General features: G+C 39.9%; 1 protein-coding gene across 3 annotated transcripts; it reads left to right on the top strand.

The window, feature by feature from the left end:
* Positions 1-21069: 21069 nt before the first annotated feature.
* Positions 21070-114281, top strand: AHR (aryl hydrocarbon receptor). 3 transcript variants are annotated; one of them, XM_005306661.5, is made up of 11 exons: positions 21070-21271; positions 31603-31790; positions 79782-79897; positions 89552-89641; positions 91635-91758; positions 96884-97014; positions 97437-97639; positions 99868-99977; positions 102776-102917; positions 104053-105319; positions 111292-114281. In XM_005306661.5, the coding sequence occupies exons 1-11, from the start codon at positions 21216-21218 to the stop codon at positions 111445-111447; spliced, it is 2583 nt and encodes an 860-aa protein (XP_005306718.2). In that variant the 5' UTR covers positions 21070-21215; the 3' UTR covers positions 111448-114281. The 3 variants fall into 3 exon arrangements, with proteins under 3 accessions (XP_005306718.2, XP_042712436.2, XP_065439283.1); XM_042856502.2 differs by lacking the exon at positions 89552-89641; XM_065583211.1 differs by lacking the exons at positions 21070-21271; positions 79782-79897 and having other exon boundaries at positions 31662-31790.
* The last annotated feature ends 29898 nt before the right edge of the window (positions 114282-144179 follow it).

Raw genomic sequence — 144179 nt, forward strand, 5'->3', positions numbered from 1 at the left:
AGGTAATTGTGACAATTATTACAACATCACTAACTTGTCACAATTAAGTCAGATTATTATTAGAGAACAGTATAGAATTGCAATATGGTGACTGGCAAGAAAAGAGTTTTTGGACATTTTAAAAAGTTAACACTGAAGCATTGATGCTAAAATATTTTGAGATTAACAAATCTTAAAATCTCAGTTGATGCAAACTCACATGGATTTGGGGGCTGTTCTTCCACAAAAGGATTGTCCACTTGCCAAAACACTGCCTAAAACACTGCAAAACACTTCAAATCACCAGAGCCTGATGAAATGCAACCAAGAATACTCAAGGAGCTGACTGAGGAGATATCTGAGCCATTAGCAATTATCTTTGAGAAGTCATGGAAGACGGGAAATATTCCAGAAGACTGGAAAAGGGCAAATATGGTGCCCATCTATAAAAAGGGAAATAAGTACAACCCAGGGAATTACAGACCAGTCAGCTTAACTTCTGTACCCGAAAAGATAATGGAGCAAATAATTAAGCAATCAATTCACAAACACCTTGAAGATAATAAGGTGATAAATAACAGTCAGCATGGATTTGGCAAGAACAAATCATGTCAAACCAACCTGATAGCTTTCTTTGACAGGGTAACAAGCCTTGTGGATGGGGGGAAACGGTAGACATGGTATATCTTGACTTTAGTAAAACTGTTGATACTGTCTTACATGATCTTCTCATAAACAACCTAGGGAAATACAACCTAGATGGCGCTACTATAAGGTGGGTTCATAACTGGTTGGAAAATCGTTCCCAGGGAGTAGTTATCAGTGGTCCATCGTCATGCTGGAAGGGCATAATGAGTGGGGTCCCGCAGGGATTGGTTCTGAGTCCAGTTCTGTTCAATATCTTCATCAGTGATTTAGATAATGGCATAGAGAGTACATTTATAACGTTTGCAGACTATACCAAGCTGGGAGGGGTTGCAACTGCTTTGGAGGATAGGATTAAAATTCAAAATGATCTGGACAAACTGGAGAAACCGCCTGAAGTAAATGGGATGAAATTCAATAAGGACAAATGCAAAGTACTCCACTTTGGAAGGAACAATCAGCTGCACACATACAAAGTGGGAAATGACGGCCTGGGAAGGAGTACTGTGGAAAGGGATCTTGGGATCATAGTGGATCACAAGCTAAATATGAGTCAACAATGTAACACTATTGCATAAAAAAGCAAACATCATTCTGGGATGTATTAGCAGGAATATTGTAAGCAGGTCACAAGAAGTAATCCTTCCTCTCTACTCCGCGCTGATTAGGCCTCAACTGGAGTATAGTGTCCAGTTCTGGGCACCACATTTCAGGAAAGATGTGGACAAATTGGAGAAAGTCCAGAGAAAAGCAACAAAAATGATTAAAGGTCTAGTAAACATGACCTATGAGGGAAGATTGAAAAAATTGGGTTTGTTTAGTCTGGAAAAGAGAAGACTGAGAGGGGACACGATAACAGTTTTCAAGTACATAAAAGGTTGTTACAAGGAGGAGGGAGAAAAATTGTTCTTGTTAACCTCTGAGGATAGGACAAGAAGCAATGGGCTTAAATTGCAGCAAAGGCAGTTTAGGTTGGACATTAGGAAAAACTTCCTAACTGTCAGAGTGGTTAAGTACTGGAATAAATTGCCTAGGGAGGTTGTGGAATCTCCATCATTGGGGATTGTTAAGAGCAGGTTAGACAAACACCTGTCAGGGATGGTCTAGGTAATACTTAGTCCTGCCATGAGTGCAGGGGACTGGACTAAATGACCTCTCGAGGTCCCTTCCAGTCTTACTCTTCTATGATTCTATAAACAGAACAGCACATGTATTCAATCATTTGATTCTATGATTCTAAAACACAACAATACCATGCTCAGACTGAAGAAAAAAGAAAGCCAGCAGTTGTTTTCGGTTGTGAGTGTTTTCACAAATGTTTATGGGCAGAAATCAGTAAAGGAAGAAACAGATGATGAAACTGTTTCAGAAATCATTAAGCAAAGCGCCAACTAATGTAATTAAACTCCCAAAGTACCTAGATCCTGCCACCTTTACACTGATTAATATCTTACTCCTTAAGTAGACCCATTAACTTCAGTAGGACTATTGGCAAAGTAAGATACTACTACTCACTGTGAGCAGGAGGAGCAGAATCTGTCCTTAAATAAATTATTTCTTGGACTGAGGGGAATTAGAAGTAAGGAATTAGAAGTAAGATACTATAGGATTCTGCAGAGGGATAATAGCTATGCTTTTTCACCTCATGTCACCTATGAAATGATCTCAGCTACAAGAGAAAACATGGATAGGGCCACCCACTTGGCCTGATTATTTTTTTTAAGCAACAAGCTTGAAAAGGACAGATTTGTTTGCGTCTGTGTGCCTCTGTACTTATGTTGGGCTACACAGATTGAAGGGATTGAGAAATACTACTGGAGTAAACACAAATGATTTCTATGCTTTTTATAGATGAATGTGATCTAGGTACTCAGAGTGGAATTCTTTTGCATGCAGGAGATTAGTGGAATGTGGTGTGGGTTATAATAAGGAATACAGTTCCAAGATCATTTTATCATTTCTCTCATTTTCATATGTGAGTTTTATAAATATTATGCACCTGCATCTGTATACGTTTCTGTATGTATGCATATGTCATGCCCTCAGTGTGGAAGAAATGAAATTGAAGTTGTACAGCATACTAAATAGTGGTAATACTGCCTGCTTTTAGGACATTTGAATAGCAAGGAAATCAATTAAATGCATACAAGTAATAATATCATTAATGGCTACAGATATATTATATTTACTTCTTCCAAAAACTTTGGACATAAACTAGGAATGCATTGGCAATGAGGGGATGTCTATTTGTTGAAAAGTCTGCTCTAAGTCACGTCTCTATACAGAATGCTGGTTGACATTAGAAAGAGTTCAGATTATTTTTTCTTTTCCGTTTGAATGTCAGCACATATTAATCAGTGAAGTATGGCTTGTTACATCTACATCATGCAGCTTATACTGATTACAGGCAGCAGTTACAATAAAGCTGGAATGGACCAGAAGAAGTTATCTGACTGCCATTAATGTAAGCAATCAACAGTTTCATAATCAAGATTAATGTCACTAATCACTTATGTAAAAAATGTTGTTATTGTAACAACTACTGGGTAGGCCATAGAAGGATATCCGCTAGTCACAGCCAGATCTTTATTTAGGCCAGGGTTATACTAGGAAACTAGGTCTGTTTAACAATGTCGCTCTGGGGTGTGAAAAATCCACAGCCTGACACGACACAGTTAAAACAACCCAACCCCTGGCATAGACAGCACTAGGTCAATGGGAGAATTCTCCCTTCAACATAGCTACTGCTTCATGGGGAGGTGGAGTACCTATGCTGATGGGAGAACCTGTCACCTGTCGGCTTAGGTAGGGTCTCCACTCAAATGCGACAGTCGCACAGCTGCAGTGATGCACAGTATATGCAGAAAATAACCTCACCCTTTTAGTTTATTCTCAAGTTTCCTTTAAAACGAAGCCATTGTTTTTAGCTGGTTGCAGGGGGATTCACACCTGGGGAGAGGCACGTATTTTTCCATGTGTGCCTTCCCCTGAAGGTTCTAATGAGGGAGGCAGTTTTTAAGTTTCACCGGGTGGTCTTTGCCATTAAAGGGCCACTGATGGATGCTACCGAGGGAGATCGTCCCCTGAACACCAAATTATCGTCCCTCCTCCGCACAGCCTCCATTTTTTCTGGACTGCACTGATTGGCTCTGGAGATTGGCACAGCTTGTGTTGCTACTAACCACCCTACTGCAGACTTTCTCTTACTGGAAGCCTCTATCAGGTCCTGTGCAGGCTTTCCTGTTTGAATCTATCTCTGTATACTTCTACTGAAACTATGTTATATTCTTTTTTATTTAGTGTTTGTTTTTTCTTCCTTTTCTGCCTCCTAAGGAGACAAATTTCTCTAAATCCTCAACTACTGTCATTCCCCCTTCTCTCCCAATCACCCTTCACTCTGACTCCATGATCACTTCTCTCTCCCTTGTCCTCCATGCTTGTTTTCTTTACGCTTTGTCTACCCTATACTCTAAGGTCACTGGATGAAATTCCAAACCTTTACTGACTTCCTGCACTGGAAGTTTGTTCTTTCACTCTTTCTTCATCTGTGCTCTGTTCCTGGCTAGGCAGTTTCACTTCTAATCCCTTATCCATCCCCAGGCTTCCACCCCTTCTCCATTTGGGTCTCCTCCTTTATCTGTCCTTATATATCTATTTAGGCTTTAAAAAAATAATGCCTAACACAAAGGTATCTGTATTGTCATTTGCACCATGCCACTAGTAGTTCTTGTGGCAGAATGGAAATTTTCTGTAATATTTTGTTTGAATACTGTGTATGACCCAGTTTCCGCTATATGCTGCTTTGTTAACTAGGTGGTGGGAAAAGGTTGTTTACTCTCTGCAGAGATCAGAAATACAGGTGTGACTGATGCTTAGCTGAGTGCAGCCCAGGCCCCATGTCCATGGAGAGTCAGAGAAGGCACTGGCCACTCCAATTGCCTGGGCATTTGGTACCTAGCAACTGATGATACTGGATGGCCCACCCCTCTGCAGGAAGCCAGCCATGTTTGCCCATGAATAATAACAAAGGACTGTGGAGCGGCAAGGTGGGGGGTTGTTAAGTGTGAGCTGCTGGAAGGTTGAGTCTCTCCTGAACTGGGACAAAAGCGGGGTCAGAGGGTTGTGGGTTGACCAAGATAGACCATACTGTAACTTACTTCTCTCTGTGCTAACCAAGGGCTTTTTACGCTCTGTTCCAGACATCTAATAAACCTATTGCTTTTACAACACTGGCTGAGAGTCACTACAGATGCTGAAGGTGGGGTGCATTGCTCCCTGTGGGTGTACAAGTCTCTCTCAGGTGCCCAGTTCAGGAGGACTTGCTGAAGGGAGCTCATAGTGTGAAGCAGGGGTGCTGAAGGAACTTAAGTTCAATCCAAGGAGGCTGCAAAGCAAAGTGGCTAACCCTAGTGAAAGAGTGATACCCTAAGGTGGGGGGTCTGGAACACTAAAGGGGTCCTACCAGGGATTGTCCCAGAGTACCAGACCAGTGGATCCATGACAGTTCCAAATACTGTTTCCCAATAATTAAGCAGTTGAGACGATCCTAAAATATGAGTTATACATATAGCATATTAATCAATTCTGAAATATTAGATCCATTTTTGAGTCTAGTATTTGTGTAATACAGATCATGTGCTGACCTGTGTTTAGTAGGTATGAAAATCTTTCTAGTTAAGAGAAAAGGTAACACACTTATTTGGGGAAGTAATATTGATTGGGAAAGCAGTTCCCTCTGTGGCACAGACATATGAGCTTTTGAGACATACATTCTTGAAGAATGAGGTGTGCTGTTGCAGCATTCTAAATTGTTTCAAAGAGGTTCTGATTATCAGGAGAGTCTTATTGGATCATATTCCTGTGGATGAAGAGAAAAGTGGCCATACAATTTTTCATTTTTAAGTAAGTGCTGAAAAAGCTGTTTATCCAGCAAACATTAATCTTTCAGTGAGTTGATCAAAACATTTGTCTTGAGACGTATATCATGAAGGAATGTGTGGTGGATTCCCGGGTCTTAGTTCAAAGAATCCAGGACACAAGATGTTTAGCCAACAAACACAGACACTTTATTAGTGTTACCAACACATAGACATAGAGATAATACTGCTGTTATACATGAGAGTGTAATCAGTGGCGGATTAGACACTGGGCCAATGGGGCCCGTGCCCAGGGACCCAGCCAATTGGGAGGACCCAGAAAAATAGGTGCTTCCGCGCTTGGACCTACTCCACCCTCCCGGCGCTCCTGCCGGGGAGCAGGGTCATGGCACAGGGACTTGCCTTGCTCCAGCTGCCCACCTGCCCAGCGCTTCTTCCGTGGAGTGGGGTCGGGGCATGGGGGCTTTCCCCACTCCACCCACCCAGTGCTGCAGCCATTCCCTGAAAGGAGCACTGGGTGGACAGGCGGAGTAGGGTAAGCCCCGGTGCCCCAACCTCTCTCCCCAGCAGGAGTGCCGGCAGGTGGATGGGGCAAGCCCCCGTGTCCCAACCCCGATCCCCGGCTGAAGCACCGGGACAGAACGGGGAGGGGAGCTGCAGGGAGAAAGGGTGGGGAGGGGCCCCCACTTGCTCTGGCCCAGGGACCCCACAAAACCTTAATCCACCCTTGAGTGTAATTTATCCTAGCTTTCTGGGGTCCAGCTCCTGATCACTATTTTTTTCCATCAGGGTCCCACCTTGCCACAGCTACAGCAGATAGGAACTCTTCTCCTTCTGGTAGACTCCCCAGCTTTTTATCAGCCTCTCCCTGACAAGCTTCCATAGTCATATGAAAAGGTCATCTGTCTTTCAGCCAGCTAGTCAAAAGGTAGCTCCCTCCCTAAGGGTGCTCCTAGTTTCTCTTTCCCAGTTGCTTTCAGGGTACCTCAGTAGTCAAGGGTTTGTCCTCCAAAGGTCTATGACTGTCTCATTAACTTCCAGAGGTAAATTTATACTCTGAAGTCCTAGGGTCTGAAATTTCTATTCTGCTGCATGAAGGCTTTGACCTTTTATCTATTTATATACACCCACAAACTCACTGTTATTCAATGTAATCCATCCTTGAGGGCAGGAAACCTCTTGCATGACAAAATGAATTTTAAGGCTGAATCCCAGACTGTAGTTATTGGAATAGTTTGGAATGTTACAATGCACATGATCCTAGTTACTTCTCGCCCCTACTCAATGGTGGGGCATCTTTCTCTCACAAAGTCACTCCTTTCAACTCCCATCCCTTGAATGCAACTTTTTGAAGAACTTCAGGAATGTTAAAAACTTCTCTTCCTCATAGGAGAATCCTAAAAGTGGATCCATCATATAAGCAGATATAATAGATTTAAGTGCTGATAAAGTTCCTTACTATTAAGTGTTTTTGAGAAATTTCTCATTATCGTGTTTTTACATGAATTTATGAGCATCCTTGGGAAAAATAATCAGGATTAATATATTGCAGTAACTGAATGACAGTGCATTTCTGAGAAAAGATGAGAGAGGTCTCAGTCTACTGGTCAAAAGCAGCCATGAAGGTATCCCACTACTTCCTTGTCTGCTTGTGTTGCCAAATTGTCACAATAGATCACAATAGAAAATAATGCTATATATTGTATACAAGTAGTAGACTCATATAAAGGCAACCATTTGGGCAACATATTCACTTTATCACACTGATACATCCTAAGAAGGGAAAATTGAAGGTGGGCCTATCCCGTGAGATCTTTGGTTATTGCATATATTAACTGTTTTGTAAGTCATAATGTTTAGATAGAAGTGATCACAGATCTATGCCCAATTATCTGAAAGGAGATTGTCACTTATAGCAGGAAAACAGTGGCATCCTCCTGAACTGTTAAAATAATCTGTTTTCTTCAGTTTGTCTTTGAACTAAAGATCTTGCTGAATCTGTTGTCTGTGGCTAAAATTTCAGGACAGAAGATATTGAATTAATAGAGCTCTATCAGGAGCATAAAACAAAATATGATGAACAGACTCATTATTCATAGTTCCACATATTTATATGGCCATTGGGTGAAACACTATGGCAGGGATCGTCAACCTTTGGCATGCGGCTTGCCAGGGTAAGCACCCTGGTGGGCTGGGCCGGTTTGTTTATCTGCCGCGTCTGCAGGTTTGGCCAATCACGGCTCCCACTGGCCATGGTTCACTGCTCCAAGCCAATGGGGGCAGCAGGAAGTGGCGGCCAGCACATCCCTCAGCCCGCGCCGCTTCCCACAGCCCCCATTGGCCTGGAGCGACGAACCGCAGCCAGTGGGAGCTGCAATCAGCCAAACCTGTGGACGCAGCAGGTAAACAAACCAGCCCAGCCCACCTGGGTGCTTACCCTGGTGGACCGCGTGCCAAAGGGTGCCAATCCCTGCACTATGGGCTACAGTGTTGTCAATATACCTATGACTCCCAGATCTACATCATCTTCTCATTTAGCATGGATAATATTGTCTTCTTGATTTTCTAGTCTGAGGGAACTAGGGGACCGGATGAAAAATAGGAGGCTCACACTCAATTGTCAGAAAACAGCATTGACCTTGAATAGAGAGAGGAAGTATGACAATCTAACAGAAGCTGTGACCTCCCTGTTCAGAGTACCTGTCCTCTGGTTTTCTAAGGAGGAGGAGCGTAACCTCAGGTTTTTTTTTTTGACTCATTCTCAAAGATACCCAGGGACAGGAAAAAAAAGAAAACAAACAACCTCCCCCCCCTTTTTTTTCCATCTTTCTTCCTATGCTGTAATTTAATTGTTAGAAAAAACACTGTATGGAGTCTGTAAGCGAGGTAGAGTGAGACTGAATGATGCAATATAATAATTAATTACAGAACAGACTGAATCTCTTAACTGTTCATTTCCAGACATTCTAATATTTGGATTTTTTTTTAAAAGAAGTGTAGCAATTGCTTTGGTGTATTAGGTGGATGCTAGTACATTTTCAATCTTAAGTCTCTTTTAGTTATTCGACCCGACACCCCGCAGTATATAAACACTTTGATTATGGAACAAAAGCTTTAACAAATAGATGGTTCTCACAGTGTGTTTTCAGTATTTCTTTATATATCATATAGAAATTTTTAAAAGGACAAAACATTTCTTTTCCTTTTTTGGATCAACTTTAGAGGCCTGGAATGTGATTAGCTCATTATGGAGTTTATGGTTTACTTTACTATATAAATTACTATACTTTGGAAATTTCACTACTAGTGAAATTATGTGGATTAATAAATGATAGACTGGACTCTTTATTCTATTTTGAATACATAGACTGCTGCAGAAACCTTCAGAAAATGATAGAAAAGGAGACACTAACTTCACTAATTGATCAGTACACGTTAGTCTGGACATTGACTCTGAGATTAAAGCTAATTTTGAATTAGCAAGTAACGAAATAGTCTGGCTATCTGCTTCACTATATATTAAATCCTCTCTTAAATGTTAGTGTCTAATTTCTACTGTACAGCTAATTCTTGAAATAATACTTCTCAAATAAACATTGAGAGTCCACATTGAAACCAATACAGCTCATTGTCCAGTGGTGCAAAGAATCAGGAAAATCATTTTAGCTGCAGCTGAGCAGTTGAAAATTCCTCTGCTGTAGAGATATGTGGATTAGAAGGCAGCCAGTGACTGATTACATGGGAGAGAGTCAAAGGACACCATAGGTAATGAACAAACGAACCTCAAACTACACTAACTGAACAGAGGATGTGGTATTATAAAGATACTTGTAAACACCCATCTGTGATAAAAATTTTGGTATTAATGTAAAGTTTTGAGGGGATAAAAATGTTGACATGGATGTTAAACCTTATGATAATACTACTTTTCAATTAATACCTGTAAAGAGGTTTAAAGATTATCACAACAGAGAAACAATAAAAAACCTGGTTTACTGTGTGTGAATGGGGAAACTGAGGCACGCTGCTTCATGGCCTTAATGGCTGGATGCCAAGAGAACTATAACACAAACTGCCTTCGAGCTAGTCAGTGACTAACCCTCGTGGGAATACCCTATACTCCCATGTTCATCCTTATAATACGATTGTGTGGTATCTAATGCAAAGTTTGTCATGTCGGGTGTCTTCGGAAGGCTCATGATGTACTGAGCATTGTTGTTATGGTAATGTTATAGTAATTGTTGTTCAGGTTGTAATTTCATGTATATAATTATGAGACTGAAAATGTGTCCTCATGGCTTAAAGCAAATCCAGGCAAAAACTCCCCAAGAGCAGAGGGGCAGTTCACACCTCATCAGGGCATGTATGGGACAAACCCAGCCGCCTCACAGGAACAAAGGACACTGGCCTAGGCAACAACAACAACAACAGAAGGGTCTATTGGCCTCTCGAGTGAGTCACCCCCTTTCTTTTGGTCAGTTTTGGACTGAGATGAGGTAATGCTCACCTGACTCTGAAGGGAGGGGGGGACAAAGCCAAGAGGGAAGAAAGAATATGATAAAAGGAAGAGACGTTTGCCATGCTCTTGCTCTCTCTTCCACCTCCATCTACAGATATCATCACCAAGCAACTGAAGCGCTGATCAAAGGGGAGGGCCTGGTTGAAAGGCAACCAGCCAGCCTGTGGTGAGAAGCATCTAAGTTTATAATGGCATTGAAAGTGTTAAGATCAGCTTAGAATGCATTTTGCTTTTATTTCATTTGACCAAATCCGACTTCTTATGCTTTGACTTATAATCACTTAAAATCTATCTTTGTAGTTAATAAAGCTGTTTGTTTATTCTACCTGAAGCAGTGTGTTTGGTTTGAAGCATGTCAGGGACTCCCCTTGGCATAACAAGCCTGGTACATATCAATTTCTTTGTTAAATTGACAAACTCATATAAGCTTGCATCGTCCAACGGGCATAACTGGACACTGCAAGATGGAGGTTCCTAGGGTTGTGTCTGAGACCGGAGATATTGGCTAGCGTCATTCGATTGCATAATCCAAGTAGCTCACATGCCAGAGGCTGTGTGTGAACAGCCCAGGAGTGGGGGTTCTCACAGCAGAGCAGGGTAAGGCTGGCTTTGTCAAGGATTGGAGTGACCTAGCAGATCACTGGTCCAGATAACACCAGAAGGGAAGTCACAAAAGGGAAGCTGCATCATCTTCATTTTGTCTTCAATCCTGCTCCTCAACTCTGAAATAACTTCTCTGCAAACTGAAACTCTGAACACAGGACTGAATGACCCATCCATGCTTTGGATTTGTTCCAGAGGGACTGTCAAGCCAGCACACTCACCAACATTGCTAAGAACCTGATATATGGACTTTGAAGTCTTATGCATGTATCTGATTGCTTTACCATTGAACAACTCTCTCCTTACTCCTTTCTAATAAACCTTTATTTTTAAATACTAAAGGATTGGCTGTCTGCGTGCTATTTTGGATAAGATCCAAACTCATGTTGATCTGGTAATGTGGCTGGCCCTTTGGGACCAGAAGAATATTTTGTATAGTGAGCAGAATTTTTAAATAACTTCTGACTTTATTAGACCTATTGGCTGATTAGGAGCCGGAGAACTGGAATGCAATAGAGGGAGTGTGTGATTCCTTTTTTAGCTTTTTAATAACCAGTGTGGGAAATCAGGAGCATAGTTTGTGATTGATTGGTGAGTCTAACTTCCCTGTTAACCACCACATTTGGGAGAATCCGCTCTCCCTTTTTCAACCTGCCCTGACCTTGGCATTTTCAGTGAAAGCTATCCCAGGCACCCTGGATCACAGTACTCACCATCCAAGCTGGAGAGTATCCCTATTGTACAAGGTACTACACATACCCCAAAATACCCGACCCCAAAAAGCTTACTATCTAAAAGGTATCTTCTCTTCTGGATTCCCAGTTATCATCTTCAAAAGTTCCAATCACACCTGCCTTAAAACAAAATAGTTGTTCAGACTTGACTCCATGGTGACTCTGATACCTAAGAATTGTTTTTCTTTGTTCCTAAGCAGGCTGTTTCCTCAATTCATCTTCTTCAAGTCATTCTTTCTTGGCGCTCCTTTCAGGTAGGTAACACACTGAGTACATTTACCATATTCTAAAATACCAATGTTTGTAACTGTTTAGTTAGGTTTTAGGGCTGGTCCTTATGGATTACATCTTTATATCTATACAGTATGCAGTGTTCTAGCCATGGTTTCCCCAGGATGTTAGAGAGACAAGGTAGGTGAGGTAATATCTTTTACTGGACCATCTTCTGTTGGTGAGAGAGACAAGCTTTCAAGCTTACTATCTAAAGCTTGTTTCTCTCATCAACAGAAGTTGGTCCAATCAGAGATATTACCTCATCTGCCTTGTGTCTCTATGTCTATATTGTCATTTTTCCCATATTCTCACTTGGGATATTTACTTGTTTGGCTTCATATGAAGTCCAGTGGAAAACAGACAGTGTTTGTCATTCATACATTACCTGCAGTTTGTGATACTTCAATTAACAAAATTTTACTATCATGGTAATCATAGGCAGGTTAAAATTCATGAACCTATAGCTATAATTAGTTAAATTAGCTCAGGTTTGTTGTTACAGAAATGAAACACCAGCATATTAACTGACTTGTCATTTCCAATTTAGATAATTCTTTTTATATAATTAATCTTGCTGTGTGTTATACCCTTGCCTCTTAATGAGAGCAGAAAGGAAACTGCAGCCCACTAGTTGGACATCATAAATGTAAGCTTGTGTTAAGCTCTCTAAGACACATTTTGTTAAAGTTAGAAGCCTACTCGGCAAGAAAGACATTTTAGTCAAAGTAATTCAATTTTAAAGCACATGGAAAAAATAATTGCCAATACTGATGTATCTTGTTTTACAGGTTTTTGGTACAGCAGTGCCTGAATCATATGTTGCTCATTATTTGTTGATAGGCCTAATGATTTTACTGTTGTGATCAAATGCTTCTGGTTTCAACACACAACTAAGGCAGTTGTCTTCCTCCCAGTGAGGATTCTTCAGCCCCCTTGTTCAGGAGTCTTCAGGACAGATCTGTCTTCCTCCCCTTCTGAGCTGAGTTGCTCACTTTTAAGGTTCTTCTCCAGTTGGCGCATGCTCTGCACATCTGCAGGGATGGGGTTATCTGGGCTCAGTATTTAATTCCTTCAGGACTACTGAAAGGTTTATAAATCCCGTCGCACTCTCACATCCTCTTATCCCATACCTCTCCTCTCCATAAGTATACTACTTAGGGCTTGTCTTCACTACTGGGGAGATCTACGCTGCTGCATTCGATGCAACAGGAGTTGATTTAGCGGGTCTAGTGAAGACCCACTAAATCGACAGCAGAGTGCTCTCCAGTCGACCCCCGTACTCCAGCTATCCGTCTCCTGTCAATGCAGTGCAGTGAAGACACCAGGGTAAGTTGACCTAAGCTACATCGACTCCAGCAACGTTATTGATGTAGCTGGAATAGTGTAATTTAGGTCGATTTACCGCAATAGTGAAGACAAGCCCTTAGTTTTGAAGACAACAGACATTATTTTAAATATTGGCATATGGGAACAGCCACGAGGGTGGGGGGAAAAAAAAGAGTACGCTGCTTTTCTCCTGTGCTCACAGAAGTGTGATTGTCTTAAAAATTGGTGATTATATAACTTAACCAACTTTTGTGTATTTTGCAATCTAACTAATAACTATTATAAGAGATTCTATAAGGGAAATAATCATAGAGCAACACAGTACAGTGTAATAGGCACAACATCAGTAAACTTGTTTGTTCCTTCACTTAGAGAAATTTTTCTATCTTTAGATACACATCTTTTTCCTTTTTAATTTTTAAAAAAGAGGGGGGCAGACGGTTCTTTCCACATCCCAGATGCCTCAATAAGCTTAGAGCTTCTGGGCCTGGCTCTCGGTTACATTAAGGGCCTTTTTCAGTTTTGGGGAGCATAAAAGGAACTAAAAGTGTGTGTAACTGGCCCTTGAGAATTCTCCTTGCACAAAGGACCTCCCTGGCTAGTGCAGAAGTGGCATAAAGGTTCTGGCCTGGCCCTTCTCCCAGCCCATATCCCTGCTCCTTGAGTTGGGTGAGTGTCAGGGGAGTGACCAGAGCACACCGCACTACAGAAACTCTCTGTTTCTCAGATTCCATGGAGAATAGAACATAAGTCAGATCTGTCCCAAGATAGCCCCAGCATACAGGAAGCACAAAGGTGGCTTAAATTCACCTTGGACATCTCTCCCCTACCCCTTTCCTATGTGCTTAGTTCTCCCCACCATGGCTGAGATGGATTAATTTCTGTAGGTTGCATGATGCTAGCTGGCAGAAACAGAGATTTGAATGTGGCTTGAATAAGTAGGGCAAGGGTTACAGATAGTCAGTTGCAGGTTTGAGCAACATGGAGAGTGGTGGTGATACTGATGGTGACAGAGAAAGCACAGTAGACAGGGTTTAGGAGGGATGGTTAGGAGTTTGACTTTGGACATTTTAAGCTTAAATTGATGGTGAAACATCCAGGCAATGTCAGACAGAGTGAGATGCCAGATTGGATGAAAGAGGCAGGCGTATACAAGTAGATTTGAGAGTTGTCTACATGGAGATGGCAGCTGATACCATATGAGTACATGAGATCATCCAAAAAGAAAAAAAAATGAAGAATGATAAAAGTAGGGGTGCAGGGCAGAGCTCTGTGATACCGTTACAAACAGTGGGTGAGGAGGATTCACTCAAAGAGATGATGAAGGAACAGTCAGATGCAGAAGAACCAGGAGAAAACAGAAATGCAGAAGACTAGGGTGGAGGATGATATGGACGGGGTGATTGATGGTGTCAAAGGTAGCAAAGAGGTGAAGAAGGGCATGGATAGAATAAGACCTTGGAACCCAGCTGAGAAGAGGTTGTTAGAGACTTTGGTGAAAACAGTTTAAATGGAGTGGGTGTAGAAAATGGACAGAAAGAGATCAAGGGAAGAGAGTTCAAGGCAATGATTGTAACCACGGCTTAGCATTGAAGAGGAGAATGAAGACCAAGCGGTAGTTTGAGAGGTAGGTTGGGTCAAGGAATTTATGTTGTGGATGGGGGAGATCACAGCTTGCTTGTATTTAGAGGGGAAGGAGTTAGATAATAATGAAAGGTTAAGGATGGAGGAGGCTGTAAGGGGGATATGGGAGTTTAGTAGACTGAAAGGAACGGGGGGCTCATGATAGATGGAGGGTTTAAAGGACAACAATGGGCAAGAAACCTCAGTTTTGGTCACAGGGATGAAAGAGGAAAGGGTATAAGAGGTGGGAGACAAGGAAAGAAAGAGATTATAGTGCATCGTGTTGATCTTTTCATTGAAAAATCTTGGGAAGATCTAGTGCGGAGAGAGACATGGGTGAATGGGTTTGAGGAGGGAGTAGAAGGTGGTAAATAGGAAACAGCTATCATGGACATAGCAGTCAATTTGAGTGGAGAAATAGGTCTGTTTGGCCAGGAATTTGACAAAACTACTGGAGAAGAGAACAAACTTAGGCTCAGGAAACACTTTTTCTTCTGTTATACTTCATTTAAAGTAAGTTTCTGCAAGCTTTATTTGCCAAATATATATTTTTCTAAATATAATTTTATAACTTATTTTGGAATTTGCTGCCTCTTTTTTATTTTATTTTAGCGGTCAAATCAATACAGTGGATTCACTATATTTTGCCTCAGACAGATTGAGAGGTAAAGCAATTGAGCCACCAAAAAAGACTGATGTGTTTTGTGCTATTTAGATCGCAATTTCCTCCGTACAAGGACTATATCTTCTCTGTTTTGTACAGGACTGAGCATACTGTCAATAATGAACAAATAGGATACCAACAATCAGCTACAGGGAAGCTGCAGGATTACTGAAGCATAACTGTACAGTTTTGCAGTTATGGAATTCCATGCATTGATTGGTTCTGGCTATCTGATTAGCATAATCATTGTATCATTATCTCTCAGTAAGTACACAGCATATTAATACCTGTACTAGCTAATTACATCTATCAGCAAATCCAAAGAGAAGGATTTGCATAATCTTATATTGTTTTTAATAACCATTGAGTGAATATGCAGATGTTGTTACTGGCTGTTTTTGCCCCTTATACTCTGGCTGTCATTTGTAGTCAGATTTAAACCATTTAGCTAGCACCAAAGACATTGCCTCAGCTTCTCACTCCTTGCAGCTTAAGTAGAGAACTCCAAAATGAACATTGCTGGGGAAACCCAAAGGCAAAGAAAATTTCCCTCCAAACTGCTGAAAGGAAAAATGTGTTTCTCTTTGACTCATTTCCCTCCTTGGGGCCCAGTCATGCTTCCACTGAAACTAATGAGACATTTGCAGGTGATTTCAATGGAAGCAGGATTGGACTCCTTTTTTCTCTCACTACAGGTCAGCAGGGCTCTTGTTTCAGCAAACACTTATATATATTTTGTTTTACATTGGGAGATTCCTGCCCCTGCCTCAGAGTTCTGACACAAACTGTATTGTTACCTGGGAGGAGAAGAACCTTGCTGATCTGTAGCAAATGAAAAGATGAAAATGAGGAGGAGGGAAGAAAAAATTATCAAAGTTAGGGCTATCAATTAATTGCAGTTAACTCAAGCAATTAACTTAAATTAACTTGATAAAAAAGTTATTGCAATTAATCACAGTTTTAATCACACTGTTAAACAATAATAGAATACCAATTGAAATTTATAAATATTTTGGATGTTTTTCTACATTTTCAAACATTAATTTCAATTACAACATAGAATACAAAGTGCATAGTGCTCACTTTATATTATTATTTTTGATTACAAATATTTGCACAGTAAAAAGATAAACAAAAGAAATAGTATTTTTCAATTCATGTCATACAAGTACTATAATGCAATCTCTTTATTATGAAAGTGCAATTTACAAATGTGGATTTTTTGTTACATAACTACGATCAAAAAGAAAACAATGTAAAACTTTACAGCTTACAAGTCCACTCAGTCCTACTTCTTGTTCAGCCAATCACTAAGATAAAGAAGTTTGTTCAAATTTACGGGAGATAATGCTGCCCACTTTTTATTTACAATGTCACCTGAAAGTGAGAACAGGCATTTGCGTGGCACTTTTGTAGCCAGCATTGCAAGGTATTTACATGCCAGATATGCTAAACATTTGTATATCTCTTCATGCATCAGCCACCATTCCAGAGGACATGCTTCCATGCTGATGACATTCGTTAAAAAAAAAAAGTGATAATTAAATTTGTGACTGAACTGCTTGGGGCAGAATTGTATATCTCTGGTTTTGTGGTTTTACCCACATTCTGCCATATATTTTGTACTATGTCAGTCTCGGATGACAACTCAGCATAGTTGTTCAATTTAGAACCATAGAAGCATAGAATCTCAGGGTTGGAAGGGACCTCAGGAGGTCATATAGTCCAACCCCCTGCTCAAAGCAGGACCAATCCCCAACTAAATCATCCCAGCTAGGGCTTTGTCAAGCCTGACCTTAAAAACCTGTAAGGAAGGAGATTCCACCATCTCCCTAGGTAACCCATTCCAGTGCTTCACCACCTTCCTAGTGAAATTTTTTTTCCTAATATCCAACCTAAACCTCCCTCACTGTAACTTGAGACCATTACTCTTTGTTCTGTCACCTGGTACCACTGAGAACAGTTTAGATCCATCTGCTTTGGAACCCCCCTTTCAGGTAGTTGAAAGCAGCTATCAAATCCCCCCTCATTCTTCTCATCTAAACAATCCCAGTTCCCTCAGCCTCTCCTCATAAGTCATGTGCTCCAGCCCCCTAATCATTTTTGTTGTCTTCCACTGGACTCTTTCCAATTTTTCCACATCCTTCTTGTAGTGTAGGGCCCAAAACTGGACGCAGTACTTCAGATGAGGCCTCACCGATGTCTAATAGAGGGGAATGATCATGGTCCTCGATCTGCTGGCAAAACTCCTACTAATGCAGCCCAATATGCCGTTAGCCATCTTGGCAACAAGGGCACACTGTCGACTCATATCCATCTTCTCATCCACTGTAATCTCCAGGTCCTTTTCTGCAAAACTGCCGCTTAGCCAGTCGGTCCCCAGCCTGTTGTAGTGCATGGGATTCTTCCATCCTAAGTGCAGGACTCTGCACTTGTCCTTGTTGAACCTCATCAGATTTCTTTTGGCCCAATCCTCTAATTTGTCTAGGTCCCTCTGTATCCTATCCCTACCCTCCAGCGTATCTACCACTCCTCCCAGTTTAGTGTCATCTACAAACTTGCTGAGGGTGCAGTCCACGCTATCCTCCAAATCATTAATGAAGATACTGAACAAAACCGGCCCCAGGACCAACCCTTGGGGCACTCCGCTTGATACCAGCTGCCAACTAGACATGGAGCCATTGATCACTACCCGTTGAGCCCAACAATCTAGCCATCTTTCCATCCACCTTATAGTCCATTCATCCAGCCCATACTTCTTTAACTTGGCGGCAAGAATACTGTGGGAGACTGTATTAAGAGCTTTGCTAAAGTCAAGGAATAACATGTCCACTGCTTTCCCCTCATCCACAGAGCCAGTTATCTCGTCATAGAAGGCAATTAGTTAGTTAGGCACGACTTCCCCTTGGTGAATCCATGCTGACTGTTCCTGATCGCTTTCCTCTCCTCTAAGTGTTTCATAATTGATTCCTTGAGGACCTGCTCCATGATTTTTCCAGGGACTGAGGTGAGGCTGACTGGCCTGTAGTTCCCCGGATCTTCCTTCTTCCCTTTTTTAAAGATGGGCACTACATTAGCCTTTTTCCAGTCATCCGGGACCTCCCCCGATAGCCATGAGTTTTCAAAGAAAACGGCCAATGGCTCTGCAATCACATCCGCCAACTCCTTTAGCACCCTCGGATGCGGTGCATCCGGCCCCATGGATTTGTGCTCATCCAGCTTTTCTAAATAGTTCTGAACCACTTCTTTTTCCACAGAGGGCTGGTCACCTCCTCCCTATGCATATTTGACAAAATGCAAAGAAGGTGAATGTGAGATTTCTAAAGACAGATACAGCACTCAACCCAAGGTTTAAGAATCTGAAGTGCCTTCCAAAATCTGAGAGGGACGAGGTGTGGAACATGCTGTCAGAAGTCCTCTGATGCAGAAACTACAGAACTTGAACCACCAAAAAAGAAAAACAAGCCTCTGTTGGTGGCATCTAATTCGGATGATGAAAATGAGTGTGCATCAGTCTGCACTGCTTTGGCACATTATCGAACAGAACCTGTCATCAGCATGGAAGCATGTCCTCTGGAATGGTGGTTGAAGCACGGAAGGGCATACGAATGTTTAGCATGTTTGGCACGTAAATACCGTCCATGCTGGCTACAAAAGTGCTATGGGAATGCCTGTTCTCATTTTCAGATGACATTGTAAATAAGAAGCGGGAAGCATTATCTCCCATAAATGTAACCAAACATATTTGTCTTAGTGATTAGCTGAAGAAGGACTGAGTGGCCTTTTGGCTCTAAAGTTTTACATTGTTTTATTTTTGAGTGAGTTATGTAAAAATAATAGTGCAACTTACAAATGTAGAATTATTTTCAGGATAAAGAGATTGCACTACAGTACTTGAATGAGGTGAATTAAAAAACACTATTTCTTTTGTTTATCTTTGTAAAGGGCAAATACTTGTAATAAAACGAATAATATAAAGTGAGTATTGTAGTACTTTGTATTCGGTGTTGCAATTGAAATCAATATATTTAAAAATGTACAAAAATCCAAAATATGTAAAGAAATGTTATTCCATTATTAACAGTGCAATTGAAATGGCAAATAATCATGATTTTTTAATCTCACAATTACTTTTTTAATTGTTTGACAGCCCTAGGCAAAATACATGATGATTCTAATAGGGTTACCATATCCAGCAAATAAAAAAAGAGGACCCTCCAGGCCCTGGCCCCGCCCGTTTCCCCACCCCAGCCCCGCCCCTTCTCCGCCCTAACCCCGCCCCCTCCTCCCTCCCACTCCCAGCCACGAGGAAAGGGCTGCCCGAGCGTTACCAGCTTCACGGTTTGCCGGGCAGCCCCAGACCCTGCGCCCCTGGCCGGCGCTTCCCCAGTGCAGTTGGAGCCCGGGAGGGGAAGCGCCCAGCCGGGGGCGCAGGGTCTGGAGGCTGCCCGGCAAACCGTGAAGCCGGTAGCGCTTGGGCTTCGGGCAGCCCCCTTGCCTCCGGACCCTGCACCCCCGGCCGGGCACTTCCCCTCCTGGGCTCCGGCGGCACAGGGTCCGGAGGCATGGGGGCTGCCCGAAGCCGGTAGCACTCGGGCAGCCCGGCTCTTAAACAGAGTCAGGGAGGAGCAGAGCCGCCACGGCCGAAGGCTCTGCTCCTCCCCTGACTCTTTGGCTCTGTTTAAGAGCCGAGCTGCCCCAACACTACCGGCTTCGGGCAGCCCCCATGCTTCCGGACCCTGCGCCGCCGGAGACCAGGAGGGGAAGTGCCCGGCCGGGGGCGTAGGTTCCGGAGGCATGGGGGCTGCCCGAAGCCGGTAGTGCTCGGGCAGCTCGGCTCTTAAACAGAGCCGAAGAGTCAGGGGAGGAGCAGAGCCGCCATTTTCCTGGACATGTTCGGCTTTTTGGCAATTCCCCCCGGACGGGGGTTTGAGTGCCGAAAAGCCGGACATGTCCGGGAAAAAGAGGACGTATGGTAACCCTAGTACCTGAACAGCTGGACTTAGCAGCACTTTAGCAGCCCATGTCACTTGTAACGCCCTTCTCCCCCCCCTTTAAAATGTAGGCTGATAATAGCTTCCCCCCCTTAAGCACAGTCTGGACACTTATCTTTCAGAATTTCATAGGTGCAATCACGGGTCGCGGGGGTATGGGTCCCCCCCGTGCAGGCCTAGGCCCCGGCCCCACCAGCACCTGCTGTCCCAGCTGTGGGCGGCCCTTGAGTTAATGTAGGCGGGGGGGAGGGGGGGCGATGGGGGTGCACAGCTCTCCCCTTACACACACAGGCAGGGCCGGTGCCTGTCCGGACGGGAAATGCCCTGATTTCTGTGTGTTTCCTTGTGGTTGTCATTGACGGCGGTAGCTATTTTGTTGAGCGTCTATCACCTCCCCCGTCTCGGCGGGCCGGGCTCCTGCTGGGTACCTGGGCTGCCGGGGGCCGTAGCAGGCTCCGTCCTGGGGCCTCTCGCCGGGCGTGACCTACCCAACATGGCGGCGCACACCGCCCCCTCACGTAGGCAGCCGCCGGAGCCTCCCCCGCAGGGCGGGGAGAGCAGGGGGAGGTTGGCTCCGAGACCACGGCGGCAGCGGTGGCCGGTGACAGACGTTTGCCCGGCCCGCGGCGGCCGCACAGGGACAGAGGGATCTTCGCACCCGGCCGCAGCGGCAGCAGCCTCGGGGTGCGCTGGTCCGGCCCCCACCTTCCCGGGCAGGAGAAGCCGCCGCTGCCGGGAGCCGGGCTGCGGGAACTGGAAAGCCCCGGCCGCCCCCGCCCCTGTCTTCGGGGGCGCAGCGGGGTTGGTGGGTGACGCCGGCGCTGATCACCTGGGCTCCCCGCCCTCCCTCGGCCGGGGGAGCAGCGCTCGGCGCGCTGCAGGCGGGCAGGGCCGGGCAGTTTCGGGCTGCGGCGCCGAGCGGGGTCGCCGGGGACTCGCGGCGGCTGCGGGACGGGGAGCCGCGGCGATAGCAGCAGGATGAACCCCAATATCACCTACGCCAGTCGCAAGCGGCGGAAACCCGTGCAGAAAATGTAAGAGACGAGCGGGGGGGAGCTGTCGGGCTGGCTTCGCCACTGGTTATTGCGGGGCCGTCAGCGGCTCACCCAAACCGGCCCCTGGCCGCGCTCTGCGCCCCCAGCCTCCTCTCCCTGTAGCCCGAGCGTCCGCTCTGTAGCGGCTCCCCGCTTCCCCGGCGCCGGGTGGGTGTCTGTAGTCCCCGGCGCTGCTTCCCGCCGCAGCCCCCAGCCTCCCCACAGCTCCGGGGCTCTGCGCTTCGCTCCTCGTGGGCCTCGGCAGCTACGGGTTTGCCTTGTTTGTCTGGGGCGCTGTTTGGGTTTTGCCCGGGGACGCAGAGGCAGGGGGCACCCGGGGGCTGTTCGCTGCAATGCCTGGTGCCCTTTCGCGGGGGGGGGGCTTTTCTTTTTCTGTCGGCGGCTTTGGGTTGGGACCCCTGGCAGCAGTGCTGGGTGTGCGCGTGACTTCTGGAGATCCAGGAGGTCCCTTTTCCGAACCCCCCCCCCCCACCCAGGGAAGTCTGTAGTTAGCTATGTTCGGAGTCCTGTTGTGAACCGGCACCGATGACCCAGTTGTATAAGGATGGTGATTAAAAGGCAGAATGAGGGCTTGGGGGAGGGGAGGAAGGAAGGAAGAAGAAATGACTTTAGGTTTTAGTGTGGCTGGGTTACCTGATCTAGACGAGGCGGCATTTAAGGTGGCAGTTCCCTAGGGATGGCTACAAAGCCCCCACCAGCTAAAATAATTGTTAAAAGTAGTTAAATGACCGATGTAGCTTTTTAAATGTCTTATTGGTCACAGTGCAAAGATGGAGCAGTTTGCAGTGCAGTGCTTAGCTGTGCTGCTTAGGATTTGGCATGTGTATGTGCAGAAAGGCACGTTGTTCTGGGTGCACGGCTGACCCTGGTCGTCCCCATTTGGATGGGTTTGTAACTTACCATTCACTCCCTGCGGTAGAGTATTTCACAGTCCGTACTGTGATTTTTAACTAATAAAGCACATTTTATTACTTCAACTCTGTATGAAGTCTTACACATCAGATTCTGGACACCCTGCCCCCCCCTCGCCCCCCCATGTAGTAATCCTGAATGTGGATGTCTCTGGCAAGGTGCCTGGGACATTTCAACAAAGGGCATGACAGTAGATTATGTATAATTATGTTATCCTGTTTGGGAATATTTAAAAGAACAATCTCCCTTAGTATTTTTATTCTGCCAAAAGATTGATTATATTTTATGGTACTTATTCATTTAGCTCCAAACAAACACAAAAGTCAGAAATTACTGCCACATCTTAAAAAGAAAAGAAATACCTCTTAATATAGGGCCTAATCCTGAAAACCCTTAGTTGCATGAGTAAAGCTAATTATATCACACAAGTATAGATAGGATTGGGCCCAAGGTTGTACCTGCTTCACTAAAAGATTACTTTAATCTGAAATGACTTTCAGCCTAGAGGAAATCGTTAACTTTTACATTTATATATTACATAAAGATGCATATATTAACTACTTTTATAAGTAGTCTGATTAGCTGCTTCTCCCCCCCCCCCCGCAGCTTGTTTCTTATTGACTCATGACCAAAACAAACTTTTTACTCTTTTTTTTTTAATTGCACTTGTTTTCAAATAGCATTACTGAAAAAAACTGTATTAAAAAGTAAAATCATACACTAAGTTTAAAAGAGTTGTTCCTTGTAACATACTAGTAAAAGAGAAACATTTTGGGACACTGTGTAAGCAAGTTCCTTTATATCATTCAGATCCCTGTTTTGGATCAGTTAATTGAATGCATATTCAATCACAGCTGTTGTTGTTAAAATATTTTTACAAATGGACATTTTGCTTTAAATGAAATTTTACTATGTTTGTGCAGTGAATAAATCAGTGAAAAGCAATATATGTGATGATTTCTACCAACACTCTGCAGAAGCGGCAGTAAATGTGAATATAACTTAATGTAAATGTGGCTAGCCGCTTCCATGTTAAAACAGTTCAACAATATAAATCTATATTTTTGAAAGAAATAGTTGCCCTATTTCAAGATATATAAGCATATAGGAAATGCTTTTTTTCTACAGTTATGCGCAAGCGCAAATAACTTCCCCGCTCTGTTTACATATTTTCTTAGACTAATCCTTTAAAGTACACACAAATCTTAATTTAAGGAACTGTTGTATAGCTATTCACTCTTTCTAATTAGAGTAGTCTTAATGCTTTGTTTCCTAATAAATTCTGGTCAGATCTGAAAACTGTTTCTATTTTTGTACCTCTATATAAAAATGTCTGACTCTCAAGCTGCTTAGTCTTTCATATTCTTTATTTTCATTTGCTACACTTAACTTATTTGAATCTGAATATTTTCTTATGTATATCGGCATATGGATGGAAACTAAGTTTAATATTGGTCTTGAAGTGTCCTTGTCATAAAAGAACTTCTCTTTTTAGGACTGAAAGGGAAAAATAAACCTTTCTTAATTTAAGGTAAATATTTTTGTTTTTAATCTAGCCGTAATTTGGGCTTCACCTATAACAGGTTTTTAAAAAAAAACTCCTAGTAATCATATTATTTGCTAACCTGCTGGACTGACAAATAATTTGTGCAAGATTAATTTCTATTTGTTCAGTGTACCATACTTGTTTCCCTCTCTTTATGCTTAATTTTACATTCATTTTGTATTTATACTCTGATAGCAGTCTTGGGAGGCACATTATCTGCAGGCCTGAGGGTTCTGATTTGCCCAGTTAAAAACTGATCATAGTTCATACTCTTGGCCAAAAAGAGAGAAAATGCTAGAGTAGCAGCAGATTATCAGATCTGATTTTTAAAGAGGTTATGAAGCTTGTTTGTTATTGTAAAAAGATCTAGCTTACCTCTGATTTTCCAAATTAATATATAGGACATTTGTAGGATAACTGCCTTGAAGTTAGCTTTCTCCAGGCAAATTTAAAACCTCTTGAAAAAATAGTTTAAAATAGAAGAGCTGACATACTATTATATGTAGTGAGGTAATGTAGCTTGTTTTTACATTCCTTTCATATAAGGAAGAGATTACATTTTTGTTGAATTGTGTATTTGTGCTTCACTTGCCATATCCAAAATTCTGAGTGGAGCATGAGTGATGTATTGTCCGTAATACAGACAACCCATTTGTGTGAACAACTTTTTTTCCTCATCTATATAATGATGTAATGTTCACAAGAAAGTCTAAGTGGGAAAAACTCTGATTTTTGTATGGAAAATAACTAATTGAAAATCATGGTAGTAATTTGAAGCCAGTTCAGAAAAAAAACACTCCTGTTATCTACAGTGTAGAGGACAGAACCCCACAGGAAATCTTGGGCTATTACCCTGACAGTACAAAGTATTGGAATATTATCCTTTCTGTAGAGAGCTACCCTATCACTGTAATATGTATAAAAGGAAAATATACTGACTGCATTTTTGGAGAAATACAATACCTAGTTTAAATGTAGGAATATCCGCGTCTTTTGTTAAAGAAGAAAAATGCATGGTAAACAAAGTGTGATTTCACCACCTACACCCAATTAAATCTTGCTATGTATTAGGGAACACGCACTTTCTTGGAACCTTTTCTACTTTTATGTTTGTTTTTTCTCCATGTAATTCTTTTTATTTTATTGATTGAATGATGTGGACTCCCCCCTGTGGTCATTTTCCTATGGGTGTTAACAAATATTTATTGAGGCTTGTATCTTTTTTTAAAATTGTTCATATATGTTAAATTCAAATTCTCAATTTTTCTGGATTTTTATTAATCACTGGAATATCATTAATATATAACAAGCCATAGAGTTCATTTAATGCAAAACAGGATGGAATGCAAGATCCACAAAAGTTAGATTTGTTGTAAATAGATTATGTGCATTTAATCCCCTTCCCCTGGTGTTATGAATTTATATGTATTTAATCCTTATGATGTCTTTAGATAAAAATATTTTGTATTTAATATACTTTAACATTTTGTTGTTGTTGAAATAAAATACACAATAAACACTAAATGGGAAAATGGTGGTGGGGGGCGTTAAGAAGTTTAATTGCCATATATACGCAAACTAGAATGCCAGTTAAAGCTAATTGCATGTTTCCTAAATAATGAAAAATGAACAAAAATATAAGTGATTGGTTTTGTCCAATGCTTACTTATATGGATTCTCCATATACAATGTACCTGAAAAATGTTTGCTTTATTTGGCTGTCTGGGTGACCCTTCAGGCTAGGATTAATAAACAGTGGTTCAAGAGGCAGCATAGAGATAATTTCCCTGTCATTGCTTTTTCTTCATCTATAGATAGGTGTTCACTTTCCAGGCTCATTCTGGTACCATTCATTATCTCTAATTGCACTTAATACAAAGAGTTAGTATACAGTAGGGGTGGCCAAACTTACTGGCCCTCTACGTGCGACAGTCTTCAGAAGTTCGAGAGCCAGAGCATGCCTGCTGGGAGCCTGGGGTTTCAGTCCCACTCCTGCTGAAGCCCCGACCCGCAGCAGGTGTGCCCTCGTGGGGCTGAAGCCCCGAAACCCTCCTCCCCGCTGGGCAGAAGCCTCCACCCCCATCACCCTACTGCAAGGCAGAGGTCCCGAGCTTTTCCCCCCCACCCGCAAACCCCCGAGTCTGGTAGGTGGAGAATTGGGGGCGGACGGGGCTTGCGAGCAGCACTTTAATGGGGTAAAAGAGCCACATGTGGCTCGCGAACCACAGTTTGGCCATCCCATGTATACAGTCTTTCTTTTTAGAAACAATGCACATTCATTTATAGTTTTGGTACTTTAGATGGATGGTTTGTAGCCGATAGCATTTTAAGATGCTTCATGTTTTTAATTTCAGTTTTATTATGTACTCTGCTTCTTTCAGAGAGACATTTAAAAAGAAAATTTACATAACATATTAAGAAAGTGTCTTTCGCTATATTTAGAAAACAATCTTGGGAAGCAAAGAAAATTCTTTCCTTCGTGCACAACCATGGTATATGATTTTAAAAGCTATAAATTGCAATCTGTTGGATTTGGCACAAAACTTCCATTGTCAATACTCTAGTAGTCTCTCCTCTTGCTCTGGCTGTTGCAGGCAGTCTTTAAATCAAAATGAACTGTTAAGAGGAAGCCAACAGAGTGAGTGGGTATTGATACATACTCCCTAGTGGAGGACAAAAGGTTAAAGCAGTAGTTCTCAAACTTTTGTATTGGTAACCCCTTTCACACAGCAAGCCTTTGAGTGCGACCCTCCTCCCTTATACATTAAAAACACTTTAAAATATATTTAACATTATTATAAATGCTGGAGGTGAAGTGGGGTTTGGGGATGGATGCTCAGAGCTCATGACCCCCCCCACATAACCTTGTGACCCGCTGAGGGGTCATGACTATCAGTTTGAGAACCCCTGGGTTACATAGTCCTACCACACCATTGACAGAAGAGTTAGAACAGCCTGGTCCTTTAAAGCTACTTGGAAGCTCATTGGTTCTGTCACACCTGAGGGCAAACCACAAAACAGGTTTGCTGCACCATTGAGAAAGATGTACCCCAACTTCAAATCAAAGGGATCAACAGTCTACAGAGATAATACCCATCCCATCATCCTTTACTCCTACCCCGCACATCAGAACCAGAGTGTAATGTTAATGTTGAATATGGGGGCAGGGAGAATAAAAGAAGTAAATCATGCTTAGAGCTTTTAGTTCCTCTGAGTGGAGTGGTATTGTTTGAGAATGGTGAACATGCATCACTTTTGGTAATAGACAGATGTGGTGTAAATAACAATTTTAGGGGAAAAAAACATGTCTTTGCATATGTGGTTGAGACTATAGGGAGACATCATCCTATTTTAATTTAGAAGGGCTTTTTTGTTTAAATGTGAATTTTTTCGATGACCATGCATTTTAAGTCCATTTCAATGCCATTTATTTATGGTCCTTAAAATGTTACGTTGCTTTGTTCATTTCTAAAATAAAATGGTGTGTATGTACATGACACATTTCTCACACATCCTGAATTGTCTGAACTAAATAATAATGCACAAAAATAACACCCCAATTTTTGTAACATTAAGGATGGGTTGAAAAACATCTGCAGCACATACTACCTCAAGGATTAAGACTGTCAGCTATGTGACAGATGCCTGTGCCGCCAATCTCCTCAATGGCCCTCTGTTTTTTAGAGGAGTAAAACAGTTGTGTATTATATTCAGGGATCCCATTTTCCATGATAACAAAACAAAATTCTCCGATAAAAATCCAGGTTTTTTTTTGCTATTTAAAATGAAACACTGAACTTTAGGTTCCGTAGCAACAACATACATAGGTATCCCTTGAACATAATGTTTTACTGATATACAGTAGAAGCCCAGTTATTCGAGCCTCCATTATCCAGCTCTCCGGCTCCGGGCTAACAGCAGCTGGGACTCCGGGGTCAGCCCTGAGCAGTTGCGGCACCAAGTCCTCCCGCCCCTTATAAAATAAGGGATAGAAAGCTCTTTGCCAATTCTCCTGATTATCCCAATTTTTGATTATTTGATCTGGCCTCGGTCCTAATTAGAACGAATAAACTGGGTTCCACTGTAAAGTTAAAGTGCACTCAAAAATAGACCACAAGAGGGGGAGTTTGTGAGCACTGAATAAGTGACACTGGTACTTTTAGTAAAATGTAGTTAATAGTTGTGTTTTTTATTTTTTCACAAATGAAAAAGTAAAGATTCTCTGTAAAACCGCAATTTCTGTGTTTTTCTGTGTCAAATGGAGTTTTAGGATCCCTGCTAATATTCACTTATCTTTAGGTGCTCAGCAATTGATCTTATTCAAAACTGTATTTTAATTTTACTTTTATTTTTAAGTCAGGAATATGTATATCAGAACCTGCTTTGGTCTCATGGTATAAATTAAGGCTACAGCCCTTTGGTTTTAGTGTGTGTGGGTGGGTGTGTATACACAATCTAAACTCACACCATAGTAAGGTATGTGATTAAAGACTATGCTGCATAGAAGAACAGTGAAAATACAGTTCAAATAATACTTTGACAACTCTGTTTTTATTTTGACATTCTATGACCGCACTTGTTTGTCTCTCAAGTATTGAAATATTGAAAGATTTCCGTTCCGCTGTAATAGATATTAACAAAACAAGGAACTCTGGCCGTTTGGTTTATTGAGTTCTCTCACAGCTGTACCTAAACAGTAGAGAAGCAGGACTGGAAGGGCAGTCTACTGTTAAAGTAATTTTAACAATCTTAAAATCTGCCCCTGCTTTCTGGACTGTTTTTGTAAAAAGCACATATACAAGGATTAATCTTGACATAGCATTCAATTTCCTTCAGGGATAACTTGCTGTAATGCATAGAGGGTGCAGCACTCTATCTAAACGAGGGGTTCGCGGACTTCATTGCACCATGACCACCTTCTGACAACAAAAAATACTACATGACCTCAGGAGGGGGGACTGAAGCCTGACACCACCTGAGCCATTCTGTGGTGCTGCCCCAGGCAAGGGGGCCAAAGTTGACAAAGCCCTGTTCACACCGATGTTTTTTCACACCCCTGAACGACAGAAGTTTTACCGACAAAAGTCCAGTGTAGACAAAGCCTGACTACCAGGAATCGGAGGCTACAAACTATTCCACAGGAATAGCAGACCTGGTTGACTGACTTAAAAGTGTACAAGTGTATGAGTGGGGTAGCTTAGTCCTGCTGTACTTGCAATGATTGTACTTCAAGCAATAGGTTTTTTTAATCTGGCTCTGTATTAACTGGCAGTAATGCACGTTAACAACTCACTCAGTGAGGCATAGTGTTACTAATAGGGATTGTTAAGGAAATGTTGGGTGACTTTTAGTCTGTTGTTTGGCCAATATTGAAATCCAGACTACACAACAAAAAGTTTGTTCCTCTCCCCTCTCCTCCCCCCCCCCCCCACCAAAAATTATGCCAGTTGTCATGATTTGGGTACACGAATGCTTCCCTAGAATAAGTAAACATTATTTGGTTCTTTTTATCTGAACAAAAGCTTTACAGAATTATTTTTAAACTAATATTATCTGGGGTTGTGGTGAGCTGCAGGTAGTCTGATATCAAATGGCATTAGAGAGATATTGGGCTCAGAGTGGCCCTCAGAAAGTCAGGACTCCTAATTGAGGTAGTTCTAATACTGCCTGTAACCAGATATTTATTTCACTGTGTATTTTAATTGATGACACACCCATACGTGGTGTGCTGTTTTTGCTTTGGATAAGTCTCTGTTTAATAGACATAATTTTCATAACCCTTTTTATTTCTCCATCACTTCCCTCTTGCCCATTTCTGTACCATTAACCTCCATCAGAGCAGTGGGGAAGCAGACCCTTTATTTCTGCAACAAACTTAGCTTTAATAGTAGTGAATTTATAAGTGTGATGGTGGTTGTTATTCCTGGGGCTTTTGTGTGTGTTGTCAACATTCAGTACCGTAGCCCCTATCAGATTACAAACTCTGCGTAAGGAAAAGGTAGGGGTGTGTGTTTGTATACACTCCTTCAGTGTATAACAGCAACACAACATCATTTTTATAGCTAGAGTGAACAGTTGAGACAAATTTAAGTTTTCCCCAATCAAGAGGTAGTGGACAAGTGATACTGGTATAAGAAGACATGGTCCTTAAAAGTAGATTTGGAAGGCTTATATTTAAATTAATAAATATTGACAATTTTATGATTTCCCCCCCCTCTAATAAACCCCCCCCCTCCAGCGGATACTTAATAGTTGGAACTGGAAGAAAGAGACGTCTAAAAACACATGATATATTTCACTATTTGATGTCAGTTCTGTCATGTATTTAACTGGAAGTGATGAAATTGTTTTACAGTACAAAACATGTTTTCACAGTGGTATCTAAATTTCATTATGGGAGGTTTTTAAAATTTCTAGCCAGTGCAGAATATTAATTTGATTGAATGCAATACTTGGAAATAAATACTGCCAAGACTACTTAAACTAAATGAAGCACGTAGGCATGAACAGAGTTTGCAGACAGCATGTCACACACAACCAACATTCATGTAAAGGTAATCTAAGAAGTAACAAACTGACTTTACAAACTTATTACACAAAAATGAATCGATTGATCCCTCTGTAATTAGAAAACTTTATTTAAGCATACATGGCATGTGAGCAAAGCTAATCTGTTGAAAGACTCAGAATTTATTTTTCTAATAATAAAATATAATTTCATATAATATAAATGTCCCCTAATCACAACCTTGCGTGTAGGAAATTTTGGAGAGAGCACTGGGAATTTAAGGTGGGTGTTAATGGAAACTAGAAGCAAGATTACATAAACACCATAATATAATTCATAAAAGAACACTATTGCTTTGTTTTGGATGGTATACTTCACCAATTTCTCATGCCATGCTTACTGTAAATGTTGAAGAGTATGTTAGTGCTCAGTATGTTGTCAACTGTGAGTGGATTTAATGAGTTGATTTACGTATTCCCACTCCCAAAAATCTCATTACAAGCATTCATAGTGACTCCTTCCTCAGGAACTCCCCAACATATCTTCACCTGTCTCTCTCCCAGATTGGAAGATATCTGGGGCAAGGGCCATCTTGATGTTTTGTGTCTTGGACACTAGCAAAGTATTCAGCACTGTACAACAAGTTGTTAGAACTCTTGCAGTGTTAAGCAGAAAATAAAACACTGTATAAAAATTAAGCATACATTGAGATATGTTGCACTAAAAGTGAACAAGTGTAGATGCAAGAGTACAATTTTACACAGAATATTAATAATATACTGAAATACCAGTGTTGATGTATAATATAAAGTACACCTCTACCCCGATATAACGTGACCCAATATAACACGAATTCGGATATAACGTGTTAAAGCAGCGCTCTGGGTGGGCGGGGCTGCGCGCTCCGGCGGATCAAAGCAAGTTCGATATAACATGGTAAGATTTTTTTTTTGGCTCCCGAGGACAGCGTCATATTGGGGTAGAGGTATCTTTGGCATATTGAGGGACATTTGAGTTATTTTTTTCTGAACAATAGAACAGTTTATTATTAAGTATCTCTCAATTTTCAAACACTTTTAACTAAACACCCTGATGCGTGAACAGGACTCTTAGATGCCCACCTGACTTTTGTTTTTCCTAGCTTCAATCTAAGTTAATTTTTGCTGAGGAATGTGCAAGTCATGTTGGGAAAGCATATTACATGTTAAAATGTAAAAGATTTGTGGTGGTGGGCATCAGCTTAATGGCAGAGCTTTACTACCTTTCTGTTTAAAAAAAAAAAATTAAGACAATATCATTTTGAGAAAAAATATGCATTTATACTGTATTTTGTCTTTGCCACAGAGTAAAGCCGTCCCCATCTGAAGGAGCCAAGTCCAATCCATCCAAGAGACACAGAGACAGATTGAATGCAGAGTTAGATCGCTTGGCTAGCCTCTTGCCTTTCCCACAAGATGTTATCGCCAAACTGGATAAACTGTCTGTGCTTAGGCTTAGCGTGAGTTACCTGAGAGCCAAAAGCTTCTTTGATGGTAAGAGATTAGGATTAAATTTTTCTTGGACTGCTTTTAAAATACTGTTTGGTGCTGTTACTTTCACCTGTTTTAGTATTTAAAATTGTTGAATGTATCTATACTTTAATGACATGTCAAGTTGTGTAGTGAGGTAACTGTACAAAATCAGTTGTCCAGTTTCTTGAAAACCAAATGTATCTATTTACATTTCACTTAACTTGTCATCTTGCATTTGGAAGCAATATTGCCTTTAATGAGTCTTCCAGACCTTTTCCTCAAACTTGCAAAGGTTTTGAGGAGATGAGATAAAATCCACTTTTTCAGATGGATTTCCCATCAGTTGGATGTTTTTCTTGATGCTGCAAAGATAATTTTGTTATGAATAAAATGAATGAACACCTGCAACCCCATCACATAATTGGTTTATCATCTAACGTGCTTGAGGAAGCTAATTTCTGAAACTAATGGAGGCAAATTCTCTCCTGTGCTCAAGCTGTGCTTGGCAAAGGAAAATGGAGGGGGGAGGGAAACATAAGGAACCAGTTAAGGTTCCCTAGTTCTGTGGGCTGGTCTGCATTGACCCTGGTTCTGGTTTGAGTTATAGCATTCTTGGAGCTATTCTATGTTAGGCCAACAACATACGATAACCCCCACACCAGCTGAGAATTGGTGGAACGAAGCTCTGTGCCGCCCTTTCATTCCCTGGCCTGCCCCCTTGGCTGAAATAGAGTGGTTGGCTTAACGCCAGCTGAGAGCTTCCCCTACTGTGGAAATTCTTATCTGACCAGTTGTGGCCAGAATCTGGCTGTCTTGTGACAGTGCAAAAGAACCATGCCCACAAAAAAAATAGTTGATTATTGTATCACTTGCTGTGATAGTATTGAAGTTCTAATTGCATGTATAATTAAAGTTTATCATCCATATTAGTGTAGGAATTGAGCTTAAAATGACGCTAATCTTTTAGTTGAAAGCCTTTTCAGCAAAATTGTGTGACATAATTTTAACCTCCTCTGTCTTTAACACCACACTACAAGTGTAATGTGGTCTGATATGATTGCTCACTACCTTTGATAATCATGCTACTGAAGTCTATCTTTCAGATAGTTTTGCCTTTTTCTTTTCTCCAAAGTACTTCCTCTAGGTCAGTGGTTCCCAAACACTTTCTCTGTATAACCTCATATTTTCTGTAACCCCAGACAGCATTGACACCATTTTCAAATGGCATCTTCCATGCAGCAAGACCTTGCACGCGCTGTACACCTAATATCACATTGCATAAAGGGTGCCATTTTGCTTTACAAAATGGTGTCTTCCTCACAGCATTACCTTGTACACGCAGTGTGTGCAAGATCACAGTGCATGGAGGGTTGCATTTTGTTGAGCAAAATAGCATCCTCCATGTGGCATGACCTTGCACATATTTTGTAAAATGCTATTCTCCACACACTTGGAATTGTTGCCACCCTATCTGCTAAGGGAGCAACCTCACTTGGGGTCGTGACACACAGTTTGAGAACCACTGCTCTAGGTTGCGTTGACTGGTTGTTAGCAGTCAGCAGTCCCACATATAGTGTGTGTATTTTATTATTGATAACTAATCCTGGTAAATTTTGTCTTTTTAAAAAAGTCGAGCTTTTTTGTCTTTCTCTGAGTAAACAGTCGATGCAGTGCTTTTTGTGATAAATCAGGATAGTACAGCATATGACATTTGTTCAACACTACAGCTTGTCGAAAAGTTTGGTGGAACAATTTCTCATCATATTACAGGGTGGCTGGCCCCTTTAAGGGGAAATAGTGCCTCAACCCATCTGTGTTAAGATTAGTTCAGCTTTCCAGGTAGGCACGAATGAGGTCATGCAGTTAACTCAGGTGAGGGCTGGGGAGATAGAGGAGGAACAGACTGACTCCAGAAGGAGTCTTTGTGGAAGGGAGCTCAAGTGGAAGCTGGTAGCACTCCAGCTAGGAGGCCCAAGCACAACAGAAGCCTGGAAAGCTGTAGCTGGCTTGAGGAAGCAGCTGCAGGTGCGTGCTGCAGGGAATGAGACTGACTCTAGTGGAGAGTAAAGGAAGTTGGATTGGGTCCTAGAAGACCAAACTCCTGACTCAAAAGAAGACACACGGAACTGAGAGACAGATTGAATTGAACCCAGCACTGTGAAAAAGGGCTGGGGACACCTGATTCAAGGAGAGGGACACTGAACTGGGGTGGGGGCCTAGAGGGCCACTGTTTTAGGACTAAATAAATTAGACCCCCCAGAAGGAGAGTGTGTTTATTACCTTTGGACTGTGATCGTGAGTTATTGAGGAGCCCTGTGAGAGAAGGGAAACTGAGACATTATAACAGCGAGGAGTCTGGTGGCATCTTAAAGACTAACAAATTTATTTGAGCTTAAGCTTTTGTGGGTAAAAAACCCACTTCTTCAGACCATGCATCTGAAGAAGTGGGTTTTTTACCCACGAAAGCTTATGCCCAAATAAATTTGATAGTCTTTAAGGTGCTACCAGACTCCTTGTTAGTTTGTATCCACAAAAACAACATGGCTACCTCTCTGATACTTGAGGCATTGTCATCCTTGGCCATGAGTGTGTGATTGGGGGCAGCCGGCCTGTGACATATCAGAAAATGCTGTTTAGATGAAATCAAGATCTCATAGAACATACCAATTTTCATTGAAATTTTACAGCAGTTTTTTTTAAAATACTTCATTTTGATAAGGTAGAAATGCTTTGACTTTTGTTATAATTTATAATATAAAAGTTGAAACAAAACGCTTCAGCCTCATCAAAACAACAAAATGTTTCTGAATATTTTGTTTCACCCAAAATTCCAGGATTTTAACTTTGTCCTGACTTAGGCCAAAACCAGATTTCAGAATTTCCCATTACAGTTTTTGCAGTTTTCAGCCTGCTCAAGAACATTATGTGGTCTTTCAAGGTCCAGAAATTGCCCAGGGTTTTTTTGAATCCTGCACAGACTTATGGATCTTAATCCAAGTTCACACTGTATAGTAATATGCCAAAAGCCTCATATTCAGCCCCCTACTTTTGTCTCATATATGTTGTTTGTGTCTGACTAGCTTGGATGTAGAGGTAGTTTCCATCCACTTAAAGTGATTAACTGGAAATAGTTTTCTTGACACCAAAAGAGTCTGAATTCATTTAAAGTGATTAACTGGAAATAGTTTTCTTGGCACCAAAAAAAGCCTGCATGCACTTTTGGATGTAACATATCTATAAGTAGATCCAGATTTGTAGCAAGGTTGTATAGCACTGAACAGAAAATCCCATCTTTTTGGTTGAAAGCCATTTCGCACAACAATATATATTCAGCACATTGTACTAAGAGATGAACAGTTGCAGCTATATGCTTTGCATTTAATCTTGTTGCATAGTAGTGAGTTCTTTAGCAGAGTTCTAATTAATTTGCCTGTCTGTAGTGAATATGAATTGTTTATTTTCAAGCTACAAGAAATATGTGCATGTACTGCAAGTTACAGCAGTAACTTTGAATTAGTGTGTTCATATTCGGAACTAGAATTATCTGAGACTTGAAAAATTTGTGCACGTTGTACAACATTAAGGTGTCTTGAAAGAAGTCTTGAAAAAAATGATAATGGAAGCTAAGTTTGAAAAGAGGAGTCATTTTTGGATATAAATTGGTTTTATTAAGAACAAATTTAAGGATATCTGACTGTACTATAAGGAAGGTAACATTGAAAAATGGTATTTTTCATGAAATGCAGGTAACTCCTATTATTTCTTATGCTGGTGACTTACTGTTGCAAACATTTATTTTTATCTTACCCCCTCTTTCTGCTCACCTTAGCTTAATGTATGGTTTATCATTGAATATCTTGCGGCTTCCCAATAAAGGAATAGAGTTCATACTATCAGGATTTTAAAACTTTAAAAGGCTAGTGTGGCTGCTATTTGGTGTATTTGATATGTTTTTAAAAAAGTTTTCAAACTCCTTTCTCCTTTCATGTATTGTTAGACTTTAGGTAAACTCCTCTGGCTCAACTAGTTGGGTATTTAACTCATTGTCCTAACTGAGGAGAATGGAGCAGGAGGGGCAGGGGGAGAGTGTCACCTGAACAGTGTCTGATCTAATTTCTACTGAAGTGTGTAAATCTCTGCTCATTTGGAATGTTCATGACTATCTCAGGTGACGAAAATAAGTTGAAATTTTATTTAAATTTCTCTGTTAGAGAAGACTATATAGATATGTACATGGCTAATAAAGCATTGTCTTTAATCAATCTGAGTAATATTTTTTTTTTTTTTGAGAGTCCTACAACAGGGAAATTAGTGTTACTTTTATAACTGAAGGGCTTTGTGATATGTGAAATGGAGTGTAGGGTGTCTTGTACGTTTTGACAGAAGATTAATTATACATACATTTAAAATTGTGTGTGTGTGTATGTATATATATATATATATATATATATATATATATATATATATATATATATATATATATACACACACACATTTAAGGAACTGTTAAATAAATAATATATATATTTATTTATTTATTTATTTATTTAACAGTTCCTTAAATTACAGGATTGAAAAAACATCATTTAAATTTTCATCCTGTTGTGCTTGGCAGTCTGTAATTTCAGCAACTAAGTGAAGAGCAAAGAAATTCTGACGTTCTAGTCTTCAACACAGTTGTTTGTAAATATGTAGCACCCATTTATGCTATAGTTTAAACTCTGTTAGATGTGAAAAGAGAAGCATGACCTGTGTTAAAAATATTGCTCATCTTTTTGATGGTTCATCTTACATTGTGACTAGTGTCTTCATTTATTGCTTCGGATGGAATTGTGAGCATAGGGCTTTTTGTACCATTTTTGTTAACTCGCTACCCTACTGACTGAATGTATCTTTAAGACATTCTAAGAGCATTGTGTGGTTGGTAACTCAGAATCTGTCTCAAAGTATTTAAAGATTTACATCTATAGTGTTACTAATAAAAGTGAAGAGTACAAATAAATCTAAATGTCTAAGATTCAGACAGATGCAATATTAGGAGTAGGGCATAACCCTAATCTTTTCTGTTTAAAAGACATTGTGTATTAATTATAGAAGTTGCAACAGAGATTGATCCACCAAAGGAAAAGGTCTGGATTTCTGTACCACATGAGTTTTTCTGACATAAAGTGCAGTTTAAAACAATGGTGCCTCATATAGAATATGAAGAAGAACCATACTTTGTACAGTGAGCTGAAATGCTCTGTGTATAAAAGAAACCTGTTAAATGCAAAAGTTAGCATTGTGATTGTCATGTTATTAACACAGCATGCTGAAGGGAAGGGAAACGTTAAATGAATAACAGGATGCAAAAGGGGGTGTATGTGAATTCCTGCGGAAAGTAAAATATAAACGTGTAATCATATGATCTTGCTTGAAAGGAAACCCAAGTTTTTGCTGTAACAATAGATATTTTTTTAAAGAAAACACTTGCATTTTTCCAAGTTTAAATAATCCAGAATGGATGTCTGTTTTCTGAAGGCGGAAGTCTGGAAGACAGAACTATTTTTATACTTTTAAAAAAGTCATCTTAAGTTGAAATAAAGTGTATTTTAATAGATCTTCTTATTTAACTTTTAGACTCTCAAAGCCATGCTTGAAGAAAGAGTGAGCACAAGAAGATTTTAATGTACTTATTTGCTTCTCAGATATTAAGGAGATGCAGTAGTGCTTCCATAATTAAAGTTATAGGAGTCATTTCAATAGTCCTGAAATTAAGAAACCATTGAACTCAGCAGATTTACATAAAAAGGTACTCTATTACAGAACTAATTGAGAAGATGCACTTAATTTCTACAGTATTATGATTAGAGGGTAGTCTCCTGTGCCTGCCTCAGTGATGATGATTATATTTCATCTAAACAAGTGACACTGCAGGTTTGTAAATAATACAATTAAGTCTGATGATATTCAGCAGTTGGTCATATTCACGTAATGAGCTGCCATCAATCTGAATGGAGTACAAGTAACCCACTAATCATAACCAAAAATATCCAAAGGCAATTGTTGACTGCATTATCTATAATTAAATTAATTATAAGGGTGAGACAGTTGCATAACGTGGAACAAGCTGCCTATGTTGCCAGCATAATACAAAAGAACTGTGCTATTGGTTGAATTGTAATTTTAGATATGTATGTCAAAAGATCTTAGAAACATTTAGCATGTTGCTTATATGACTGGTGTCTATTATTTCATTTTCCTATAAATTCCTGTGGTTTTTAATAGGCACTCTTCTTTTTGTTGCTATTTGGACAGTATTCTGCTGTCATTGAAGAAAGTTTCTATTCAAAATTAGTGTCTTATGTCAGATGCAAGTGACTTTGGCAAGCCCAGCACAACGTAAAGTAATTACTTTAAGGGTTTTTTCATTAAAGTTGCACTTCCTAATTTACTCTGAAATGTAGCACACATTCTTTGGTGTAGTATGACTTCATTGCGCCTCTTGTCAGCACATAAATAATTTTGTGGTGTTGTAGTTTACCGTTTGTACTGTGGTAGGCACCATACAAATATAAAAACAGTACCTGCTGTGAAGGGCTTGCAGTCTAAGATGAGCCAATAGATGTGTACAACAGATGGGAAGCACAAGGTAACAATGAAACTATTCAGAGCGTTGTGATGAGCAGTGATCTCACCACATTAACTGCTTAACTGGTAGATGTAACTCTTTTGTCAGGTGTTAGACTGCATAAAGGGCTGATTTCAATATGATGTCCAGGATTACTGCTGGGGTCCTTTTGAAAATATATAAAACAATTGGTTCAGGTCTCCTTTCCCACACATTCATAGGGTTTAAGGCCAGAAAGATCCATTAGATGTTGTCTGACCTCCTGTATATCACAGACCATTACATTTTACAGTTATCCCTGTATTGAGCTTAATAACTTGTGTTTGATTAAAGTATAACTTGTACTTGGCTAAAGCATATCTTCCAGAAGGACATCCAGTCTTGATTTGGAGACATCAAGAGATTAGAGAATCCACCACTTCCCTTGGTAGTTTGTTATAGTGGCTGATAACTTTTACTGTTTTAAAAATGTGTGCCTGATTTCTAATTTGAATGTATTTGGTTTCAGCTTCTAGCCATTGGTTCTTGTTAGTCCTTTCTATCCTTTCTATCCTCAATTAAAGAAGCCTTTAGTAACCAGTATTATCTCATGTAAAGGTACTTGCAGACTGTGATCAAGCCACCACTCAATTGTCTTTTTGACAAACAGATTGAGCTTGTTAAATCTGTCTCTAAACCGTTTTCTCTAGCCCTCAAATAATTTTTGTGGATCTTTTCTGTACCCTCTCCAATTTTTCAACATCCTTTTTACAATGTGGACACTAGAACTGGGTGCAGTGTTCCAGTATTGATTTCACCAATGCCATATACAGAGGTAAAGTCATCTTGCTGACTACTCCAGTGTTTATACATCAAGGATTTCAGTAGTCCTTTTTGCCACAGCATGGCATTAGGAGCTCATATTAAGTTGCTTGTTTACTATAACCTCTAGGTCCTCTTCAGAGTCGCTGCATTCCAGGATACAATCCTGAAGTCTGGAGGCTTGGCTTGCATTCCTTGTTCCTAGCTGGATAACTTGGCATTTTTCTGTACTAAAACACATTTTGTATGAATGGGCCCAGGTTATGAAATGATCTTATTGCTCAGTATGACTGCCCTGCCCTCATCATTATTTACCTTTCCACCAATCTTTGTGTCGTTGGCAAATTTGATCAACAATGTTTTTATATTTACTTCCAGATCATTGATGAAAATGTTGAATAGTATCAGGCTTGGTACCAATCTCTGCAGAACCCCACTAGATATGCCCCCATTTGATGATTTCCCACACTTCTGCACTTCAGGTTCAGGAAATCAAACGCTAAAACTTTGGCCACCTTTAATAGTGTATCATTTATGCTCTTACAAGCACACAGAAAAGTCTTTGGGAACCTGAAATACAACTACTTGTATTTGGGCTAAAATATTTGAATTTTAAAATGAAATTAAGCAACACTACAACACTTCTGAGCGAGAGGAGTTCCTCCAATTCCATTTGTTGTTCAGTATTAAGGCTACGTTTTTATCATGGAGATTGCGGAAGTCACAGAATCCATGACTTCCAGAGACCTCCATGACTTCAGCCCATGGCAGTGCAGAGCTGCAAGGTGCCCCGAAGCTTCCAACCAGGGCCCGCAGCTGCCCAGCCCCTGGGGCTGTGGGGCGACCCCAGAGCCCCAGCAGCAGCCATGGGTGCTGGAGCCTTCTCCCTCCTCATTTTGTCAGGGATATTTTTAGTAAAAGTCACGGACAGGTCCCGGACTTGCGTGGATTTTTCTTTATTGCCATGACATGTCCGTGACTTTTACTAAAAATATCCCTGACAAAATCTTAGCATTATGTATTAGCTATTTGTTAAGGCACTTATTCAAAGCACAGCCCTCACAAACCTAAACCACATTCTCAAATATAGTTTAACTTGATAGTAGTCAAAGGGGTGCAATATGGACAGTCTCTCCCTCTGGTCCACCTCTACCAAGTACAGCCCAGCCTCCTGGTCAGATTTTCTCTAGCCTACAGCAATCAGCTGCCATCCTCTACTGCCAGCTCCTGTCCAGTCTGCAGCTGCCATTTCACCAGGTTGGCTCCAATCCAGACAGCTTTAATACGGTGCTGGAGTGGGATAGAGCCTCTCTCACCAGAGCAAAAGTCTCCAGAAGAAGTCTCTCCTCTAACTGTATTGTGCCTGACTTCCAGATCCGGGTAGTCATTTTCCTCATTGAATAATGTTCATGAATTCCTACATTCATTATATCATGCCACATATATGCAGTTACATAACACTTTTAATACTAGTTAAAAGAATGAAACACAAATTCCAAAATAAAAAAACTTAAAGTGCTTCATAAACTCCTTATGTAAATTAGACCTGGAAGTAGGTAAGTAGCCCCTTGATTTCCTCTTTTTTTTTTTTTTTTTTTTTTTAACCTAGAGGGGAGCCAGAGAGCCTAATGAGCAAACTAAGCTGGCAGTGGGTTTTTTCCTTCTCACCATAGAGGAAGCCCCAAGATCTGTTCCTAGCAAGCACCTAGTCCTGGGGCTTACATTAGCATCTGTTCATCTTCCTCTCTTAGCCACAGCTTTGGATTTTATTTGTAATTCTGGAAATGTTTTAAAAATAAACACTTAGTTTACAGACACTATTCAGGTTTTTAGGCCTAAATTCCCATGACCGTGTTCCTCTTTTTGAAAGTTAATTTCCTGGGTCCATTGATTCAATTTAAAGTTACATCCTAAATCCAAGTTGATTTGTTTCTTATTATGAGTCTGACATTTTACTGCCTCTGACATCATCAGCACTAGCATATGCTGCTGCCCTCTTAAATCCAACATTGTAAAAACTAGACCTTTCCATTCTTTCCACAACACTCCTTTCATTATTGGTGACAAATTAAATATTCTCCCTTTCACCCAAGCTTACGACCTGTTTTCTTTCCTACTCTCTTTCCTCCCTCAAACATCCAGCCTCTCTCCAGCTCCATTGCTTCTTCCAAAGTATCGTCTCTTCAGACAAACAGCCTTGTCTATTTCTAAGTCATCTTCTGCATCAACTACTGCAGTCCCCTTTCTTGCACCTCACTTCTCATCTTGCCTCAATCCAGTATTCCGAATTCCATGGCATTGATGATTATAGTAGCACCTAAAAAACACAACTAGGTTAGCCCCCCCCTTGTGCTTGTTGGTCAAACCATAATTGACAGCCCCGTGCTCCAAAGAGGCGTATAATCTAAAATGTCATGGTACATAAAGATCTTTGTTGAAATCCTGGTCCTATTGAAGTCCATGCCAAAACTCCTCATTGACTTTGGGACAGGATATCACCCCTTGAACTTTTTCTTTGAATACTGTTTTAAAAAGAATTCCTTGTAATTCTAAAGATCACTCTTTGCAGGGGGTGGGGAGAGAAGGCAGGAAAAACACTTAATAGTGTTAAAAATGCAAGTATCTTACGTAATTTTAAAGATATAATAAGCAGTTAAGGCTGAAACACCTTTTCATGCTTTGTGTTTCTGTTATGACTCAGCATTTTCCTGTTACATATACTTGTTAACAGAAATATTGGCGTTTTCCTGTTTGATTGTTATCTAGTCTCTGATAAGGAAATAAGATTTGCTTGTATGGTTAAGCTCTGTAGATGTTTATAATTCTGGCCATTTATAACATTTGTTTCATAGGGAAAAAGAACTTCAACCATTAAAACTACTGAGTAAATATTTTAATGAAGCTGTTACTGGTTAAAAAGTGGTTGCTTTGTGAATAATTTTAGAAGTTTAGAGCAATCCCAGACAAGTACTTTATTAAAATGAAGTTAATTAAGATGATCAAAGACATTATTAAACACTTTTAAATCAATTTATAGTCTAGATTTTAGCAGTATTAGTTTAGCTAATGGGTTAGTTCATAACATGTATCTTATCCGCAAACCTCAAGGGAAAAGCTTTCAGTTATCCAGGACATCTAAAATAGTAGAAAAAAAATATTAAAAAGTGCTTTTCCAGTATTTCTAGACTAAATTTTGTGTTGATTAGCCTTGATTCATTTGTTTCCTTCTGCAGAGATTATAAAAGGAAGTCTTCTATCCTTGTGAGATAATGGATTGGATGTCAGAATAGCTACAACTTTTTTCACAAGACATTCTGTTCAAAACAAAATTTACCATTAAGCTTGAAGTGAGATGAAGTACAGTAACTCCTCACTTAGTCATCCTGGTTAATGTCGTTTTGTTGCTGATCAATTAGGAAACATGCTCATTTAAAGTTGTGCTGTGCTCCCTTGTAATGTTGTTTGGCAGCTGCCTGCTTTGTCCACTGCTTGCAGGAAGAGCAGCCCGTTGCAGCTAGCTGGAGGGGGCTTGGAACCAGGGTGGACCGGCCGCCCCCCATCAGCTCCCTGCTTCCCTAAGTTCCCTGTGCAGCAGCCACCAGCAGGCTACCAATTGCTGGCAGTTCAGCTGTCCCTCCCCTCACTGCCATGTGCTGTTCCTGCCCTCTGCCTTGGAACGGCTCCTGGGAGCCTCCTGCTTGCTGTACAGGGGAGTTGGGGAGCTAATGTCAAGTTGTCCCCCTCCCCCCTACTCCTGCCCCCCGCTTACCTCTTCTCCATATAGAGCAGGGTGGGGACAGGATAGGGCTCAGGATGGAGAGAGCTTGCTGCTGTCTCAACTTCCTGATCTTTTTAAAGGCAATGTACATAGAGTGGTGTCAACGTACTTTAAGGGGCAATGTGCATCTCTCTCTCTCTCTCTCTCTCTCTCTCTCTCTGTCTGCCATGCTATCTCCCCTCCCTCCATTCATGCTGTCTTGTAGAGTGTGAAGCTACATTAACAACAATGTGTTAACCATTGAGGGCTCAGCTAAAGCGAGTTCATTATTTAGCAGTAAGGCATTCCCTGGGAAATATTCCACCCTCTGACTTCACCACCTCAACCAAGCTTCACAATCATCATTGCTGTGTACAATATTAAATTGTTTTAAAACTTTGTGTGTGTGTATGTATGTATAAAAATATATAAAATAGTTTTGTCAGGTTCCAGAGAAATTTTTTTCCACCAAACACCCTCCTCTTCCCCCATTTACATTAATTCTTATGGGGAAATTGGATTCGCTTAACATCATTTCGCTTAGTCGCATTTTTCAGGAACATAACTACAATGTTAAACGAGGAGTTACTGTAATATTTTAAATTTAGACAAAAAGAAGGGTTATCTGAAACTGCTCTAGGAAATTGCAGCTTACTTTCTTTGTAAATTAACAATTTAATCATTTTCAGTAATATCTGCTGGATACCACCTCTGATTGAGCTAACAGGTGTAGTCCCTGAAAAATTGTCTTAATGTTCAACCTTATTATGCAGTGGGGGAAGAAGAGGAGAATGTCAGTTTACTATTTGATACCATGCTATAAAGTTGATATTTTACATAATGAAAGACTTTTAAATAATCTTACTACATAACGCCCACCAAAAAACATCCTTACCCCATGATTCAGCTTGAGGTGGTTATTTCATTAGGAACATGAGGAATCAGGGCTTTGGGGCTTCTAGTCCAGTATTCTGTTTCCGACAGTGGCCAGCACCAGATATTTGGGGAGAAGGTACAACAAACACCACAGTAGATAGGTTGGGGTAATCTGGCCCCATGAAGGACTCATTCTGGTGTGTAATAGAGATTGGTTTACACCCTGAAGCATAAGATTTAATATTCCTTCCAAAAATTGTTAGTACTATTATAATTATGGCTATACTTTTTATCTCTATAAATGCTCAATCTCTTTGAACTGTGCTAAATTCTTGTATTCAATGACATCATGTGGCAGAGAGTTCCACAGTACTTACATAGTGAAAATTTGTCCTTGTCAATTTGAATTTGCCACCTTTTAATTTAATTTAATTTAATTTAATTTCAGTCTATTCTGTCTTTTCAAATTAACGTTTTGATGTTTCTAATCATGCCTGTAATCATTTTCATCCTCCTCCTCTGAACCACATCTAATTCTGCAGTACTCTTTTGACGTGGGGCTGCCAGTACTGCACACAGATGACGTTGATCCATTGATTTGATCACAGAAAACAAGATGTTAATATGCATAAGGAATTCTGATTCAGTTGAAACTGGGTTAGCTGGTGGTATTTTATGCAATCTGAAAAGGAAAAACCGTTTCATGCTGAAGTCCCTTTTTAGCCATAGTGAGGCCATAGCTGAGGAACATAATATTTTTAACTTAATTCTTGCACTTAGGGATGCTAACTCCCGCTATGACTGATGGTAATCCTAATGTATAAACATTGGGCTGGATTTATCTGCTGATACGGAAGGAAGGGAGAACGTAAGTTGCATCGTGGTGTTCCAGCAGAGGGAGTTGGAGGCATTTCTGTTTCCCTGGGGATTCATAAACAATGAGTGTTTAGGTTCTGATTTGTGGTAGAGACTCTTTTGGAGTCTTGCAAATGGAGGTTGCAACAGATATCCACTGAATAGTGTTATATCTCAGGAGTTCCCTGCTCACACCCTCTCCTTAGCTAGTCCCTCCCAACCTCTGGGCAGCACCAGCCAATTGCTGGCCCTCTTCTAAAACACTTGTAGCTGCATACTTTCCAGCAATGGGAACGTGCAACCCAGGGCTGCTCTCTTTCTCCATCCCAGGAAGGACTAATGCCAGGCCCAACGTCTGTTCAGGCCTTTCTGTCAGGGCACAGTTTTTTCCCCAAACACAATAGAAGAGTTCAATAGCAGTTCCATGTATAAACCCTATCTTTTTTTTTCTCTTGACCTGTGGTCTTCTGCAGGGTCCCAGAGGCCTTTCCTGGGCCTCTCTCCACCATGGTCCAGGACTGATCAGCAGAGCCATCTCCCTCCTGCAGCTGTCCTCCTTATCACTAGATCTGTCTCAGCTGGGGAGTAATGAACAGTCATAGGTGAGGCTGGGCCCAGTTTCCCTTGAAGGGCCAGCCATCCTATTACTGCCTTTTTTGAAATGTATGTATGTAATTTCAGCATTTGAATTGGCTAATAACTTGAAGACAAAGGAAAGGAGTACGGTTAAGGTATAAACTGCAGTGCTGCCTCCTCATACTATGGGCTATGTTACTAGTTCATCTGAAGCTATATGTGAAATTACAACTTTTAACTTCCTTTAGTTGGGCTGTGGTGTTTTTGCTCAGTCTAGGCAGGATATGCATGTAATAGAGATTGTTTAGCAATAATTGAGTTAGGCCTGTTATAATTCAGAGGGATAAATTTACATGACCTTGTAAAAATTCACTCCAACCTAAAGGATTCTGTTTATCATGGTTATGGGTAAAAGATGACAACACGTAATTTCAGTAGGAGAATTAAACTGTCCTGCTTCGTTGTCGAACACTAGCAGCAATTTACATTTTCCTTTCTACAAATGGAAGCATGTGGAAATTCACCTGCCAAAAATTCTGTAACGTTTCTCAATTATTACTCAATGGAAAGAGAAGCCCAAATTTAAGATATTGTTTCTATAGTTGTTAGGCATATTTAATAGATCAAATCCATCATTTTTTTTCTATCAAGACATTGTATGTCAGACCTTTATATTTAAGGGCGGTGTATTGAAACTATCTGAAGTTTTTTAAAAAGATGCTGAAAATAACAATTACCAAGTGATTTGGGGGAGAACTTTTCTGCTGATGGAAAACTAGAGACCTAGAGTGGAGGATACTGTTAGTGACATGCTAAAGTAGACTTTATGTCTGGCAAGGTACTTAGAACCATTGGAGGATGTGGTTTAACACCCCCTCCCCCGCAAATTCTTTTTAGTGTCTGAAACACTTTTATTAAATTATGTAATATAATCTTAACATATGTAATATAGTCTGATGTTAACAGTTAAAATCTTAGACCTATTAACTCAGGCGGATATTGTCGTCCCGCAAGCTAATCAAGGTCAAGATAGATCATTACTTGAAAGGGAGGCACCTCAGGAAAATCTATGGTGCTTCAGAAAACAGTTTGAGTGAATCAGCTGGTGACCTTTCTTTTGGACGTATTACTGGGACAGACCTCAGTGTCTCCAGTTTTAAAATAATATGCAATGGTTCTAAATTTAAAGCCCAAGAAAGAGTCCACAAAATTGAATTTGCTGTGCAACTGCATGTTTTTCAGAAGCACTTTTCTGTTTTTAAAAAGATAAAAAAATGAAATGCAAACCTGTATTATTTCAATGTTACATGCATAAAAATAAAGAATTTCTTAATCTGTGATTCCATCATCAAATTGCTCAGCCTCGTGTATAAAAATAGACTAAAGATAAAATTACTTAATTTAATTGATACCAATTTTGTCTATGGTCATGCTTCTAAATATTTTTTGTTCATATATAGTAGAACCTCAGAGTTACACCTTGGGAATGGAGGTTGTCTGTAACTCTGAAATGTCTATAACTCCGAAGAAGATATTACAGACTTTGGCCTCTGGAGGGTTGGGGGGATTTGGGGCTGCAGTCACTAGGAGGAGGGGGGTGTCAGGTCTTCTGACACTCAAGAGCATCAGCGGCTCAGGGCTTTAAATCTGGGGGGAGAGTTGGGGCTTAGGGGCTTCTGCACCATGGCTCTGTTCCTGGCTTCTGCCCCGCAGGGGGCGCTGTGGCTCAGGGCTTCAGCTTGGGTTCCCCTCAGCTCCACTCCCAGTTTCAGTGGTGGGGGGAGGAGGGTGCCGAGACTCAGGGCGTTAGTTCGCTGGGGCTAAAACCAGTGCTCCCCTCATAGCTAAAGCCCCAAGTCTCAGCACCCCTGTGGGACTGAAGCCGGGAACAGAGCCGCAGGGCCCCCCATGAGACTGAAACCAGGAGCAGAGCTGTGGGACTGAAGCCCTGAGCCCCAGCGCTCCCTCCAGATCTGAAGCCCTGAGCCCTGGTGCTCCCAAGTGTCAGAAGCCCTGACTTCCCACACCCTGTAGCTGCAGCCCTAGCCCTCCACCCCCTTGGCTAAAGCTCCAAGGTAGTAAAGTATTTGCTGCTTTTATGTGTGTATCTCCACTGCTGCCTGATTACTTCTGGTTCCAGAGGATTTCTGGTTGACCAGTAAGTCTGGAACACTGGTGTTCGTATCTTTGAGGTTCTTCTGTAGTACACGTTTCTAAAACACAAATACTATAAATGACCTTCATTTCAAAGGTGGGCATTTTGTAGGCTGTGGTGACTCCACTGTGGAGGTAGGTGTTCAGCACTTCTGAAAATCAGGCCAGTAATAATTACAGGTCTACTCTTATTTGTACATTTTATTGAAGTTTTATAATAGATTTGAAAAAAATCTAGTGACTACAAACTTGATCAGATACCAGATCTAATAATAAACTAATATTACATTTAGCAGTTCTACATACTCTCAATGATTAAAAAATGAACACTACTATGTTACCAAATGGTATCCAAAATATTAGCTTTCTATTTTAATTACAAAAACACTGCAGTATTTTAAATACCATGTCGTGATAAATGTTCTCCTTTTAATGGAGACTGTTCTTTAAATAAGCATTAATTGTAGAGTTCAATAGTTAATACTACCTACATAAAAAAACCCACAGATAAGTGTCCATAGTGTTCTCCTCTGTGTGCAAGGGTTATGCACCGGTCAAGTTCAGTGTAAGCCATATTGCAAGGACTTCAGTTGTATATGGTCCTTGTCGTCCACCGCACATAAGTGAATTTCATCCGTTATACATTTAAAAAAAATATTTAAAATACTTATCTGCTATGACAATTTTTGACTCAAGATTTGCATCCTTCTAGGAGTGAGTCAAAAGAGAGAGTATTCTGCAGACAATGAACATATTTACAACACCTGCTGTAGCTTCAGGTTTGTATCAAGCCCTTGGAATCTTCAGAATATTTGCATAAATAAAGCTTAAAAATCCCCAAATACACTCCATGGGCGGGGGGGGGGGGGGAGGAGGAGTCAAAAGTTAACTCTTCAGTCATGTCTTGTCACTGGTTTTACATGACTGAGGAATTTCATAGCTGCTGCATTTTTTCTCTCTCTAAAAATAAGGTTCTAGTTACTGGTGGTGATATAAGGAAAGTGATTCAGTTCCTCTACCATTTATTATTATAATGGTGCAGCATGTTATTAAAACTCCTGTATGCATTACTCTATAAACCAGGGGTACGTAACCTATGGCACGCGTGCCCAAGGCGGCACACGAGCTGATTTTCGGTGGCACTCACACTGCCCAGGTCATGGCCACCAGTCCGGGGGACTCTGGATTTTAATTTAATTTTAAATGAAGCTTCTTAAACATTTTAAAAACCTTATTTACTTTACATACAACAATAATTTAATTATATATTATAAACTTATAGAAAGAGACCTTCTAAAAACGTTAAAATGTATTACTGGCACGCAAAACCTTAAATTAGAGTGAATAAATGAAGACTTGGCACACCACTTCCGAAAGGTTGCCGACCCCTGCTATAAACCATCAATGACTGTTGCAGTTATTTGTGGTATAAATTATAAATCAGGAGGGGAACTATGAGATTCTAATTGGATAGAACTGCCCTTTTCCTTACAGATCTTACTCAGTGTTTTTTAGAATAGAGGAAAAGAAATAGTATCTCATATAGTGCACTATAATTATTATAAATCACTTATCACCATAAATTTGTGTTATACAAACATATAGTAGGAAACATTTCCTCTTAAGAGTGAAACTATGGCACAAAATGACAAACTAGTTGATGAATACTCATCTACAACCTAGTGGTGCAAAATTCAATTATAATTGTGGCATGACTCAAATAATCTCAGAACTGGAGATATGGTCATAACAATTCTTTTCAGTTCTGGTGTCAAACAGATTCTCAGGTCTGTAACCATGTGGATACCCAAGTCTGGTATTCTTGGCGATTCTTCTCCATCTTAGCAGACCCAGACAGTCTAGGAACCTTCCATCAAACTCACAATAAATCCAGTGCCTGATTGAAATGTCTATTTCTTAGGCTAAAAATCTGACTCTGTAGGTAGTTGTACACTTGTTTTTGTGTAGCTTTTTACTGAAATATATCTTACAAATGTATTTAATCTAACATGTATTTTTGTGGTTTAACTAAAAGCAAAACTTTGAAGTGCCTTTAACTCACTCTTTCATCCAGGAAAGATTGGATGTCTGCTTTGCAGGTGCCTAACATCTTTTTCTTGTAATAAGATTTAAGTGGAGTTTCAGTTCATATTAAGCTATTATGTTGCATTACTGTTGAAGTTCCTATATCAGTGATATAGAAAGAAACACTCATTTAGGAAAAGATTGTGGCTGATTGGACTTCTGAGCACTGTGCTAGACAAGTGGTTTCCTTCTCAGACACTCACCTTTTGCTTTGTTAAATGAAAGTGTAGATAACAGAAAAATCTCATAGGAGGGGCGTTGTGGTTGGTTTTTTTTTTTTTTTTTTTTTTAGACATTGAATTGGCTTGAGGAGCAAAACAAGGACTTCAGGTCTAATGCTTTGTCTAAAATGTGCAGTTTTTAGCGATGTGGCTGTGCTGTTACAGCAGTGCCACAAAAAGGTGAACAGTGTCACCGCTGCTTGTCGGCTCTTCTGCTGACAAAAACCTTCCACCCCCAACAAGCGGCAGGAGCTTTGCCGGCAAAGTGCTGTTCACCCTAGCGCTTTTCATCTACAAAACTTTTGTCTTTTGTGGTGTGTGTGTTCTTTTTTACACCTCTGACACTTTAGCAACTGAACGACAAAAGTGTTAGTGTAGACAAAGCCTAAGTGTGGTTGATAAGATGGTATAAAGAAAAAAGGGGGGTTACCTTTATTAGGCAGTGGGGAAAGATTGAGGAAGAAGGAGCCTACTCAGCCTCCATCAAAATAGAATCAGACTGCTGGCACAAAAAACAAATATGTTTTGGGGGAGTATTTAAACTAAGAGCTGGGGAGACAGCCACAGAAGCTGAGAAGTACACAAGTTAGTTTTATTACTGACAATAGACTTAGAGCTGACTGGGAGTTTTTCATTGAAATGGTTTGTCAGAAAATCCTAATTCATCAAAACAAACTATTCGGGAATGTACCAATTTTGACCAAAAAAACCCAAACAAACCAACAAAAACAAAAAACCCTTCTGTTGGGAAGGGTTTCTCAAGTAAGTACAGGATGAATTTTCTGATCAAAATGATAGATACAGATCCACTCCCTATCACAGTTAACAGCTTGGTGGCTAAGGCATTCACCTGAGTTGCGGGAGACCCAGATTCAAGTCCCAGGTCTGAATCAGGCAGAGCAGAAACTTGAATCTGGGTCTCCCAACTCGAGGTACATGCTTAGATAGCAGTCTATTAGCTATTCTCAGGACAGGTGTTGCCTCTCTTATTTTGACCAGATATTCTAGGCTGGACATGAAAAAACATTTCCTGACTAAAGGTTTATCAAAACAAAACTGGTACAGTCTAGTGAAAAAGTTATATCAAAGAAAAATCATTTACTTGGAAAATTCCCAATCATTTTTGATTAGATGGAGGTGTTTGGGTAGGGTGAGGAGGAGGTGAGACTGGTATCTATGCCTATTATGTTTTCTGACAATTCCCATCATAAGCCCCTTTTTAAAGGGTTTTTGCTCCTTTCTCTGAAACTTCTGGTGCTTGCCATTGTTGGAGGGAGGACTGAACTAGATGGACCTCTGCGTGATCTTGGTGCATTGCCCTAGGCTTCATGTCTCAGGCTGAAAATGAAAACGTTTCTTGCCTTTCATTTTCTTCTTGAGCATATGACATCTTAAAAAGGAATCCAACTCTGCTAATCTTGCCCCACACCACTACAAAGAAGATAATTTATTACTGGGAAAGGGGCCTCATCATTTGTTCAAGGATTGTAAATGAGCCGGGGAGGAAAGAAAGTGTGCAAGGGGGAGGAGTGGAACTTTATAGGTAATAAATTAGCAGATTTTTTTCAAGAATTGTAGGTTACTTAGTTGACCCACATTTATTCACAAACAATGTAACCTTTCCTCTGATCTGTTCCTCTAAGGCAGTGGTGGGCAACCTGCAGCCTATCAGAGTAATCCGCTGGCGGGCTGCGAGACAGTATTTACATTGACCGTCCGCAGCCACAGCCGCTCGCAGCTCCAGTGGCCGCAGTTCGCTGTTCCCAGGCAATGGGAGCTGTGGGAAGTGGTGCCCAATGTAAATACTGTCTCGTGGCCCGCCAGCCGATTACCCTGATGGGCCACGTGCCGCCCGCAGGCAGCAGGTTGCCCACCACTGCTCTAAGCTAATTAAGCTCCTTGAACAGGATCAATGTCTGTTTTTGTTTTGTGTATGTGGTGCTAGGACACTAGTGTTACTTACATAATGAAGTATCAGAGGGGTAGCCGTGTTAGTCTGAATCTGTAAAAAGAAACAGAGGGTCCTGTGGCACCTTTGAGACTAACAGAAGTATTGGGAGCATAAGCTTTCGTGGGTAAGAACCTCACTTCTTCAGATGCAAGTCATCTGAAGAAGTGAGGTTCTTACCCACAAAAGCTTATGCTCCCAATACTTCTGTTAGTCTCAAAGGTGCCACAGGACCCTCTGTTACATAATGAAATGGCCCTACTCTGTAGCAAAGTGGGTGAAATGACTGTCAGTTTTCCTTTTAGAATTCATATAGCTCATGGGAATTCACAACATTTATAAACTAACTTTCACACTTTTCACCCTCTCAGATTGACTTTCAATTAGTTTAAAGATTACCTGGTTTCTTCTAATAACCAAAACCAACCAACCAAAAATCCACAACCATGTATTGTATAGAACCATATAAAACTAAAATTCAGATTCTTGGAGAAATTCCCAATCTTCATTCCCCTGGTTCTCTAAAGGTTTGTCTGCTGTTTTACAGTTTCCTTTGGGCTGCTAGCTATAGCCAAATAGGCAGATCTACATGTTAAAATTCATTTAGAGGGTGAGGCTCTGAAATACACTTCTGATGAATAACTCAGAATACAGACTGTTAATTTCAAAAGAGGCATTTGACCAATTATTCCAGTGGGAATAAGAGTGAAGCGATTCTGCTCTCTCAGCTTTGTCTCAGGACAGTTGTAATTTGATGGCAGTTCTAATGGTTACCAGAATGTCTGAGCTACTTCTGAAGTTTTCCTAAACAAAAAATACAAAAATGTAGTTTTAAAATGATGGTGTGATCCACCAAAAGGACTGTTCTTTATTAATGTAGCAACAAAGATTAAAAACAGCACAAAGCAACCCAGGCTCACTGCTCTTTAGGGTCTTGTCTCAATCCTTGTCTCCAGAGCTGCTTCATTCTTACAGTCCTTTTTCCAGGGCTTCCCAGCCTTTCTCAGTTTTGACTTCCTCCTAGTCAGCTCCTCCTCCTTGAAGGTATCTCTCAAGGTCAACTGCTCTGACAGTTGTGGAGGGCTCCCCTTCCAGTTCCTTGCCTTTCTGCTTCCCTACCTATGAGGCAGAAAGTCTTATATGCAATATCTTGTAGTACACATGACTAAGAACGTGTGGCTTTCAACTATAGTTCCTGGGTCTAAAGGGTCAACTGGGACATGCATAGTATTAGGTGCTATTAACAATTCATGACAGAAACAAAGCTAACTATGATTGCATTATATGGATCAAACAAGAAGTCTCTATATTGGGCAGAATGCAAATTATAACACTAATAGTAGTATCTCAAGTTGTGGCAATGCTTCCTTTGCCTTCAAAAGTACACTTTATAGCAATAGATGATATATAGATATTCCTCTGGGAAGATAAACAGCAAAGATGATCACTTACGGTGCTAAAAGTACCTTGTAATACAGGAGGATTATTGCTCCTTTACTTAGCAAGTTAATGCTTGGCAAATCGTGTGGCTCATTTGACAGCCTTAATATATAAGAATGTACCAGTTAGCTGGGGAGCAAAGGCGACAGGGCGAGCCCAATTTGTACCATAATTTGTGATGAAATTGCAGTCATAAGCCTATTATGGTACAGCCATAATAAAACTTTGATAACTGCCACTCTTTTACCAATAACCATCGACGTAAATTAAATTCCTCCTCTTGTGGAAATCCATATCTAAATTATAAATTTGCATAATTTCCAGCAATTCAAGAAAAATAATTAACTTTTATCAAGAAAAACATAGATGAAACTATCTAATCTACAACTATCACCTCTTTCAGTGCACTTTCTCTAAAAGTAACCATTGCCACCTTACCTAAAGTCAATATATGATTAAAAGTAATCAGTTCAGTGGCTGGTAAGTCTAAAAGATGAAATAGAGAGACATTCAACTCAGTGAAGTTACTCAAATGTATAAAGTTGTATCAATAAATGTTGAATGGAACAGGCAAGATGAACCATGTAACTAATTAGATTTACAAATGAAAACCAGCCAATAAATCTACCTTTGTATTTTGATGGATGACAAATTATTCTTATAGAAAATTCATAAAGTAATTGAATGTGATTCTGAAAGGTAGATTTTGTTTGGCTGACTGTTTTTCCTTGTTATTGCTGAAGTGGTTTAATGAAAATTGTTACATGTTGTCCACCGGGTCAGTTTTGTTAGAAAGCCTGCTAAGAAAATAGGTTGAACGTCAATACAATGTATATGGTATTTGTATTTGGTCAGTTGCACTAGTTCCAGAAAGGTACCATCTATGGTTTTTATACCTTTTTATATAAAGGTTTGGAGTGAAATAAATGGTGCTCTGTCACCAGGTTCTGAGGGAGGAAATGCAATCAGGTACGTAAATGTAAGAGAGAGCAAATTTTTACTGACTTTTCCAGACTAAACATCTAAGTATATTTTTTGTGATTCAAATGGAAAGCATTGTTTAGCTCTAATTTGTGTATTTAATCATTACATTACCTTAACCATGTATGTTTTAGAAAAGAAATTGGCACATGTGTTTTCTACAACCTCCCCTGCCCCAGTAGATTACCTGTTCCTACTTATAGGAGGAAAAAAACAAATCTGATACTATAAATACAGCCAAAGATAGAGATAAGCTGGAGAAATCAGTAGCAAAATAATATTTTTAAAATCTTCTATAGCAGGCCAAGTTTTTCTTAAAGGGAATGTTTAAGTGGCTAACCTGAGCAGTTGTCTGAACAAGATCCATTTCAGGGTCTGAGGTCTGGACATGCTTTGTAAGAAATGTGCTCACTGCAAAGATGTTTGGTGTGTCTTTGCCCAGCTGGCAGAAGAGAAGGGGGTTGTTGCTACATATGGGGATTGCCTTTCTAATTGATGGTGGAAGTGGGGAGGAAGGGGAAAGTTTACCTGGATGGAGCAGGGAGGAATAAGAAGTGGCTGGACCAGGTAGTAGGGGAAGGGGATATTTTTATACAAGGCAGCTCCACAGAAGCCCCCTCTCACTGCATTTAGGCTGGCAGCAGCAGCTCGGTAGGTCACAGCGGCGATGGTGGTGGCAGTGTGTCCACTTCTAGGCAGCCACAGCTTCAGATACCTGCATGTGCTCATCTCCTTTTTCCAGTCTCCTTAATCCTGATACAAGGGGAGGGCAGTGGAGTCCCAGCAATGGGAAGGGACAGGGCTAACGACAAGACAGCCCTTCCGGGTAGGGGGAAACAGTCTTCCCAGGTAGGGGGAAACAGTTAAATTGTATGGTGTAGATAATCATTTCCTTATTGCTGGGCATTTTCCAGATATTTTAAGTGAATAAAGTTGTGGCCTAATTAAATCACATCCATTGCCTCCTGTCTGTCTTCTGACATGGCTGGGACACTACAGCAATATACAGTACAACCAACACCATTAGTGTCTCTTGGTGCCTCAATATAAGCAGTTACAAAAATGGTATTTTTCTTCAGCCACAAAATAGACACAGTGATCGTTTGATAGCTAATGTTTTCAACAGGATAAGTTAACAACTCTTTCAGCTGACTAGGGAAAGGTTACATTTGTGGAAAAACTAGAGGCCGTGCAGGGACCTCCCCCTGTTAAGCCTGAGTTACCCAAGGTGGCAACATATTGAAGTACTTTTTCTGGGAGACCGCTCCCACAGCCTAGTTTTCTGTTAAAGATATCTGGGACTTCTGTCTGTTTTAGCCATAGAAAAACAGAACTTTTTGCCTTTTTAATGCAGGAATTTAATGCAGCTTTTTGCTTTTTTATTGCTTTGTCTATAACATTACAGTGACAACATTACAGAATTTCTTTATTTAGCTCCCACTGTCTTAGATGATAGACTTGCTGTTATGTTCAAAATAGTTTTATTAGAATGTGCTTACTAGAGATCAATTACAACATATGGGTTAATTTGGGGACTTTGTAAAGTTAGCTACATCAATATTGCACACTCCTTTTGGTGGTGTGTAGAGTGCATACACTGCATGCCCTAGCACAGACATAAATAGCAGTGTTGACTGAAGCAAGTAGAGCCATGCCTGAATCCTGTGTGTATGTACCCTACACAGCTCTTTAATTCCCCAAGCAGTGCCTCCCCCATCTAAACTGCTGTTTTTAGCTGTGAAGTGACCTGCTGTGGGAGCCTTTCACCGCTACAGAGACCTGCTGGAGTCTTTTCCCCCATTGTGAGGAAAGGCTCTGGCATTTTCTCACTGCCTCCATCTCTGCCAGAGTCTTTTGCTGACGCATGTAACTACGCACCACAATGTGGACATAGTCTGCTTTTCACTGTGGCATGTAGCTACATGAATTCTATGCACTGCCACAAGGGGTTAGCAGTGTAGACATAGCAATTGGGAAGGAGTAAAGGGATATTAGCCTATGACTGAAGCTACTAAATATAGTTCTGCAAGACTTAATAGTCTCTTAAGTGATTGCGCATGCTTCCCCCCTCCCCCCCCCCATTTTGTGGTTTTGGTAGCCATATTTTGTCACAAGAATTAGTGGTAGATAATTGATTCCTGCATTAAAAATCCATGTATGCAGCTCAGTTGCGATAGTCTTTCAGAATTTTAGTAGGCTGTCCATATAACGTCTAGTCATACGTCCATTCTAAGCAAGAAATAGTTTTATTTTTACACTAACATAAGGAATATAAAATTTTAAAATATCCCATTCTTTTGAAATGATGCAAGTTTTTCCTGTTTTTCTTTGTTGATGTCAAGTAAGAGGGACAAATGAATTGACTAAAGTGTATGAAAAGGGCTAATATAAAAAGTCATAGTATGTTTGCTAAAAGTACTAAAATATAATAGTGAGAACAGATTTTTATGCAAAGTTCTTTACAGTGTTTTAGGATCCTTACTGTAGTTTTGTTTCACCTATAAATATATATATATATTTTATATTTAGAGGCAAATTAGAAGAATTTTCGGCTGCTAGTGTAGTACTTAATTATTTTATCAAATGCAGTATGTCTCCTGCAGGTCAAGAGGGTATATCAGTATAACTTATTAAAATTACGACTCTTTTCTTATTTGCAAGCTAATGAAATTCAGACCCCTCCCCCCACGGAAATACCTGATCAATTTTCTTTTCCATTAAATCTGTTCTAGTCAAGTTGTGATACCAAGCAGGGAGGGAGGGGGACCAAGCTAGTTGCTGGCACCCTCTGTAGCTGGATTCCAGTGTGGTTGAGAGCATAAAGTGAACAGTTTTATGCGGGGGAAAAAGGGGGCGGGGAGGGGACATCCTAGGATGCAGAGAGAGTTGAGTCCTAGCGGGTAGGCTAGGGAGAGCCTACCTTGCTTTATGGGTTATATGGCAAGGAGCCCTGGTGCCAATTACAGGTTATATGGTAAGGAGCCTTGAAATCCCCACACTGGAACCAATTAAATACCTGATATAGGAGAGTATGGGTGATGGGCTGGTAGTGCTTCTCGTGCTAAAAGTTTTAACAAAAGTTATGGCCTGCTGCTTAATTCTATGCATGTGTTTGTCCACATCAAAAGCTCTTACACTTACTGGACTAACTAGGGAATTCCTGTCATTAAGTGGTCTAACTTTAGCTGACACACTAACCGTAATGGCAACATCCAGTCTTTAAATTCCTATCAAAAACTTTCTTACAGAAACAGCAGTTTGAGAGCCAGGAATGCAGTTAAAAGTTTCTGCTCCTTAACATGGTTTAAGTGCATGAAAAGTACAAACACGGTAAACATTGTAGTGCTCAGGCTCTCAGTTAAGGGTCCACTTTTGTCTGCAAACAAAACTAGATTTACTTCTGGAGAATAAACACAGGATTTTGTAGAAAGGGCTCGTCCCTTCCATGTTCTGATTTGTTCTGCTATATCACCATTGCTGTTGACCTCTAGTTCAGCTCTCCCTCAAGCCACACTTAGATTTTTACAGAACATAAGTCACCATTAGAAAATCTTCATTTGCCAGTACTGTTGTGAGACACTGCAATTGTTTCCTGTTTTAAGCTTAGGGAAAAACTGTAGATGCCAACTGTGCTAAAAGTTGGGAAATGTTGACTTAATTGTGTCTACTGGTGCTTGAGACCAGCCTGAAGTGTTAAGTATGTGATGCACAATGTTCAGTAAGGCTTGGGACTGGGAAACAAGTGTTATTTTGTACCCACGAGTAAGTCAGAGAGGAATTCATAATTCTATACAGGAAGTAGTATTAGGAGCTATTATCTTTAAAGGTTTCAGGGTAGCAGCTGTGTTAGTCTGTATCCTCAAAAAGAACAGGAGTACTTGTGGCACCTTAGAGATCTTTAAAGGGTACATCTACACTGCAAAAAAGAAAGAAACCCCCATGATAGGAAGTCTCTCAGCCTGGGCTGGAGCCTGGGCTCTGAAACCCACCCCCACCTTGCTGGGCTTCAGAGCCCTTGCTCCAGTCCAGGTGGGAATGTCTGCACTGCTATATTTAGCCCATGCCGTGAGCCCGAGTCAGTTGACCCAGACTTTGAGACTTGCTGATGGAGGGCCAATTTCTTTCTGAACTCCGGTGTTGAAAAAAGGGATTGATATTTTTTTCTTTCATCAAAATCTTAATCTATTTTTTCAAAACTTTAAGAATCTATCACATTTGGCTTTCTGTTGATATTATTTATTTATTTTTACTATATAGCTATATATCACCTCTTATTTTTTAACTTTGTCCTAAAATTATCAGTTTATAGTGTAAAGTTGGAAAACACTGAACTTAGTTATGAAATAGTTTCCCAACCTCATCCACCCCTTATTTAAATTAAAACATGCATGTTGTCAACAAATTGCTGTACTAGATGAAAAGAACTCAAAGATCAATTTTCAATTCTCCGCCACCCCCCCCCCCCAAAAAAAAACCCCTAAAAAACAAAACAAAAAACAAGGCACAGCATAATTACAGCTAGGTCAATTTGAAGTGCATCTGCTCTGCAAAAAAAAGAGAGGGTCAGAAAAGGCCATTTACAGTCCATCCTTTAAGAAATACTCTTCAGTATTCTCAGAAGAGTCCATGTGTATAAATCAAATGTACAGATTAACACACAGCTGAAGACAAATACTGAATAATATTCAGTGTATAACAGACCAGAAAATTCATCAGAGATAAAGACGATTAACTTACAAAATCTACAGTGGCTCTTACCACATATAATTAAATGTATTGTTGAAAATTTTGCCTTAGCATTCTTTGGCCCCTCTAGCTTAGCTTTCTACCAACCACTTGAGGCCCAGCTCACTTCTAAAATGGTAATTCTTTCAAACGAAAACGACTTGTGTTCAGGTTTTCCAATGTCTAACAACTTCCTCAGAGGTACAAATGGCAATCATTTCTAGGCACCATGCACAAGCAGATGAAAATTCTCATAGAAAATGCTGTGACAGATTTGTGAGACTATATGGGAATCTTTTTGTAGAGTGGTATAGAATTCATAGTCCTTTAGTCATAACTTAGTGGGTTTCTGTACAATCTGGTGATGTGAAGGTGTGGGTGGCTTCAAGAGGCTTGAGGGTACTGTGTAATGCTATAATCTCACTAATTTATGGAACTTTTTCAAATCCCTATAAAAACACCCCTATTTCAAAAAGATCTGCAAGCCCATGCAAGTCAAATATTTTCTTTGTGATGAGAAGTGAGACTAAAACAAAATCCAAATTAACGACAATGCTTAATCTTCCAGAGTATCTTGCTTTATTTTATGTGTTTGTCCTCCAGGCAGACGACGTCTCAGGCAGATGCTTTATTTATTTTTGTGTATAGTGTTATGCTAATCAAGTTCCTGGCACTTATTAAACAAGAAAGAACATTTGGTTGGTGGGTCTTGCAGCTGATTCAGGTGCTATTTAACCAAATATAATATTGCTTAGATTTAGAATGAAAAGTAATATAAATAGTTGGGAATTTGTATGTAGTTTTTATTTATATGGTGAACTTCTAGTGGAGAAATAACATATAATTTTCCTTTTTAGACCTGAGGAATAAAGCCTTCTGGGTTCTTTAGGGTAGATTTATTTAAGTCAAGGCAACTGAAATTGGCAATTTAAATCATGAGTAAAAAACTTGGATTTTAAAGTTTAATCTCTAATTTTAAGATTTGTAAAGAAAAAATCACCTGCTGATGAGCCCCCAAAATTGTTTCTGTTTGGTATACTGAAGCTGTCGGCTGCCTGCCTAAAAGGCTAACAGTGCTAACTACTAACATTTGTTTAAGCAATAAATTCTTAGTAAATAAATTTCTTCCAACTTTTTACAGTCAAAGTTGATGAATGCTAGTTCTGAATTATTAATCATGGATGTACTCATTTAATTTATAGTACATATAAGCTGTATTGTTAAAAGTAAACAAAAAAAACCCCTCAGCCCAGCATATTAGAATTTATAGGACAAGCTTTGCAAAGCTTCTCACCTTGGCTTGCCCCTTCCTTTTTTCTTTAAAACATAATTGACTGAACATGGAGGCATTTGCAGATTCAGCATGTAAGCAGATTGCTTAGAGTGCAGGACTTCCACGAGAGGCTTTCCCTTTGGGAAGACTGGATTAAGTAGTCAGAAGTTCCAGATCCCTTCCTTCCTCTCTCTAGGCTTCCTCCTGTAAGTTCAGCCTTAACTCTCTTGTTCTCTCTCCCCAGTGTATTGGGTTTTTTTAGGGTAGTTGCATACAGCACCCAACTTCTGCATGTTGCAGGCTGAGCAGTAAATTGTTAGCCCTGCCTTTGCTGTCTGTAGTTCAGTCAAGAAAGTACCTATTAGGCTTTCCAAGCCCAGCCTTCAGCAAAGTTGCTGCCTTAAGCTGTGATACACCACATGCTTTTCTTTATCTTATACTCTGAATGAATAAAGATACTGATGTTCATATGTCTCTTGTTTTGTTTTTAAATCAGCTATACAAAACAGGATCTTGGCGGGGAGGGGAATGGTAACCATTCATAATTCACTGTTCAGTGCTGCTAACCAAATAAACCAAGAGTACTTAAAAAGTCGTATTGTTCGCTATACATATACTTTTGGTATAATTTAAAGTATTTTCAAATATCTGTCTTAGGAACTTAGATGGCCCTCGCATCTGAGCACCTCGCAATTTTTAATGCATTGATCTCACAACTCTGTGAGAGAGACTGTTTTTATCTTTATTTTACAAGTGGTAAACTGAGTCACAAAGCGGCTTAAATTATTTGCCCAGGGTTACACAGGAAGTCTGTGCTGAAGAAGGAATTCCAAGTCCTAAGCTACTCCCCTAACTACTGGACCATGCTTCCTCTCTATTCTGATAAATATTATTGACCATTTCATAACTGGATTCATATACAAGTATTTCATTTACCTGCTATAATGACACTTGTTCTGGCAACATTTTTTTTAATTGCTTAAAATTGATTACTTAAATATCTAGGCAATGTCTGATTCTTCTATTCCATTGTATAAAACATCAATTATGCTAACGTGGAAATTTGTGGGTTGAACAACAGTATTTCTATTACCTGTTTCCTTTTTTCAAGCGCCTATATATTTGGCCTGCAGTCATGCTATTTTCTGTTCTAATATTGTCAATCTCTGAAACTAACAATGTCAGGAGAAGTCTGATTTTTGAATAGGAGACTAGCAAGTGACTCAGGCATGTATATGTATATGTACATGCATGCAGTGTTGTTGTAGCTGTGTCTGTCCCAGGATATTAGAGAGACAAGGTAGGTGAAGTAATATCTTTTATTGGACCAACTTCTGTTGGTGAGAAAGACGAACTTTTGAGCTTACACAGAACTCTTCTTCAGGTCTGGGAAACTTACTCAAGGTTTGTGTTCACTACCACTTCAGTATAATTTACGTTGCTTGGGGTATGAATAATCCACACCCAAGTGACATAAGTTACACCGACCTAAGTGCTGGTGTAGACAGCACTATGTTAGCGGGAAAGCTCTCATGGAGGTGGAGTAATTAATCGAAAGAGCTCCCTGTTGGCTTAGAGTCTTCTCCAGATGCACTGATGGAGCTGCATCACTGTAGTGCTTTTAGTGTAGACTAATCCTCAGTGTCACAGCTAAATACTAGATGGAATATATTGTTTAGCATAAGTAGTTAACCTATTTCAAGATGAAGTGGCCTGATAACACCCTTCCAGTCATAGAGAAGGTGGTGTGTTATCCAGCATTTTACCACCCAGAAAACTCTAGAAACCAGCATTTTGGGGTGGTGGACCCGGGTGGCGCTCACCTTGGGCAGCTCCCTGTGCTTCCCCCGTCCCACCCCGAGTGCTGGTTCCGCAGTTCCCATTGGCTGGGGACCGCAGCCAATGGGAGCTTCAGGTGCGGCACCTGCGGGTGGAGGCAGTGCGCAGAGCCGCCTGGCTGTGCCTCCACCTAGGAGGAGCAGGGACACGTTGCCACTTTCAGGGAGCCGCCCAAGGTGAGCGCTGCCCATATTTGGCACCCTGAAACCCCTACCACGCTTCACCCCCTGCCCTGAGCCCTCTCCTGCACCCAAAGTCCCTCCCAGAGCCCACACCCCCAGCCCCCTCCCACACCCAAGCTACCTCCCTCCATTGGTAAGTATAGCTTTTAGTTAACCAGAATTCTTGACTAACCGGCACCCCTCAATCCCCCATCATGCCAGATAACAAAGCTTTTATTGTATCTGGGTGGGTGGGTTAGTGGGTTATAGATTGCTGTAATAAATCTAGTGTCTATTCAGTCCATGATTTTTATTGTCTAGCAAAGTTATGAATTTAAGCTCCCAGGCTTGCCTCTTGAAAGTATTGTGCAGGTTTCCTTTGAGGATGAGGACTGATCGGTCAGCTATAGAATGATTGCTTTGTGATAAGTGTTTACCCACAGTTTGGTGTTTTTGTCTTTCATCATTTTCCTGTGTGAGTTCATTCAAGAGTGTAGTGATTGTCTGGCTTCACCAACATAGTTTTTATTAGGGCATTTAGTGCACTGGATGAGATACTATCACGTGATAGTATTTTGGATCCATGGATCTTGAAAGGTGTGTTGATCACTGTAGTGATGGAGATATATCTGCAGGTTTTGCATCTGTTGTTCTGGCAGGTCTGGCACCGCTTTGAGTTGGTGTGTCCTGGTTTGTGGGGAACTTGCTTCTGACGATGAGCTTGGAGAGACTGGGGGGAGGGGAGGGGAAATGTTTGAAAGCCAGAAGAGGGAGCTCAGAAAAGATTTTCAGGATGCGGTCCCCATCGAGAGTGGTTTGTACTTGTTTGATACCCCATATGGATTCCATTGTGGTGTGGCAGGTGACAACTAGGAAGGGGTGTGCAGTCAGAGGGGCTTTTATTTCTGTATTGAAGCAGGTTCTCTCAGGGTATTTGGTTGTCCTGTTCCATGCTGCAATCTACTTCTCTAGTGGAGTGTCCTTGTTTGGTGCAGGCAGTTTTGTGTGTGTTAAGGTGTATATCACAGATTTTCTCCTCGGAACATATTATGTGGTATCAGAGGGCCCAGCTGTAGATAACAGATTTCTGGGTGTGTTTGGAGTGGTTACTGGATCTATGAAGGTAGGTGTGGTGATCCATGGGTTGCTTGTCAGTAGGGTTCGGTTGTTGGAGCTGATGGTAGTATCTAGGAAGAAGATGCTGCTGTGGGAATGTTCCAGAGACTCTTTAATGGATGGGTGGTGGTTTTTGAAGTTGTGTTGGAAGTCTGAGGGTGTTCAAGTTGTTTGTCCAGAGAATGAAAATATTGATATATCTCAGGTATTTCATTGGTTTCATGGTGCAATTGTCCAGAAATTCTTCAGTGTGGCCCATGAAGAGGTTGGCATATTGGGGAGCCATCCTAGTACCCGTGTTCCCATGGTTAGGACAAAGCGTGTGTTAAATGTGAAATTGTTATGGGTGAGGATGAAATGGATGTATTTAGGGTGGATATCTGAGGGTTATCCATTGTCTTGTACATATTTGAGACAGGCAGCTATGTTGTCATTGTGAAAGATGTTGGTGTACAGGGAGGTGACCTCCATGGGGGCAAGGATGGTATTCTGAGGGAGCTTGTTAATGTTGTGGAGTTTGTGGAAGAAGTTGGTTGTGTCCTGTAGAAAGCTGGCCCTTTGTGTGGTGAATGGGTTTCTAGGAATCTGAATATCGGTAAGAGTACCATGGCCAAATATGATGGGTCTGCCTGGTTTGCCTTGTTTGTGTATCTTGGGAAGCATGTAGAAGGCCTCTGAGTAGCATTCTTTTCAGAGTCAATATTAAACCACTGCTCGGTCATTTGTGGTGATAAAGGTCAGCCTCAGTATTTTACATGTAGGCTAAAACCTATTTTTTGACCATCCATAGCTATTATGTCTGTGGCCATTTTCATGAAAATAAGGGTGTTATAACCCTGGTGTCTTGAAGTTCTGATTCAGAAATTTACTTTATAATCTGCCTGAATAATTTAACCCGTTCTTTTATTTGAATAAAGTACACTTTCTGTCCTACCTTGTGTGTTGTAACATTTGCAACATTTAATCCAAGAAGTAGTTGTGCTGCATTTGTGAGGGAAGATTATTTTTGTCTTTGAGTTGTGTTAAGAAATTTTCCACTGTGGGAAAGGGTACCGAGGCAGCTGAAACATATTAATATGAGAAGTCTGCAGATAGGTTGAGAGCCACTGACCTAAGCTATCCAGACTACTGTACCCCTTTCAGGAATCTGATTTGTCTTGATGCCCCCCAAGTTTTACTTCACTTTAAAACTACTTGCTTACAAAATCAAACATAAAAATATAAAAGTGTCACAGCACACACACGATTACTGAAAAATTGCTTATTTCTCATTTTTACCATATCATTATCAAATAAATCAATTGGAATATAAATATCGTACTTACATTCTAGTGTACAGTGGCTATAAAATAGTATAAACATTTCATTGTATGAAATTTTCATTTGTACTGACTTAACTAGTGCTTTTTATATAGCCTGTTGTAAAACTAGGCAAATATCATCTAGATAAATTGATGTACCCCCAGAAGACCTCTGTATACCCCCCAGTGGCACACATACCCCTGGTTGAGAATCACTGGCTTAGGTTGTTGGAAAGGAGGAGCTTATGCTTCTGGTTTTCCCTCTCTTTCAAAACATACCCTCATGTAGTTATGCACTAGCAGTTGTATGTATTCCCGTCATTACAGGAAAACCATTAACATATATTGCCCGCCTGTCACTTCTCTACTTGTCTAATGCTAAGTGTGTTCTTTTGACTGACATCTCAGCTTTTTAATAAAGATACAGTGTATATTTGAATGCTTTTGGTTTACCTATGTAAATGTCTTAATATGAGAAAAGAAGTGTTTATAATCTTGGTCAGAGGCAATTGTGCGAAAATTTTCCAACATTGTACTTGTTCTTAAGGTTGCATATATTACAGCATCTTATTGATATGGAAATACATCTTCGAGTAAGCTTTCAATACTAAGATGAAATATAGAATGAGAATTTGAAAAACAGAGTATAGAAGGGAAGACTGGGAAATAAAAGTACCAGTGACCATTGTAAGATAAAGTTGCTTATTAGCTCTCTAAGAGTCCATCAAAACCTTTTAAAAAGGCTTTTCTACTTCTATTAAGGTTTCTTCATTTATTTTACTAAGCCATATCAAGTAGAATACTTAATAACTGAGTATACTGTACATAGAATGAAACACAAGAGTTCTTTGAGTTCTGTTTAGTAAATGCATGTTATTACTGGGATTCTTGTGATCTTGAAATGTAATTTCTGGGAAATTGTGGGCTGCCTGTCAGTCTTGGCTTGTGCAATTCAACGGGGCGGGGGGTGGGAGGTTCCTTCTGCCAAGTTCTTGTCTCTTGTCTTCTGATTTATAAACATACATATCCCTCGCATAGACTTGGAAACCAAGTACCAGTGGTTTGAGCTCACAAACGTAAATTTTGAAAGGGCAAGAAACAGACTTCCTTATGACAAAAATAGTTTCTTTTGTGCTAAATTAAGTCTAATATTTTTTTCTTTAGCTGCAATCAAACATTAATTTTACACTTCTTTTGACCCAAGGTTATCTTAAAATTAAACCATTAGTGGTATATGAATCTAAAGCACCACACAAAAGCTAACCATTAGCAGTCAGCTTTCATTAAAATGTAAGCAGTTTTAAAATATATTTTTATGCCTGGGTCATAAGTCTGTTCTATTTTGTTGTCATTATGGACAGTGTGCATATAATGAATTAAGTCAAGGAGTAATTTTTGCTGACTTTGAAGTAATTTAAAGACTGCCTACTCCTTTTCCTTATTAATTTAAAATATGTATAAAGACATGTTTTTAAAGTTTAAGCACTAGGGCCCTTGGGGATTTTCTGTAGCTGTACGCTGAGTAATTTTCAAGACAATACTGACAAAATATTAACTATTTTGTTTTGTAAGTCTGTTTCCATCTGCATTCTCTAAAACATTCAACAATTACTAATGAAACCTTAATATTGGCAGTTCTTTATCCTGACTAAACTGAAAATATGCAAAGCACTCTTTATTTTAGCAACCAAATAGTGCTTTATTTTAGTGTTTGTTTTGGTGACAACCCCTATTGTCAAGATTGCAAAATAGTTTCCATTGAAACCCTCTGTGTTCATACACTTTTAAAATATCTGAATCATTCGCTTTTAGAGCTGAAATTTTCCTTATTTGTTCTTTGAGTTTGATTTTTTTTTTTTTTTTTGGCAAAGTTTGAACAAATTCTCTTTAGCAATTTTTACTATGGAAGGGTGACAAAATACATTTTTCCCATTTTCAAAGAGAAAATTCTGTTTTGTTTTTCTCAGAGTATGTGCTCATAACGGGCTATACTTTATTATAATAAAAATAATTAATAAGGCATGGGCACTGAGGAGTATGTGCTTTACTCAGTTTTAGAAGAGGCTTTTGAAAAAATGTTATGGGTGAATGAAAATGCAGGACTGCACATGTATAGCAGAGATTTCAGTTTAAACCCTAATTGCAGCAGCTGAGAAGCTATGCTGCTGATTGAGAGGGGAATTAGTTGGAACTGTATACCTATGTACACTAGAATTTTTCTTGAATTCTGTAAGTGCATGCCCAGTGATACACCCTTTTTCCCCCCAAAGTGCATTTCTAGAGCTTTCTCCATTTGGATCAGTAAAAAGCCAGATAACTTTTTGAAAGTGTCTAGCACATTGTGGATGATTCCAGAAATAAATAATAAATAAGCTGCTTTGCCCAGCTATGACACCCAATAACTGACTCGGACCGTCATTGTCTTTCTTTGATACTAGACTAGCTGGAAGCAAGTCCAGGAGCCTCTATGCCATGCCACAAGACTCTTGCAGGACACAGTGTTTGTTTTTCCAGCCCACTAACACTGTTGGGCTCCGATTCTATTTCCCTCCCATCAGATCACAGCCTGTGTAGCTTTGACTGACCACTTACTGGCCAATGACACAATTTCAAGAGGAAGATCTCTACTATCCATCTCCCACCAATCCTTATTTTTAAAACGATGCCTCCTTATATAGTCCATTCCCAGACCAGGCAGGAGCAGGTACAGAATCAAAAAGTTATGCCCTAGATGGCTCACTGATTGCTTTCATTACTGATTCCTTTACCTTTAATTGGAAACCATTATGACAATATTAAAACATGGCTGCTGCTACTGAGAAGTTTTCATTGCAATATTCAATGAGTGTAAGTTTTAAACAAACAAATGGAAAATAGTGTGTTGTACTCCACTTTAAGGTTGAGTCAATAATCAGGGTGGATTTGATGTATATCATTATTTAAATCACTAGTCAGGAAGACTCGATTTAGTCATGGGTTTCTACATAGAAGTGCATTCTTGTTGGTTGTTCTAACCTTAATACATATTCTTCACAACTCAGATAGATGTAGGTTTCATTTTTAGAAGGTACACACTATACATTTTAAGTGATTTATTTTGAAAACTTTTCTGATTACTTTTACGGCTATATCAGAAAATGAATGACTGGTTATTTCATTTACCAAAGATAATTGAAGCAGATATTTATGAAGTCATTGGGAGGTGAACGATCTCCAATTCAACAGGTTAATCATTAATATTTGGAGGATTTTTTAGCCATGCTGTATTTGGAGAACATCACCAGACGGACATTTAAATTGTTTTATTTAACTACAACAATGCTATGTATTCCGGATTTTTTTTCTTCAACAGCAAACATATAATATTTTAACAAAACAAGCATATGAATTTTTGAATTTAGTTAAACATTCAAGTTTTTTAAAATCAGGTTTGTTTTTGTTAAAACTGTTTAAAATAGTTAAATGAAATATTAAAAAAACCCAACAAATTTAAATAGACTGTGTCAGCCTGGTCAACATGAGAAACTTAAAATATTGGCTTCTGCAGCTAACTCAGTCATCTTCACCTTCATTTTCCTGTTTGTTCATAATCTGGAAAAGAAACACAAGCTTTCCTGCTTTTTCAGGTCCCAAACCATTTCTCAATTTGGAATGAATTAGTCCAAAGGAAGATAAAATTCTTTCTACGTCGGCAGAAGAAGTACTGCTGTTAAAAGTGAGATGATCACTCTTTAGATAAGTTTTTTTCCTCAAAAAGCATTTTATCAAAAAAATCCGATTTAAATCAAAAACATCCAATTTAAATAAAAAAAAATCTGATTTTTATCCACCCTGCAAATAATATAGCTGCTGTGGATTCAGGTGCCAATGGGTTTGGCCCTGTTGTTTGCATGAAGAGGGGGTACAGTTAACTCCCTCTCCCATTTCTTTCTTTGGTCATCTTTAGAAAGTACTGATTCATTTATTCATGCCTCTTCCAAAGTTCTATAAAATTGTATTCCCTCAGCTCCCTTCACCATATCAGAGTAATTATTTATCAGTTATTCTTTTGATTTGCATTTAAAAGAATCTATCCATTATTTTAGGTGTTTTCACAATAATAAATACAATATATAATTAAACTGTAAAAATATAATGGACTGTTCACAATTTACTATATTTTTCTGTGCTTCAGTATAAAGCATAATATCCCCACATGTTATTAGCCCAGCTTCCTTAACTTCCTCAAATGCCTAACAAAATGGTTTGTAAAAATTAATACAAAATTACAAATAAATAAAAGAAGAAAACAAAATGGGTGGTGTGCACTAGAAGGTGTGGGATCCCTAGTGGTAATGGACTGGAAGAAGTGGAGGCATAGAAATCAGGGTTATCACCTGTTTAGGTTTCATATTCTGATTTTTCCAATCTATACTAAAATTAGGATTGTCACCCAGCGAAGGGCATTGGTATTGCTGAAACAATGAACAGAGTGCATATTGGCAGCGGTCATACTGACAAAATGGATGATATAGCTACAGAAATTAGAAGAAAATTATAAATTTAGCCACTCATCGTTTCTGTGAACAAAACGTCATTTGTTGCAATAGAAGGCCAAGTGAACGTAAGGTGGGAAAATCTTTCTTTTATCTTCAGTTTTTGCAGTTCTTCAAGGTAGACAGAAGTACAACTTTCGGTAACATTTCTGCTAGTAACCTGAAGGTCAGATACTTGGATGAAGGATTCACATACAAGTTCAAATGATAGTCATGGGAAAACTTTTTCCTACTTCTCCCAAACTTAACGAGCAATGCATGTAGTTGAGATTTGTAAACTACAGTTGATTGCTACCTAAACATACCACACTGCGTGTGTAGCTTTGCCTAGTTTCTTTGGCAGCAACTAGTGCAGGAACACACACGCAGCTTATGGAGAAGGATGGCAATCATATTTGTTGCCTTTTAGTTGCCAGTTTCTTTCCTTGGTCATCTTTAGAAAGTACTGATCCATTTATTCATGCCGCTTCTTTTTTCTGTTAGTTTTAAAAAAATAAAAGCTCATGCATTCTAGGATGTTGCATGTAAAAGCCTACTTAGTTATAGTTTGGTATAACATTAAGCTTACAAAGTTAATCATTCAAAAGGTAAAAAATGCAAAAAAGGAAAAGATGCATGTAGAGCAGGAGTGGCCAAACTTTTTGGCCTGAGGGCCACATCAGGGTATGGAAATCGTATGGCGGGCCATGAATGCTCACGAAATTGGGGGTAGGAGTGCGGGGGGGGGGATGAGAACTCCGGCTGGGGGTGTGGGCTCGGGGGTGTGGGCTCTGGGGTGGGGCCAGAAAAGAGGAATTTTCACGGTACGGGAGGGGATTCCGGGTTGAGGTGCGGGGTGGGGCTGCTCTCAGGCTCTGGGGTGGGGCTGGGGATGAGCGGCTTGGCGTACAACGGGGGCTCTGGGCTGGGATCAAGGGGGATCAGGGCTGTGGCAGGGGATTGGGGCGTCAGGGATGCAGGCTCCGGGCAGCGCTTACCGCAAGCAGCTCCTGGAAGCATGTCCCCCCTCCGGCTCTGAGGCGTGGCCAGGCGGCTTTGCGCACTGACCCATCCACAGGTGCCAGCCCTGCAGCTCCCATTGGCTGGGAACCACGGCCAATAGGAGCTGCGGGGCGGCCATGCCTCCACGTGCTATGTAGGAGCCGGAGTGGGGTCATGCCGGCTGCTTCTTGGGCGCTGCGTGGAGCGGGGCAAGCCCCCGCCCCCTCTCCCCGGCGGGAGCTAAGGGCCAGATTAAATGGTCCGACGGGCCAGATGTGGGCTGTCGTTTGCCCACCCTTGATATTGTATTCTGGCTCCATGGGGAAGTTACAGTGGTTTCCTGGAGAAACTAAAAGCACATTTTTGGGTGGATGGGGGAGTAATTAATGCAAATCCCTAGGCAAGTAACAAGTCTGGAGAAGCTCATGCCTGAGGGAAGGGAAAATTGCATATACTAGTTTGACCTGGTTAAAGAGAGCTAGAAAACAAAGAACTGAACACTGTATAAAGTAACCATAGGGGTGGAGGTCACTCACCTGACTCAAGAACTGAGATGAAGCTTCAACCTATGGGGACAGGCCCTGCCAGAGGATCTGATGTACTTTGAAACCTGCTAGGGTCTCCATGCAGAAGATGGGTGACACCTGGTAAGCTAGACATTGCATATAAGCTGTTTGTTTTCAACATATGTTTTCTCTGTAATGCTGTTGATCTGAATAAGTCATACCTTGCTTTATGAAAGATGGCTGGATGCTGGCTAATGGTGTCATTGCCCCTGAGAGAATAGAACAGCAGATGCTGAACTAAATCAGACCTGCTGAGTCAGTTACAGTGAATTACAGGAGGAATTGCAGGCTAACTCACTCATCTAGATGGAAAGTGTCACGGGTTCTGCCTCAAGAAAGGTGACAGTTAGAAGCCTGAGACATAAGTGGAATGCCCTCAAAGGAGTCAGAGGTGCAGTTATCTCAGGAACTATGACACGTACCATGGTGTAATGTAACTTAACTCTCTAAACACTTTCATAAAAATGCTTATTCCTATTTGTCTAAAGCATCGTATTTAATTGTGTCCCTAAATATGTATTTGACACGAGAGCTAGATTCCTTTTCTCTGGACCTGCGCAACAATGAACTATTTAGCAATCCATCAATAAAGTTTGTTCTGTTAATGTAGCACAAATAGAAATTTTGCTGTTGCAGATTTTTTGTTTATACCTTTACATATATATATATTTCCTTTCCTTATTAACCTGATTTATTGTATTTCAATTTAAATATTTGGTTTAGTTGCATTTTGCTTTCTGTTCCTCACTTTGACAATTTTCATAAACTCCCTTTGTCCTACATGGTTGCAGCAGTACAGAGTAATTCAAAATGCTCCATACATCTCTAAGTTAAGGGGCCATAGTTTAGCTTGCACATGCAACCTTAATTTTTGTATTTCCTGCATTGTTGCATGTTCCTGCCTAATACACTGTAGTTTTGCATTTAGTTTTATTAATAAGGGTGATTGAAAATTATTTTCAATATAATTGGATATTTTATATATATTTTAAAAAACAAACCTATTTAAATCTGAAAATATGACAAATTATGTTTAGACCTAAACTTACTATAATGCAGAGTCACAGTGCGGCTTTTGTGCTGGCTGTGGATGCACATGACTTTTGCAGCCTGACAAATACAAGAGAAGGCTCTTGAATAGAACCAAGGATCTGTATGTGCTGTTTGTTGACCAGACTAAGGCTTTGACACGGTGAATCACTGGAGCCTATGGAAACTCTTTCATAAAGTAGAACCTCAAATTATGAACACTTCTGGAATGGAGGTTGTTAGTAACTCTGAAATGTTCGTAACTCTGAACAAAACGTTATGGTTCTTTCAAAAGTTTACAACTGAACATTGACTTCATACAGCTTTGAAACTTTACTATGCAGAAGAAAAATGCTGTTTTTAACCATCTTAATTTAAGTGAAACACGCACAGAAATATTCCTTACCTTGTGAATATTGTTTTTAATTTCTTTTTTTTTGGTAGTTTACCTTTAACACAGTACTGTAAAGTAATTACTTTTTTTGTTTCTGCTGCCTGATTGCGTATTTCCGATTCCAAATGAGTTGTGTGGTTGACTGGTCAGTTCGTAACTGGTGTTCATAACTTTAAGCTTCTACTGTAATTAAACAGCTATCAAGAGAGCTCATGTACCAGCCAGAACCAGATCGCAAGCAGCATGATCCCATTGTCACTCAGCTCTGTCAGGAAATTCTACTACCTGGTTAACATGCTTTCTAGCAACACCATGTTATATGATAGTTGTTCAGCGACTGTAAAGGGCAGTTTGGCATTTGGCAGGCTCTGGAGGGACCATAAAGTCTGCCTCAGAACCAAAATAGAATTCTATCACGCTGATGTACTCATCTCACTCCTTTATGGTTGTGAAACATGAACACTCTACCAAAGCCACATCAAACAACTGGAAGTCTTCCACCTTCACTGCCTAAGATGCATCTGCAGCATCAAGTGCCAGGACTGATCCCCAACACTGAAGTCCTTGAGAGGTGCCAAATCCCTAGCATCAAGAGCATGCTCATTAGAGCTCAACTTTGGTCCACACATAATCCACATGGAGGTTTCCCATATATTGAAAGTGATGTTCTACAGCCAACTGAGCATAGGAACCTACAATAATAGTCAAAGTGTGCAAGTTAGACATTAAAACTTGGGGGATAAGTTGCACAGAATAGACCCAGACGGAGAAGTGTGTGCTGTAAGGCTCTGTCCAATTTTGAGGAGTGACATGTGAGATCTTTGCTTGAGAAGAGTGCATCATTAGGTCGATGCCTCAAACCCTCCCACCGCCAACGACTACATGTGCAGCTGCATTTGCAAATCCAGGATTGGACTTCCTTGCCATGTGAGAAGCCATAAAAACAAATAAACCCAGAACTTAATATACTAGCTGAACACTCAATCTGTCAACGCTACGGGAGAATCCATCACTATAATCTGTTAAAATAATGTAAACGAAATAAATAAATTACAGTACATATTTGCTGCTGAAGTTTAGGTGCAGAGAGAACATTTTCTTAATTTGTTGATTGAACTAGTTCAATGCAATGACTAGTGCAATCAAATTTAAGACTTTGAGTGAGAGTTGAAAAGGCAGGAAATTGTTTACTTTTTTCTGTCTGAATAGGAATTAGGTGTGAAAGGATGAGATGTGCTAGATCTAAAATTTTGAAAGACTCTGTGATCAGAAACAATCATTCAGTTCATTAGCTGTAGAGAATACTTCCTTTTTATTTAATAAATCAGTTAATTTTAAATGCAAAATGTTTTGATAAACTTTTTTCTCTCATCTGCACATTTAATATTAATAACAATAAATACCTACCTCTTCTGTATTAACTAATGAAAACAAATTTAAAATGTTCATTGTGGATTTTTAATTGGATTGTAATTTCCGTACAAATAGTTTGTCACAAATTACAAAAGAAAATTTAAGAAAAGCATCATTCACCATTTTCTAGACTAATACAAAAAGTAAAAAATTAATCTGAATATATATTTTTGCTTAAGTAAATGTGTATTGATACAGTATATCTTTCTGGTTAGCAAAATGTACCACATTTAGTGTATATGTAGTGAAAAATAAATCTCTTAAATATAATAATGAATAAATAACAAGACAATGGGAAACTGCCATTGTGATAACTAGATTTTGATTTATTTAAAAAAGTCCCATTGACATGCAGCACAGTGTTTCTGCTCCATAAATACCATTTACAAAACCCCCCAAATCTATGTAGCTTTTCATATTATTACACTTTGTGCCTTTGAGAGGATAGAAACGAACACAAAGAATATTAAAATGTAAGAACCTTTCAATGTGTTTTTAACGGGTACCAACCAATGATGATCAACCTTTCTTTAGGAAAAATAACTAAAAAGTACAAATGTAAAACAAGATTCAAATCATGGATTTAAATCAATATTTCCCGCTTGCTGATTTAATAATGATTTAAATCACTTTGATTTAAATCAAGTCAGCCTTGTACTTAATGTTAAATCAATTTTTAGTAATTCTTTACTGGAACACCTTGAAAAGATCAGTTTAAATTTAAAAAAAAAAAATCTTCAGTTGGCATAAACTGTTTAAAGTATGTTAATGATTTAGGCAGTTGTTTAATATTAACTCTGTGTTCCAAATAGTGTCTTCCTTTAGGTCTTTTGAAATTAGTCTGGTTTTGATTGATTAACTTTATTTTGGGTGTTTGGTGGTAGTTACGCAAGCAACTATGAACCTCCCCCTCTTCAGAGCATTTTAAAAAATAATCGTTAGTTGAACTGGTGACGCTATTGAAAGGGTTATGAAATAGACTAAACTGGCTCTAACTATAACTTTGACCTTTTTGACCAAATTGTGGGAGTTGTGCCAACATTTGATAATAAGCAGTTCTGGGAAGTTCTTTAATATTGAATTCCAGGGCTGCATGAGTGATGCACTAAAGATCTACTTGTGATTGATGTAATACTTGCCTAATACATTTTTAGGCTTGAATAGATTATTTATCTAATAGTAAAACTGCATAGACCCTGACTTAAGCGGAAACTTCTAAATGACTTTTTAAAATGCTCAATTAGGAGTTAGCAACTTAAGACTCTTCTTCCCACCTCAATGCAAGTAGTCAGCCTGCCTCTGCAAACACTCCCTCTAGTTGCATCTTCATCTGTAATAAGAAAAAGCTCAACTCACAGAAGGGGTTTCATATGATTGTCATTCAGCTTTTCAGCCAGTGGTTGCAGGATCAATCTGCATTCACAAAGCTTTTCTGGCTTTGGAAGAGTTTGAGATCAGAGGTCTGTTTAATCCTGACTTCAGTAGACTGAAGGCCTCTGTTTTCTTCAGCCACTCAACACATACAATTCTCTTATTCCTAGAGGTTATTTCTGATGTCTTGCAAGAACATATCTATCTTCAAATTGAGTATTTAGCCTCAAATTTAGGACTAGCCTGAAACAAAAAATGGCTTGTCTGAGTTACTGCAAAGGTGATGAGATCTGTCCAAGAGGTATTTATTCTCAATTTTTTTTTTCAGAAGGGGAAATTGAGACAGATCCAGAAACATACCAGAAGCATGAGAGTCAGGGGCTGAGCTGCTGGGCTTATAACTTAAGATTCATTTTCATCCAGTCCATCAAACCAAGCTGCTTCTCTGGTTTCATGGATCTTCTCCCCATAAGCGTTGGCAAAATAAGCAATATCCTGTTTTACTAACAAAAAAGCCTTGTGGTCATTCTTCCAAGGAGGAGTATGTCTTCATACTGTTACTTCCGATTAAAAGTACGGGGCAGAAAATGTTTAAGGTGGTACGTCCATCATTGAATTTTGCCATAGTACAACATGATACAGCACGTATTCAGTGAACGTTACAGTGTAATAGTACTGTGTGTATCCATAGTATTTTCCATCCAAGGCCTTCAAAATGCTTTGCAAATATTAATAAATTTTCTCACGCCCTCTGTGATGCAAGTTAAAATTCTAGGTGTATTGTAAAGCCTTCCTTCTGGTGATTTGTGGCACAAGCATTGTTTAAAGAAAAAGTGTGTGTGTGTGTGTGTGTGTGTGTGTGTGTGTAAGCCTTTGAGGAAGTTATCTGAAGGACTGAAGAAACCTAGCAGCTTCAAATGTTGCCTTGAATGTGCTTGTAACATGTTCCTCAATTGTCTTTTTTGCCATTGCATAGACTTTGACTAATCTAGCTGCAACATTTTCAAAGCAAAAGGTGAAAGCAAAATCAGAGGTCTGATCAGAAGGAGACACATCTCAGCATTGCTAGACTCTCGTCCAAATTGGTGCGAGGGATCTGACTCCACACACAGTATAGGGGGAGGTCTTCACCATCACATAAGCTTGGACTGCCTTTAAATCTTGCTAGTTTTCAAACCTTCTGTGACAGATGTAGAGTTGCTTTGTAATCACTTAGGAATAGGGCTCTGCTTGTCTGACAGTGGTAAGGGGTTTGTGGTAGGACTACAAGGAGTTTATTCAAGCAGGGATTGGCTGCATGTCAGCATGAACAAGGGCAATATCTTCAGAGAGCCACCCATTTATTTATGCACTTGAAGGACAATATTATACTCATTTGATTTGATATCTGACTTCTAACCTCTTGTTGAGCTCACTGGGCCAATTTGTTAAGGGGGAGAATCACCGTTTGTAATTATAGGGGCATCAAAAGCCTGAGAAGCAAGATAAAGGGCTTCTGGTGGGGACACGAGACGTTGTCAAGGGAGGAAGAGAATGGTTGTTGGGGGTTGCTCTAGGAGCCAGGGAGCTGAAGGAAAGAGGGGTGCCCTAGGGTCTGCAAGGGATGGGAAGCCATTGGGAAAATAGGGCTTTTGTTGTTTTTTAAATACTTTTTCTCTTGTGCTTTGCTGTGTTCCTACTGTTAAGATTAAATAATAACTTGCTTTATGAAAGCTTTCAGGTCACTGTATTAACCATTGGCCACACCTCCCAAAGGGAAGACTTGCAGGTATTGAATCCATTTGGGCCTGATGAGTTATCAGGATTGGAACACAGAGCTCTGTAGTCTGGGGACCCAGTCTATAAATGGGAGACTCGTGGGTTCCACGCTGAGATAAGTCAGCTCACAGGGCCTAAAACTTGAGGACAGGTACTCAGAAATCAGAGAGGAGTCAAAAGTGCAACTGCTCTTTAATTGTGATAGCCCCCATACATGCCTCTCTATTCTGCATCATAACCAGTGGGTTACAGTTCTGATAGCTGAGGCTACAGCTTATGCAATGTTTTTCTCCGTGATGTCTGACTTTTGATTTTGTAAGATTCTTGTATCTCAAGCAGTACAAGAATATACCAGGAAGCAAGGCTTCTCAAAGTGGAAATTCTATTGTGAAAATAAAGAGCCTACCTAGTTTCCATGTATATTTAAATACTTGTCAGTTAATTTTTCCATCAGTACTTCTAGCTATGCAAACATCTGATTTTAAAACTAATTTGCCATTTAAGTCAGCATCTACCTACAACACAGTTTTATCTAACTTAAACTCAATTTCCTGCATATACTTAGAATTAAAGATATGAGGTTATGGTTGCTAAACGTTGGCATTTTAATTGCTTCTCCGATAAAGTGTCTGTATTTAACTTGCTGTCTTCTGTAGACGTAGTACAAAACGGAATCAAGTTAATATCTTTTACATTTGCTGATATGAGTGTGAACAGATCACGTTTCACACTTAAGACAAATGCACACAAAACCATAAAGCTGCTGTGTTTTAGAAAAGCCATAAAAGGTCGCTACCTCATTCTGCTACATCTAGGGTTTAGTGTTTACTGCATTGGAAAATTCCTGGCAATGGTAGGGTGATTATTACTGGATGATAAATCCAGGATTAAGTGACAACCAGTGAAGTTTGAGATTATAAATAGGACATATTTTCTATATTTCTATATTTTCTTATATAAAAAGAATCCTGCATGCAAATATTATAAATTGTATTTATCCACTTGCATAGCTTATGTTTACAATTTTTAGCTTCATATGAAAGTAGAAAAGTGCTTAGCCTGAAGCCCAATTGTTAAAAAGAAAACTTGGATTATTTATTTTTGTGCTATTCGTAAAATTGTTGAAGATTTTCATTAAAAATAAATTACAGAGAAGCACATTAATTGTCCCCTTGTTTGTTCCGTTTTTTATTATATAAACACTAGTGCATAATTTATTTTTTTTCTGTTTTTTCTTTTAAATCCACGTAAGAATTATGAGGTTTATTTCTTTTTGCTGGAAGATTGGAGTTGGATGGTCAAATCACAATAAGATGAAACACAAACTACAGTCTGTCATTTAATGATTTGGAGGTTATAGGGCCAGAAGGGATGATTGTGGTCACCTACTCTGATCTCCTGTGTAATACAGGCCATAGGCCTTCCCTGAATTAATTCCTGTTTGAACTAGACTATGTCTTATAGCAAAACATCCAGTCTTGATTTAAAAATTTCCAATGATGGAGAATCCACCATTACCCTTCATAGATTGCTGCAGTAGTTGGTTACTATCAGTTACAAATTTGCACCTTATTTCAAGTCTGAATTTGTCTAGCTGTAACTTCCAGCTAGTCAGATTTGATATTCACAGTGATTCCTTTGGCCTTGGAATCAATGAATCTAGATCTTATTATACCTCAGTATGCTATTCTCCTCATTACTATTTATATTTATAGACTGATCAAGTATTTATAGACTGATCAAGTCACCCCTTGATATTCTTTTGATAAGATTAGTATAGTGAGCTCCTTGAGTCTATCACTATAAAGCAGTTTTTCCAGTCCTTGTATCATTTCTCTTGAACCCTCTTCCTGCAGACTTGGGAAGTCAATAGTGCATTTGGAAGGTTAGCCTCATGAATGCGAAAGCTAGAAATTTATACCCTGGCCCACAGATCTTAATTAAACATGGAATTCCACTCTCTCCGCAGGGTGAATGACACCTGCTATTATGAACTCAGGGAATAAATTGCAGATGTATAACCTCAATAATAGCAGCAGATATAATTTCCACATGATCATCCATCTGTTATTCCCAGCCTACCAATCTCTTTTGTTTTATCCGAATAGAAACTAAGGCAGCTGGCTCTCATTTATGCCATGATGTCCCCCAGAACTGAGGTCCTAGTTCAGCAAAACACTTAAGCATGTGCTTACCTATAAACACATGCTTAAGTGAAAATGTAATCAGTGCATCCTCAATAATTGATTTTTTTCCCCTCTCCCACACTAACGACCCCCATATGCATGTTGGACAAGAGGGGTGACATAATGGAAATTTGACACAGCCAACATGAGATTGCCTTCAGGGTATGATACTGAAGTGGATGAGAATAGTGAGCACTAATATTTTTGCATCAGTAGTTCCACTGAAATCAGTTGGACTTATGACATGAGTGATAACTGCAGGATTCATCCATTAACTTGCGGTCAAGTGTTCGCCTAGTAGGTCAAATGATTAAAAATGAATTTTGTGGAACAAGGGCTTCTCATTTTACAGAAGTGTTTGTTGCTTTACATTGATGAAACCATGTAATAATGTTCTTTGCATTTAATATAAATGTAGTATTGCTGAAATCTCCTGGACTCCGCTTAGGAAAGTGTTGTTGATTTTACAGCAAAAACAGTTCCTAACTAGCTAAATGAATTTTCTTAAATTCATTTATACTTTGAAAGAATAACGATGGAAACTTTAAGCCAGATAGGTGACTTTGGGCGGGAATTAAAATCAATGATTATACCAATTTAAAATGAAAGTGCCTTCTTACCTTACGCATAGCAAAATGTTTGATTTCTCCTATAATAGTATCTTAAATGAAAACGGCCACATATTGCAAAGATACATATTGTAAAGGAAGTGAAAAATAAATCTCTTAAATATAATAATGAATAAATAACAAGACAATGGGAAACTGCCATTGTGATAACTAGATTTTGATTTATTTAAAAAAGTCCCATTGACATGCAGCACAGTGTTTCTGCTCCATAAATGCCATTTACAAAACCCCCCAAATCTATGTAGCTTTTCATATTATTACACTTTGTGCCTTTGAGAGGATAGAAACGTACACAAAGAATATTAAAATGTAAGAACCTTTCATTGTGTTTTTTTGTTTGTTTTCTTTGAACTACAGTTTAGCACTTTCATGGCTTACTAGTAAGACCTTCAAAGAAAAACTGATTTTTATTTTTTGTTTTGTTTCCATAGTTGCATTAAAATCTTCCAACTGTACCAGACCTGAGATAAATGGCATTCAGGACAGCTGCAGAATAACTAAGCCTGGAGAAGGCATACATCTACTGGAAGGAGAACTTTTATTACAGGTATGGTTTACAGTGGATATAATAATTGCTGAAGAAAGGTCTTTTGTTACCTTTAATAAGCCAGCAGTTAACTGATGGGGTTTAGGAAGAAACTTCTTATAGTCAAATTACTATGTAATTGTCCATTATGGGGTTTCTTGAACCTTCCCTCTGAGTTATCAGGTACTAGCTAATTTAAGAGACAGGCTACTGGACTGGATGAACCACAAATCTGTTCCAGCATAGCAGTTGCTATTTTCCTGCTATCGGGCAATAGTCTTCCAATTCTTTCTTACTCCTTAATCTCTAACAGACTATTTAAAACAAACAAAAATACCCCCCACCAACAAGTACACAAAACCATGCCTTGTATTGATGAGGGTTAAAATGCTAGCCGTCTGTAACCCAGCTTGGAGGCTATTAACTTGGGAATTTATTTAAACATTACATTACTTTTTAAAAAGCACATTGTAGAGCACTTTTTTCTATTTTTGATACCTTCATACTCAAGATGTTTGAATTTATTTTGGGTTCAAACTATTTTGCATGCCATGTTTTATGAATAAGAAAAGCTATTGTGTTCTAAGTGCCATTTTAATTTTTTTTATTTGTATTTCTATTGTAAATTCAATTGTTACTGAAATTATTTGGCTTATAATAAAATGAACAGGGAGAAAATATAGTAGGTGTCTTTGAAAAACCATCTGGACTGCAGAAAGTTAAGAATGGAAACTTTCTATATCAATTCTTAAGATATTCAAAACCACAGAATACCACAATGATCCAAAACTCTGCTCACATTTTTGTTGGGTAACTAATGCAACTAAACTGATCAGTGTAAAAAACAAAACAGAAAAGTTCTAACTGATCAAGGACCTATTTAAAGGTTGACGTGGACCTATTTAAAGATGCATGGTTGAGAATATGTGAATAATAGCTTAAGATACCACTGCTAGTTATTGAATACAATATACGGCAGGGCTTTAATTGTACCTTTAAGGAACTGGCCCACATAGGGAATAATCATAGAATCATAGGACTGAAAGGGACCTTGAGAGGTCATCTAGTCTAGTCCCCTGCACTCATGGCAGGACTAAGTATTATCTAGACCATTCCTGACAGGTGTTTTTCTAACCTGCTCTTAAAAATCTCCAATGCTAGAGATTCCACAACCTCCCTAGGAGATTGTCCCTCAAATTTAGAGGAATGAGGGACTCTAAGTAATTTGGTATAATGAGACTAAGTTCTAGACACGAAAAAGAGTTAATGGAGAAGTCAGAAAAGACACCGTGGGTGAGATTCCATGCTGTGCCTCTGCGGGTACGTCTGCAGTGCAATAAAACCCCATGGCTGGCCCGGATCAGCTAACTTAGGCTCATGGGGTCCCAGAGCTCAGGCTTCAGCCTGAGCCCCAGTCAGCTGACAGCTAAAAGCTACCTTTAGGCCTCCCAAATTCTGGGCTGATCTAGGGGCTGAAGTGGCAGCCAGTGTAACTTATAACCCTGGTGGGTTTGTTTAACTATGGTAGCCAGTCCCTGGCTTTCTATGGGCAGCTGTGCTGCCAAGGATCTATGCAACATTATGCACTGTGGGTCCACCTCTCCCATCCCCAGCACACTCCACCAAGTTGAAGTTTCACCTGCAGAATGCCTCCTACACTACAATTTGCAAAGTAGACCTCAGAAGACCGCCGTCAGCTCTCTTCCTCAGTTCTATTGCAAGGGGATCTTGATCCCAGGCTAAAAATGTGAGTGAGAAAGTAAGGAACAAACATAAGAAATGAGGGGAGAGGGCAAATAATACATTAAAGATGCTGTAATGCAAAATCTTCCCTTATTTGTTAATTCTAAAGGCAGAAATTGGCCAGTTGGGAAGTGTTAGTTTTCCAAGGATTTTACTAATATAGAAATCAGCAGGCCCATATGATACACACCGTTGGATATTACGTAATTAGATAACAAAGGTAGTGAACCATTGACACTTACTGAAAATTCACGTATGACTGATGTTACCAGAGGATTGCAGAAGACGCCATAATGAAACTGGTAAATGAAAATGTCTGTTCCCAGTAAAATAATGGGACAAACGTTGTCCTTCTATATAGAACATTATGGAACCATGAACAGAAAGCAGCATAGCTGTATAAAGAACGGATCTGACCAGAAATAGCATTTGCTTTTGTTAAGCAGAAATGCAAAATTATTTCTTGAAGGGAATGTGATACATTTAATTCAAGAGAATACTGCTGAATAAAGGTTAGAAAAAGAACTGCTACAATTCTCTGTTAAAAAAGAACCAAAAGATCAAACATAGCTCTTATAGAAAGAACTGTTTGTTTTACCTGGGACTTCTTCCCAAATTCTTTGAACAACTGGATTAATACTAGAAGGAATGGGGAAAGGGCTGGAAGAATGTCTTTCTTTGGAAATGCATATGAAACTTTTAGCGCTACAATTTCATCAGTTTTGGAACAACTGTATTCCAAGAGTCTAGGAACAATGTTTTTTGCTTTTTTTTAACAATACAGTTTAGAATAATTTTTATCAATATATATTTGGCTGTGGGCCTTGGATTGTTTGTCTGATGTAGATGATCCATGGGTGCATCTTCAAAGCCAAATTACTGCGATACACAGGGCCACATTTCCCATTCGGTATTGTAGGCATGCCTAGGGGCGCAAAATTCAAATTTTGTTGCTCCTGTGCCCTGGCAGGGGGCAGGGCCAGCTGAGGGGGAGACAGCTCCACGCAGCCCTGCTGGAGCGCTCCTCACTCAGCCTGGCAGACAGTCAGTTCCCAGCGGGACCGGTGAGTGCGGCTGGGGGGCAGGGCATGGGAGAGTGGGTCTCTGATGGGATTTATGGGGGAGGGGGAGGTCTATGTGTGTTGGGGTGCTGGGCTGTGTGGGAGGGCTGTGGACGGCAAGGTGCCTAAAAGTCACATGTGGCGGTACTCCCACTGCCTGCAGCTTTTAGGAGCTACGAGCCCCACAGCTCCCATCTGCCACTGGGAGGCAGGGGCACCCCCGCAGCTCCCAGCTGCTGCCGGGCAGTGGGGGATGGGCTGGAGCTCCAAGCCCCTGCGGATGGGGGGGGAGCTCGGATCTGGGGCAGCCACCAGAAATGGTGTGGGGACCACAAGGTATAAATCCGGCCCTGGTGATGCATGCTACTTGGTCTTACTCTTGCAATGACTGAAAAGCTTGTTAGCATAGAAAGCAATATCTTGTCTCAGTTGGTTCAGCCTGTTACCATAGAGCACCAGTCTTCTGGACTCTGAACTGTCTTCCTATGTGGTTCCAGGTGTAGTTCAAAGTATTGGTTAAAACCTATAACAATTTGTGATCTTGGTCCTAGATATCTAAAACTTACCTTCTCGAGTCGTGTAATGAAAGATACCATCTGCTGAGCTGCTCTAGGCAGTACTTCATGTGACTAAAATGTTTATAGGTGATGATGTGCTCACTGGAAGCTCCTGTCTTCTCTGGTTGTTTGAAAGAGCCTAAATTTGGCAATACAAGTTTAGGTTTTACAATGTGACCTGAACTTTTGATTCACTTCTACTATCAGGGAGTAGGTAGAGGGAGGGGGAAGTGGTCTGAACGAGACAGGGTTTTTATATACTATTTTGTATTTTGGTATTTTTATTTTATTTATAAGAACATAAGATGTCCATACTGGGTCAGATCAATGGCCCATATAGCCCAGTATTCTGTCTTCCAGCAGTGGCCAATGCAAGATGCATCAGTGAGAATGAACCAAACAGGGCAATTATCTAGTGATTCATCCCCGATCATCCAGTCAAAGGTTTAGGGACACACAGAGCATGGGATTGTGTTTGTGACCTTCTTGGCTTATAGCCATCAATGACCCTGCAATCTCCATGAATGTATCTATTATTTTTTGAACCCATACTTTGGCCTTCACAACATACACTGGCAGGGAGTTCCACAGGCTGACTGTGCGTTGTTTGAAGAAGTACTTCCTTATGTTTGTTTTAAACCTGCCACCAATGAATTTTATTGAGTGATTATGTTAAGGGGTAAAGAGTTCTTCCTTACTCACTTTCTCCACACCATTCATCATTTTGTAGACCTCTATCTTATCCACCCTTAGTTGTGTCTTTTCTAAGCTGGTCAGTCTTTTTAATCTATCTTCTTATGGAAACTGTTCCGTACACCTAATCTTTTTATCGCCCTTTTCGGTACCTTTTCCAGTTCTAATGTATCTTTTTTTCAGATTGAGTGAACAAAACTTTATGCAGTATTCAAGATGTGAGCGTACCATGGATTTATATAGTGACCATATACTTTCCTAATGGTTCCCAACATGCTGTTAGATTTGCTTGTTTGCTTGCTGCTGTTGTTGCATGTTGAGCAGATGTTTTCAGAGAACTATCCAAAATTTCTCCAAGATCTTTCTTGAATAGTAACAGCTAATTTAGACCCCCCCCATCATTTTGTATGTATAATTGGAGCTATATTTTCTAATGTGCGTTACTTTGCACTTATCGCCATTGAATTTCATCTGCCATTTTTTGGCCCAGTCACCCAGTTTTCTGGGATCCCTTTGTACCTCTCTCCATTGTAGGAATAAATAATCAGTTTTCCACCCTTTGTTTCCTATCTTTTTAACTAGTTACTGATTCATGAGAAGGCCTTCCCTCTTATCCCATGACTGCCTACCTTTTTAAGAGCCTTTGGTGAGGGACCTTGACAATGGCTTTCTGAAAGTCCAAGTACACTATATCCACTGATCACCCTTGTTTACATGTTTGTTGACACTCAACAAATTTTAATAGATTGGTGAGGCATGATTTCCCTTTACAAAAGCTGTGTTGACTCTTCTGCCAACATATCGTGTTAATCTATAATTCTGTTCTTTGCTATAGTTTCAACCAATTTGCCTGGTACAGAAGTTAGGCTTACTAGCCAGTAATTGAAAGGACTGCCTCTGGAGCCTTTTAAAAAGGTGTTACATTAGATATCCTCCAGTCATCTGGTACAGCGGCTGATTTCAGCAATAAATTACATACTACAGTTAGTAGTTCTGCAGTTTTATATTTGTGTTCCTTCAGAACTCTTGGGTGACTACCATCTCATCCTGTTGGTTTATTACTGTTTAATTTATCAATTTATTCCATTTCTTCTATTGACCCCTCAATCTGGGACAGTTTCTCAAATTTGTCATCTAAAAAGAATGGTTCAAGTGTGGGAATCTCCCTCACATCCCCTGCAGTGAAGACTGAGGCAAAGAATTCACTTAGCTTCTCTGCAACAGCATTGTCTTCTTTCAGTGCTCCTTTAGCACCTTGATTTCAAAGACTAAGAATCATAATGATATAATAAAGTCAAAATCGAAGTCAGTTAATATTTATAAAACTATCCCAACGTTCTAATTAAATATCTGTTCACAAAGTAGAAGGGTTTTAATATATGTCCTACAGATAAATTATGAACACTCCCTCTAGCACTTTTGAACTTTTACACAATTTGTTTCCTAATAACCCTAGTCACTATTTAGTTTGTAGTTGACCTTCAAAGACAATAATAATTCAGTTACTTGGATAAAACAAAATAAATGTATTCCAATCACTATTCAGGTAGCAATAAATTATCACTGATGTGTGATGATAAATTCCTAAAATAAATACTTGAATGCAAAAGTAAAATATTTAGTTTAAGTATAAAATTCATTTATTCATATCATCCATAGCCCTCAGTCAAAACCAAAATCAAATTCAACTGCATTGTCTCCACCAGTCACAGGGTGCACTTGCTGCTGGTGGCATCTCCTCCTGGGTGCTCTGGAGATTAGCTCTGGCCAGGTTTTGTGCCCTCCCCTGGTGGTGGTTCTCCCATAATCCTCTCGCCCTGTGTACCACTCACTCCAGGAACCACAGCCTCTTTGTGACTCGGCCTTCCAGCCACATAGTTCCCCCTTCCAGGGTATGTAATAAATCAGGCAGTCCACTGTCATCTGCCTGGTTGGTGCCAAATCCCTAGTAGCTGGTAGGGGAACCCGGGCCCACTGTCTACTCTGGGTTCCAGCTCAGAGGCTCTCCAGTGAGTAGCCAAGGCCAGCAATGTCCTACCTAGCTGCTTTCCCCCTGATCCTTTCCTGGCTTCCTTCCTCCCTGGGTTTGCCAGCATCCCGACTCCCTCCTCTCAGGGAGTGACTGCAGCCTACCTTCCTGCAGCATCCTCTAGTTACAAAAACCTCACTTTCTGAGAGAGGTGCTAGAAAGAATTTTGAAAGAATTAGAGAGCTCATCTAATGATTGGTGCTCAATTAAGGCTCACTTCATTTGCTGGTGTAATTTTTTTTCTACTGACTAGACCATGTCTTATACAGAATCATTGTAGTAACTGACATGACTACCAGGTACAGTAAATATACCCATATAATGTGATAGTTGAAAATAAACTACTTAGCAAGGGTACTGTGTTTTGTATAGCACCTAGCACAGTGAGGTCCTTATACATGACCAGGGCTCCTGGTTGCTGTAATAATAAGGGAAAAATAAGGAATTATCTTCACCAACTTTTTCAAAAGGAACAACAAGAATGATGGCCCCAACATTTTTAGTTTTTGTCTATACTTTCTTTGATATTGTCGTCTTGAAAATAATCCCTAAGAAAACATGAAAGGGAAAGAATCCTAAACACTGACTGTAAATTAATATTGATGAAAACTAATTTCCTCAATGACTAGAAAAGCTAATCAGAATTAGAAGTACTTCAGTATATTATTGTTTTAATTCTAAGCAGATACAATGAACAAGTATTAAGGTGACCAGTTTACCTTTTAAATGGAGCAAAACACACACATACATAAAACACTTACTTATACTAGAGACATCCATTGGTTAGGTTTAAAATGAAATTAGTTTTACTTTATCCAGTTTTTAAAAACAGATAAATGACATGATTAAACTGTTGTAACCAAACAAGAAATTGATGAGTTCAAACTTATGTAGGGCACCTATATGCTTACAGAACATTAAGCATTATTTTTCTAATAAAAACTTTGGGAAAGTGATTTATTTTGTATTTTATAGAAACTGAAGTTGCCACTTACCTAACAAACCATTTTTGGCATGGACAGCCATTTCTCTCTGAACTAAGCATCAGAACCACTATAAAATATGTTGCTCCAGACTGTAGCGATGGCCTCTTCATATTACAAAGAGCAAAGAATCTTTGACTTTTGGATGAAAAGGTACAGAAACTAATTTTAGCTGCTGGGCCAGAATGTAATCACACTACAGTTTACAGCATTTTTTAATTTTAGGTGTATTAGTACTGTATAAATCAAATCAAAAGAGCACCCAAACAAAGGCCTTGACATTTTTGCACTGTATTCACTTTTAATTTATATTATCTTTTAACAAAACCAGGCACTTTAAATGACATGCAGTAGTTATGTAGTCAGCTATGAGAACTGAAGACTTGTATTGGTTATACTATTAATTTAACTCTGTATTCTTTTTAACTCGTACTGTCACTTATTCTTCCAGGATTAGAACCCTAATATCCTGTTTATAGGTGGAGGGCGCTTCATTTTTGAAAAGTTTTTAAACAGCTCCATAAATGTGGCATTTCTGTTTTTTATTTATTTTATTTTTTTAAAATGTAAGGTGCTCAGAGAGTCTTCAAAAAGGTAATTTAATGGACTATTTAACCTGACCTTATTAAATCCTGGTAATGGGAAGAACAAATTGAAGTAGTAACTGCACCCTAAGAGGGAGAATTTATGAAATAACAGTTTTGCCGAGGATCACGAATGTGTAGGTGTGGTGGGTAATTCTTTGTAATGAGATTCATTTTCTTACTTTAGTTTGTAAACATGACAGTATTTTATCATTCATTTACTTTGTGATCTAGAAGTTGTAAATAATAATTTTTCACACTAAAGATTTTGAAATGTGCTTATTTGAACACATTGTCAAAGTCTAACTCTAAATGCAACTATGGTAATTAAATGGCAAAACATACTTAGTTCAGTCCCTTGAGACAGCCTTTTGTTAAAATCTTGACTGGAATCCATGAAAGTAAATCAGCACCTTTTAGATGAGCTGCCAAGTCACAAATGTTCTGTTTGCTATCACAACAATCGCTGTGAACCATATTGATTGTGAGCTTAGATAAATACGCTTTGCGTGACTTTAAATAAGGAGCTACTTTGTCTAGTTCTTCATAAAGGGAAAACTATCTTTAAAAACATTGTTTGCTTGCAGCGTCTGCTAGTACAGAGGTTTTCAGCTTCATATTTTAAATGATCTGCAAAATGCTTTTTTAATCATATAGAGAGCTTGATGACTTACTTGCCTCTCCATGTAAGGCCTGTGTGCACTATAAGTAAAATAGATTTGGTTCCATTTTTTACTGCACATGGTATTTTATCTGTTAATTGTGCAAAAGGTTTGGGTTATCTAAGCCTTGCTAAAGTTCCATTTGCACCACACGTTGGTTGGGAGAATTGTGTTGTAACTAGATCTATATTGGTTTTATAGTACCGCTCATTACATAGTAACTCAACATCTTCAACAATAAATCGGTAGCAATAGAGAAGTTACTAGTGAACTTCATTGTGCTTTTCCCTTTTGGGGTTAAAGCTCTGAGATAATGTGTGTTTTGTTTAAGTCCCCATTCATTGTGGTACTTGTAGTGTGGTGTGGACAAGCCTATAAATAAGTAAACGGTAATTTTAAAGATGTTTATCTGTTATGCACTTAAAATTGAGAATATATTATGCAATCTGAGCTAACCCTGCATTATTGCCTTATTTCTTCTATTATTGGGACATTTTATTTTTAATAAACATCAAGGAAAAAATTCATCCTCGATGTAAATGACTTAATAGGACTTACTGTAGTGTTTTCCCTCAGTAGTGTTTCATCAGGAATTAATTAAACTCTATATGTAGAATATAAATAAGTATCTTATTTCAACTAACCTTTTAGAAATTAATTTACACTTACCACATACATATTTGGGGTGCATGACTCATCAGCTCATGATTTGTAGAGGTATGACTGTCTTGTGATTTGTGGTGTAAAGTAGGAGGGATCTATGGACAGTTAGGTGACCTGATTATCTTAATCCTGCATTTATGGACTTTTGAATATCTGAAGTTTTAAGATGTAACTTACTGTAAGTTAATTTCCCGGCTTTCAGGTATTTATTTTCTTTTGAAATTAGAGTGGCCTATTAGTTTTCCACTCTGAAGTTATTTGATAAATATTTGCATCCTTAACTACAGTTCATTGTTATAGTACCAACTCCTCTCAATTTATAAAAGCACATCTCTGCATTATTTTTTTCCACAATAATAAAAAGTGCTACATAGGAACTAGGTGTTATGCGCTTGGAGAAGGAGGATTTACAAGTCAGTATGCAGAAATGTGTACTTAGGATTTTATATAAAATCTTTTCTTTCAGATTGCATTATACAGAATTGCATACCTTTTGTAAGGTACTGGTAAAATCAGGACTTAGGGAAATTTTTGATTTCTTTTAAAGTGATACTTTGTTTTAATGCATTGCAGTTCAAACTAAAGCTGGAGGTGCAAAACCAGCCAGTAGGTTTATAGAAACACTGAAATTTATAGAAACGCTATTTAATCTGGAATTCTGTCTTTCAAGCTAACGGATTTTGGTGTTTTTTCTTTCCAGGCATTAAATGGCTTTGTGCTGGTTGTTACAGCAGGTGCTCTAGTCTTTTATGCCTCTTCAACCATCCAGGACTATCTGGGTTTCCAGCAAGTATGTCTTTTTTTTTTTTTAATCTCACTCCCGTCTTTCTCCCCCCCCACCCCAACAAGTTTTTATTGATTTCTAGAAGATTTTAATTAATGATTTCCTACGGCTTCTACGCTCATATTTAGTCTTTGATAATTTACATGGAAAATAATCTGTTTAAATATTTTGAGCTGGATTACTTTGGTACTATACTTCTTTAGTATTAGCTGATATAGTAGAGAAGGGGTCTTGTGCCAAGCAAAATATGAATATTTTTCCAACATTGTGTTAAGCAAGTCAGGGAACTTTCACAATTAAATTGTCTGTACTGGAACAAATGTTTGAAATCGTATGAAATGCTGCACAATTTACAGTGCTGAATGGTACATCTTTCACTAGAAAGGTAATTTTAATAGGAACTTTTCTTAATAAATGACCTACATATGCTTTAAGGTTAGTTTAATTATGTATTGGGTTAGCTTACTAATTTTTTTTAGTTCCTTTTGCGTTTGTTTTTCTTCAAGTATAATACCTTTTTTGTAAATGACTCACTGTGTAAATGAAGGAACTGAGTTTTTGTTTAATGATAATATCACTTAATATATAAGCCAAACAAATTATGTTGTGCTGCAGAATATAAAAAAAAAATCCTGTTTAATGGAAAATGATCATACTGATATCCGGAAGGTACAGTTGTACTTAACTTCTTCACCACCTGGGATTGATACAGATCTGTCTTGCTGGGTGCTGGATATATATGCTAGATGGTGATATATGTAGTTGCTGTTAGACCCAATAGAATCTCTTCTTACTTTTATCATCTTAGCCAATGGATAAGGGCATTGGGAATTTTAGTTTAAAAGCAAATGCTCCAAACAAAATATATATATTTTTCAAGTTACACATCTTTGTTGGAAAAATAAGAAAAGTTGGAAAAACAGAGTAGGTATGAAATGCACATTGTAACTGCAAAATGTCAAGTTTGCATTTCTTATGGAATGAAAAGTAAAGCTTTAAAACTTACATTAAGATTTAAAAATTAGTATTTCTGGCAGTTTTTCTAGTAATTGTTGACTTTTTTAATAAAACATGGATGAAGCAAAGAACTAATTTGTTTGAGCTAAACTGTTGCTTCTGCCAAAACCATCTTATATTCCTTATGTCCTTGTTATTTAGATACTGTGAGTTTATATAATGGTTGATACCACAGAAAGCAAATATTTTCTAAGAGAACCTACAGCACAGAAATTTATCTTAATTATCTGATCCTGCTTTTGAAATTCTTTTCTTAGCTTTAAAAAGTTTTCCTTCAATTCTTTCAACCCCTGATGCAGGAAGTTCTTAATGTTTGGCTCACGTCCCGTTCTTAAGCACCATTACTGCAAATGATAAGGCAGTTTAATAATTAAAGATATAAATGGACCTTAGATAGGGAAAGATTTCAGGCAAACAAAACCAACGTTCAGAGTTTATACTTGTCTTATATTTGTGAGTTTCTTTGGGACCTTGTCTCCTAGCACAACTATGCTCAAGTCCTGATTGGCACTGTACTTACTTTGCTCCTATATAAAATAGAGTGTGCTTTAAACAAATCCATTTAATCTTTATCTCCTCTTTTAAAAAAAAAAAAAAAAAAAAAAGAGTGACATTGTCATTTCTGTATATGGCAAAGCTGTTGTTTTCTTATTTTTACATTTCTGTTAGGCTGTCATGGACAATGAAGAGTGAAAAATAAAATCTTGATAAATTAAGATAGGCTGAGCTTGTGTCAGAAGAAAACCAAAATATAACAGGAAGGAATTCAATTCTAATGGGCACAACTGGATTCTTTTATGAGCATTTACAAATGATTTCATGAAACTTGTTCTTAAATACAAACTTATATTATTGCATCTCTAGTGAGATGGATTGTAGTATCCAGTTCAGCAACCAGTCATGTAATTGAAGTCAATAAGATGACTTTGGTACTGTCATCAGAGATGTCTTACTCTCTCAACTTTTTCCTTTTTGCATATAGTCTGATATTATACACCAGAGTGTATTTGAATTGATTCATACAGAAGACAGACCTGAGTTTCAGCGTCAGCTTCATTGGGCGTTAAACCCTGCACAAACGACAGATTCTGCACAGAGAACACAAGGTGAGAATGCAATCAACTAGCTTACAGTTGCCTTTTATGTATTTGTATTCTAAATCATAAATTCTTATTTCAGATAAGCATTTAACACATGACTCTTGCATAAACAAGATTTTAGTTTCACTTTAAATGGAAAATTACAGGTGGAAAATATTGTTTTGAAGCGCAAATCCCAAGCCTTGCACATCGCATCACTACTCATTAATTTGGGTGAAATAATGTGATGCCTAGGATGGATATTATGTTTCTAAAAGTGCCCAAATGTGATTTTTATTTCATAAACTGAAGATACAAACACACACAACAACCAATCAATTTATCTAAACATCTCTGTCAGGAGGGAAGAAAGGTCTTGATCATGTCTCTTTGAATGAAGTGTGGGTGTCCCTTCCATGAAATTATGCATTTATTACACATTCTCTCCTGATACTGAGCTTGACATTAAATTTGTTAGCTCAGTCAGGATGTCATTTAAATTGTGTGACATACCTTTTCAGCACTTTTTGCCCATCTTCTGTGATGGCTGAAGGGGTGCATTTGTCACATCTTTGCACTGGAAAAGTGCATTGGTGGCTGTGGAAGAGTGGCTTTTTATTCCCTGTTCACATATGAAGTCTCTCTCACGTACACCTCCTCCTGGGTAGGAGCAGGAAAAAGAACAAAAGGTAGCTGCATACACAAGAAGGATGGCCCTTAAAACCAGAGACTATCCTAATTGGCCTTATGAGGTAGGTGCCAATTTGATCTTTTGGATTGAGAAGCGATTAGTAATAGATCTCTTACCTATAGGTACTGGGAGAGCTGCCTTTATGGCTGGCTTTCTGTAATAACAAAGGAACTGAATACTACCTAGTAAAGCCACCAAACTAGTCAGTATCCAGGTAACCATGTGGTTTCATAGAATCATAGAAGATTAGGGTTGGAAGAGACTTCAGGAGGTCATCTAGTTCAACCCCCTGCTTAAAGCAGGACCACCCCCAACTAAGCCATATTTGGAAATACTTTTTTTTTTGGTGCGACATTTTTACAATGTACATTATTTGGAAAACCATCCAAAAGTTGTACACCTCTGCCTCAATATAACGCTGTCCTCAGGAGCCAAAAAATCTTACCGCGTTATAGGTGAAACCGCGTTATATTGAACTTGCTTTGATCTACCAGAGTGTGCAGCCCCGCCCCCCCGGAGTGCTGTTTTACCGCGTTGTATCCGAATTCGTGTTATTGGGTCGCGTTATATCGAGGTAGAGGTGTATTTGAATTATCATATATACTAGCTTCATTGATACTCTTAGATTGAGCTTTAATAAGGCTTTTGTACTGCTCTTTTTATAGCAATGCAAATGGTATTTGGGCCTTCACCATTAAAACTGCATGACAAAGAGGGCAAGGCATTTTATATCCATAGAGGACAGAAGACCTTTATTAGGTTGAAAACATTTTGGATAAGTGCATTTTGGCACTGTAGTTTTATAAATATGTGGGCCAGGCCCCATCTTCCTACTTATTATTGGATTATTTCCACTTTGAATCCACCAAACAAGGAATAATCCATATTATGGTCAATCTACCTACATAAGGAAATTTGATTTAAAATTTTACAGTTTCCCTTTAACCTTCTTAAATTGCAGACCGATGGCATACTTCAGTATTTAATAAGGTAAATGTTCACTAAGCTAGGTAGTAAAGACCAAATATCCTTGACCTGTGGTCTTGGCAGGGCAGGCACCAGCCGAGCAAGCTGGTGCTTGGGGCGGCAGCTTGTAGGAGGCGGCATTCCGCCCAATCCTAGGGCGGCACGGCCGCTTTTTTTTTGTTTTTGTTTTTTTGTTTTTTGTTGTTCTTCCGCTCCGGCCGCCCTTTAGGGGGCAGTGGCTTGGAGGACAGGAGCGCCCGGCAGGGCAGCCCACGTCCTTCCCTCCCAGCAACCCGGAGTGGTTTTTTTTTTTTGCTTTGCTTTGCTTTGCTGTTCTGGCCGCCGCAGTTTTTTTTTTTTTTTGCTTGGGGCGGCCAGAAAGCCAGAGCCAGCCCTGGGTCTTGGCTCATTTAAAGCTCAGTGTGCTTCACAGTTGTTGGTGTTCCTAGTACAAAACAATTCGTTTGTGTTTGTGACTCAACTAGTTTTTATAGTGTTTATACCAGATGTGTAAATTGATCCAGATCTAGCTGAAAACATACTACAGTGAACATGTCTTTTGATTTAGCGTTGGGACTTAATTTAGCAAACAGCTGTTGTCAGAAGACATATTTGTATAGAGTGGTTTACTCTAGAGTGAAAAAGCATTCCAAGATTAAAAATTCCTTTTAACAGCGCAGAGCAACTTATAAATAATGTTGTGTGAAAAGGTAAGACAATAGCTTAACTCAGCATCAGTTTTCACTTGAATGATGGAAGTAATGTAAGAACAGAGTAGGAATATTAGTGCTATGCAGTATGTTTCTAGTTTACTTAAAACTGTTAAACTGTTTTCACACCAGATTACTTGTAAATTGGGAAAATACAGCTTTTGGTTCTCAGGTCTTTTTTATTATTATTTAATTCAGATACCTAACAAATGTCACATTTATTATCACAAGGACCCTGATATGTTAGTGAAAGCATTATCTACTTTAATTCACTTCTGATTTTTAATACCCTCATCTCATATACATATATTTGTCTTGATTTGTACTTTTAGTGACCCACAGGATAAAAGTGCTATGGACACTGAACAAACATTTTACCCATTGTGAGGCATGGTTGGAGTTAAGGGCAGAATGGAAAGGAATAGTTCATTCAACTAGCCATCCATTTACTGGACCTGTAAATCAGAAAAATTAGTTTCTGAGGTTAGAAACCATTAGTTTTCAGTGTAGTACAAACATTTCATATTTAAATAGTAAATTGTGTGTATAGTGTGGTAATCTGGATTAACATGTTTTCATGGCTGATAACATTTTCTTCTTATATGGAAAACTGAAAACATTCCATGTATGTCATTTTGCTGTTTTTACTTTCCTTTTTTGGTTTGTTTTCATAGGGGGAAATAGTAGGTATGACAGTAAGGAAGACAGTATAAAAATGAGTTTTCCATAATGAAACATGGTTCAAAATTTCAGATGTAGCTCTGCTGTGGAGGGAGTCTGCTGTGTTAGTACTAAGAGTAAGATTAAGTCCAAGAAAGAACAAGACAGCAATTGAGTACCCCAGACCATACTATTCAGGTTACGCTATGTTGATTTCTGTTACAGAATGTTTCTATGAATTACCTGAGTTGCTAGTGTTAATGTTCATATTGCCATTTTTGGCATTCATAGTTAATTATAGGTGGCTTTTAACACCTTGAAATTAGAGTCCAGGTTTCATGACCTTTTAGATCCCTGGATCCAAAAAAGCAGTGCCAGTGTGTATGTTTGGGTCTTTTCTATATCTAAGGAAGTTAGAAGAAACTTTCAGACATTCTTGAGTGCAGTTGTACCATGGATAGTTAAATGTGTATTGCTGAAGAGTGTTTCAAGACTGTATAAAATTACTCCCAAAATAGTGTGAGAGAGAATGGTACTGTAGCTAATGTGCAACTCATTTACTTTATTATGTTATGATATATGAAAAACAACAAATTAGATCTTGCTTGAGATCTGGAATTTAATGTTTGAGTTTTTATACCATCAAAATCAGTTTCCTCAATTGACTTAGTGTAGTTTTTCATTGATGCTCTTAGTTATTGAATTTCTATTAGAGTAAATGCCAGAGCAAATTTTGTGTAGGTTTTACGCACCTGATTAGTTTATTTTAATCAAGCTCTTTGCACAACTCCAAAGACACGCTGTATATATTGCATAAGAGATCTTCTAGTTCTTACTAAATAATAATAATAATATGTGGAGATATACCTATCTCATAGAACTGGAAGGGACCTTGAAAGGTCATTGAGTAGAGTCGAGTCCAGCCCCCTGCCTTCACTAGCAGGACCAAGTACTGATTTTGCCCCAGATCCCTAAATGGCCCCCTCAAGGATTGAGCTCACAACCCTGGGGTTAGCAGGCCAATGCTCAAACCACTGAGCTATCCCTCCCCCCAGGGAAAACTGTGTGGCAGTTTTCTCAATTGCATCTGTATGTGCATATGAATTATTTTGGTAGGTCACTTTGGGGTGTGTGTGTGTATGTGTATGTATATGTATATATTGCCTGCAAAGAGTACTTCATTAACTGACATTGAACAGACATAGTACAGTAATTGTAATGTGTAACATCATGCAGATCATATGGTCAGTTTGCAGGTTACTGATGCAATATTTTTTGCATTGTGTTTCTTGGACCTTAACAGTTGAAGTATAAATTAATGCCTGAATGTCACTTCACCAGCAAATAGTTATCCTAAATTGCCAACACAGTACCATTTTACCACCTCAGTTACACATCCTTAAGTTGCACATACGTCTGATGGATAGAACTACACACTGATTTCATGATCAGCACTGTACACAACAAATCTTGCTGCTTTTGTTGTTTCTGTATTCTGCACCTGCTATTGAGACATCACAATATATGAATTGGAGAATGTTTCTATAAAAATAAACGAACATTTAACAAGTGGCAGTGTGCACAACTGAACAGAGCAGCTGATCTGTGGCACTTTTCCTGTTGGATTTTGTTAGATGCTTAGAGAGTTGTGATTTCTTAATGCAATATTAGGCATCAACAGGAAATGCTGTAGGATTTTCAAAAGGACTCAGTGGAGTTAGGTGCCCAAGGAAAATAAATGGAAGTTGACTGCCAAACTCCCTTTGAAAATCCCACCTGTAAGGCAGTGTGGACATTGTCCATGGAGAAATCTAATTTTCCAAGACTGCTTCAAAATCTGAATAATAAACTAAAAAAAGGACTACTAAAGAACAACTAGGAGGTGTGTTCGACACAATTCTACAGTATGATAAACAGTTAAACACAATCCTATCAGGAGAACTGATATTTAAACCATTTCTAGTGGTGCAGTCAATGTAGGTCTTGAGGATGTTTCCAATTTACATTGTTCATGTTCAGGTCATGACCTGAGATTTTGTTTATGGGGCGGAAGATCATTTGTTATAGATAGCCTTCACTAGGTGTTTCTCTAAAAATAACCCTTATAAATAATCTTTTCCTGCAGGCGATAATGCTTTTTCACAGCCAGCAGCCTATTATAAGCCAGAACAGCTTCCTCCAGAGAATTCTTCCTTTATGGAAAGAAATTTTGTCTGCAGATTACGGTGCCTCCTGGATAATTCATCTGGGTTCTTGGTGAGTATACAATTATATAAAGGCTTCCACTATTGCCTAAAGTGTATAAAACTAGAGAATGGTGGTAATAGTGCCTAGGAATAAAATAAAAGATTCTCTGAATCCATCTCTGCTTACATAGAGTTCAGAACAATGCAGCTTTTGTTTACTGGTGATGTTCTGTTTTACACCAGGTTTTCTGTGTTTGCTTTTTGAGATGGGTTTATGGGATAATAGATTTCTAAATGACAGGCATCTAAGTATAGCAGCATAACTCTATTTTTTTATTAATTTTTTAATATTAATTAAGGTCCAAAGCATGAATGTGATGGAAGTTAAAATAAGTGCCACTTTTCAGAGAAGTATGTTATAAAAAAAAAAAAAAGTTTGATGCATGAATCTCTCTCTAATCTGTGATCACTATATATTTTCCTCATCTGAAGGCCATGAATTTTCAAGGGCGATTAAAGTTTCTTCATGGACAGAACAAGAAAGGGAAGGATGGCTCTCCTGTCTCTCCTCAGCTGGCTTTATTTGCAGTGGCTACCCCACTGCAGCCTCCATCCATCCTTGAGATACGAACCAAAAACTTCATTTTCAGAACTAAACACAAACTGGACTTCACACCTATAGGCTGTGATGCAAAGTAGGTACATGGTCATCTACATAGCATGTTACATTTCCCTGTACACTTGCGGCTGAAATAGATCTCTGCATCTTTAAAGTGTTTAAATGGGTACCTTTAAGTGAGCATTGGAGGTGATTGTGTATTGGGGTGGTAAGTAGTAGGTTTTTCTCCTCCACTGTTGGAAGATAAAAAGCATTTGTAGATAGAAAGGGTACTGTCTACAGACATCCTCTTCAGAAACTGTTTGATAATACCTGTCTCTTGAGCATTATCAAAACAAAAAATTGCTCTTCAGAAGTATCTTTATGAATTAGGGATAAAAGTAGCCCCTGGGAGGGCTGATTTAGAATACTCTCCACTGATGAGAATGAAGTTCACCCAAATCAAAGCATCTTTGTCAGCGTCTCCTCCTCCTCCTCCACTACACCCAGCCACCCTTTCAATTCAAATAGATATAAACTACTATGGAAATGTGATTTGTTGCAAATTAGCTGTAAGTGAAACAAAATTATACAGAAATTAATCACATGAAATAACTGTTTTGCACAGTGCTTTGGACCAGTTTCCTTCCAAACCATTATTTTGTCTTCATTTTAAGAAAATAAACCCTACTACATTTCTAGATCAGCATAGCACAACCATTCCCCAAGCATGGCAAAAAGCGCACTAAATTGATTAAAGATAAAATCCTCTGGCCTGTCCTGAGTTTTTCCTTTCTCTCTCCCTTTCTGAGGTCAGATTTTCAGTGTTCTCAGTGCTTTAAATCTTCTCTCCCATTTATGATTGGGTAACCCTGGTCAGATTTCCCTGAACCCGTGGTGCACAATGTACAGCCAGATTATCCTCCACCCTTTCCATCAGAATATGAGTATGCTTTTTCTATATTCTCCCAACTACTACTAATCCCAATAAAGAAAAGTAGATGTGAATATATAAAAGAGAAGTAAAATTTGCTAGCCATGAGGTTGCTATCTTCATCTCTTCCTCTTTCCATTTTTGTTTTTGTATTTATTATATTGTCTTACCTTCCACCTCCCATTTTTCTTTTTTATTCACAAACCACTTATTCTTTATTTTGTCTCTTGTTTCCTTTCCTTTTTATTTTCTCTCTTCCTTTTGTTACCCACATCTTTCCTTTTTCTTTCTACTGCATCTTCCTTTCTTTGGGCGCCCCAGATGTCTTCCTCCCCAGTCTTTCCTTCCACTGAGCATTCCACTGTCAAACACTCTGGGAGATACCCCCAGCTCCTTCAAAATTATTGCCTCTTCCATTCTTCATCCCCATTCCTGATTATATCCTGTTGATCCTGCTGTGGCCACAAAGGGCTCTCAAAGTCAACTCCTGTTGACTTCTATGGAGCATGGTACTACTGCCAGCACAACTCTTGTGTTCCCTTTAGTACTGTGGCGTTCGCGTCCACTCCCAAACTGAGCAGCTCAGGTGAGTGGCAGCTGGCATGAAATGCAGACGATGGAAAAGGTGTTTAATAACTGGAGGATGGAGGTGCTTAAATTTTTTTTTTAAGAGAAGGGGGGTTAAGAGACATCATGGGCTTCTGTGCCGCAGAACTAGAGCACACAGTGCCAGCCTCCCTTTGCTGACTCTGATTCAATGGGACTCATGTCTTCACAGACCACCTAATTACACTATGAGCATCCCCAGACTCTTCAGTAACATAAGTGGCATATTCTTGAATACACCTTTGGCTAGAATAGATGTAGAAAATTGCCCAGAATACTTATCTAACTAGCAAGGAAATATTAGGGGGGAAATTTAATGCCATATTTAACACCTACCAGTAAAACGTGGCTTGATTTGCACGCACACAAAACAAAGTGCCAAGCAGACTAGGGGGTCCCGTTGCAGTAAACGGGAGCTACTGCTTGCACTGTAATTCTGAAAATTACCCCACTTATTTGCTGATACATAACAAAATACAGAATTAGGAGCATAACTTTAAATATCTATTTTTGGAAATTCTAGCCTTAATATCCAATTTCATTTTGTGGAAGCATTTCTGTATTCTGAAGTCAGTTTAGGTAAATAATAAAGGCCGTATGGCTCATGATGTATTTGCTAAATTTTGTAAGAAGAATCACATAAAATCTTGCATAAAATCTTTATTGTAAATACTGATGACATACTCTGCTGTAGCAGAAATGTTTAGCCCTGATTAATTCCTGTGTTCATACTGTACATTGATACACCAGTAGTGCTACAGTTTGTTTTCCTTTTTGTCTTACAGAGGAAAAATTGTGCTGGGATACACTGAAGAAGAGCTGTGTATGAGAGGAACAGGATATCAATTTGTTCATGCAGCTGATATGCTTTATTGTGCTGAGAATCATATCCGAAGTAAGTGTAATTTGCCATCTGTGAGGCAGGCTGCTAAAACAAGCAAAGATTACATTTATAATAAAGAATGTTATGAAACATAACCAAAATTAATCTAGTCCAGGGGTTCTCAAACTGGGGGTCGGGACCCCTCAGGGGGTCGTGAGGTTATTACATGTGGGGGTCGCAAGCTGTCAGCCTCCATCCCAAACCTTGCTTTGCCTCCAGCATTTATAATGGTGTTAAATATATAAACAAGTGTTTTTAATTTATTAGGGGGTCACACTCAGAGGCTTGCTATGTGAAAGGGGTCACCAGTACCCAAAAGTTTGAGAACCACTGATCTAGTTATTTACAGAATAAACACTTTTCTTTGTACATGTTCTTCTACTGCATATAAGTTTATACTAGAAGAAGAAATATTTAATATTCCCATCTAGACCCATTTTGGTTAAATATTCCAGTTCCTGTCATATCCTGCTGTTCACAGTTCCTGTTCCCCACAGCCCAACTGCTGCTATTTCAGCAACTTCTCTTAGGGAGATGGATTTTAAGATAGTTTTCCTGTAAGAGGCTAAATGGAGAACACCCTATGACCTACAGGCACTTCTCTTTTACTCTTCGTTGGAGGTAATGTTTAATAATTTCCCGCTATCCCCTTAGACATCTGTAGTAAATCACCTACACCCTGCTCTTCATTGATCATTTGTAAAGCAAACTGGTTAGCTATCCCAAAAGGGTGACCAGTAGGCACACAGTCCTCCCTGACTTGTGCAATCTCACATGTGTAAGTGGACCCCTGTGTCTGTTCAGAGCCCCATTAATAATCTGTCAGATCTGCCCACTCAGATCAGCTTGCAGGCTTGGGAGCCTTAAGGAACAAGTTGGTGGCACACTCAATCACCCCCACCCAAATCCAATCATGCAATGAATGTAAATATTACAAAGGTAGCTTCATTACTTCCAATTTCTGGTTGAGACCAGGATTGGAAATGGTGGCACTGAAGGGAAAATTATTTCAAACATTTCAGAATCTCAAAAGATTTGTTTTTTAAAATGTGAGAAGGTTCAGGGAAGATGTGGAATAATTTTTCCCTACTGGTTTTCCCACTCTGGTGCTAAGTATATTAAATGCCTCCTTATAAAATAGATTTTTTTTCTATTAGGGACTCTTACAAACTTTTACTTTTTTAATTTTGTCTAAGAATGCAATTATTTCACCACTGTATGTACTATAAAAGTGACAGTTGGATCACAAGATGAAGCAGTGGCAAATAGATTTTTTGAGATAGCATCTGAAAACTATGTATTTGAAATACTCACTGTTATACTATTTTCATCATCTTAGAGATTTAAAACAACTAAACATGACCCAGCCTAGAGTCAAAGCAAATGCTGTGTGTGTGGTGGTCTTGTTTTTCATTTTATTTTGTGTTTTTGTAATTGCATTTGCCTTTCTGCCAGAACACAGAGTTTAGGATTTTGTAATTTATGTGCTGTTGTATTTAGCAGTCCCTGCTATTGGCGAAATAATGGACCATGGTGCCATTAAATACTGGGATTTTTTGTATTGAATTGTCTCAGTGCCTGGAGTGACTCTCAGCAGAACGTCCCTTTGGCATTCCAGCGCCTACTTACCACCCAGGCAAACTGGACTTTATGGTGTAAGGTTATTAAAACCAAAACTAACACATATTAGGTTTTGATCACTCACCCCAGGTTACTGGATACTTCAGGATCTAACCAAAAAACAACGCTGGAAGCCAATCTTTAGTAAACTAACTACAGATTTCTTAATAAAATAAATGTCATTAAAAAGGTTAAAATCAGATAAAATACATGACAATTGAATCAGAATATATAAGCCCAGTTGATAGCAGAGATGTAATGTCTGCTAATATCCATACGTCTCTCAGGGCTTTCCCAAAGTTAGCTTTTTGGGGATCTCAGTCCAGAGTCTCAAAACTCCCCCTGTTTAGGTTCAGCCGATCAGAGAAGGCAGGATCGGATTATCACTGATGCAGCATGAGTTTTCACCAGCTGAAGAAGTAGTAATACAGACAGCTTGTGAATCTCCATAGTTAAACGAAGGACCTTTGCTTTGAAGTTAACCTTTTACTTCCCATCCATACACAAATAATCCAGTTACATTGATTTACATAAGGTAATTGCCGGCCATTCATTTTAACAGAGATAGATAATTGAAGACAATGCAGGTAATATCATTAGTTACATACAGTATATACATATCTTTGATCTTAAGGTTGACGGCATACAGAATACAGACAGACAAAAACAATTCAATCAACATTTTCCTTAATCTCTTATCAACATAATTGAATGGGCTGATGTCTGCTAGCCCATTTAACATCGATTTGATACTAGCACACAATTGAATTGGCCTGATTACATTGCAGTGCTTCTTGACATGCCTTAAAAGGTTACACGCAGGTGGACTGGCTAGTTAATTTTAAACTGTGCTGGTTTGTCAGTGTCACATGACTATCTTAAAATTCATTGTGATTTTTGTTCTTGTATTTACCCTTGGCCTAAGTAAAGCTTCTTGGCAGGCAGACCATATATTCATTTTGTTTTTATTTTACTTTCTGGGTCCAAATGGGCTTGGTTATTGCATGTCAATGGGTTTATTGAGAACATAATTCTGTAATATGGAAGCATACTATTAAGTACTTACCTTTATACTAGTATAATTAAATTGCTTTTCAAGTAGAATTATTTATATAACATGCCAAGTTTTCTTGTTTATTTCTTAATTGGAAAAAATATTAAGCAGTATATTTGACCTTTTTTAATTCTAGTGATAAAAACTGGAGAGAGTGGCATGACTGTGTTTAGACTTCTTACCAAAGAAAAGCGATGGGCCTGGGTTCAAGCAAATGCACGCCTGATCTACAAAAACGGAAGACCTGATTATGTCATTGCAACACAGAGACCTCTTACGTAAGTGTTACAGCATAGTAGTTTAGCTTGAAAACTCCCAACCTACCATCTGACATAGATCTTATTAAGATACAGGGATTTGGGGGTTATGTTTTTGTTTTTAAATGTTCTCTACCTGCTGCAAAGAGCTTTTTTGTTTTGTTTTAAGAGTTAAAAATTGCCCGTGTTGCAATAATTCCATCTGTAAATCCTTCCCTTGACATCTCAAATTGTATGCAACACTGGTTATGGCAGATGCCACTGTGTTCCTCTTAGGAAGTAAATTTAATGAAACAAAGGCGCAAGATGGTTCCATCCACCCTACTTCTATTCTTCTCCCCTTTTCTCTTGGAAGAAATCCAACTGCAGCTGCAGAGACATCATATATTACTCAGAGGAATTAACTTCAGTAGAGTACATACTGAATTCCATTCCACTTATTATTTAGCATTATCCATACAAACCCAACGCTCACTTGACACTGAGAAATGAAAAATACCAAGAGAATTCAGAGCTGAAAGATCCATGCTCCCAGCAAGTCAAGAATAGTAGAACAGGAAGTATGTAATTTAGGTTTTTTGAATTGCACACATAATATTGATTAACATATGGAACATGTGGAAGTATTACAGTAAATAAACTCCTTATATCACACTTGTTATCTAACTGTCTGTGCTGGGCTAGCTTGATTATCACTTCAAAAGTTTTTTTCTCTTAATTAATTGGCCTCTCAGAGGTGGTAAGACAACTCCCACCTGTTTATGCTCTCTGTATGTGTGTATATATATCTCCTCAATATATGTTCCATTCTATATGCATCCGAAGAAGTGGGCTATAGTCCACGAAAGCTTATGCTCTAATAAATTTGTTAGTCTCTAAGGTGCCACAAGTCCTCCTGTTCTTCTTTTTGCGGATACAGACTAACACGGCTGCTACTCTGAATCCTTATATCATGATCTGTTGCTCATTTTACCCACTAGAGTTAAGTTTTAATAGCCAGATTCCGCAGTGACTGGCACTTTTTAAGTGACTACAAATAGAATAGTTCATTTTGTTAATGCTTCAATTCTAGGAAACAGAACTATACTATTTTATTGTAATGACTATAATACTGTAATAAAGTACTGTATTTTTTTTTTTTTTTTGTCAATTTCAGAGAAGAAGAAGGGTCAGAGCATTTACGGAAGCGAAACATGACGGTTCCTTTTATGTTTGCAACTGGTGAGGCTGTGTTGTATGAGTTAAACTTTCCTTTGCCTAGCCTAATGGATCCCTTGCAGACAAAGGTTAAAAGCACCCCTGGGAAAGGACCTACTGCCAAAGCTACACTACATAAAGAATATGTTGATCCAAACTCAATTCTGGGTGCCATGTTAAGGCAAGATGAGTCTGTATATCTCTGTCCTCCCGCTTCAGATAAACTTTCTTTCGAGAGAAACTTCTTTACGGACACCAGCGATGAATTGGGCAATGTTCTTAGCAGTGACTGGCAGGATAATCTTTTACCAACCGGAAATAACAACATCTTGAAACAGGAGCAAACCAACTGTCCCCAGGAAAGTAACTTAATGATTACTGAAGACAGCACAGGGCTCTTTCAAGATAATAAAAATAGTGACTTGTACAACATCATGAGAAGTCTGGGTATTGACTTTGAAGATATAAAATGTATTCAGCAGGATGAGGAGTTTTTTAAAACTGAATTTTTGTGTGCGGATGATATTGGAGACATTGACATAACTGATGAAATCCTGACCTATGTTCAGGATTCCCTAAATAATAAGCCTGACTTCTTGTATTCAGGTTGCCATCAGCAACAGACGACGTTTCAGAACTCTAGCTGTTTGGTACAGCAACATTTGGATAAGCAGCAACTTAATCAGCACCAAAACCAAGTGGCTGAGCAGCATCAGCAGCAGTTATGTCAGAAGATGAAGCATATGCAAGTTGATGGGATGTTCACAAATTGGAACTCTGGTGGTAGAGTGCCTTTTAGCTGTTCACAGCAACAGCCAATGCAGTATGTTTTTTCTGACATGCCTGGCACTACTCAAGAGTTCGCTTACAAATCCGAAGTCAACCCTGCACCTCATGCATGTAGGCAGGAGTTTATGCCTTATAAACAGCCCACAACCCTGGTGCCACAGCTCTCTAATTTTACCCAAATAGATTTCCCAATAGGATGTTTTGACAGATCAAACTATCCTGGTTCTTCAAGCTTGGAGGATTTTCTCAGTTGTTCACAAGAAGTCCCTGAGAATCAAGAGCGTAGAATAAACTCTCAGCCAGTTATGGTAACTTCTCAAACATGCTATGCGGGTGCTGTGTCTATGTACCAGTGTGTTCCAGAAACTCAACCCAACTCTGTGGATCAAATGCAGTATAATTCTGTGATGGAGGGTCAACAACTATTGTTAAATAAGGTATGATAAAGGTCATTGTTAAATTTTCTTGCATGTTATAATAGTTGTTAGCAGGAAACTAGATGGTTTATGGGATACAGAACCTATTATCAACTAAGTCATTGGATTTGAAACTGATGCAGTTGTAGTAATGAATGAGAGGTACTGTAACTTCTGTTCATTAACCTGAAATGAGCCATGCTCAGTCCAGGTCCCAGGGAATGTGTCCATATCACAGGAACCTCTGCAAGTATAAGTGACAGATACCAATTGTAAATATCCTCCCTCTTAAACCTAGAATTAGTTCTTCGAGGCCAAGGCTGAGCAGAGTGACAGAAGTTTGGAGTATGCTTGTATCTATTTTGTAGGTAAATAGATTGCTGACAGTACAATTGTCTGGCACATTTCATTGTCAATTCATTTTAACCATACATAGATCTATCATACTTTAAGAATAAGAAAGGTAAACTTTCATTGTTTGGATTCTTAAAATACAAAGCTTCTGTTAAATCAACATAATCTCACTGCTTAATTTAATATATTTTAAAGATCACATTAACATACAAATTCTAATTTTACATAACTTGCATGGAATCGTATGAATCCTTGTCCTATATATGTGCAGGTATTGTGAGAGAGGTTTCAAACTGTGTGTCAACAGGTGGTGCACCGTTAAGATGAGAAACTGGCCTATACATATTTTACTCATGAAATACCACAACATTTTTAAGAACTAAGATTTATAAATATGTTATACATGTACTTTTGTAAAAATTTAAAGTATTTCTTTTGCTCTAAATGCTGCAATGTTAAGAGTATGACAAAAATTAACACAAGTTACATAAATAGGATGTGCACACAAAAATAAAAATTTAATATGAGTTAGGCCTTGATTGGTGGGACTAATTACCCTAGCGCAGGAAGTTCAAAGCAGAGCATGGACATAAATTATTTTAAGATACATCTATCTGTAAAAACACAACTTTATTTTCTTTAGGAGTACTGCATACAATTTTTAGTTTAAAAAACTTCCAAAAGAGAAAACTGTTAAAACGGTGAAAAGATTATTCAGAAGCATACCTTTTTTCTGCAGAAAAATCCAGTTACATCTTTAGGGCACATGCAAGCAAAACCAGGAATGAATTCTGATTTTAAACTAGGAGTTATGTGCTAATTGTTTTGAATGTGCAGAGTCACTAGCTATATTGCACCTCAGTCAAAGGAGAATAATATGGCAGCAGAAAAAGATCAAAACAATTATTTCCTGTTCCTCAAGTTCCTGATTTAAAAAAAATCAGGTCTTCTCTACCTATTGGTTTAGTTTATATGCAGCAGAAAGAAGAATTATCTGAACATTGAAAATGGTAGGCATAGCCATGTTTTGCCAAGGAGAGTGCAAAACAAAATAATATAACACATTAAAATAGCGTAGCCATTCTTCAGACAACGTTGTCTGCAAAATTCTTCCTGGGTAGAATTGAGTACATTAGCAGCTTTGGAAGAAAAACTTCCAATTTCAAGACAATTCTTTGAATGTGATAGCAGCTATCTGCATTGCAGTGCATTTAAATTGTATTCTTTATTTCTATTGTAATAATGCCCAGGCACTCTAATCAAGACTGGGGCCCTGTTGTGCTAGACATGTAATATGAAGACATGATTCTTTTTCCAAAGAGTGTATATTCTGAGGCCATGATCCTACAAATGCTTGTGCACATGCATAGGTATTTTCAGAATTAAGGCATTAACTGGCATTTAACATACACCACAAAGCAAGGAAGAAGAATAAAGAAAATGTACAGTCTATATTACATCAGCTCAGAAGTCAAATGAAGACTTGTTACATTTCTTAATTCTTTCATTAATTAAATACAATATAATTATAGAATTATAAAACTTCCTTTAAAATTGAGCACAGTTCTGCAAGATTAATAGCTTCTGCTTGAGAGACCCAAGACTGGAATAGCATGAAGATATTTTGGCAAAGTTCAGTAAGGAAGCTTACACAACACTTGGCTGCACTATGTATCACTCTAGTCGGTGCTATTAATCCTTCATAGTCCTAGATAATAGTGTTGGAAAGCATTTCCTGCGTCATCCAACTTCATGCCCTTCTAATAGTACAGGATTGTCATTTACACAAATACACTTGAGCATTGTTATGTTGATGCCTATTTTTTAATAACCAATTTAAATGTTCTTTTTTAACGTTTAGGTTAATTTCTCACTATAATACTCATAGCCACTCTAATTATTCCTCATTTTTGTTACTTCATTTTGAGAATTTTTCTCTTCCCATTCCTCAGCAAAAGTATGATACCAGAGTACTTTAGTAGATTGTCACAGTACTAACAAAACGTACTGTCGTACTTAATAGGATATTATAAATAGTTAAAATTAAATCTAGTTGTAGTCCATGAAAATGGTTAAACCACTAGAATACTGTGTTCTGATTTTTCACTTTTTTGTAGTAATGTTAATGCATCAAAGGGAGACGAGCAACCAGGACAATCCTATGTTAAAATATATTTATATCATGGCTATATTTACTGTTGTTGTCAGAAGAGTGAATGATTCCAAACAAATGGGTGTATTCTTGTAGTAGTAATCACATGAAATAAGTTCCAAATCAAAGCCATGACTGTAAATAATATAAATGAATTGGAGACATGTTTACTGTAGATAGGGAGAAGTTATTAATGGTTAGAGTAATAACAGATGGAAAAAAGTGTGGACAAGCATGTTGTCAGTTACCCTTTTTATGATCCTTCCATCCCTAGTTAGTTTCTCTATGACAAGATTTACAGTGAAGGTCCAGATGGGATGGCTGTGGGTATGTCTACACTGCAATAAAAGACATGCAGATGCGTGGCATAGCTGTGTTTGGCCCAGGTCAGCTGACTCAAGCTTGCAGGGCTATAAAATTGCAGTGGGGAGTGTCTCGGAGCTGGGGTCCCAGCCTGAGCCCAAATGTTTACATTGCAATTTTGTAGCCCCCGTCCCCTGAGCCTCGTGAGCACGAGTCAGCTAACCTGGGGTCTGAGACTCAGTGCCATGGGTTTTTTATCGCAGTGTAGACATACCCTGAGCATATCTAGTCTGACCTCCTGCATAACACAGGCCATAGGACTTCTTCAAACTTGATTTTAAAGTTTCCAGTGATTAAGAATCTATCACAACTTTTGGAAAGTTCTTCCAATTGTTGTAAGACCAGTGTCCTTTTAATAAACAGGGACTACTCCCCCTTACTAATTACTACTATATGCTCAGCAAAGTCTGCCAGGCAATGCACATATTAATAAGTGATCTCACCACAAAATGGATTTAATGAAGAACATTAAAATAATCCTGTCCTGGCGGGGGACAGCTAGTGACTTAGTAGATATTTTCTATCTCTGACTTACGATTCTGTGAATATTTCTAATGAGAATTGATGCCTCTATCTTAAAAGGATTTTATTTTGCTTTATTTTCCACGAATATGTGGAATATTTGTGCATATGATTTTTGTAAAATGACAGGAAGCATTACATCAGTTGATTAAAATAATCCTGGGGATCTTTGGGGGTTGGGGGGAGATGGTTTTGAAGAGAATTGTTGAAATGCAGAATATCAAGACTGATAAAAACTTTTCAGCACTCTCACTTGATTTTGTTAGATGTGGTGATGACGATGATCATTCATTCAAAAAATCCAACTGCATTAAGTGGTATACATTCCAATTTATAAATGAACTGAATACGCACTCATGGAAGAACCATAAAAGCTGACCACCACCACACACTCAAAAATACCACCTTAGGTGGATTTTGAAATTGTAACATTCTTGACGAGGAAATTGGTAGTGTTGAGGTGGGTTATGCTCTCCACAAGTGGGGGGAAAAAATCACACTAAAAATCTGACTTTGAAAAACTTTCAAGACCTACCTGTCTACTACTCCTGGCATTGTAGGCAGTGACAAAACTCCCATTAACTTCAACAAAAGTAGGATTGTGCCCATGATCTTTGTTTACTTAACTTTCCATTTCTCTCACTAGTCCAGTGTGTTCTATTTGCAACTGACCACAGAAATCAGGATTTACCCATGTGATTTATTATGCAACAGGTGCAGTATTAGTAAATAGAGTATTTACTATTACTAAAAAGTTAGAACTGAACACGTTTCAAGGCATACTTCAGATTTGCAGTGCAGAACCAAAATATATTTTTATATATAGCAACTCTTAATATTTTGCTAAAAATGTTCCCCAAACCGTCTTGAGTAAATAGGGAAAAATAAACTTTTAACATCTTAAATATCTACCCTGTTTCCCCGAAAATAAGACATCCTCCGAAAATAAGGCCTACTTACAGTTTTGCCTCTCGTTGTAATATAAGGCATCCCCCCGATAATAAGACCTCCCCGATAATAAGGCATCCACCGATAATAAGGCATTTTTCATTTCTGAAAAATAAGACATCCCCTGAAAATAAGACCTAGCGCATCTTTGGGAGCAAAAATTAATATAAGACACTGTCTTATTTTCGGGGAAACAGGGTATTATATATCAAATGAAACACTTGAGTCTTGTGCCATTAAGAATACTTTACATTCAACAACTAAGCTGATTTTACTACTTCAGAAGTTTGATAATTAATTCTTCAGAACCAGTTTCAGAATTCCTGGAATGGCCGACTCCTTTTTAATTTTAGATGCCAGAAAAGTTTTCATAATCCTAAAATATTGCTGTGATCTTTGTGTAATCTTAATTTGGGGGGAAGAAGAGAGGTGGGGGAAAAACAGAAGTCCACACTCTGTCCTAAGCAAAAGCAGTTCTTGCCCCTTACTAAGGTCATATTTGAGATGTATGGAAATATGAAAAATGTATTATTGGTGGGTGGGGGGAGTGAGTTCTTTTCTTTCCCATAGATAGCTCTCATGGATTTACATGCTCAATTCATAAGGTGACGCATAGTCGATATCAGACACAGCATAGGATTTTTCTATATACAGTATTAAGCTTTTAATCCTTTATTGAGTATCACATAAAAACTTTTATTGAAAGGCATGATTGAAATATTTTAGTGAGTTCAACAATAAAGAAATAGCTAGGCCATTCCCTTTAGATATCAGACATACCCAGTGTGGTGATGGTTTGATTTACTATTTGTATTGCAGTAGTGCCTAGAGGCCTCAATCAAGGGTCAAGATCCATCTGTGCTTGATGTTGTACACACCTGTAGTAAAGACCTGCCCGTAGCTCATAGACTTAAGGCTTGTTGACAGGACCTTGAGTTTGCCTTCTGTGCTTTGACTTCTGCTTATTATGTTAAACATGACTGTTTTACTGTGCCTTTGTACTTCCCTTTTCACCCATCCTAGTATGTTGTGTATCTCTATTGGCCCCAGCCATAATATAAAGGGCTGGTCTCCAGGAGTATTTAGTTTGCGGCAAGGTAGGGTATGAATCTACCCTACACTAGCCTATTGTGCTCCAGCTGTTGTGGGTACCAGACTGATGCACATTAACGTTTCATTAATGTGCCAATTTGGTCAAGTCCTATCTCAAAGAACTAAGATCTAGTCCCGTCTCAGGTCTGAGATGGGCATCCAGGCACCTACAGAAACTTAGGCACCTAGGGGACTTTTACAGCAAAAATATAGTCACCAAGTAAGTTTAGACACCTACATGGTTAGATAGCCACTTAGCATGGGTTTTGTGGATTGCAGTGGTTCGTAAATCTTGGGTTTAGGCACCGGAGTCACTTTGTGGACCTGGGGCGCTATGTTAGCTGATCATGACTAGTTTCTGCTCCCTATGAAAAAGCATTTATTTCACAATTGGAGTGGGCGGGGGGGTAAACACCACCAGGAGCTTAGCTAGAGAATGCAGAAAGAGTCCCTGTCTATTTTAGGATTAGGAATCTCTAATCTTACCTGTGCATTTCACTAAATGCTTTTGAAGTTTTTAAAAAAAAGCAGCCAGTAACCCCTGTAATTTTTTTTTTTCCAGTTCCAAAATGGTTTCGGTGGAATAAGCTTAAATGAAGCATATCCCTCTCAGTTAGATGTCATCAGTAACACACAGTCTGCCACGCACCTTCAGCCTCTTCATCATCCGACAGAATCCAGACCTTTCTCAGATTTGGCATCCAGTGGATTTATGTAATTCAGAGCCAATATCCCATCTCTGGTTTTTGATGGATATCACTTTGGCCTGTGAAGGAGCGCTTGATAAGGCTATGGACACTGGGCTTTAAAGCCCCGAGTACATTTTGATAAGTTGAGGCTAGTTGCACTATATACCAATAGGATATGTAATCCAAAACCTGACTTTTTTGGGTGGGAATAGGAACTATACTTTGACTGAAAGTGTGCATGCGCTGTTGTCAGTCAGATTGAAAATGTGTTGTTGCTGCAATATGGATTATGTACTATATACATCACGTTGTAGAACATAAGATAAGGCAAATGGTTTTATTTAGAAAATAAATGGGCACTTTGACAACCTTACTTGTAATGGCACAAACGGGAAGATGTTTTCACTCTTGGATTATTGCCAGATTTTATTTTTTTTAATTAAAATTTTTAAAAAGAATGATCTAAAATTAAGAGCATCAAAAGCACTTATTTTTTACTGTATACTAAGGTCTTTCCTTCAATTAATTACTTGTTATTTTAGCTCCTTTTGTTTTAATTTCCAGTTCTAGCACTTTAATCGATGGATTAAAACAAGGATTTGATATACAATTTTAGGTTTTATATAAACAAATCCATTGCATTCCTCCTTTACTGTCAATCTTAAGTGCCTCACAATTTAGCTATCTTATTTCTGAAAGGAAGCTTGTTTTAGAAAACATTCACTATAAATTAGTCATCGACATTGTGTGAACTTTTAACTAATATATACAGTGATATTGGCTTTCTTTTTTCTATAAAGTTTTTAGCAATGGCTGTTTCGAATTAGACTCAATTCTGAGTCTGCAGAGTTGTAACACTTATCTGGAGATGTAAATGTTTTACACATAGTTCAAGTAAAGGCTTTTTGTTATTCTGTACTTCATGTCTGCTTGCTTCAGGTAAAACAGGGTAAAAAAAACAGAGATTTTGCAGGGGGAGGATTCCTCAAGATTAGTTTCAGATTTCAGTGCTGAAAAACATGTGCCTTATCTTGTGTTAAAACACTTGTAATGTTCTTCAGAAATAAAAGTACAAGGCTGCTCTATGCAAATACTTTCACTAAAATGGATATTGAAAAGGGTTAACTTTTAAATTATGGGGGAAGAGCTGTCTCAATGGTAAATGGTATTGAGGTTTACTTTTGTAAAAAATTTCTTCACTGATAGTCAAAGTTCGATTAGCTGCAGTTTTTAATGTTGCAGGGGGGAAGAGAGGATCTGCTATTATTAAATGTTATCCCTGATAAATTGCACTCTAAAGGAAAAGAAGTGATCTTTTTTTTGTTTGTGAACCCACTTAAAAAGATCTATGTGCAAAATATAAAAATGAAAAAAAAATTAGTTAAAGTTCAGAGAGATTATCCTTGTAATGAAAAGGATTTTTATATTTTTTGTTTTCAGAAAAGCTAAAAATATTGCTTTGGGGTTTTTTTTATTTGAGAGAACTGTTAGAATTGTAGACACCAATGTTTGGTGCAAAATAGTAGCATAATGGAAAAATACAGAAACGTATATGTTCAAATTGTTGCATACGCTTGTGTGCTGTATAGTTCATATGTAATAAAACGTCTTTGTAAAATATTTTAAACCAGTTAATTTTAAAGTGTTACATCATATATATAAAGATGAAATGTTTACATTTGTTATGTATAATATAAATTACAGTGTAGACAGTTTTGTTAAAAAGGAAACAAAAATAAACCAACATTCTCCTGGTTGGTGTTCATATTGTTTAATACAAGGACAACTGGAGTTTTTTAACTTGAGGAGAGACTATTTTGCAAAATTGTTGAAAATGCGATGGGGAAGGTTTCATTCCACTATTTGTGCAATCTGCACTGAAATAACTACAAAGCTAAATATTGTGCATTAGATTTTCATCCCATTTCTTTGATTTCTTCTTTGAAACACACTCTCCATGAGTAAAACTAATTTCCTTCTATAGTGTAATATGATCTGCTAGACAGAATATCAAATTCAGTTGTAGAATTTCAGATGCATGACGTTACCAAGGGAGAAATGGATGTCAGGGAAATATCTTGTATTAATACTCTACATTATTCAGGAAAGCCCTAAAAACAAATTAGCTTGGGACATGAAATTCATTTTTTTAATGTTTCAAACTTAGTGATATCTCACACTGAAAACAAAAAGTTTTGATTTAATAGCATCTGGATTCACATTTTAACATTTAAATTTTTAATTTAAGGTAAGTTTTAATCAATTTCTAGAATGGCTTGCATTTCTAGTTAGTGTATCACTTTTAAGAGTGTGAATTTGACAGTCTGTTTTAAATTCTGTAAAACTAAAACATTCAAAGGGGTAATGTACATTTTTACATCAGTATAAATAAAAATGCATCTGATCAGTCTAGCTAAACCAAAAATGTGTTGTTCTACCACTAAGTGCCAAGGAAGCAGCAGTACTAGTGTACTGCTTTATTATAAACATTTAGTTTTGTTATATACATAATATCAGTTTATTTTCTGTAGCTATGCCTACAACAAACCCATGATTATGACTGTGTATTTTGAATCTACACCAAACTACTTCAAAAGTGCACAGGAATTTTTGAATTTTTTCATTAGCCCTCCAGTTCTGTTATGAGTAAGATATAGCCCATTGTTAATCAGTATTACTATCCATTTTTTGTACCAGTTTTCTTGGCTTGTTTTGCTTTAAGTTCTTATTTCTGATTTGCTATGCCTGCACATGCCATGCAATACATTTCTTGGGTTACGGTATGTTTTTGTAGTGTTCTTACTGACCTTCAGTAATGTTTGTAAAACATAATATATGGTAATAAAATAATCATTTGAATGTAGCTGATATGTATGTTCTTTCACTACAAACAATTCTTTGTCTATCGCAGAAGCTTTGTGATTACACCACTGTGGACTTTGGAATTTCCAAAGTATTAGACACAAGCACATGTAGACAATTTGGTGCTGTATATAAAAACATACATTTGAACTGTAGTTCTGTATCAAAATGACAGAGAATGGTAACTGGCAGCTTATCAACATTTTAAATATCAGCAACAATTAACTCAACAGTTGAGTTGGATTAGACACCACTTGCTAACCAAATAATCTGATACCAGGAAACCTGAGTGTGATAGGCCCAACATTTGACTTAACATTTTTGTATTTATTTAATTTTATAGGGTTCCATATTCTGAATGAAAAATGTCCTAACATTTCCTCTGAGAAGAAGAAAAATCCGTTTTTTTCAGTATATACAAACTGACCAGCAGTCATTTTAAAGTAAGAAATATGCGCATATGAGGAAAGGGTTTAAAAGGAAAACAGTTGCTTTCAAAGAGATGATTATAAATCAGTGAGAACCTTTTAGTAAATATAAAACAAAAAAACCTTGATCTTGTGCTCTTTTAATAAAAAATACTGAGCAAAGTCTGCTATAAAAGGAAAAATACATTTATGCTCCTTGAATATGCCTTTCTGTAGGTGAGTTAGAGATGGCATGACTAACTCATGAATTTTCCATTTGAGAGTCATGTAGTCATCCCTAACTCCTTTTAGAAAAAGGCACTTCCCTCCACACATAGAGGAGGGCTTGGGTGATACCTAAGCCTTGTACTTTCCCTCTTCTGCTCCCCAGTACATAAAGGAATATGGCCCTTAGTATTAAAGGGAGTTATCAAAAGGAGAATATTCTGTCCATGCTCTATAGTAGTGCAACTAATTGAATGGTGAAAGTGATCTCAAATATTCCTGGAGTAAGGATGTCCTACTATTTATTTGGATAGCTGCTGGGCATTTTAAAATGTTAATGAATCTCAAATGTTTCATTAAGTTTAGCACAAATGATTATTCATCCAAACATGTTCCAAACATTGCTCTCCTTTCAATTAGGGGATAAATAAAACCAGTACCGTGTTACTTAGCTGATCAAAAACACAGATTAATGGTGTCTAGTTGGAGTGAACAATTTGCACATAATCCACAGTCTTGAGTATTTTAACACAATTTTTGGCTAATAATTTAAAATGAAGAATACACTCAAAGGCCATCCATCAGGTTACGAGATTTTAAGACCAAAAGAGAGCATTATGGCCATCCAGTTTGACCTTCTGCCTAACACAGGCCAGAGAATTTCAATAAGTGGTTCCTGCATCAAGCCCATAACTTCAGGGTGAGCTAAATCATTTCTTTTAAAAAGACATCCAACCTGGATTTTAAAAATGCATCTCATTGCTAGCCTGAATTTGTCTATCTTCAGTATCCGGTATCAGAAATCTTGACACTATGTAACTACTTTATAGACTAACACCAAGTCAGTTCTGAACCTTTTTTTTATTAAACCAAATAGATTGCGCTTTTTTACTCTCTTCCTGTAAGGTAGGTATACAAAGCTCCAGTCATTCTTGTATCTCTTTTCTGAATACTCTCCAATTTGTTTAAATCATTTTTAAAGTGTGGACATAACTGGATACAGTATTGCAGTAATGGCATCAGTGATAACACCCTCCTACTTTTGCTTGATATTTCTCTATTTATACATGCAAGGTTTGCATTTCCTTTCTTAGCCATCACATCACACTGCGTTAATGTTCAGCTGTTTATCAACTGTCCTCGTTAAGTCCTTCTCTGAGTTCCTGACATCCAAAATAGAGCCTCCCTTCCTATAAGTATGACCTTACATTTAATTGTATTACAATCACATGTTCTTCAAGTAAGCCCTAGCTTACCATGTGATCCAGATCACTCTGCAGAACTGCCCTGACCTTATGATTATTTTCCACTCCCCCAATTTTATCAGCAATGCTTTGATATTTTCTTCCAGATCACTGATAGAGATCTTGAATACCATTGGGCCAAGAACAGATCACTGTGGAGACCCTACTAAAAGCACCCTCATGAGATGAAGATTCCCATTTGATGATTTGCAAGCTATCAGCCAAGCCACTTAGCACTATACAAAGTCAATACGTAATAAGTCAAATGTCTTACAGAAGTCTATTATGTTAATGCACTTTGTCAACCAAACTTGTAGTCTCATAAACAAAAAAAACCCACATGAGTTTCAGAAGACTTATTTTCCATTAAATGATGAGTGGTATCAAAGGTGCTACCATCCTTTAATTCTTTACTGATTGTGTCCGTGTTACCCTTGCCATGGTTTTATCTGATATCAATGTCAAGTTAATCAGCCTGTGGTTACCTGAGTCATCCCATTTACGCTTTGTTCCAGACACTGCAGGAAGACACACAAGGTGCTAGACTGTACTTTATTATGTAACTACTGGGAATTGTTTGGCAATAACTTGTCCAGTACTGGTCACTTTCCCTCTTGTCATCTAGTCCCCTGAGTGATGGGTCTCTCTCAATCTAGATGGAACTAGGCTGTTCTCAGGGGTAGCAGATGACAGAACAAGGAGCAATGGTCTCAGGTTGCAGTGGGGGAGGTCTAGGTTGGATATTAGGAAAAACTATTTCACTAGGAGGGTGGTGAAGCACTTGAATAGGTTACATAGGGAGGTGGTGGAATTTCCATCCTTAGAGGTTTTTAAGGCCTGGCTTGACAAAGCCCTAGCTGGGATGATTTAGTTGGTCCTGCTTTCCAACCTTACTCTATCATCTCTCCTGCTTTGTATAAAATACTTGTGTTCACTCAAGTGTAGCTGGAAGCTGTCTCCGCCAAGAGAGTGCACTAGCCACTCAACTATGAAGTTGCTCTTTCTTGCCACCCAATTAATATTTAAGTATTCTACAAAGTAGAACAGCTTCAGCAGGGGAGATTTGCAAAAGATCCAGCCCCACCCATCTGAGGTAGTTCAGTAGTTAGGGCACTGGGTGGTGGATATGAGTTCAAGTCCCTGCTCCAAAATAAGGCTGGGCAGGAATTTCAACATGACTCCCCCTGTCCAAGGTGAGCGTGCTAGCCACTGGACTGTTAGGAGACATGTACAGAAATTCCCAACCTGCTCTTTACCCGGTGTTTTTTGTGGGGAGCCTGAGTCTGTTTGCAAGCTTGGAGCACACCTATGGGATTGGGACCCACAGGCAGTGGAATGCCTGGTTTCCCAAGCACTTCAAGCAAAGCACACTGTTTTAGGCAAAATATAAAACAGGTTTATTAACTACAGAAAATTTTATTTTAAGTGGTAGGTATAAAAGGATCAAGATGGTCACCAAAGAAAATAAAAATAAGTGCCTAATCTATAGTCTATAAACTAATCAAGCAATAGTCTCACCCACTAAATGTTACAGTCCTTAATGCACAGACTTCCCTCCTAAAGTCTGGACCAGTCTCCTCAGCTGATCTTCATCATCTTGGTGTCCTGATTGTTTCCCGCCTCGGTGGTAAAGAAAGTTCCCCCTTATGCTGAACTGTTTCTTATTTTAGTGCCTGGCAGACACTAGCCCACGTATGTCCTGGTGGGCTTTGAGTGACAGTGAACAAGCAGCCCCTGAGTCTCAGTGATGGATCAGTTCCCATTATGTGGGGCTTGCCTAGCTGAGTCTCACAGTTGATTAATGGCCAGTAAACACCCATCTGGGCAGCAATCCTTGGCATGCCACTCCACCCCTTCCATGAGGCCCTGTCTCTTCTCCACCTCCTCCTCCAAGTGGTTTTAATAAAATATATACACTCAGTAAAGCCCCACACACACACTGCACTGGGCTGCACCACCACTCCACCCCTGCTCTGCCTCTTCCAGGGGTGGCAGGTTTGTAGAAATTTTGGTGGTGCCCAGAACCTGCCCCCCCCCACACACTCCGCCTCCACCTGCTTAAAGCTCTGAGAGGGAGTTTGGATGGGGGAGGGGGTCTGGGGTGCAGGCTCTGGAATGGAGTTTGGGTACTGGGTACAGGCTGTGGGCTGGGGGAGAGGGTAGGGGTGCAGGCTCTGGGATGGAGTTTGGGGATAGGAGGGGGTGCAGGGGTGAGAGCTGTGGGTCTGGGGATGAGGGGTTTGTGGCATTGGAGAGGCTCAGGGCATTGGCGAGGCTCAGGACTAGGACAGGGGAAGGGCAGCCTGCCCTGGCCCTAATTGGGGGGGGGGGGGAACTAGGACCCTGCGGCAGCAGGTGATGCCAGAAGCCAGCAGAGCCTAGCGGAGTCAGCATGAGCTGCAGGCTCCGGGGCGGTGAGAGGGCAGCAAGTGAGCGGAGGGGACACTCGGGGGAGGTGCGTGGGCGGGGCAGGCAGGGCCAGGGGAGAGACCCAGCCCCAAACATTGGGGAGCAGTGTGCGGGGAGCTTAGCTGCCACATAAAATAACTTGGGGAGGGGCGGGGGTGAGGGGAGTTTGGCGGTGACAGGAAGTAACTGGGGGGGGCCGCGGGGAGCTTGGCGGGACGCAGGAAAGAGCTCTGCCGCGTGTTTGAGACCCCTGCTCTAGATCCCCCTCAAGGAAGCACAGCCCACCCCTCATAAGCTACTGAATATTTTGCAGAGTGTGGGTCTTTAGTACAGTGGCACTTGCAAATCAGTGAGGCCATCTTAGGCCTTGGCTACACTTACCGGCAAGTTCGACGGCTGGAAATCGAACTTCTGGGTTCGACTTATCGCGTCTAGTCTGGACGCGATAAGTCGAACCCGGAAGTGCTCGCCGTCGACTGCGGTACTCCAGCTCGCCGAGAGGAGTACCGCGGAGTCGACGGGGGAGCCTGCCTGCCGAGTGTGGACCAAGGTAAGTTTGAACTAATTCGAAATAAGGTACTTCGAACTTCAGCTACGTTATTCACGTAGCTGAAGTTGCGTACCTTAGTTCGAATTAGGGGGGGTAGTGTAGACCAAGCCTTAGAGTAGACCTTCATGGTCTGACACACTCCAGCCACCTATGTGCTCACTCTGAAAAGAACAGAGAAAAAATACTTTGTACCAGCTAAAAGGGGTGGAATACATATTCTCCCACCCTGCTCCAAACTCTTACATGCACATTGTCTGGGGGTGTAGAGCTATGTTAGTGCTGCTTGTTTCTTTCAGTGACAAAGAGGCCAATGTCTAGACCTCTTTGGGAGGAAGAGCTTAGCTTTGGCAAGTTTACAGTTCTGCTTAGCAAACGACCAAGCTTTGATGGTAACGGATGATGGTATTAATTAAAATTCGTTTTTTGGAATTCACCAACAAAGGGCCGCAAGAACACAAACGTCAATTCCAATCAATCTTCAAAGAAGGTAAATGGATAGCCAGATCTGCCTTCCATCAGTAGATGCAACAAATACAGATTCCTGCTTAATGGAAACATCTATGGTTATGAAGCAGACCTCATGGCTCCAATTCTCTGGATTTCCCAAACTCCAATCCATCATGGAGGATTTGACTTCTGAGGGAAATAACCTTAATGAGCAAACAGATGAATCATTACACACTCTCAAGGACACAAAACAGTTCTTTGCTCTTTGGGTATCTTTATCTCAGCACTATGGAGAAAATACACTAAGTCTCAGCCTTACAATGAGTAGCTCCCCAGCCATTTAACTACCAGAGGGCTTACAAACCTCTTAGGACACACCAAAGAATGCAGTTTAGTAGGCAAAATGTTCTCCCTTCATTCTCTTGTCATCCCCAGTCTCCCTGTAAGATGTCCTTTCGATGGGGCCTTTGAGAGCAGAAAAATCAGTGCTCCTGCCAAATCCACTCAGACTAGATTCCTTCACGCCCATTTGTTGGCCACTTAGCTCACTCTTCCTCAGCCATATAGGCTCAGACAGATGGGTGCTGGAGATAATCACCACCAGTAACACACAAGAATTCCTGTCCATACCTGTCCCTCTTCAGGGACCCCTCTAATGAGAGGATGCTCAGACAGGAATTAGAAGCCTTGCTCCATCTGGGAGCTTCCTCAACACAGGGGCAAAGGCTTTTATTCAAGATATTTCCTCATCCCCAAGAAAGGGGCTGGATCTCAGGCAACTGAACATCTTCATCCACTGCCTGAGGTTCAGAATGATCACTCTGGCCTGTTTATTCAGGGGATTATACAAAGGTTTACAGCTCTTGATTTGAAGGTTGCTTTTTTTCTACATAGATATCCACCCGCACGTAGGAGGTTCCTATGATTCCCCATTGGCCTAGACCACTACCAGTACAGAATGCTCCCTTTCAGCCTTTTGACGGTGCCAAGAGTGTTTACAAAGGTATCATCATTCATGGCAGCACACCTGCGTCATCAAGATATGTCAGTATTACCATGCCTTCATGACTAGCTGCTCACAGGGAAGTCCTCAAGAACTGCAGATAGCACCCGGATCCCTGCCATAATGATTAGGAATCCCAGTAAACATAGAAAAGCCCACTTATGCAGACTATAGCCCATAGGTGCCAACTCTGTGGGTGTTCCAGGGCTGGAGCACCCACGGGGAAAAATTAGCAGGTACTCCGCACCCACCGGCAGCCAAGCTCCACCCTCTTCGCTGCCTTCTCCCCCTCCCTCCCAACACTTCCTGCCCCCCCCAACAGTTGTTTGGCAGTGCTTAGGACTTTCCGGGAGGGAGGGGGAGGAGTGGGGATGCGGCGCACTCAGGGGAGGAGGCAGAGAAGAGGCAGGGCAGGGGCGGGGACTTGAGGGAAGGAGGGAATGGGGGCAGAGCTGGGGTAGGAAAAGGTGGGGTGGGGCAGGGACTTTGGGAAAGAGGTGGAATGGAGTGGGGCAAAGGCGGTGCAGGGGTGGAACAGGGGCAGGGCGTGGGGCTTCAAGCACCCACCGGGCAGAGGGGAAGTTGGCGCCTATGCTATAGACCAGAGGTGGCCAAACTGTGGCTCGCAAGCCACATGCGGCTTTTTTCCCATTAAAGTGTGGCTCGTGGAACTCCCCCTAGGTACTCCCCCCCCATTCTCCACCTACCAGACTGAAGGGGGAATTCAGGACCTCTGCCTTGCAGTGGAGTGGGGGCTTCTGCCCAGCGGGTTGCACCTGCCAGGGCTTGGGGTTTCAGCAGGAGTAGAGCTGAAGCCCTGAGCCCTTGCAGGTGCACCCCAGCTCTCAAACTTCTGAAAATTGTCGTATGCAGCTCAGTGGGTCAGTAAGTTTGGCCAACCCTGCTATAGACTTTACTGGAGTGACTCTGGATGCTATCAGAGCCAAAGCATACTTACTTCAAGACTCAGGGGGTAGCTTGGGAGGCAGGCCAGTCCTCGCTTACAGACAACCCCCCCAACCTGAAGCAAGTACTCACCAGCAACTACACACCACACCACAGAAACACCAACCCAGGAACCAATCCCTGTAGCAAACCTTGTTGCCTACTCTGTCCCCATATCTACTCTGGCGACACCATCAGAGGACCCAACCACATCAGCCACACCATCAAGGGCTCATTCACCTGCACATCTACTAATATTATATATGCCATCATGTGCCAGCAATGCCCCTCTGCCGTGTACATTGGCCAAATCGGACAGTCCCTCCACAAAAGAATAAATGGACACAAATCGGACATCAGGAATGGTAACATACAAAAGCCAGTATGTGAACACTTCAATCTCCCTGGTCATTCTGTTACAGATTTAAAAGTCACTATCATTGAACAAAAAAACTTCAGAAACAGACTTCAAAGAGAAACAGCAGAACTAAAATTCATTCGCAAATTTAACACCATTAATCTGGGCTTGAATAGGGACTGGGAGTGGCTGGCTCATTACAGAAGCAGCTTTTCCTCTCCTGGAATTGACACCTCCTCATCTATTACTGGGAGTGGACTACATCCACCCTGATTGAATTGACCCTGTCAACACTGGTTCTCCACTTATGAAGTAACTCCCTGCTCTCTATGTGTCGGTATATAATGCCTGCATCTGTAACTTTCACTCTATGCATCTGAAGAAGTGAGGTTTTTACCCACGAAAGCTTATGCCCAAATAAATCTGTTAGTCTTTAAGGTGCCACCAGACTCCTTGTTGTTTTTACTTCAAGACATGTTCCAAGCTATGAAGGATCTCATCACTCATTTTTGACTGAGCCCTCAGCTGACAGTGGGATCCTGCCTTGTCCTTCCAGGACACATGGCTTTCATAGAATCATAGAATATCAGGGTTGGAAGGGATCTCAGGAGGTCATCTAGTCCAACCCCCTGCTCAAAGCAGGACCAAGCCCCAGACAGATTTTTGCCCCAGATCCCTAAATGGCCCCCTCAACCCTGGGTTTAGCAGGCCAATGCTCAAACCACTGAGCTATCCCTCCCCCCAAGTGCTTTGTGCACTTATGTGATGTCCTTTGTGAGATTTTGTCTGCATTGTCTACAGGCATGACTGCAGATAGTATATGTGCCAAGCAAGCACAGTCTGGACAAACAGGTCTCTCTCCACCACAGCATTCTGATTTCATTCAGCTGGTGGGAGAATGTGTATTGGGGGCAGAATGAAGTGGGCCTTTCCTCCTCCCTCCCACCTCCGCACCTCCTGCTCATGAAAAAATTGATTGCATTGCCTCCCTGCATATCGGGAGAATATCTAGATGAGCATGGAACCCAAGAATATCCAAGTTGCACACAAACCTTCTGAAACTGTGGGCAGTAGATGAAGCCTGCAAATGGTTCTTGCCATTTATCCTGACCCTGCACATTCAAGTCATGGAGGACAACATGAGAGCAGTTTATTATATCAACAAAGCAAACAGGAAGGGACAAAATCCACTTGTCTCTGTACAGAAGACGTCAATCTCTAGAATTGGTGCGTCCTTCGCCAGGTCACCATCTTAGCAGAGCCCCTTCTGGAGTGCACAGTACTCTGGCAGACAGCCTCAACAGACCTTTTGCATAAACCAGGAGTGGAAACTACACAACTCACAAGTCCAGATCATCTTTCAACAACGGGGATTTCTGCAATGGGATATCTTTGCATCTCAAGAGAACAAGAAATGCCTAGTCTACTGCTCCCAAGCAACCAGGAATCAAAGGCCACAAATCCAGAGTGGATATGATCATAACTGCTGACATGTGCATTTCCACCCATTCCCCTCTTACCTTGAGTCCTGATGAAGATCAAATAAGACAAGACTAGTGGGTCCACGGTGGCCAAGGCAGTTCTGGTTCATCAGCATCCTCAGTAGTCCTTGTGCCCACACATCCCCATCCAGTTCTTCCCAGACCCAGGAAAGGGGCAAGATTCTCCATTCCAACCCAGCATCTCTCCATCTAACAGCTTAGAGTTTGGATGGATCATGAAACTAAGAGGTCTTGCACAGAAGCTATGCAATCCATCATTAGCAATAAGAGAAAAGACTTCACAAGAAAATGTGATACAGCAAAATGGAAAAGATTTTCTATCTGGTGTCAGAATCACTGAATGGTTCTGAAATCCCTACTATTCTGGACTACCTCCTATCTCTAAAAATGTCAGGACTATCTTTTAGCTTCTTGGCAGCTATTAGTGCCTTTCACCCTCTGGTCTTCACCCATCCTACTACTGAGAGTTTTCGGAAGGGATCTGGCAGACCTTACCTCCGGTGCTGAAATCTATGCCATCATGGGATCTCAATCTAGTTCTTTCTGTATTAAAAACCCTCCATTCAGGCTGTTAACCTCATGCTCCTTTGCTCCTCTATCTGTGAAAGTTGTCTTTCTGGTTGTAATCACCTTAGCTAGAAGAGTAGGTCTTATGGTGAACCCTTGCTGTGCAGTCTCCCACAAGGATATAGTTTCCTTGAGGTTACACCCTAAATTTATTCCGAAGGTAATCTCAGAATGGCATCTGAACCAGGTCATCCACCTGCCCGTCTTCTATCCAAAAACCCATGCCACCAGGACCGACAGGAAACTCCACTCTTTGGAGGACCATTGAACTTCAGCATTCTACCTGCAAAGGACAAAACCCTTCAGGAACTCTCCCAAATTATTTGTCTCTTCTGAATGCATAAGAGGAATCACAATCTCTTCACAGAGACTCTCTAAATGGAACTCAGGCTGCATCCTGCTGCGACCTCTCCCCCCATAAGGTGTGAGATCCTACTTGACCAGAGCCCAGGCTATGTTGGTAGCTTCACTCTGTGATGTTCCCCTTCTGGAGGGGTGTAGAGTAGCAAAATGGGGCTCTGTGGGTTCCTTAGCAAGACATGACAGCCTGGTACCAGCTTCTACAGCATACGCATCCTTCGGGTCAGCGGTTCTCCAATCTGTAGCTCAGGAGGGCTCCTGGCACCCTCCTGCTCAACGAACACTGCTTGAGAGTCACCTCGACTGCATACACATCACTCAAATCAGAAAGAGGTTACTTACCAGGTACAGTAACTGGTATTTGAGATGTGTGGTTCCAGTGTGTAGTCCATTACTCACCCTCCTTCCCCTCTGCTTCAGATCCTCACCCTGAAGGTTATTCGAGGTGGAGAAGAAACTGGAGAAGCAGTCAGTCCACACTGCTCTTTATACCCTTAATTTGGACACCAGGAGGAAGAAGTCTCAGGTGTGGATTAATGGACACTGCTGGTGAAAAATCTTCCAGTTCCAGGTGCACCTCAAATAGAATACGCATAGGACTCCACATCTCAAAGAACTCCAGTTACTGTATAAAGTAAGTAACCTCTCTTTTTAATAGTCTTTAATAGTCTTCCAGTAGCTTCTTGAAGTAACTTGCTTACAAATCTCCTGCAGATACTGAATTTCTCAAGGCAAGCTGGCACCTATATGATCCTTGGACTTACTCTTGAGGGACAATATTTCTATAAATTGCTTGGCTTATCTATGATAAGAAAACAGAATCCACCTATTGATTTGGGATATAAATAACTTCCACTAACCAGAGAAGAATCCATGGTAAATGGGTTTCATACATATAAAAGGTATTCATTTCAGTTGTATGAAGTTGTAAGAAAACAGATTTTCACATTAACACTTCCAGTACTTGCTATCTATTTTCTTTTATAAAGAAAACTTTATAACTTTGAATTTTTCCTTCTCTGAGTCATGGTATTCCTTAATATATAAAAATTGTGTGGCAAAGAATAAAATAACCCACTGGAATTGAAATCATGAGTCAATTAATAATTTGATCTAACAAAACCTTTGCTTCTCCATACTGTATTTTAATAGTATATTTTAGGATAAAATTACTTGGCACTCAACATACTAATTCATGCATAAAATGCTCTTTTATGCCCATGTTAGCAAGCAAATTCCTGGCTAGTTGATATTAGAAACCAGATATGCTCCTTCATTTACAAATAAAATGACTGTGGTTCTGGTGTAGACTACTATAGAATAGTTGAAAGGTCCCACAACTGCTCTTTATACAACCCAGCATAAGTTAATCTTGTTGGTGTTCAAGTGCACATTTTGCCTAGTAGCAGAAGGGGAAATTAGTTTGAAGACTGAGAATGTTGCTAGCCTGTGCATTTTGGAACAGGTCATTTACTTTAGACTTTTGGGGCATGCTCATTTGTAACCACGTATCAGTTAGTGGCTTTTTAGATTTTTTTTAATCTGCCTAAATAGAATCATTCATACCAGATGAATGTTAGTATATTTCTATTAAGGTTACATTAAAAATACCTTTTTTTACCTTGTGGGATAGATTACATCCTGTTCTGATTTTTGTGATTCTCTTAATGGCTCAGAGCCTTGTCTTTTAGGCATACTGGAAGCTAAAAATACACAAGTACTGTCATATTGAAAATACATTGTGCTTAGTAGGCCTAGCACTGCTTAAATTCTTTTTGTCATATTATTTCAGGTGAGGATCTGCAGGTGAGCTACATTTGCAGAGCAAATTCCAACAATCCAACAGTATTTCAAGACTTTAATCAACAAAATCTGTTAAATCTCTCCTTAACAATCATGACAATTTAAATTTTTCGTTTCACAGTGAAGTCTTAAGTAGAACTGCTTTATCGGATTAATTTTAGGCTACATCTACACTACAGGGGGGAGTCGATTTAAGATACGCAAATTCAGCTACGTGAATAGCGTAGCTGAATTCGACGTATCGCAGCCGACTTACCCCGTTGTGAGGACGGCGGCAAAATCGACCTCTGCGGCTTCCCGTCGACGGCGCTTACTCCCACCTCTGCTGGTGGAGTAAGAGCGTCGATTCAGGGATCGATTGTCGCGTCCCGATGGGACGCGATAAATTGATCCCTGAGAGGTCGATTTCTACCCGCCAATTCAGGCGGGTAGTGTAGACCCAGCCCTAGTTAGCTGTATCTGTGACTGTCATACCATTTTATAGGCTCTTGGTGGTTGTACTTCAGCTTCAGCCAAATATCAAGGCATTGCTTAATTTGTATTTTAGGGCAGACGTCAATCAAAGTTTCCATTTGCCAGCTGCCTCACTTTGATAATTAAAGGACTATCTATACGACAGTGTAACTGGGGACCCCAGTTACAACAACATAGTTGTGCTCCAACTGTGTTATTACATGGATTCTTTTTCATTTATGCAGACCAGTCCAAATCATATTAAGGCAGCCATGTTACCTAAATCAGGGATGTAAGCCAAAACCAAACCATGTTATAACATGTTGCAGGTATACCTCTGTTTTAATAAGGTTGCCCAACATCATGATTACATGGCAGAAAGGACAAAGATTTCACTGGATTTCTTAACAACATCTACCTGATTTTTAAACTGCCTTTAGACAGATCAAAGAAACTGAAATGTTACTGATGAATTATAAAATCTAGATATGGTAAAAACCTATTAAGTCATCTCGCTGCCAGTGCAGAATTGCTTGTAATTATTCTAAAGCTTTGTTCAGTATAAGTTTAACGGTGCCAAGCAATGGGGGTTCCACTACTTCACTTGAGAGAGCATTCCACCCCCAATAGTTCTCACTGGCAGGAAGATTTCCCTGTGTTCAGGCTAGGTTTTCCCTTTCTTAATTTCTTCCCATTATCTTTCCTTATACACTGTTCATTATATCAAATGTTTCCTCTTTCTCCTGGATATTTACTCCACACAATATTTAACTGTTCACATGCCCTTCCCACTTCACTGTTGCTTAGCCAAGCTGGGCATATTTTACTCTAAGGGCTTGACTACTAGCGTGCTGTGCTCTAACTGCCCCGTGTAGCTGCTGCTTTTGCACAATGAAAGGTACCTAGTTCCTCTTTCTAGGTCTAGCATAGTCCTCTTTCAAACAGGACTAGTTACCTTTCAGTTCATGCTTGGAACCTCCACATGGAGCAGTTGGAGCAGAACAATTTAGGGTGCTCTGCAATTCACACCTCCATTGTCTGCACTGCAGTGCAGCATAGCGGTAGATTTGATTTTTTCTCATCACGTCTCAACAAAATAATCTGTGTGTGAAGAGCGAAGTTCAAAGTTAATATCCCAAATACCAAATCTCAGACCTGACCCTGGGGAGAGTTGCCTCTAGTTTTGATTTAAAAACAAATCCCCCCAAAGCCAGCAGAAAAAGGCCTAATTTCCATGGTGTCCCCTGGTGCCCCAAGTTCCTGTGGGGGTCCCCAGGCACCATGCCCAGGTCCCATGTCAAGGCCGGCCGGAGGCTTTGATGTGCTTGATGGGTGGAAAGAGGGTCCCGAGGGTGACCCGCCCCCTGGGAGAGAGATCCAGCAACACTTCCCCACAAAAAGGTCAGAAGTGACCATCAAAATGTATTTAATCCTTCCTCATAAATAAATCCCTTCACCCCTCGCCCCACCCATGTTTATTGTTTTTCTCTAAACTCCTCCACTTTGGCAAGGTTTTTCTGAAACTGAAAATGATATTTCAGGTGCTGTCACTCCAGACAGAGGGACTAAGGGCAGGTCTACACTAGCGCTTAAGTCGATGTAACTTACGGTGCTCCAACGTGTGAAAAAAACCCTTTGAACGACTTAAGTTGCATCAACTTCAAGCAGTGTCTACACCATGCTATGTCAGCAGGAGACATTCTCCCACTGATATAGCTTCTACCTTTCATTGAGGTGGAGTAATTACGTCGATGGGAGAGTGCTCTCCTGTCGACATAGCGTGTCTTCGCCAGGCACAGTTGCACTGATGTGGCACAGTAGTAAAGACAAGCCCTAAGTACTCATCACATTATAATAGTTTCTGGATGGAGAGAACCACTCCTTATCTCCCTGTTCCAGGAAACAATTCCTCATGCATGCCAGCTTTGTATTGGTCTGGGTTTGCTGCATAATGCATTGCAAGCTCATATCTGATTTGCTCTCCAAAGCCTCTCTTTGTCCATTGCTGTTTTACAGGTCTTTCTTATTCCAGTGATTCCCCTCTGTGTAGGAACAGACATAGTAACTGCTAGTTAAAGAAGAGACATCTGGCTGTGATTCGTTGAAGGGTATAAATACCAAATAAGGGAGGAATTAGCCTGGTACCAGATAATCTGACTGGGAATATTTGGATGAAATTAAGAAAGAGGAGTAGACTAAGTATTAGGAAAAGCTTCCTGACAGTAAAATCTGTTAGGTTGTGAAAGAGTCTGCAAAGGAGGCTCTGTTGATTAGGACATTTAAAAATAGACTGAACAATCTTGTACTCTGGGGATGGACTAGATGACCTAATCGGTTTCTCCCATCTTTAATTTATGACCCTATGATACATGTGCTTAGAATCCATGAATGGATCTTTCTGTCTATTGGGAAACACATGTTCATGCAGCTCCTGAGATGTAGTGAGCTGGGGTTGTGTGTGTGTGTGAGACAGAGACTGAAGAATTTGGATCTGCCTGCCACATTTCATTTTTTGTACATTTTTCAAGTCAAAGAAAAAAATTTAAAAGTTCACCAGCCAAATACTCTTTCCAAATCTCCCCAGAAATGTTGGAAGAAGGGGAGGGTGTTTATTCCCCAGCTGAGATCTAGCGTTTGTACTTTCAGAGCATGTTTGCTGCTATCATGAAGAGGGTCTCATGGCAGACAATCAGAGATCTTCATTTGCTTCAAATTATATTTCACTTTATAGAATTTAACACACTACAGCATAAATTGTTTGGTGCTTCCAAGCATTTCTGGCAATACTTTGTGGAATCCTTTTAGTGTGTTAAAAATAATTATATATTTATAAATAATAGGGTATATTTATTTACTTACTGGCTTGCTGTCCTCCTCTCCACCCTTACTTGTATTCTTACCCTCACTGTTGTTCCTTACCCTAGAGAGCCAGTCACAATGCATTTAGTTCAGTCTACAAAGGAAGAAAATTGGCTTGTCAAAGGGCTGGTCCACACTAAGCCCCCAGTTCGAACTAAGATACGCAACTTCAGCTACGTGAATAACATAGCTGAAGTCGAAGTATCTTAGTTCAAACTTAAAGGTACTTACCGCAGGTCCACACACGGCAGGCAGGCTCCCCCATCGACTCCGCCTACTCCTCTCGCGGAGCAGGATTACCGGTGTCGACGGCGAGCACTTCCGGGATTGATTTATCGCGTCTAGACAAGCTGCGATAAATCGATCCCAGAAGATCGATTGCTTGCTGCCGAACCAGCGGGTAAGTATAGACGTACCCGATAGCAGGTGGGTTTAAAACGGGCCTACCTTACCTTGAGACTGTACATGCCTAAGGAAAGAGATCACTTCTCCTTGTCCATGTAGAAAAAGTGCAGGCAGAGTTTAAAAAAATAACTACCAAAGCTCTTCACTGGTACCTAAATAAACTAGTCAGTCGATGGCACTCTGTTTCACCTCTGAGCCTCCCTAACTCACTACCATTCCAGGGGCAGTGGCTGAAAGCATTTGTCATTTATCTAAAAAAAAAAAAAGCCATTAAGTGAGAAAAGTTCTCAGTTTTTTAGGTGCATTTTGAAGCTAAATGTTGTCTAAGCCCTGAAAACACTGACTGATCATTTTATGACACTACTTTTCTGCTTTAGGCTGGGGCCCTCTTTGAGGCCAAAGTGGCTGAGATGGCAAGGTGGGGGTGGGGGACATAACAGATCACCTATAGATCTCCTTGCCTTATTCCACCATTATGTAAGCGGGGGAATGGTCCCGCTATTGTGGGGAACTTTCCTGGCTTCTACACTACCCCGGTAAAGTGGGCTAGCGAAAGGATCTGAGTCCTCGCTCCCACTTTCTTTACCCAGAGGCCTCCCTGCCCTTGAGGACTCCCCTTCCACTCTTCTGCCTGGCAGAGTCCTCGTAATCCCAACAAGGCTGGGCCCAGGATTCCTGGGGGGGCTCAACCCCCCAACTCTGCTGTGGTCACCTGGGACAGGAGCTAAGGTGTCCCCACTCCAGGGTACTTTCTCTGCACTGGGCCACTGATCATTTCATATAATTTAAAGCAAATACAAGTTGTTTAATTAATTTTAAAAAAGAATAAGGAAAAATGGGAAAGGCTAAAGAAAACACATCACCCTGCTCTGTGGCAGGGAACATCACAAACAGAGTCTCTGGAATGTCAGGGCAGTTCACAGTCTGTTCCTTGTAGGTCCCAGGTCTCCTTCTCAGGCCCTGGCTGTGCTGCAGGGATGCTGCAGGTTGGACACTTGCAATGGTGGTGGCCACACACCTCCGGGCTTTGGGTAGTGGGACCCTTCTTCCCAGCGTCAGCCCCCCGTGGGGTTAAAATCCCCCTCCCAGTCTGGCCTGCAAGGACCCTTGGCTGGGGGTGTCTTTCTGCACTGAACCCTTTGCCCAAGGTCCCCCCTTGGCTGGCCCCAGTTGCTCTCCACACCTGGCTCTGTGGCTGCAACTCTGCTCCCAGCACAGGATCTGCTCTCCCTGGGCTGTGTCTCTGGCTCTGTGACTCTACTCCCTACTCTGACCTGCTTCCTGGGCTGCTTTTCTGGTCCCTCTGGATCCAGCACGGCTCTGCTCCCCACCTCAGCTTGGGCCCCTGCTTTCTCCTTAGCTCAGCCCCACTCTGCCTGACCCAGGCAATTCCAGCTCACACGGAGGACAGGACCCCCCTGGCCTCCTGACTCCCTGATTAGCCTGCCCGCCCTGTCAATCAGGCTCAGAGGCTGAGGCTGACCTGGAGCATTGGCCTCTCCCCATTCTTTTAGTGCTGGGAGCTAACCAACCAAAACACCCCCACTGAATGTTAGTAAGGGGACAACAGTCCCCTTACACTTGCCAGGACATAGTCTCCCTTCCCCCTCAATAGAGGACACACAGATCTTCACAAGTTACACCATGTTGCTTGATTTGTCTAGGAAAGTGGGGAGTATTTTTGCATTTTGTGTTCTGACAACATTTGGAAGATTCTTTCTTGTAAAAGATGGCAGAGGTCTGAATAATTTGTTTTTCAAATAAAGCAGCCACCTGCAATTGCTTTCTCTCCACCATTAAAATGGCCCCAGAAATGAACTACCAGTGTTGGTACTCAGTGACTACAACGGAGATTTCAAACCTCTGCTGCGGCAGAGTGACCCACTTATGAAGCTTTATTGGTATGTGTTTTATTTACTCCTTTTGCAGAGATATAAGGTCACAATCTAACCATTTCAGAGGCTGAAGAGAGACTATTAGAAAGAGAGAGAGAGAAGATCTGTTACCAGATCCAACACTAGATGTAAGCCTATTTTGCATCTTACAAATGAGCAGGATCATAGATTGTGATAGATGTATCAGATAAAAGACTGCATTTCACTAACTATGGTAAAAGTGTCAAATAGTTAAATAAATAAACTTTTTATTCTGGACTTGTAGATGTAACTTCAGCACCCATATGAATGACATAGCAGCTTCCTTAATATTTAATATATTTCAAAAGGAAAAAGCAGATGGAAACTGAAAAAGGACAAAACCCCACCATGTTGTGGCTGAAGCAAAAAGTTAAGCATGCTAGTGCCTTTTATGGGAAAATTGGTATAACTCATTTGTGATGCTACCACTCATAAATCATCCAGTGAATTTTGAGTGGAATTTTAATTTCTTAATGAATTTACTTCCCCTATGTTAACACTCCTTCTGTGGTCATCTCCTGCAAACCTCTGAGTAATTAATAGTGTTTCACTAGGAAAAATGTTTGCTTGAGAGGGAATATCAAAGTCAATTGTATGAGTATTCACAGAAACCAGATTTTTATGTTTATATGTGTAAGTGTTCACACCAGAATGGCTAGTGAGCTTGCCCAGTCAGAGAACAGAAATACCATGTGACACATCTGGCCAATCATAACTAAGCAAGACAGCATGAATCCTGAATTTTGGTACCCAGTCCACAAAGAATAAAATCATTAAGATACTCATCTAATAAATTCAAGTAATTTGGATTTTGCTCATGAATATTCTGTTAGCAAAAGCCATGCATTGTGAATTATTCATCCATCTCTACTTGTGACAAATCTTTATTTTAGGCCAACCCCCGAATTTATATCACCCACTCACTAGCGCTGTTAAATATATTAAGGCAATTATAGATTTTCTTTTTTCAAAATGAAAGAAACAGCGAGTCAAGCAATTGTGATGAGTAACTACCATAAATGTACTGTTATGCGTATAATTAACATGCCTTCTAGGGAAAATTCACAAGTACAAATATGGTGATTCTGTCTTTGTGTACTGGATTCTGTTTAATTGAGTCTGCTGAGAGGAAAAGTGGATGCACTCTCACTGGAAATGAATGAGAACCCCACCTGGGAAAGGTAATGGCCCACAGCAAATGGTCAACAAGAGAGAAATAGTTGTTCATCTACCTCAAAATGAGGGCATCTGACAGTAACTCAACAATCCAGGTATAACTCAAGCCAACTAACTGACTCAACCCAATCCTGGTATAGTTAGACAATGCAACCTTGGTCACACTTGCTGCTGGGTAGAAAAAGTCCTATTAATGTGTCAACTACTCACCCAGCAGGGGACCAAAATGATACCACAGTGTCGGAGCAGTGATGTCCAGGACAACAGGATCTTGATCTGAGGAAGTTCAAGGTACTATGACTGAGCAGGGGAACCCCCCAAGCAGATCTGATCATCACAGAGACTTATTTCAGCAGGTTCCTGGAGCGTGTTTCTGTGGCCAAAGACACTATCCCTGGAATGGAACGTTGAGCTCCATACATGTTTCCACCATGGCCCATGGGCATATGCTTTGGTTTGGCCCTTTGCTCAGGGGTGCATTTCACTCTAGATAAACACAAATACATATGGAAAAGTTAGACACAGAGCCTGATTCTGCAAGGTGTTGAGGCTACCCTCAGCTCCCACAGAAGTGAACCCCTCACGGAAGTACTGAGCACCTAACAAGAATAGCCCCATACTAACGATCATGGGAAGAAGTGTTCTCTTTCATACAGCACTAATCTCCCAGGAAAGCCACCTCTCCCTGCCTCTGGTAAAACTGTTCCTTTTAAAGGTTTCCTACTCACCCACTACACATAGTTTTACTGGCTGAGAACATTTTATATTAAAACATAAGTGTGGCTTACCTGAAGCTTTAAACTGACTTTGAAAGGTTTTACTTCAAAGCAGAGTATAATAGCTGCCCCACACCCATGAATAATAACTTTGTTCTTTCCCTGAAAAGCCAGTGGTTCAGCATTTTCTCTGGCTTGAAGCCTGACACAAAGGCACAATTCATTAAAGGTTCTAGTGCATTATTTTTTAAATTTAAAACAAGGTTTGCTTTAAACTCTGATGTGCTACGTGCCAGAAAGCTCATTTATTTTAAGTCTGTATGCTGCAGTTACCTGCAAGTTCTACACTTAATGATTTGCTCATTACAGTGACATCATAGTCCCCAGGCTGGTCACATAGCAGATCTGTTATGCTGACTGGGGCATGACAGAAGCTATTGGTGTGTGTAGCAGGAGACTCATCCTTTGTGATTAACATAGACATGACATAACATTTCCCCTTCCTCTCCCTGGCTTAGGTAAGCAGTGTGTCCCTCCCCACCATGCCCCATCCTCCTCAACTGATGCGGTGAGAGCTCCCCTTTCCTGTTTTGCATTTTACTGCTCTTCGTCACATTTAGTGAAAGTCAGAGTTTGCACTCTGTCACCAGTGCGCAGGCCTACATCCATCCTAATTCATATGTCGCAGGTCACCAATATAACACAGTGGCCTGTGAAGACAGTGCAAAAAAAGTGGGCATTTGGAGCCTCTGTAGCAAATAAAGATGGGCATAATGTCACATCATGCCATCACTGGAATGGTCCATTGGTTGCATGTAAGTCTTCCTTAGGGCCACCAGACACTATATTCCACTATCAGAGGGGTAGCCCTGTTAGTCTGGTTCTGTAAAAAGCGACAAAGAGTCCTGTGGCACCTTATAGACTATCAGACGTATTGGAGCATAAGCTTTTGTGGGTAAATACCCACTTCATCAGACGCATGGTGGGCGAATACCCACTTCGTCAGACACATGCATCTGACGAAGTGGGTATTCACCCACGAAAGCTTATGCTCCAATACATCTGTTAGTCTGTAAGGTGCCACAGGACTCTTTGTCGCTATATTCCACTAGGGTCCATAGGTGGACTAGTAAAGTAGGGCTTACCGCCTGTGCAATGCAAGAGTTGTGCCTTGTTTGCAAAATGGAGGAAATAGTGAGAGGGATGTACTATCCATCCGTCGACCTCATCTCCAATCCCAGCATAAAAATAAGATCTATTAGAGTGGGGCCAGCTACTGCATATATGTGCTGAGTTAGAACTCACCAGATTACAGGCCTTCAACTCTGAGGAGAAAGAAAAAATGTTTCATGAATGTTTGAAAGTATGGGCTGGATCACTGTAATGGGCTATGGTAATAATTCTACTCTTTTTAATAATAATATTATGGAACCCAGGTCAGTAATGATGTAAAGTAATTATCATCAGATAGCTGTTCAGTGAGCTATGTAAAATGGGTTGAGTCTCCATCTAATACCACATCATGAACACAGCCACCAGAATTTGCAGATGGGAAAAGGCTCAAAGGCCTAAAATGGAATGGAGATTGAACTGCCCTCTTCCTATGTTAGAGATGGATTCTTCAGATCAAGTTTCAGTACAATGGCTGGGTAGTGAAGCGGGAAACTTGTACTTCTACTGAATCTGATCAGTGGCTAGAAGACGTAATTCCCATGCTGTCAATTCACTACCAATGAACAGCACTAAATTCACATAAAATTTTGTAAAAACTAAATAAAAAGCAAATAAATAAAAAATGTGGACATGGACTAATTTTTTGAATATATTTGTTACTCATAGTTGAAGCACTTAAACATACTACACACAAAAAGAACAGGAGTACTTTTGGCACCTTAGAGACTAACAAATTTATTAGAGCATAAGCTTTCGTGGACTACAGCCCACTTCTTCAGATGCATATAGAGTGGAACATATATTGAGGAGATATATATACACACATACAGAGAGCATGAACAGGTGGGAGTTGTCTTACCAACTCAAACTGTCTGTACTGGGCTATCTTGATTATCACTTGAAAAGTTTTTTTCTCTTACTTAATTGGCCTCTCAGAGTTGGTAAGACAACTCCCACCTGTTCATGCTCTCTGTATGTGTGTATATATATCTCCTCAATATATGTTCTACTCTATATGCATCCGAAGAAGTGGGATGTAGCCACGAAAGCTTATGCTCTAATAAATTTGTTAGTCTCTAAGGTGCCACAAGTACTCCTGTTCTGACTAACACGGCTGCTACTCTGAATACCACACACAGACACCCAACTGAGCCAGTCTCCAACACCAGAATGTAGCAACTGGCATTCCCAATTTAAAGTGACGCAGAAACCGTTTATTTTATCTGGAATGAGGAGAAGAATCATTTTTATATTCCTTTTATGGGATGTCTGCAGATCCTAGTATCTAGGACTAATATTTTTGAATGCCTGAAGGCTCCTTATGATTTACAGATTAGTGAATGAATCAGCCTTGTCTGTGCCAACCAATCTAATATAAATGTTCACTTTTAGTGTTGTCTCATGACCCATTCTATCAATAAGACATAAGAAAATATTTAATATAATTACATCTCCCATCCTCAGAGATTCTAGTTGTAAAAACATTTCTTGTCATGTTACTAAGATTAATTTAGTTGTACATTCCTCTCTGGACTTAGATCCAAAACCTCTTTAAGTAAACTCACAACAAATGCTTTCATGTCTCCTCCTTACATTCCAGGTAGGAACTCTTCATTTTTCAAAGTGTTTTCCAATTACTTCTTTTCTTAAAGAAACTCACTTATGCATTTTATGTACTATAAAATGTTCAGCTAACACTGAACAGCTGTTTTAAACATGATCCACCAGAAGCTGGTATAATACCAGATACTGGTTAAAACAACCAAATGTATTAGCCAAAAGGTCCATCAAAACTAGGGCTTCTTCAGTAAACAACTTATAACAATACAGAGCAGAGGGTAGGATCCCGTCTACCAACACTTGATAATCATTAGGCCAACAACTATCAGCACCCGATCCACCTGTTAGAAAGATCCAATTTTTTACCTGTACAGCTATTGTGATGTGCTGTCTGGGTGTGACCTTTGCCCAAGGTTTCAGCCTTGTTCTGGGCCATTTTTTACCATCTTTATGGCATGTTTGTCTGACACCATGACTTGATAATGCTAATGAATGCTTTTATGTCATGAAATTGGCTAATGTCTATATTAGACTTTCTAACAGGTGGATCGGGTGCTGATAGTTGTTGGCCTAATGATTATCAAGTGTTGGTAGACGGGATCCTACCCTCTGCTCTGTATTGACCCCTGACAGGAGAAATAGTTCAAGATTTGAGTTTTGACTCTAAGCACACTTCGAGGCTTCAGTCCTCCAAATTATTCTGTATGGTGCATTAACTTTAACTCCACAGAGCAACTTGTCTGTTCTCTGTCAGAGCAGTGGAGAATTTCCTGGCACCATTGTTCTATGCTACTTTCCCCCTCTATGCTGGCCAGTGACATAATAAAAATATTCTTCACCTGTTATAGGACTGTGTGCTTGTAGTAGGGCAGTAACCCTCCTCCTGTGAAAGGGTAAAAGACAGCCCTTGGAGAGGGCTGGGGCTGAAAGCTGAGAAGAAAAGGCTGATTGGGAAGGCAGCCACAGTTGGGCCATGCCCCAATCAGGCCACACCTGGCCCTGTTATAAGGGCTCATCCAGGAGCTAAATCTCTCTCTCTCTAGCTGTGGAGAGAGAAGGACCTGGCTGCCTAGGAATTGAGCAGGGTACCTGAGGCAGAGCAGTTCTGGGAAAAGAGCTGGGGAACTCCAGCCTGGCAACTCCCCAGGCTGCAGGCCTTGTTAAAGGCCCAAAGTAGGTACTGGGGTTGCAGAGGGGCAGCCTGGGGTTAGGTAAAGGCAGCAGGTCCAAACCCCTCTTGCCAGTGATGAATGGTTTACAGACTGCGGTCTGCCCCAGTGAGCAGGGGCTAGATGATGACTGGCAGTAGCAACTGAGGCAAGGTGAGTTTAGAGGGTTGGGGGTTCCCCTGGGAGGGGAGACCCAGAGCAGAGCAGGTGTACTGCAGAGGTAGAACCCTGAGGTAAAGGGCACCGGGGTCTGGGTGGGACACGGTGCCTGAGGCAGGTGAGCTACTGGCCTGCAGAGGGCTCTCTGGGCTGAAGTTGAGCTAATTCCAAGGATCACCAGCAGGAGATGCTGCACCAGTGAGTCATCTCTTTGCTACAGTGCTATAGTCATTCACTACATGTACAGTAACATGTATAATCAAAGTATCACCATCATTGAGTCTTTCTCACTCTTGCTGAAAATTCCAGCAAGTTATGGTTGCCTCTATGGCAGAAGCTGCTTCTTATTAAAGTTGGTTTCAGAAGCCCTGGTACAATCAGCAGTCTGACATCTAATTTTATGTAAGTCTAAAACCCACAAATACTCACTGTTTAAAGTTCTTGGAAATCCAAAAACAGTGCTGAATTCTTCTATAATTTACATCCTGGAAGGGGAAGGTTAGGTTCATAGCCCACAGCTTGAAAAACCTGTCTATTCAAGGTCAGTCTCTCTTCCTCTTACTTTAGGGAATTGTCAATACAATGGAGAGCAATGTTCCAGTCAAATCACTCAGTGGGCATTGCAGATAACCAGCGGTCAGACTACAGGCTAACTTAAATTTAAACTGACTAGAACAGTTCTGAACTATGGTTTCAAAATATGGTTTTAGGATCTTATACCATGCCAACATTAGAGCAGTTGTTCTACTCTTATCGAAAGTTATTTTAAAAATGGCATAGAGTCCAGTAATTTTTATTCTGCATAGAAATGCAATGAAATCAATGTAATCTTCACTGCAGTCATAATGTAAAGCAGATGTTTTTCCAAGCAATGAGTACATTAAAATCCAAACTATAATACATTGTATATAGTGCTTCTAGATTAAAGCTCTTGCATGCCAGATTTGAAGCTTTGATTCTCTCTGATTTTAGCACTTAGCAGGATTTATTTCAGCGATTCTGCCCTTGGGCCAAAATGAATCAGCTTTTATCTAGAATGATCATATACTGGCTAAGCCCTGTAGCTCTTCTTTTAATAAACATGTAACTTTAACCAACCATTACAGATACATACAACATATAACATCAAATGAGTTCTTGCACAACACCATAGCCAAAGCAGAGTCCATTACAGTTCACAATGGGGTTCATGTTCAGGGTGATCTAAATAATACTTTTAATGTGTGTTCTTTTCATTTCCCTGCTTGGCTTGGAGTCAGCTTTGTTATAATCAGATTTATTCTTTTACAAACTTAGAGTTTAGCCACAAACACCAAAGGGCATAGCTGCAGACTCTAGCCTTCATTTTAAAAAGAGTAATAGCTTCATATAATAGCATTTTTAAAATGTGATTTGATGTCGTTCTCTATTTAAGAATGACCCTTTAATCTCCTCCTCCTCTTCTTCTTCAGCCGTAGCTTTCCAGAAATACTTGTTTATGTACTTGGCTTAATTTCTTAAACTACTTTATTTTTCAAGGCCTTGCTGGCTTTGCTCATATTCTGAAAACCTAAGGTGCCTGAATCCTAAACTGAGATCGTCCTATGCACCTTATGAAATCAGGTGAACAGATTGTCTGCTCCAGTGCTTGCCCTTTCCACTGCGCAGGTGGTTCAGAGAAGCAGAAACCTCCCCTATGTCGTCTGCTAGGGACTGCTTCCAGCATGAAGTCATCCCCAACAGGCATAGAGCTGGTTCATATGCTTTCCTCTCCTCAGTCCCCAGTTCAGGGAACATGGCATGGAAAGGGAGGGAAAGCAGCCATAGTATGTTATGTGCTGACTATCCTCAACTGGTGTAAAAAATTCCTAGAAGATCATACTCAAGCTGAGCTTGGTCTGGGGTAGAGAAAAAAGGAATCTGTAACCAGCTCCCAACAACCTCCCTCCTTTGTTGTGTGCCCCCCGCTGCCCCCAAGTCATCTTTTCAGACATTTTTCTTCTCTACTCACAAGCACTCTGGAATCTTTGGGTTTAAGAAACCACAAATACTACTTTATATAGCTACATAAAAATAAAACTTGAAAGCTTAAACACAGTGTATTGGGGTATGGCCAATCCCACAGTTCCTACAATTATTTGCCTGGCTAGTTGAGTCCCAAGAACACTTATTCACAAGGCAATCCCCACCCATCTATAACCTGACTTACCTATCCAAGTCGACTCAGTCATGGTCAAGTGAGCATCAGGAGGCAGCTCTCTTTCAACTGGTTGCTACAGTCCACCAAAGGAGACCCACTGGTTCAGAGTCATGACTTTCAAATATGCAGTCCAGTTTCACACAGTCAGATCCACTGAGCCAGCTACCACCATTGTAGTCCTGTGGTGATGGCAGCAGCAAACTTTATGCATGATTTAGAGCAAAGCAAGAACTCCGGAGAAACCCCTGATCTCTTAAAGAGAGTGTCTCAACTTCCCTTGTTTAAGCTGGGTTTCTTAACCAACCAGAATCCACTAGCTCTAAGCTTAGGGTGTCACTCACTTCTCCTAGGATATATGATTCTTAATTTCTTATTTAGTTAACAAAGACAAGGTAAAGGGGTGACTGCATGACAGTCTATAAGTATCTACACGGAGAACAAATATTTAATAATGGGCTCTTCAATCTAGCAGAAAAAGATATCAAATGATCCAATGGCTGGAAGTTGAGGCTAGACAAATTCAGATTGAAAATAAGGTATACATTTTTAGTGATACGAGTAATTACCTTTGGGACAACAGTGAATTCTTCACCACTGACAATTTGTAAATTGAGATTCCGAAGAGATCTGCTCCTAGGAATTATTTTTTGGGAAGTTCTATGGCCTGTGTTACACCGGAGGTCAGGCTAGACAATCATAATGGTCCCTTCTGGGTTTAGAATATGTGAATCTATGAATTTCTCCCCACTTTCATAACTCTATATACATGCACCATATAATAGCATTTCCAAAAACAGAACAAAAACGCCCAACAATACAACATAAAACACTGTACAACAATGCATTGGGGCAATATTACAATTCATGTAAATTAAGCCTGCCAGAGCTATTTGTAACTCTTTCTCAGAGAGCTTTCCCCATAAACCTTCTTACAGGAAGATCAGAGCATAAAAAACTTGTCTCTCCGTGAGGGAAGAAAATGTATCTTTCATTCAAAATTATCATGCTGGCCTTTGCTCTGACTAGACCAAAATCAGAGGTAAGTGACATATATGGATCAATTAGTGCGTGTAATTTACAAGCTAGGGTGTAGAGGGACTCGCAGAAAAATAACCAACATGCAGGGGAGAGTCTTCCTACACCCTACTGTTTGCTTCCTCTTCTGCATGGTACATTCACTTATCAACATCTAATTTACAACCTTTCTATCACCTCTGAATTCAGCCCATTAGCTCTACTAAATTTCATCCAGGGTCAGCACAGATTAGGTAAAATAAGGAATATTTCATCTGAAGTAATTTGTTCGTTTCAAAGTGGATTTATTGAGTGTGAAACGTGCCCAGCTTGATAGTGCTGGAAACGTAAAATTTCTCACTGCTGAACTCTGCCACAGTACGCTTCCCTACACTGCCAGTGCAAAATTAGTCCTCAAGGGGTTATTTCTAGGAGTGAGAGGTAAGTATATATGCATGAAAGGTGAACCCTCAGCCCCTTTGCTGAGACAGCCAATGAAGGGCTCTGTGGTTAGTGAGAGATTTATTTTGTTATGTGGATCTGTCTTGAAACCACTAGCTCATTTCACTTACTCAGAAAACAGACTCCAGAAGATCTTTATCAAAGATCATAAAAACCTTTGGTTATTACTGACCTGGCCTGATTCAGATCAGCTACATAGAGATGAAAGATTCCATCTCCCATTACCTGTCCTCTGACCCTTCCAATCTTGCTCAACTGTGGATTTAAAATACACTATTTAATCACAATATTGTTACAGATCATACTGCATTAACTGTGGTAGGTGTAAGAAGTGTCATCAGGTCAGCAAACTGTTTGACCTAACTTTTTAACTTTTTACTTCATTTTAACTAGTGTATATTAAATTAGTGCATTGCAGGAGACTCCGTGTTTTGTATAACCCACTATTCAATATTGCCATATCAATCTATTTTGAAAGTGATTATTCCTTGTACTGGCGCAACATTCGGTTACTGGCAAGAGGTTGAATCCTCTGATTTTTTGCTTTAGTGAGGTGGTGAATAAACAGACCAAATGCCTGATGTCTGTCTGTAGTAATTCATACCAAGTCAGGTTACAAAAACCATCACAATTTTAGTTAGGAAAGTGTCAGGCTCCTAGTGTGGAGGTTCATTTTATTATACTAAGAGTAAGGAAAATTCCATTTGTTTTCCAAAGTTTGTCTTGAAAGGATCTCAGATTTAATTAAGGGTTTTATGTTATGCTCTTGGATATGCTACACCTTTACTGGCATGTATACACATTCTTTTCAGACAAATCAGCAGTGAAAATAGTTAAAGATATTATTGGTCTTTTTCATTAGCATATAGTCTAAATACATTTTTTTCTATTAGTCTGAGAATGACACAGCCCTTTCAGTTCTTCTGGAAATCCTTAACAGCCTAATACATTGATTTGTCTTCCCTCCTTTCTCCACATATCCCTAATATACTTTTTTTTTTAGAAATACACTGTTTTGTATATGGTGGGAAGGCATCTGTATATGGTTTACAGAAGCTAATGTTTGAGATGATTCCACACCGACTACAGAAATATAATAGTAATAACCAGCTCTTCTCTAGTGAAGTCCATCCATAGATCTCAAAGCACTTCAGTGTCATTATCGCTATTTTACAGATGAAGAAACTGAGGCACACAGAGAGGCAGTGACTTCCTCAAAGTCACCTTGCAGGGCAGTAGCAGAGATGGGAACAGAACCCAGGTTTCCAGAGTCCCAGGCCAGTGTTTTATGTACAGCCTCTAGGCCACACTGGTGCAAAAGAGGAGTAACTCCACTGAAGTAAATAGAATTACATGAGCGAAACCCCAAGAAAACCAGGCCAATTCTTCTGAATTTATCAGCATATTATTTTGTAGATTGTTTTGAGCCCTGTTTTAATTAAGTTCATTTTTATTTTATTTCGCAGGGTGGTAAATGAGTGGCTTGAGGGACAGTCATGTTTCATTAGAAAATATGCTGTGGTTTAGTGGTAAGTTAATTTACCTTTTGTATAAATGTTCTTTTTAGTGTTTTATACTGTCGGCAACTATGTTTCAGAATTACAACACAGCTTAGTCATGGTGGCTTCAATATTCATGAAAAAAAGGGTAAATCTAAAAAAACCAACAGATGTCAATTATGAGCAGGGGCGGCTCCAGGCACCAGTGCAGCCTGGGGCGGCAAGCCGCGGGGGGCAGCCTGCCGGTCGCTGTGAGGGCAGCAGTCAGGCGGCATGCCTGTGGGAGGTCCAGGCGCGGCAGATCACCCGCAGAAACGCCGCCAAATCCGCGTAACCAGCCGATTGCCCGCAGGCGTGCTGCCGAAGGCCGCCTGAGTGCCGTGCTTGGGGCAGCAAAAAATAGAGCCGCCCCCGATTATGAGCACTTTGAACTATTGCAAAAACATATAATGTTAAAAGTGAATGCTCTGTAGTGAAAGTATTTTACAATTGGGAACTGGTTAAGATCTACTCTAAATTTGTTTATTGTAAATATTGGAAAAAAATACATAATGCTACGAAATTACTTGACATAGTGTACAGTGACACAGGTGCCTGTGATCCCCTCAAACCTAAACACTTTCAGGCCTGGTCTACACTACGGGTTTAGGTCGACTTTAGCAGCATTAAATCGAATTAAGCCTGGACACGTCCACACGACGAAGCCCTTTCTTTCGACTGAAAGGGTCCTTTAAACCGGTTTCTTTACACCACCTTCGACGAGGGGATTAGCGATAAAATCGGCCTTTGCGGGTCGGAATTGGGGTAGTGTGGACGGAATTTGATGTTATTGGCCTCCGGGAGCTATCCCACAGTGCTTCATTGTGACCGCTCTGGACAGCACTCTCAACTCAGATGCACTGACCAGGTAGACAGGAAAAGACCCGCGAACGTTTGAATTTCATTTCCTGTTTGCTCAGCGTGGAGAGCACAGGTGACCATGCAGAGCTCATCAGCACAGGTAACCGTGATGGAGTCCCAGGATCGCAAAAGAGCTCCAGCATGGACCGAACGGGAGGTACGGGATCTGCTCGCCATATGGGGAGATGAATCAGTGCTAGCTGAACTCCGTAGCAGTAAAAGAAATGGCAAAGTATTAGAAAAGGTCTCCAAGGCCATGAAGGACCGAGGCCATAACAGGGACACACAGCAGTGCCGCGTGAAAATTAAGGAGCTACGGCAAGCCTACCACAAAGCCAGAGAAGCAAACGGAAGGTCCGGGGCAGAGCCGCAAACTTTCCGCTTCTACGCGGAGCTGCATGCCATTCTAGGGGGTACAGCCACCACTACCCCAACCATG

Source organism: Chrysemys picta, chromosome 2 (genome assembly GCF_011386835.1).
Source record: "Chrysemys picta bellii isolate R12L10 chromosome 2, ASM1138683v2, whole genome shotgun sequence".
Lineage (NCBI taxonomy): Eukaryota > Metazoa > Chordata > Testudines > Emydidae > Chrysemys > Chrysemys picta.

Excerpts from the sequence above, each read along its gene's own strand:
- AHR (XM_005306661.5), top strand. The coding sequence starts at position 21,216 with ATGAACCCCAATATCACCTACGCCAGTCGCAAGCGGCGGAAACCCGTG. Across the intron at positions 31,791-79,781 it reads AGCCAAAAGCTTCTTTGATG|TTGCATTAAAATCTTCCAAC; the intron begins GTAAGAGATTAG and ends TTGTTTCCATAG. Across the intron at positions 89,642-91,634 it reads ACTATCTGGGTTTCCAGCAA|TCTGATATTATACACCAGAG; the intron begins GTATGTCTTTTT and ends TTTTGCATATAG.